The sequence below is a fragment of the Aquarana catesbeiana genome, linkage group LG08, assembly GCF_042186555.1.
Source record: "Aquarana catesbeiana isolate 2022-GZ linkage group LG08, ASM4218655v1, whole genome shotgun sequence".
NCBI classification, from domain to species: Eukaryota; Metazoa; Chordata; class Amphibia; order Anura; family Ranidae; genus Aquarana; species Aquarana catesbeiana.
Genome location: NC_133331.1, coordinates 276481210 through 276625388, shown reverse-complemented (window position 1 = coordinate 276625388; position 144179 = coordinate 276481210). Strand labels below are relative to the sequence as shown.

General features: G+C 44.5%; 4 protein-coding genes and 1 long non-coding RNA gene across 6 annotated transcripts in view; 2 read left to right on the top strand and 3 right to left on the bottom strand.

Annotated features, from left to right (window-relative positions):
* LOC141106544 (uncharacterized) overlaps window positions 1–1757 on the bottom strand; it is a 5438-nt gene extending 3681 nt beyond the window's left edge. The window contains exons 1-2 of the long non-coding RNA XR_012235732.1: window positions 1712–1757; window positions 1300–1402 (exon numbers count right to left, since the gene is read on the bottom strand). This is a non-coding gene — a long non-coding RNA (uncharacterized lncRNA). The remainder of the gene's footprint in view (window positions 1–1299; window positions 1403–1711) is intronic.
* A 3195-nt stretch (window positions 1758–4952) lies between these two features.
* On the top strand, window positions 4953–26799 carry LOC141106524 (uncharacterized). Its single transcript, XM_073597357.1, has 8 exons — window positions 4953–5159; window positions 12168–12284; window positions 14733–14830; window positions 15378–15480; window positions 15921–16025; window positions 16280–16362; window positions 17959–18070; window positions 24523–26799. Exons 2-8 carry the CDS (start codon window positions 12251–12253, stop codon window positions 25674–25676), a joined length of 1689 nt encoding a protein of 562 aa, XP_073453458.1. The 5' UTR covers window positions 4953–5159; window positions 12168–12250; the 3' UTR covers window positions 25677–26799.
* A 12187-nt stretch (window positions 26800–38986) lies between these two features.
* LOC141106519 (uncharacterized) lies at window positions 38987–51356 on the bottom strand. The gene is made up of 8 exons (XM_073597351.1): window positions 51148–51356; window positions 50546–50677; window positions 49929–50026; window positions 49746–49848; window positions 46575–46673; window positions 46244–46341; window positions 42898–43006; window positions 38987–41483 (listed from the first exon to the last, which is right to left on the bottom strand). The coding sequence occupies exons 2-8, from the start codon at window positions 50577–50579 to the stop codon at window positions 40228–40230; spliced, it is 1797 nt and encodes a 598-aa protein (XP_073453452.1). The 5' UTR covers window positions 50580–50677; window positions 51148–51356; the 3' UTR covers window positions 38987–40227.
* A 9380-nt stretch (window positions 51357–60736) lies between these two features.
* Window positions 60737–135888, top strand: LOC141106745 (uncharacterized). The gene is made up of 21 exons (XM_073597673.1): window positions 60737–60892; window positions 61296–61427; window positions 61550–61647; window positions 61727–61841; window positions 62134–62229; window positions 62588–62692; window positions 64704–64801; window positions 65637–65739; window positions 87248–87345; window positions 87425–87527; window positions 92975–93063; window positions 93182–93272; window positions 95556–97076; window positions 126985–127018; window positions 129115–129215; window positions 129340–129437; window positions 129782–129884; window positions 130178–130282; window positions 131149–131252; window positions 132878–132989; window positions 134500–135888. Exons 2-21 carry the CDS (start codon window positions 61394–61396, stop codon window positions 135594–135596), a joined length of 4305 nt encoding a protein of 1434 aa, XP_073453774.1. The 5' UTR covers window positions 60737–60892; window positions 61296–61393; the 3' UTR covers window positions 135597–135888.
* On the bottom strand, window positions 112894–126919 carry LOC141106502 (uncharacterized). 2 transcript variants are annotated; one of them, XM_073597315.1, is made up of 10 exons: window positions 126258–126913; window positions 124541–124621; window positions 123562–124423; window positions 120163–120260; window positions 119925–120027; window positions 119377–119475; window positions 118295–118405; window positions 117949–118046; window positions 116304–116403; window positions 112894–114365 (listed from the first exon to the last, which is right to left on the bottom strand). In XM_073597315.1, exons 2-10 carry the CDS (start codon window positions 124556–124558, stop codon window positions 112969–112971), a joined length of 2886 nt encoding a protein of 961 aa, XP_073453416.1. In that variant the 5' UTR covers window positions 124559–124621; window positions 126258–126913; the 3' UTR covers window positions 112894–112968. The 2 variants fall into 2 exon arrangements, with proteins under 2 accessions (XP_073453416.1, XP_073453417.1); XM_073597316.1 differs by lacking the exon at window positions 119377–119475 and having other exon boundaries at window positions 126258–126919.
* Window positions 135889–144179: the final 8291 nt, after the last annotated feature.

Genomic DNA, 144179 nt, shown 5'->3' with positions numbered 1-144179 from the left:
TGTAGGCTCCATCACACATTCTCCATCGGATTTTTCGACACACAAAGTTTGAGAGCAGACTATAAAATTTTACGACAACAAAATCCATTGTCGGAAATTCCGATCGTGTGTACACAAATCCGACGCACAAAGTGCTGCTCAGAATAACTTAAGAGACAAAAGCTATTGGCCACTGCCCCGTTTATAGTCCCGACGTACGTGTTTTACGTCACCACGTTCAGAACGATCGGATTTTCCGACAACTTTGTGTGACCGTGTGTATGCAAGACAAGTTTGAGCCAACATCCGTCGGAAAAAATCCATGGATTTTGTTGTCGGAATGTCTGATCAATGTCCGACCGTGTGTACAGGGCATTAGACTGGGATGCCATTAAAGTTCATGTGCGTGTGATAATATAGTGTACATGCTTTTCTTGACCACTCATATGCAAAGGGTCATGATATTCTGGTGAGCTTATAATAAGCTTTAGTGGGCACGGTGAAAGGTGGCAGCATTAACTTTAGAACACTTCATTTCAAGAGTGCTGGATATTATTATCACATTGGACTCTTTATTGCATTATTGGAACTGTTTATTTATTGGGTGACTTAGGAAGCAATTTTTATTGTAATATCTGTATACATCACTATTTATACTTGATATTGCAATGTGGGAATTGTTTATATATTAGATGCACTTTCTTATTGTATTATTTGTACTGTATGTATGGTTTTATTTTGTTTCACTTTGATATTGTAATTTGGGGTGTAGGGTTGCCTTTATTAGCATACTAATGCTGGAAAACCAGCATTCGATCAGCTCTTGTAGCCAGTGTATCCTGGGGTGGGGGGTCCTCCCTGTCAGAATACAATAGCACAGTGGGCGAGATCCCTGCATCAACATCGTTTGTGCCTATGTAGAGATCTGTTCATTTTTATTTGTTTAACCCGCTGGCTGAATGAAAAAAAAACTGTGTGCATACCCAGCTTAATAGAGGCTGATGTCTCCTGACTCCCCCACTGGGCACATACTGTCTCCCCATTACTGTCTACTGACAGAGGAGGGGGGGGAAGAAGAGATTGTTGTAGTGACTGAACAAGGAGAATCTGGGACTCTTCTCTGGATTGGGACTGTATTCACACCCGAGGGACGCAACGCGTTTGGCATTAAAGTAGCTTGTCTATTTTTTAGGGCACTGAGCCAAGTGCGTTTTTGCAGGTTTTTTTTGTTTGTGGTGCCATTAAAAAATAAGAGATTGTTGTAGTGACCGAACAAGGCAAATCTGGGACTCTTCTCTGGATTTAGTGTTTATTGCTCACCTGTGCTGATCTCTGGAGGACCTTCCTCCTCCTTACATGGGCAATCACCCCTCACACATGGATCTTCTTCAGCTTTAACTTTAATGATAATCAGGTCTCCTCTCTAGATAAAACACAATAAAACAATGTTAACAGTAACTCATAATCAAACAGTATACCAGTTTGAATGAAGAGCCTCAGTCCCATCTACCGGACCCTCTTTAGGGATCTCCTGATGTTCCTGTGTGGAGTCCCGGGAATACAGAGGATGGGGACATCTCTCTGGGGTATTTCTGTTACTGGATCCACCTGTAGGAAACACACACACTGACTGAATACATTGTTTCTATGTCTTTATATCAGAGGATGTGTGTATCTAGGGGGATCCTCAATACTCTTCTCTCCTTTACAAGAAATAAAAGTCTCCTCTTACCCGGTGATGTGAGGGGCGGCCGCTTCTCCATCATGGCGTCCTTCTATATACTCCCACTCCTCTGTATACCAGAGTCTGTATTTGGAACAAACTGGGCGGTGGGTTTCAATCAGCAATAAATTAATGAATCGTTTAAACAAGTTTTAGATGTAAAAATGTTTCCTTTAGCACAAGCTGGCAGCAGTGGCAGAATTACCAGGGTCGCAACAGTCGCAGTTGCGACTGGGCCCAGCATTCCGCCATTGTGGGGGGGCCCAGCGGGGTTGATCTTCACACACGCTCTGAGTGGAGATCGTGTGTCATAGATTAATAGCACAACAGAGACACCGGCGGCATTAATGTTCTATTTGTCGGTCCTCTCTGGCACAGATGAGAGAGGACACACAGCTGATCTCCCTTCTCCCCCTTCTCCCCCCTCCCCTCTCCTGTGTGCTCCACGGGAAATGTGAGTTCCTTAGCTTCACACTTGACTGCCCACGGAGCACACAGGAGACGGGAGGGGGAGAAGGGTAGATAGACGGCACTGATGAGCACTGATAGACGGCACTGATGAGCACTGATAGATGGCACTGATGAGCACTGATAGAAGGCACTGATGAGCACCAATAGCAGGCACTGATGAGCACTGATAGACGGCACTGATGAGCACTGATAGACGGCACTAATGAGCACTGATAGATGGCACTGATGAGCACTGATAGAAGGCACTGATGAGCACTAATAGAAGGCACTGATGAGCACTAATAGCAGGCACTGATAAGCACTGATAGACAGCACTGATAGAAGGCACTGATGAGCACTGATAGAAGGCACTGATAGACGGCACTGATGAGCACTGAAATAAGGCACTGATGAGCACTGATAGACGGCACTGATAGAAGGCACTGATGAGCACTGACAGAAGGCACTGATAGAAGGCACTGATGAGCACTGATAGAAGGCACTGTTGAGCACTGATAAGCACTGATAGAAGGCACTGATGAGCACTGATAGAAGGCACTGATGAGCACTGATAGGAGGCACTGATAGGCCACATTGATGAGCACTGATAGGCAGCACTGATAGGAGGCACTAATGTGCACTGATAGGTGGCATTGATGGGCACTGATAGATGGTACTGATGGGCACTGAGGAACACTGATAGGCAGAACTCAGGCAGTATTGATGGACAGAATTGAAGAGTACTGATAGGTGGCACTGATGGACGCAGTTAGGTGGCATTAATGAGCACAGATAGGTGGTGCTGATAGGCAGAATTGATGGGCACTAATAGGCGGCATTAATGAGCAATGATAGGTAACACTTGTAGGTGGAAGTGATGGGCACTGATAGGCAGCACTGATGGGCACTGATGATTGAGGCACTGATTATCAGTGTAAACAAATTACTGACATTCTTGACAGTTAACGGCAGTCCTTTCCTAACACAGACACAGCGTGTGAGGAAAGGGCTGCGGATAACCAGTCTGTTTACATGTGATCAGCTGATCACATGGTAAAGGGCCAATGTGATTGCGCTGGATGCATGTCCCAGGGGTCATGTGGGAAGCACAGTTTTGAAAGCCCGGGGCTCAGATGGAAGGGGGGCCCATCATGGTTTCTTGCACCGGGGTCCTGAAGGTTCTAGTTACGCCTCTGGCTGGCAGTAAGTGTTTGGAATCATTTCAGCTGTACCTTGCACAGGGTAGAGTGAGGTTATTAAATCAAGGGCTAGTTTACAATTAGGGCTTAGTTTAGGTTAAGGGATTGTGTTCAAAGCAGGGGTCTTCAACTTTCTAAGCAAAGGACCAGATTACTGTCCTTCAGACTTTAGGGGGGGCGGACTGTGGCCAGTGGGAAAAGAAAATGTCCCAGCATTAGGGCCCATTCACTAGGAACTGCATGTGAATTGCATAGGAACGCTGGGCGGTTCCTGTGCGAGTCATATGCAGATCTGTGCAGCGTCATTTCAGCCCTATTCATTTTGAATGGGCACTGCATTTTGAAACGCACGACAACTTCTTCGTATGTACTTTTGCACCATGCGAGCTGGAACTGGCAAATGCACTGCGTTTGCGACCTGCGTTTGGGGTGTTTCTAAAGTGTTACTAAACCCACAACAGTAAAATCAGTCTGTATAGGCAGTAAAGCATGCTTTCTATACTCACTGTGGATCCTAAGAAGGTAATCCTCTGCATTATGTAAAAAGTCTATCTTCTCTGATCCTCCCCTTCTTCCACAGTCCCCAATCCATCTACTGATAGCACAGAGCCTTGGAGGCACTCTGCACATGCTCAGTTTGGTGTTTTCTTTCCTGGGAGAGTGCATGTGATCAGCACATGCCCAATCAGCACTGTCCAAGACAGAGGGCCAGGGGTCCTGCAGCCTCATAGAACAGTCAGAGTAGAATGAAAACTCCTCCTACAAGCTTTAACCAGACACTGATAGAAGTCACAAGACTGCTATATACTGCTGAGGAGAAAAGGTATTTAGCAGTTTATATTTACTAAAATAATTGCATTTCCATCTTCTGTGTACTGTGGGAGACCAGATATAGTGAATGCAGGGTCCTGGGTTTAGTAACACTTTAACTTTTCACTGACCCCCGTAGCAGATCACAAGGGCAGTGCGATTAATATGCTGTATTCCTGTGTGGCTCCCTGCACTGAATTCTAGTGTAAATGGGCCCTTAGAGGGAGTAAACAATACATCGGACTTTGTGGTCAGTGGGAGCAAAAAAAATTACATAGCGCCTGTGGTCAGTAGGAGGAGGAACAGTGCCCGTTCATTGGTATTCCTGGGGAGAATAGTGCCCCATCATTGGTATCAGTGGGAGGAATAGTGTCCCATCATTAGTATCAGTGGGAGGAATAGTGTCCCATCACTGGTGTCAGTGGGAGGAATAGTGCCCTATTATATGTACCAGTGGGAGGAATAGTGTCCCATCATTGGTGTCATTGGGAGGATTAATGCCCCATCACCATCAACACCCTCAGAGCTCACCATCAACACCATCAGAGTTCACCATCATCACCCTCAGAGCTCACTTTCAGACTCAGTGGAGTCCCCCATCCAATATTCTATACATCAGAGGACAGCAGGAAGATGAGGATCCAGTACACCCCACCCAATTAGGAGGATTCTCACGCTGCTTCAGCTCCCTTTGTGGGCTACGACAAAATGGCCGCCAATCTCCTGGTGTAGAGACCTTCTTACTGTCACCGCTGCTTTCCCTCTAGCGTTTGCACGAAGTACGTGACCGTTAGGATCATTGGCCGAAGCTAAGGCTTACTTCACCATCAGGCGTCAGAAAGAACTTCCATTCTTAGCTATGAAAAACGTGTCCTCAGGCCTGGGGAGGTGGCGGCCATTTTGTTGTAGCTCACGGGAAGAGGAGAGCGACTCCAGCAGTATGAAAATCCTAATGGAGGGGGTGTTATCTTGTAGAGTGTGTGTCCAGTGAAGAGAAGGTAATAATGTCTTCTTATTATGAGAGAGGGGGGTCTCAGCACTGTGTGTGGGCTGGATGGGGGGATCATGTCACCTTCACACATCATCATCTTCCTGCAAGTCCTCTGATGTGTAGAACATTAGATGGTATTGGTTACCTCCTCTGTGGCTGATGGTGAGCTCCTCTGAGGCTGGTGGTGAGCTCCTCTGGGGCTGATGGTGAGCTTCTCTGAGGCTGAAGCTGAGTTCCTCTGTGGCTGATGGTGAGCTCCTCTGGGGCTGATGGTGAGCTCCTCTGGGGCTGAAGCTGAGCTCCTCTGGGGCTGAAGCTGAGCTCCTCTGGGGCTGAAGCTGAGCTCCTCTGTGGCTGATGGTGAGCTTCTCTGAGGCTGAAGCTGAGCTCCTCTGGGGCTGATGGTGAGCTTCTCTGAGGCTGAAGCTGAACTCCTCTGGGGCTGATGGTGAGCTTCTCTGGGGCTGAAGCTGAGCTCCTCTGTGGCTGATGCTGAGCTCCTTTGGTGTTGATGGTGAAATCCTCTGAGGCTGAAGCTGAGCTCCTCTGTGGCTGATGGTGAGCTCCTCTGTGGCTGATGGTGAGCTCCTCTGTGGCTGATGGTGAGCTCCTCTGTGGCTGATGGTGAGCTCCTCTGAGGCTGAAGCTGAGTTCCTCTGTGGCTGATGGTGAGCTTCTCTGAGGCTGAAGCTGAGTTCCTCTGTGGCTGATGGTGAGCTTCTCTGAGGCTGAAGGTGAGTTCCTCTGAGGCTGAAGGTGAGTTCCTCTGAGGCTGAAGGTGAGTTCCTCTGAGGCTGAAGGTGAGTTCCTCTGTGGCTGAAGGTGAGCTCCTCTGAGGCTGAAGGTGAGCTCCTCTGAGGCTGAAGGTGAGCTCCTCTGTGGCTGATGGTGAGCTCCTCTGTGGCTGATGGTGAGCTCCTCTGTGGCTGATGGTGAGCTCCTCTGTGGCTGATGGTGAGCTCCTCTGTGGCTGATGGTGAGCTCCTCTGTGGCTGATGGTGAGCTCCTCTGTGGCTGAAGCTGAGCTCCTCTGAGGTTGAAGCTGAGCTCCTCTGAGGTTGAAGCTGAGCTCCTCTGTGGCTGATGGTGAGCTCCTCTGTGGCTGATGGTGAGCTCCTCTGTGGCTGATGGTGAGCTCCTCTGTGGCTGATGGTGAGCTCCTCTGTGGCTGATGCTGAGCTCCTCTGTGGCTGATGCTGAGCTCCTTTGGTGTTGATGGTGAAATCCTCTGGGGCTGATGATGAGGTGCTCTGAGGCTGAAGCTGAGCTTCTCTGAGGCTGAAGCTGAGCTTCTCTGAGGCTGAAGCTGAGCTCCTCTGTGGCTGAAGCTGAGCTCCTCTGTGACTGAAGCTGAGCTCCTCTGTGGCTGATGGTGAGCTCCTCTGTGGCTGATGGTGAGCTCCTCTGTGGCTGATGGTGAGCTCCTCTGTGGCTGATGGTGAGCTCTTCTGTGGCTGATGGTGAGCTCCTCTGTGGCTGATGGTGAGCTCCTCTGTGGCTGATGGTGAGCTCCTCTGTGGCTGATGGTGAGCTTCTCTGAGGCTGAAGCTGAGTTCCTCTGAGGCTGATGGTGAGCTCCTCTGAGGCTGATGGTGAGCTCCTCTGGGGCTGAAGCTGAGCTCCTCTGGGGCTGAAGCTGAGCTCCTCTGGGGCTGAAGCTGAGCTCCTCTGGGGCTGAAGCTGAGCTCCTCTGGGGCTGAAGCTGAGCTCCTCTGGGGCTGAAGCTGAGCTCCTCTGGGGCTGAAGCTGAGCTCCTCTGGGGCTGATGGTGAGCTCCTCTGAGGCTGAAGCTGAGGTGCTCTGGGGTTGAAGCTGAGCTCCTCTGTGGCTGATGGTGAGCTCCTCTGTGGCTGATGGTGAGCTCCTCTGTGGCTGATGGTGAGCTCCTCTGTGGCTGATGGTGAGCTCCTCTGTGGCTGATGGTGAGCTCCTCTGTGGCTGATGCTGAGCTCCTTTGGTGTTGATGGTGAAATCCTCTGGGGCTGCTGATGAGGTGCTCTGAGGCTGAAGCTGAGCTTCTCTGAGGCTGAAGCTGAGCTCCTCTGTGGCTGAAGCTGAGCTCCTCTGTGGCTGAAGCTGAGCTCCTCTGTGGCTGAAGCTGAGCTCCTCTGGGGCTGAAGCTGAGCTCCTCTGGGGTTGAAGCTGAGCTCCTCTGTGGCTGATGGTGAGCTCCTCTGTGGCTGATGGTGAGCTCCTCTGTTGCTGATGGTGAGCTCCTCTGTGGCTGATGGTGAGCTCCTCTGTGGCTGATGGTGAGCTCCTCTGTGGCTGATGGTGAGCTCCTCTGGGGCTGAAGCTGAGCTCCTCTGGGGCTGAAGCTGAGCTCCTCTGGGGCTGAAGCTGAGCTCCTCTGGGGCTGAAGCTGAGGTGCTCTGAGGTTGAAGCTGAGCTCCTCTGAGGTTGAAGCTGAGCTCCTCTGTGGCTGATGGTGAGCTCCTCTGTGGCTGATGCTGAGCTCCTCTGTGGCTGATGCTGAGCTCCTTTGGTGTTGATGGTGAAATCCTCTGGGGCTGATGATGAGGTGCTCTGAGGCTGAAGCTGAGCTTCTCTGAGGCTGAAGCTGAGCTTCTCTGAGGCTGAAGCTGAGCTCCTCTGTGGCTGATGGTGAGCTCCTCTGTGGCTGATGGTGAGCTCCTCTGTGGCTGATGGTGAGCTCCTCTGTGGCTGATGGTGAGCTCCTCTGTGGCTGATGGTGAGCTTCTCTGAGGCTGAAGCTGAGTTCCTCTGTGGCTGATGGTGAGCTTCTCTGTGGCTGATGGTGAGTTCCTCTGTGGCTGAAGGTGAGCTACTCTGAGGCTGAAGGTGAGCTCCTCTGTGGCTGATGGTGAGCTCCTCTGTGGCTGATGGTGAGCTCCTCTGTGGCTGATGGTGAGCTCCTCTGTGGCTGATGGTGAGCGCCTCTGTGGCTGATGGTGAGCGCCTCTGTGGCTGATGGTGAGCGCCTCTGTGGCTGATGGTGAGCGCCTCTGTGGCTGATGGTGAGCGCCTCTGTGGCTGATGGTGAGCTCCTCTGGGGCTGAAGCTGAGCTCCTCTGGGGCTGAAGCTGAGCTCCTCTGGGGCTGAAGCTGAGCTCCTCTGGGGCTGAAGGTGAGCTCCTCTGTGGCTGATGGTGAGCTCCTCTGTGGCTGATGGTGAGCTCCTCTGTGGCTGATGGTGAGCTCCTCTGTGGCTGATGCTGAGCTCCTCTGTGGCTGATGCTGAGCTCCTCTGTGGCTGATGCTGAGCTCCTTTGGTGTTGATGGTGAAATCCTCTGGGGCTGATGATGAGGTGCTCTGAGGCTGAAGCTGAGCTTCTCTGAGGCTGAAGCTGAGCTTCTCTGAGGCTGAAGCTGAGCTTCTCTGAGGCTGAAGCTGAGCTTCTCTGAGGCTGAAGCTGAGCTCCTCTGTGGCTGAAGCTGAGCTCCTCTGTGGCTGAAGCTGAGCTCCTCTGTGGCTGAAGCTGAGCTCCTCTGTGGCTGAAGCTGAGCTCCTCTGTGGCTGATGGTGAGCTCCTCTGTGGCTGATGGTGAGCTCCTCTGTGGCTGATGGTGAGCTCCTCTGTGGCTGATGGTGAGCTCCTCTGTGGCTGATGGTGAGCTCCTCTGTGGCTGATGGTGAGCTCCTCTGTGGCTGATGGTGAGCTCCTCTGTGGCTGATGGTGAGCTCCTCTGTGGCTGATGGTGAGCTCCTCTGTGGCTGAAGCTGAGTTCCTCTGTGGCTGATGGTGAGCTTCTCTGAGGCTGAAGCTGAGTTCCTCTGTGGCTGATGGTGAGCTTCTCTGAGGCTGAAGGTGAGCTCCTCTGAGGCTGAAGGTGAGCTCCTCTGAGGCTGAAGGTGAGCTCCTCTGAGGCTGATGGTGAGCTCCTCTGAGGCTGATGGTGAGCTCCTCTGGGGCTGATGGTGAGCTCCTCTGGGGCTGATGGTGAGCTCCTCTGGGGCTGATGGTGAGCTCCTCTGGGGCTGATGGTGAGCTCCTCTGGGGCTGATGGTGAGCTCCTCTGGGGCTGAAGCTGAGCTCCTCTGGGGCTGATGGTGAGCTCCTCTGAGGCTGAAGCTGAGGTGCTCTGGGGTTGAAGCTGAGCTCCTCTGTGGCTGATGGTGAGCTCCTCTGTGGCTGATGGTGAGCTCCTCTGGGGCTGAAGCTGAGCTCCTCTGGGGCTGAAGCTGAGCTCCTCTGGGGCTGAAGCTGAGCTCCTCTGGGGCTGAAGCTGAGCTCCTCTGGGGCTGAAGCTGAGCTCCTCTGGGGTTGAAGCTGAGCTCCTCTGTGGCTGATGCTGAGCTCCTTTGGTGTTGATGGTGAAATCCTCTGGGGCTGATGATGAGCTCCTGTGTGGCTAAAGCTGAGCTCCTCTGTGGCTGATGGTGAGCTCCTCTGGGGCTGATGGTGAGCTCCTCTGGGGCTGAAGCTGAGCTCCTCTGGGGCTGAAGCTGAGGTGCTCTGGGGCTGAAGCTGAGGTGCTCTGGGGTTGAAGCTGAGGTGCTCTGGGGTTGAAGCTGAGGTGCTCTGGGGTTGAAGCTGAGCTCCTCTGGGGCCGATGGTGAGCTCCTCTGGGGCCGATGGTGAGCTCCTCTGGGGCCGATGGTGAGCTCCTCTGGGGCCGATGGTGAGCTCCTCTGGGGCCGATGGTGAGCTCCTCTGGGGCCGATGGTGAGCTCCTTTGGTGTCGATGGTGAAATCCTCTGGGGCTGATGATGAGCTCCTGTGTGGCTAAAGCTGAGCTCCTCTGGGGCTGATGGTGAGCTCCTCTGGGGCTGATGGTGAGCTCCTCTGGGGCTGATGGTGAGCTCCTCTGGGGCTGATGGTGAGCTCCTCTGGGGCTGAAGCTGAGCTCCTCTGTGACTGATGGTGAGCTCCTCTGGAGCTGAAGATGAGCTCCTGTGGCTGAAGCTGAGTTTCTCTGGGGCTGATGGTGAGCTCCTCTGAGGCTGAAGCTGAGGTGCTCTGGGGCTGAAGCTGAGCTCCTCTGTGGCTGAAGCTGAGCTCCTCTGTGGCTGATGGTGAGCTCCTCTGGGGCTGAAGCTGGGCTCCTCTGTGGCTGATGGTGAGCTTCTCTGGGGCTGAAGCTGAGCTCTCCTGTGGCTGATGGTGAGCTCCTCTGAGGCTGAAGCTGAGGTGCTCTGGGGTTGAAGCTGAGCTCCTCTGTGGCTGATGGTGAGCTCCTCTGTGGCTGATGGTGAGCTCCTCTGGGGCTGAAGATGAGCTTCTGTGGCTGAAGCTGAGTTTCTCTGGGGTTGAAGCTGAGCTCCTCTGAGGCTGAAGCTGAGCTCCTCTGAGGCTGAAGCTGAGCTCCTCTGAGGCTGAAGCTGAGCTCCTCTGAGGCTGAAGCTGAGCTCCTCTGAGGCTGAAGCTGAGCTCCTCTGGGGCTCAAGCTGAGCTCCTCTGTGGCTGATGGTGAGCTTCTCTGAGGCTGAAGCTGAGGTGCTCTGGGGCTGAAGCTGAGCTCCTCTGTGGCTGAAGCTGAGCTCCTCTGTGGCTGAAGCTGAGCTCCTCTGTGGCTGAAGCTGAGCTCCTCTGTGGCTGAAGCTGAGCTCCTCTGTGGCTGATGGTGAGCTCTTCTGTGGCTGATGATGAGCTCCTCTGTGGCTGATGGTGAGCTCCTTTGGTGTTGATGGTGAAATCCTCTGGGGCTGATGGTGAGCTCCTCTGATGCTGATGGTACTGGGGACCTATTCCCCAGTAAGCCACAACCGTTCTTTTGGCACTATAAGAGTACAGCTGTTGGTACCGCAAAGGATCCCAATACACACATTTCAATTTATACCAGATCATAGCATCTTTAGTAAACACATATGTATCCTTTTAATTCTGTTGGACCTGTGTGGCCCCTGAATCCACAGGAGACACACATAATATTCAGTGCTATAGAGGATTAACAAAGACTGCTGGAGATGGTCGGAGACTGGTGACATGCTGTGAGTGTAGTTGAAGGCTGGAGATAGGCCTCAGGAGACTTTTTTAAAGATTGGTAATAATTGTTTATGGCATGTTCTGACTAGGCTCCAAACCCACATGTATGAGCCCACCAGGAAGCTGTTACCTGTACGAGCCAATCATATTTGGCTGGGGCATTCCCCTCTCGCAGCCGCACTTATAAAAGGGGTGTGTATACAAGTGACTGCAGGGCGGGGAATACCCCAGCCACATATGATTGGCAGTTTTCTGGTGGGCTTGTACATGTGGGTTCGGACCCTAGCCAAAACACACAGAAGCTCATCACTGCTGAGGATATGTTACATGAGACTGCTAGAGATCTCTGCCATTACAGCTCCTTTATAAAGCAATGCTGGCTTCTGGAGTCCTTGAGCCCCTGGCTGCTCTATCAGGATCAAAGAGTTGGACACCAGGGGTCTTTGGTATAATAAATAAGGTGGGAATCTTACCGTATTCCTCACTCCCCTGACACTAGTCTCCCCCAGTATGTCTTGCTCCATCAAGATCCTTGTATGTGTTGTGATGTCGGAAAAGCTGTGATGGGTCAAGCAACAAAGAGTAGTGGCTCCATGGAATCAGCCATGCGGCGGGCAGGAGGCCTTATAATGGTAAAGCTGTCTACTTACAGGCCTGCAAAAAGAGAGCCTTTTTTAATTATTTTCTAGGACAAAGAGAAGAAATTACAACACCATAGGAACACCAGCAGCTTCTGATATGTCTCCAAAGACATGCTGGTAATTTAATTGGCTTCTGTCCAAAATTGGCCCTAGTATATGAATGTGAGTTGGGGACCTTGGATTATGGGCTCCTTGAGGGTAAGGACCGATGTGAGTGTGCGATGTATGTGTGGAGCGCTTCGTAAAATTGACGGCTCTATATGGGTACCTTAAATAAAAAATAGGGATAATTCTAGACACGCACTCACACTCACTCAGGTTGAACTGGATGGACTGGTGTCTTTATTCAACCTTACTAACTATGTAACTATGTCTGTGCAGGGTCTACGGTGAGGAAGATGAAGGTCCCCAGTTGGGCAGTAGGATGCTTAATTATTTTTTATGATAAATACTGGCATCTTTCTAATGCTGTAATGCTTGCTGTAGGCCAACCTTTACTCCATGTACAGACTCAGACATACAGAGAAGTGGGAATATATACAAGGACCTGAGGATCTGTTGAAGACAACATGATGGAGAACTGGCTGCCCCCCACATCACCAGGTAAGAGGAAACTAATTTCTTGTAAAAGGAGAAAATAGAATAGAGCATTGGTTGCAAAACTGTGGTCCAGGGGCCAGATGTGGTTGTTCACTTGCCTTTATCTGACCCTTGAGACAATATTCCTCCCACTGGCACCAATGATAGGGCACCATTCCTCCCATTGACACCAATTATAGGGCACCATTCCTCCCACTGACACCAATGATAGGGCACCATTCCTCCCATTGACACCAATTATAGGGCACCATTCCTCTCATTGACACCAATTATAGGGCACCATTCCTCCCATTGACACCACTGATGGGGCACCATTCCTCCCATTGACACCAATTATAGGGCACCATTCCTCCCATTGACACCAATGATGGGGCACCATTTCTCCCATTGACACCAATGATGGGGCACCATTCCTCCCATTGACACCAATTATAGGGCACCATTCCTCCCATTGACACCAATTATAGGGCACCATTCCTCCCATTGACACCACTGATGGGGCACCATTCCTCCCACTGACACCAATGATAGGGCACCATTCCTCCCATTGACACCAATTATAGGGCACCATTCCTCCCATTGGCACCATTCCTCCCATTGACACCACTGATGGGGCACCATTCCTCCCATTGACACCAATGATAGGGCACCATTCCTCCCATTGACACCAATGATAGGGCACCATTCCTCCCATTGACACCAATTATAGGGCACCATTCCTCCCATTGACACCAATTATAGGGCACCATTCCTCCCATTGACACCAATTATAGGGCACCATTCCTCCCATTGACACCAATTATAGGGCACCCTTCCTCCCATTGACACCACTGATGGGGCACCATTCCTCCCATTGACACCAATTATAGGGCACCATTCCTCCCATTGACACCACTGATGGGGCACCATTCCTCCCACTGACACCAATGATAGGGCACCATTCCTCCCATTGACACCAATTATAGGGCACCATTCCTCCCATTGACACCAATTATAGGGCACCATTCCTCCCACTGACACCAATGATAGGGCACCATTCCTGCCATTGACACCAATGATGGGGCACCATTCCTCCCATTGACACCAATTATAGGGCACCATTCCTCCCATTGACACCAATTATAGGGCACCATTCCTCCCACTGACACCAATGATAGGGCACCATTTCTCCCATTGACACCAATTATAGGGCACCATTCCTCCCATTGACACCAATTATAGGGCACCATTCCTCCCATTGACACCAATTATAGGGCACCCTTCCTCCCATTGACACCACTGATGGGGCACCATTCCTCCCATTGACACCAATTATAGGGCACCATTCCTCCCATTGACATCAATGATGGGGCTCCATTCCTCCCATTGACACCAATTATAGGGCACCATTCCTCCCATTGACACCAATTATAGGGCACCATTCCTCCCATTGACACCACTGATGGGGCACCATTCCTCCCATTGACACCACTGATGGGGCACCATTCCTCCCATTGACACCAATGATAGGGCACCATTCCTCCCATTGACACCAATTATAGGGCACCATTCCTCCCATTGACACCAATTATAGGGCACCATTCCTCCCACTGACACCAATGATAGGGCACCATTCCTCCCATTGACACCAATTATAGGGCACCATTCCTCCCATTGACACCACTGATGGGGCACCATTCCTCCCATTGACACCAATTATAGGGCACCATTCCTCCCACTGACACCAATTATAGGGCACCATTCCTCCCATTGACACCACTGATGGGGCACCATTCCTCCCACTGACACCAATGATAGGGCACCATTCCTCCCATTGACACCAATTATAGGGCACCCTTCCTCCCATTGACACCAATTATAGGGCACCATTCCTCCCACTGACACCAATGATAGGGCACCATTCCTCCCATTGACACCAATTATAGGGCAGCATTCCTTCCACTAAAACTATGGATGGGGTAGAACTGGGTGATTTTCTAAAAAAAAAAAAAAAAATCTGCGATTATGTTAAAAAAAAACTCGATTCACGATTCGAATCGAGTATTTTTTTTTTTCCGACACCGCGCCGGTCCTGAGGAGCTATGGGCAGGAGTTTTTAGGCGAGGCCGCGGCTTTGGCCTAGTCTGCGGCATCTGACCTCGCGGACTAGGCCACGGTGAAAAAAAAAAACTAAAAAAATCGATTTGCTTAAATTTTGAATCGATTTGACCTCTCAACTCGATTCAAGATTTTAATTGATTTTACCCCAGCCCTAGGATGGGGCATTGTTTATTCTCACTGGCCAAAGCCCCCCCCCCCCCCCCCCCCCCCAAAGCCAAATGGATATAAAGCTGGACGTTTGTTCAAAAGGTTTGGAGACCCCCCGGTATAGAGGATCCACCTAGATACACACATCCTCTGATATAAAGACATAGAAACAATGTATTCAGTCAGTGTGTGTGTTTCCTACAGATGGATCCAGTAACAGAAATCCCCCAGAGAGATGTCCCCGTCCTCTGTATTCCCGGGACTCCACACAGGAACATCAGGAGATCCCTCAGGAGGATCAGGTAGATGGGACTGAGAGTCTTAATTCAATTTAAGGCTGACATTTAGGTTTGAATTTTACAGCATAGTTAGATTGGTTCAGCTTAAATTGAATACCTGACCAATTCCCGGAGAAGCTGCAAATCACTGTAGTAGTTGCAGCTACTACACTGATAGCAGCAGCCTTCGGGGTCCAGGGCCAAGTGGCTGCCATTCTTCATAGTAATCACAGGGGCTTTATTGCTTATTAATGCTGCTATTCAGGGTACGCCTTGTATTTTACATTTTTTTTCAACAATGAATACAAGACGTTCTCTGATTGGATGAGGGGGAGAGGCGGGGCATTGGTGTCACGACCTCCTCCTGGACCCAAAAGATGGCTGCTATCACTGTAATAGTGTCGACTACTACAGAGATTTTCAGGTTCTCCAGGAATCGGTTAGATATAAAATATGCATAGTCACGAGCTGAACCAATGGAACTATGCTATAAAATCATAGCTAGAGTTTAGCTTTAATTTTTTTGTGTTTTACCTTAAATCATAAATGGGAGTTCATTCTGTATTTGCAGCTTGAAGACCTAAATATTATTAAAGTTGAACATGATGAAGAGCCGTATGGGAGAGATGATGATCCCTGTAAGGAGAATGAAGTTCCTCCAGAGATCAGCACAGGTGAGTAATAAACAGTAAATCCAGAGAAGAGCCCCAGATTCTCCTTGTTCAGTCACTACAACAATCTCTTCTTCTCCCCCTCCTCTGTCAGTAGAATGTAATGGGGAGACAGTATGTGCCCAGTGGGGGAGTCAGGAGCCATCAGCCTCTATTAAGCCAGCCATAGACGGTTCGAATCTTGGCTTGTTCAGCAGGGACTGGCCGGGATTTAATTCATCTATGGGCAGGCTGATTGTACCCTAGCCAATCCATCGATCGACTTGTTTGCAGGAAAGAAAATCGCATCATCTATGGCCTGCCTTAGACTCCGGCTCTCCTCCTCACATCATGTCATTGTGTGTTACCAACCAAGAGATGTGACCAGTCTCCCCCCACACACACTCTCTGGGGTCTCTCATACATCTCAGTACAGGGGGCTTCACTCTCTTCTTTATTCACAGACACCAGAGAAAGCAGAGACACTCCAAAAAATGTCAAAGCTCAAAAAGACGAAGAGGGACACATGGGCATTAAAGAGGAGGAAACTCTTATTGAGGTTGGCGCAGGTAAGTAACTACCATTTAAATTTGGAAAAGATTCAAGGATCGTCCTTGATTCAATGACATTGGGGGGATTTACTAAAACTGGAGCACAAAGAATCTGGGGCAGCTATGCATAGTAACCAATCAGCTTCCAGGTTTTATTGTGAAAGCTTAATTGAACAAGCTGATTGGTTACTATGCGGAGCTGCACCAGATTATTTGTGCACCAGTTTTAGTAGATCTCCCCCATTGTCTTTTGGTTTGTGTGTTTCCTACAGATGGATCCAGTAACAGAAATACTCCTAGTCCTTCTTATTCCGAGCATTCTATGGAGGAAGATGACATCTCAGAGGATAATGAGGTGAATTAATGTAATAGTCTTAAAAATATTGCAGCGTTTAGAATTTGATCAATCAGGTAGTTAGGGCTCCTTCTCACATGTGGCAGCCTTGCTGCTCCTCTAAAAAGTAATTCACAGTGGACAGGCGGTTTGGAGGTGATATGTTGCCTCCTGTCCTGTCCCGAGATCTCCCAGAGCTGAGATATTAACCACTTAGCGCAAATCGCTGTCATTGTACGTGCTAGCTAGATGCCATAACCCTGGTATTTTCAACAACGCCGAGCATCTGGCTTTCAGATAAAAGTGGTCTCTGTGGCGGATTCGCCGCAAAATCACTTTTATCGGAGGCAGGAGAGGGCCCCCCCCCTCCCACTGCGTTCCAGTCATTTCCGCCGCTTACTGGAGCCTTCGGTAGCGGCGGAGACGATCGCCCCTTCACCCTGACAGGCCTGGAGCCGAGGGAAAGATGGCCCCCGCTCAGCTCCATAACATTGAATGGTGGAAGTGACGTCAAACATCACTTCCACCCAATGGTCTTAAGGAGGAAAAAATTTTTTCTTTGCAAAAAAAAAAAATGACATTTATTTTATTTATTTTTTTTGCATTAGCTCTTAAAGGGCCATTTTTTTTTCAAATGACAACATTTTTTATTTTTTATTGCATTTTAGTGTAAATATGAGATCGGAGGTCTTTTTGACTCCAGATCTCATATTTAAGAGGTCCTGTCATGCTTTTTTTCTATTACAAGGGATGTTTACATTCTTTGTAATAAGAATAAAAGTGATCCATTTTTTTTTTTTAAAGAACAGTGTAACAATAAAAAGTAAAATAAATAAGAAAAAAAAAATTACAATGCCCCGTCCCGCCGAGCTCACGCGCAGAAGCGAACGCATACGTAAGTCGCGCCCGCATATGAAAACGGTGTTCAAACCACACGTGTGAGGTATCGCCACAATCGTTAGAGTAAGAGCAATAATTCTAGCACTAAACCTCCTCTGTAACTCAAAACATGTAACCTGTAGAAATTTTTAAACGTCGCCTATGGAGATTTTTAAGGGTAAAAGTTTGTCATGAGCAGGTGCAATTTTGAAGAGTGACATGTTGGGTATCAATTTACTCGGCGTAACATTATCTTTCACAATATAAAAAAAAAAATTGGGCTAACTTTATTGTTGTCTTATTTTATAAGTCAAAAAGTTGTATTTTTTACAAGAAAGACCGCTGTGCAAATGCGGCGTGACATAAAGTATTGCAACAACCGCCATTTTATTCTCTAGGGGGTCTACAAAAAAAATATATAATGCTTTATTTTATATATATATATATATATATATATATATATATATATATATATATATATATATATATATATATATATATATATATATATATATATATATATATATATATATATATATATATATATATAATATATATATATAACTGATTTAAACTTGTAAACCACAAGTGTCAAAAAGAGGCTCGGCCCTTAAGTGGTTAATGCCAAATTCTTTCCCTTACAGCTGGTGTATGTGTATATTTAGTCAGTATGACACAACTCTAACACATTCAGATAATATATTGTGTGTATTATTTGTATTGCTTTGTGTTTTTCAGGATGAAAACCTGATTCATTTTAAAATCAAGGTTAAAGAGATTGCAGAGGAGACATCTGTACGAGGTGATGGACCAGGTGATGACATTGGAGATCCTCCGGAGATCGGCACAGGTGAGTTATGAACATAAAATACCAACAAACTTCTCTTGTTAAGCCAGTATAGTTCCCGACCGTTACATGTCATGAAGAATTATGTGTTGCATGTCTTGTAGAGAAGCACATTGGCTCTGACAGTGTGAAGTAAAGAATCCAACTTGTTGGAAGGTGTAATCCATTAATTGGCTTTAGAGTAAGGCAGGCCACAGATGGAGTGATTTTTGTTTCCTGCAACCAACACAGTTAGTGTTGGCAGGGGAATCCCTCCCGCTGATCCATTGTATTCTCCTAGTGGGGGCGAGGGGAAACGGTCCCCGCCGGGAGAACACAGTGATTATTGCTAGCAGCTATACTAGCCGCTAGCGATAATCGTATGTAAAATCCGGCAGGCTGATTGTACCCAAGCTGCTCGATCAATCAACTTGGTACATGCAGCCTGCCTGTACATAGTTTGAATCTCAGCCAGTTCCTGCTAAACCAGCCTGAGATTCGAACCGTCTATGGCCGGTCTTAGAGTGTAAAGATGGTGGCAGTTGTTGCTGGGAAAGCAAAGCTGTAAATTGCTAAACATGAGACCAAGACTTTTTTTATTTTTTATTTTTTTAACAATTCGGCAAATTCCAAACAATATCTTGAAACACATACCATGTCATTTATCTTGTTAATTCCCGTCCTCTCCTCTAAAATAGCAGGGTGAAGGCAGGAGGGCGGGAGCAACAGAAAAAGAAACATAAAAGAAAACACAAAAGAAAAAATCCCCAAAACATAAGGGAAAAAAGGAGGAGGGGGAAGAATAGGATAGAAAAAAAATAAATAAAAAGCAAAAGGGGGAGATAAAAGGGAACCTACGATCAGGGCTTTTTTTCAGCGGGAACACGGGGGGACGCAGTTCTGGTATGTAATAGCATGGGGTGTGGGGTGTGCTGGAGGGTCTATTGATATTGGCTGCTGGGGGATCTATTGTCAATGGTGGGGACCTGATTTTGCGTGAGGGTCTATTGTTGCTGATGTTGAATCTATTGTTGCTGGGGGGGTCTTATGTTGCGGGAAGGGATCTACTGTTGAGGGAGAGGTCTATTTTTACTGGCTGCTGGAGGATCCATTGATGCTGGCAGCTGGGAGATCTTTTGTTGCTGCTGGGGGGGTCTAATGTTGCTTGGGTGGATATTTTGTTGTGGGTGCTTCACTGTTGCTGCAGGAAATCTATTGTTATTGGGGTGGAGTCTATTGTTGTGTGGGGATCTATTGCTGGGATTCTATTGTTGCTGGCTGCAGGGGATCTATTTTACTGCTTTTCTTTTTATCATTAACATGTTCCATACAAATAATTTAGCACCACAAAATGATACTTGGTTCTGTATTCTCTAAAAGAGGCAGTAGTGGTAGGTGGGTAGGGGGTGGAATCAAGGGACGGTGGTCAGAGGTGGGTAGGGGGCAAAGACAAGGGGTGACTCAGACGGGGGGAGTTCCTGCACCTATTCCCTGAAAATAAGAAAAAAAAAGAAAAAAGCCCTGCCTATGACAAATATAGAAGTAAAACTGTCAGGGGGTCCAGAAACAGTAAGATTAATTAGTATTAATTAATAAATCGTATTCTGACTCACTATTGGAGTCTGAAATTATCACATAATATAACCTATTATTCTTAAATTCAAGCCATTTTGCCCATGTCTTAAGATATTTCTTGGTCAGCCTTTTATTTCCACAAGTTATTTCTTCCATTAGACGGAGCTCGTCAACCCTTCGTAGCCACTGTGAGATAGTAGGTATTAGGCATTTTCCCCAATATAATGGGATCAGAGATTTACAGGCAGTTGACAAATATGGAGTCATAGACGTCCTATATTGGTCTGTTGTTTCGTGCAGTGAAATAAAAAAGTCAGTGGTCCAGATTTAGTTGTTTGCCCCAATATCAGAGAGATTACCCCTGCCACTTCCTCCCAAAATGGGCAGATCTTAGGGCAACATGTCACGCTTCAAAATTGCGCCCGCTCGTGGAGTGGCGACAAACTTTGGCACCTAAAAATCTCCATTGGCGACGTTTAAAAATTTCTACAGGTTACCAGTTTTGAGTAACAGAGGAGGTCTAGAATTAATGCTCTGGCTCTAACGATTGCGGCGATACATCACGTGTGGTTTGAACAACGTTTTCATATGCGGGCACGAATTACATATGCGTTCGCTTATGTGCACGAGCTTGGCGGGACAGGGCGCTTTAATTTTTTTTTTCCTTATTTATTTTGCTTTTTGTTTTTAAATTTTTACACTATCCTTTACAAAAAAAATGTTTGGGTCACTTTTATTCCTATTACAAGGAATGTAAACATCCCTTGTAATAGAAAAAAAGCATGACAGGTCCTCTTTAATGTGAGATCTGGGGCCAAAAAGACCTAAGATCTAACATTTACACTTAAACGCAATAAATAAATTTCTTTAAAAAAAAAAAAAATATCCCCTTTAAGACCATTGGCCATTTGACGTCACTTCCGTCATCCAATATTATGGAGCCGAGTAGGGGCCAACTTTCCCTCACTCAGCTCCATGATATTGAGGGGACATCATCGGATTGGAGACAACCGGAGCATGGCGGGGTGGGGGGGGGGGCGGCACTTCTCCCACCGCCGATAAAAGTGATCTCTAGGCGAAACCGCCACAGAGACCGCTTTTATCTTAACCACTTCAATACCGGGCACTTATACACCTTCCTGCCCAGACCAATTTTCAGCTTTCAGCGCTGTCGCAGTTTGAATGACAATTGCGCGGTCATACAACACTGTACCCAAACTAAATTTTTATCATTTTGTTCCCACAAATAGGGCTTTCTTTTGGGGGTATTTGATCACCTCTGCGGTTTTTATTTTTTGCTAAACAAATAAAAAAAGACCAAAAATTTTGAATAAAATAAAAATTTTGCTTTTGTTTCTGTTATAAAATTTTGTAAATAAGTAAGTTTTCTCTTTCACTGATGGGCACTGATAAGGTGGCACCAATGAGCGGGCACTGACGGGAACTGATGATGGGCACTGGTAGGAGGCACTGATATGCAGCACTGATGGGCATTGATAGGCGGCACTGATGGGCACTCATGGGTGGCACTGGTGGGCACTGATAGGCGACACTGATGGGCACTGAAAGGCTGCGAAGATGGGTTCTTATGAGTGGCACTGATAGGCGGCACTGATAGGCGGCACTGCTGGGCACTGATAGGCGGCACTGATAGGCGGCACTGCTGGGCACTGATAGGCGGCACTGATAGGCGGCACTGATGGGCACTGATAGGCGGCACTGATGGGCACTGATAAGCGGGACTGATGGGCATTGATATGTGGCACTGATGGCCACTGATGCGCGGCACTGATATGAGGCACTGATAGGCATCCCTGTTGGCACTGGCAGTGGTAGGCATTGTGAGTGGGCACTGATTCGCAGCGCCTGGGCATTGATTGGCAGCTGCCTGGGCACAAATTAGTATTTCCCTGGGGGTCTAGGGGGCATACCTGGTGGTCCAGTGTGGATGGCCATCCTGGTGGTCCTGGGCGGCTTCCCTGGTGGTCCTTGGCGACTTCCCTGGTGGTCCTGGGCAGCATGATGGTGGTCCTGGGCGTGATCTGAGGGGGGGCTGTGCTGATAAACAATCAGCACAGACCCCCCCTGTCAGGAGAGCAGCCGATCGGCTCTCCTCTACTCGCGTCTGTCAGACGCGAGTGAGGAAAAGCTGATCAGCGGCTCTTCCTATTTACATCGTGATCAGCCGTGATTGGACACAGCTTATCACGTGGTAAAGAGTCTCCGTCAGAGACTCTTTACCTAGATCGGAGTTGCAGTGTGTCAGACTGACACACCGCAACAACGATCGCCGCGATGCGCACCCCGGGGGCGCGCAGCGGCTTAATATCCTGATCACGTCACATGACATCCGGTCAGGATATTAAAACCACTTTGCCGCCGTCATTCTGCTATATGGCGGGCGGCAAGTGGTTAAAGAGGACCGCCTGCCGGTGCAAAATCATACCTGGGTTTTGGCAGCTATCTGCTGCCATAACCCCGTTATTCTACATCAAAGTACCGACGTACAGCTACGGCGGTTTGTAGTAAGTGGTTAATGATTTTATTTTTGAGTCTTTTAGTATTTGATATAATAGCGGTGTAGATGAGACCAAGAGTTGTATAAAATATTCAGTCTGATAAAAATAATGGTAAAAATATTGTTCCATAGTCTAAAAGGTAGAGGAGATCCACCTATAAGGTTAGTAGCTTTTAGGCTATAGGACAGTACTTAAACACTCCACATGCTCCATAGCCTCAGTTACTTATCTTAGAGAAGCTCAGGTGTGTGTTTGTGTGTGTATACTGTATATATCTTTAGATATAAATCCAAAACTGGTATGGAGGCACTCACGGGTCTTGAGAAAAGATGATAGATCAAAACAGCAGAGTTTTTATTATGGCTCAGTCCATCTTTCTCAAGTCTTGGATTAAGAGACATGGACTGAGCTTTATCGAAACATTGACAATAAAACTTGGTTTTGGATTTGTAAAGATTTCATTGTTGGTAAGCACCAGGGCATTTACCTCAAACATAGAGTGCCGTGACTACCCTTTGGATTAGTTCCCACTAGTCTGGGTTCACTGGGGGTTTTTTTTGTATGCTATATTTATATATGGAGAAATGATTCCCAGAGTGCTATGGTTTAGCCAAAGTGACAGTGAAACCCACAACGCAACCACCTGATAGGGAAGGACTCAATGTTACCCATTTGGCTTCAAGTGGTTGTAAAGGCACAAGGTTTTTTACCTTCATGCATTCTATGCATGAAGGTAAAAAAACCTTCTGTTTGCAGCAGCCCCCTAATACTTACCTGATCCCCCTCTCAATCCAGCAATGTCCATGAGAATCTTGTCTCTCCGGGGACTCGGACACTTCCGATTGATCCGATTGGCTTTTGGCAGCAATGGGAGCCGTTTGCTCCCACTGCAGTCAGTCACAGCTAGTAAGCCAATCAGGAGAGGGCAGGGGCCATGCTGCGGCTCCATGTGTGAATAGACACACAGAGCCGCGGCTCGGGAGCTCGCCTGCTTGGGTGCCCTTATTGCAAGCTGCTTGCTGTGGGGGCACCCGGCAGGAGGGAGGGGCCAGGAGTGCCCACGGGGGACCCGAACAGAGGAGGATCCTGGTTGTTCTGTGCAAAACCACTACACAGAGCAGGTAAGTATAACATGTTCCTTTTACAATCACTTTAAAGAGCTTTTGTTAAAAAATAAATAGACAAAAGAAAAAAAAAGGAGCCTGTTTGTTTAAAAGGACAATGCAGAATTTTAATGTGCAATATTTAATATTTAATCACACAAAAAAAAAATATATATATATATATATATATATATATATATATATATATATATATATATATATATATATATATATATTTGTGTGTGTGTGTGTATAATATATATTGCAACATGCACCTAAACTTGGGGTGCATGTTATATGGCGGCGCGTGTTATACGCCGATAAATACGGTATATATATATATATATATATATATATATATATATATATATATATATATATATATTTATATATTTTTATATATTTTTATATATATATATATATATATACCGTATTTATCGGCGTATAACACGCGCCGCCGTATAACATGCACCCCAAGTTTAGGAGAGAATTTTAAGGAAAAAAAACTTTTAGGAGGGAAGTTTAAGGAAAAAAAACTTACATTAAAATGCCCATCAATGCAGCCTTATCTGTCCATCTGCAGCCTTTTCAGTGTCAGTGCAGCCTTGTCAGTGCAGCTTTGCCCCAGTGCAGCCTTGTCAGTGCAGCTTTGCCCCAGTGCAGCCTTGTCAGTGCAGCTTTGCCCCAGTCCAGCCATGTCAGTGCAGCTTTGTGATAGATTTAAATATGGCGCCGAGACTGCAGGGATACTTCGGAGCCGAGATACACATACCCGAGTGTTCTCGGCTTTTTTCGGCGCCGAAAAAAGCCGAGAACACTCGGGTATGTGTATCTCGGCTCCGAAGTATCCCTGCAGTCTCGGCGCCATATTTAAATCTACCCACGGCTGTGTATGTCGTCGGCGACCGCGGCAATTGCCGCGATCGCTCCGATAATACACAAAATTGGCGGGGACCGGCCTATAACACGCACCCACGATTTTCCCCTGATTTTCAGGGGAAAAAAGTGTGTGTTATATGCCGATTAAATACGGTATATATGTATGTATGTGTGTGTATATGTGTATGTGTATATATATATATATATATATATATATATATATATATATATATATATATATATATATATATATATATAATTAATTTTAGTCCTCATCAATCAATAAAGAATATACAAAGACCCACAAAAATACAAAACCACTATGCAGTCTATTTAAGCTATACCCTGTGATTTTATTAGGCCTGAATTCTTATTACCATTCATACTTTATTTTCTGTAGATGGACAATACAGAAGGTTTGACATGGAGAAACCTCCATCTTTCTCTCCAGATGATGATGAAATTGAAGATGAGGACATCACCTCTGATTCTTCAGAAGAAAACACCATTACCCCAGATCTCCATCCAGCACACAATAATGCACATCTACCATCTAATCCCTCTAAACATGGAGGGCCTCTTCCTGTTCCGTCACGCCCAGTTACCCATCCTGCAGCTCGTAGAGGGGGCAGAATGTTTCTGTGTTCTGAATGTGGTGAATCTTTTTCCGAGAGGGCAGAACTTACCGCGCACAAAAAATCCCATGCGGAAACTAAGACCTATTCATGTTCAGACTGTGGCAAATCTTTTAACAAAAAAGGAAACCTCATGGCTCATCGTCGGACCCATTCAGGGGAGAAGCCTTACTCATGTTCCGAATGCAGCGAATGCTTTTCTTGGAAGATTCAGCTGATCAGGCATCAGACGACGACCCACCCAACCGAGAATCCATTTTCCTGCTCCGACTGCGGCGAATGCTTTACCGAACGGGGAACCCTCATCTCGCATCAGAAGACTCACACGATGGAGAAGCCATATTCTTGTCCTGACTGCGATAAAAGTTTTGCGTGGAAAGCCCAACTGATCAGACACCTGAGAAGTCACACGGGAGAGAAGCCACATGCATGTTCTGAATGTGGGAAGTCATTTCCCCGAATTTCAGCTCTTAACCGGCATAAAAAAGTTCACACCGGAGAGAAGCCATATCCATGCTCGAGGTGCGGGAAGTGTTTCACTGAAAGGTCATACCTTGCCATCCACGAGCGAACCCACACGTCCGAGAAGCCGTTTTCCTGTTCCGAGTGCGGCAAATGTTTTGCCCAGACTGGAAATCTTTTTGCTCACCAGAGGACTCACTTGGGGGTAAAGCCGTATTCATGCTCTGAGTGTGGAGAGAGCTTCTCCCGGAAGTCTTCCCTTATCACGCATGAGATTGTTCACACAGGCGAGAAGCCGTTTTCCTGCGAAGAGTGCGGAAAGTGTTTTACCCAACGAGGAACCCTAATATTGCATCAGAGGACTCACACTGGGGAACGACCCTATTCGTGCTCGGAGTGCGGGAAACGGTTTCCAAGGAGGGACTACCTCATCTCACACCTGATTTCCCACAGGTGACATAGGGTTCCTGCTTCAGGACGGGGCAGCCAAGTGGCTGTATGTGTGTGCTGACTATTTTGTTCCTTTACAAAATAATTATAGAATTGTATTATAAATACAAATGGGATTAAAAGCTAAAAGAAAAATCTCTACTCCTGTTCCACAACAAACAAAACATTTATTTTTCAACTTTTTCTTCCAGTAAAAATGAACCCGATGACAAACAAGCTTATACAGTGCCTTGAAAAAGTATTCATACACCAAACTGGACCTCTTATGGCTTTCTTTCAACAATGGCTTTCTTTCTTGTGTTCCTTAGCCTGTTTGTTCACCAAGGCTCTCTAACAAACCTCCGAGGGCTTCACAGAACAGCTGTATTTATACTGAGATTAAATTACACACAAGTGGACTCTATTTACTAATTAGGTGACTTCTGAAGACAATTGGTTCCACTAGATTTTAGTTAGGGGTATCAGAGTAAAGGGGGCTGAATACAAATGTACCCCACACTTTTCACATATTTATTTGTAAAAAATTTTGAAAACCATTTATCATTTTCCTTCCAGTTCCAATTATGTGTCACTTGATGTGTTGGTCTATCACATAAAATCCCAATAAAATACATTTACGTTTTTGGTTGTAAAATGTGGAAGATTTTAAGAGGTATGAATACTTTTTCAAGGCACTGTATGTCCACAGACAGCAATAAAAACCTACAGGGCAGCTAATCTTTGACCCAAATCTGGACATTTCTTTGGCTAAAGTTATACTTTCACTTTGGATAAAAGACACATGGAAAGTGCATCAGCGTCATGATATAACTTCAATAAAACGTTATTAAATGACAAAGTCTTGTACTCACAAATGAACTTGATTCTACATAGCTTGTCTCATTAAACCCATCCAGAATGAGATCTGCTCAAATGTCTATAGGCGGGAAATCTTCATTGCCAATCCTGCCTGACAACACGTGATCGGTTTCTACAGCATTGCATCCTGGCTGACGTTTTTCATGTGCAGACCCTCTTTATCAGAGCTATGGCACTTAAGCTCTGGCAATGCTAGAGTGGACAATAATAGGATTTTTGTACCCACTGTAAAATCCATTTTGGAGTTCATTAAAGGCATTGTAAACCCCCTACCCGCACCTTGTGTTTTTCACCTGCATAAGGTGTGCGTTGATCATGTAGTTTTATGGTGTCATTTGTTGCCCAGTACGCACAGACTATAGTAGAGTAAATATTCATAATCCAGTGTCAGAGGTTTCTGTTTGTGTTCAAACAGGAGGAATGCCGAATGGGACTGCACAGGTAATATCTCTGTCTGTAGTCTAAGAACTGACACTTCCTATAGATTAAACTACATATCCTACAATCCCTCGGTCTAGAGCCCTGTAGCTGAGAGTTAAACAGTAATTAGATCTGGCACAAACAGGTAGAGCAATGAGCAGAGTTTATAATGCTGGAAGAGATGTGTTTTTATCACATTAGCACTCCCACATTTGTGATGCAACACAAGAGGAATGGCAAGGCATGCACTGGAGGCTGTGTGGCCCGGGACTAGCTAGGTGCATGAATACATGAACATAAGGGAATTGATCAGTCATGACACAACAAACTGCCGCCACAACAAGTGAGCTCATCATTATAAGGTAAGGCAAACAAACAACACAGGGAATATAACTACACTAATGCCGCGTACACACGATCGGAAATGCCGCCAGCAAAACTCCGGTGAGAGCTTTTTGTCGGAAAATGTGACCGTGTGTATGCTCCATCGGTCTTTTGCTGGTGGAATTCAAGTCAGCAAAATATTTAGAGCATGTTCTCTATTTTTCGGTCAGGAAAAGCTCCTATCCGAAAGTCTGTATGCAATTCGGACGCGCAAAAAAATCACGCATGCTCGGAAACAAATTCTTGACGGTCGAAAGTTCAGAGAACTTTTGTGTGACCGTGTGTATGCAAGGCAAGATTGAGCGGAATTCCGTCGGAAAAACCATCCCAAGTTTTTTCTGACGGAAATTCCGATCGTGTGTACGCGGCATTACTTCAAGTTAAGAGAATGAAAACACTTGAAAGTGTACAATGTCTTAATTGACACAGGATTTAGGGACAGAGTTATATTGCTACTTACATGAGGATTAGGACACTGACAACAAGATAAATGGTGACCAGCATGATATAACGACATGTGCATTCGTTATCGTCCGAATGAATTTTGGTCCAAATTTCGGGGATTTCCGTGTTCGCTTTAACAAAACAATAACGAACGCTCAGAATCCAAAATCCGAAAGATCCGAAATAAAAAATGCTTTATTTTCGTATCCATTATATTTTTGTATCGTTGCGACAACAGTTGACATTCTAGAGACATGAACATTCAACGAAGCAGCTAAAAACACGATCGCCGCGAGCGGACATTTACGGTCAAATGCTTCACCCATAGGCAATAGAAGAAGTCTGATGTTGTTTGACTATTATTAATAATTATAATTATTACTAGTCAAACAACATTAGAAGTCTACTATAGCTTGTGGGCGGAACATTCGACCAGAAATGTACGATCACTGCGTCGTACAGTTTAGCTGCTTCGTTGAATCTTCTTAGAACATCCGACAGATACCAGAAGCCTTCAATTGACAGATTCGACCTCAAAGCGGAGTTCCAGTCAGAAAACAAATTTAACATTAACAAAGAACAACCTTTGGAAAAAACATTTTTTTTTTTTAACTCACCTTTTTAGGTCTGTTGCTAGGGGGTCCCTCGTAATCTGCCTCTTCCTCTCCAAGGTGCCTGACGTCATTTCCCTCGGCGCCCGCGCTCACTAGTGCTCCTAGGAGATGTCTGTCATCATTTCTCAGGAGTCACTGGGCAGCGCCGAGGTTTTGCGCGATGGCTTCATTGCCATCACAACGGGGGCGGGCACTTCCGACGACGACGCCCGTTGTGATGGCAACGTCCAAAGTGTACGGCGCTGCACCGTATGTACGGCATATGCGCGAGAACGACGGTGCATGCTGGTAATACAGCAACACCATATCCAGGAAGTGTATGCTTGTGGGCTTCACCTGCCCACACCTAAGATGGGAATGTCCAAGCACGAATGATATAAGGTAACTTCTATTATAAAATATTAATGAAAGCGGCACTATTTACGAGAATAATGATTGTTAATTTAACATTATAAGATAGAAAGAGAATGATTTAAAAAAAAAAAAAAATCATATACGTGGTTGGAACTCCGCTTTAATTAATTCAGATTTTCGAATGCATTTTTTAAAGAAACAAAATAAATCAAAACGAATTTCGGAAGTAACTAAATTTTATTTTTCGGACGAAACCGAAATTCCGAAAAGAAATATTTCAGTGTGCACATGTCTAGATATAACTACTTAGCTTGTAGAAACACAGTAATAGGAGTATGATCACGAAACACAGAGGGGCGTCCTGAACTCCCAGAAATGGCTGTTCTGGTAAGTACAAAAATTATATCTTCTCGTTCATTAACAACTTGCCGCCCGTGCTATAGCCGAAAGAGGGCTAGAGCGCAGGCTTGAATTGCTGGGAGGGCGTTCATAGACATTCTTGCGCTTCCCGTGTGCCACCTGGGGCACGCGGGCGACGCGCTCTGTGATAGCCGAGTCCGTGAGACTCGGCTGATTATAGATCGGGTAAAAGGCCAATAACAGCAGGCTCTTTACCACGTGATCAGCTGTGCCAGCCAATGACAGCTGATCACAGGAATAAACAAATGGCGGTTAACAGTGGCTGCTGTTAGAGGGACATCGGTCCCGATCGTGCTGCAAATCAGTGCCACATATCAGTGCCACCTATCTGTGCCCATTAGTGCTGCCAATCAGTGCCTCATCAGTGCCACCTATCACTGCTCATCAGTGCCACCTCTCCATGCTGCCTTATCAGTGCCACCTATCAGTGTCCATTAGTGCCACCCATCAGTGCAACCTATCAGTGCAGCCTCATCAGCGCACATCAGTGAAGGAGAAAAATGACCTGTTTGCAAAACTTTATAACAAAATATGAAAAAAGTTTTTTCAAAAATTTCGGTCTTTTTTTGTTTGTTTAGCAAAAAAAAAAAAAAAAAAACCCAGTGGTGATTAAATACGACAAAAAGAAAGTTCTATTTGTGTTAAAAAAATTATGAAAAATTAGTTTGGGTACAGTGTTGTATGACCGCGCAATTGTCATTCAAAGTGTGACAGTGCTGAAAACTGAAAATTGGCCTGGGCAGGAAGGGGGTTTAAGTGCCTAGTAAGCAAGTGGTTAAAGTGGTAGTAAACTCTTTAATCACTTGACCTCCGGAAGATTTACCCCCCTTCATGACCAGGCCATTTATTGCGATACCGCACTGCGTTACTTTAACTTACAGTTATGCAACGCTGTACATTAATGACATTTATGTCATTTGTTTTCCCACAAATAGAGCTTTCTTTTGGTGGTATTTGATCATTTTTTTTTTTTTTTTTTGCGCTATAAATAAAAAAAGAGGACACTTTTGAAAAAAAATAAAATATTTTTTTTACTTTCTGCTATAAAACATATCCAATTAAAAAAAAAGTTCTTCATAAATTTAGGCCATTAGGTATTCTGCTACATGTTTTCGGTAAAAAAAATCCCAATAACCATATATTATATGATTTGTGCAAAAAGTATAGTGTCTACAAACTATGGGACATATACTAGAATTTTTTTTTTTTTTTTTTTAATATACTAGTAGTGGCGGCAATCTGCGGCTTATATCGGGACTGTGATATTGCGCCGGACAGTCAGACACTAACTGACACTTTGCGGGAACCAGTGACACTAATGCAGTGATCAGTGCTAAAAATATGCACTGCCACTGTACTAATGACACTGGCTGGAAAGGGATTAAACATCTAGGGCGATAAATTTGTGCCTAACCAGTGTTTTTGTGTACCCTGTGTGCTGCTTTCAGTAAGGGATGTGATGGAATTTATTTTCTGCTTTACAGGGAACGAAAATCCATCACATCCCCGCTGACAGAACAGAGCTCTGCCTTGTTTACTTAGACAGAGCTCTGTTCTGTGTCTCTCCTTGCTGATCAGCAAACATGCATTAGCCGGCACCCGCTGATTGGCTTGTGCCGTGTTTAATCACAGCAGAGCCACAGCGTGCCCCGTACCCAGAAGTGCCAGATCATGTACTAGGTAGAGCCGCTCTGCCGCCTTATAACTAAGTTATGCAGTTGGCAAGCAGTTAAAATAAAAAAGATTCCTCCTGCAAAGCAATATCATAATGTGTTATGTATGCACAACATATTATCACAATATATAGAACTTCCCTTGACACGAAGCCCTCCACCGGCACACTATGACCGCTGCAGAGGCCTCCATCTTTGCCCGGTCTTCCTTTTCGTGTTCGCGGGCTTTGGCCGGTTGAATGTCTGAACCATGATGACGTCACTCCCGCATATACGCATGGGAGTCACGGCCACGGCATACCTGTGCCGTTCCTTCAGAGCCCATGCGCCGATGACGTCACCGGCTGCTCGCTAGAATATCTCCTAAACAGTACATTCTCAAAGGAGAGTAGAATGAAACAGAGTTTAGAGGTCAGTAGTAACTAACAAAGAATTAAGGCTTATTTTTTGTTTTATGGCCTACTAACTTTGTGCTAATCTTGTGTCAGAAACCATGAAATCAGACGTACAGTTAAATCACACTTGTTTAATAATAAAAGTAAATAGAACAAACATAGTCAAAACATAGCCAGAGTTCAGGAACTGGAATGGATAGTCAGACAAGCCAAACGTCAGGGAGCCAGAGATGAGCGTAGTAAAACAGCAAGCAGGATCTGGAGCCAGAAGGGGTGTCAGCCAAGAAAGTCTTTTAACAGGAATGCAGGAGAGCGTCTGTGGTGTTGACTAAGGCAAAGGCAGAGATCCTCTGGGCTGGACGGATTAAGTAGGCAGGACTGACGAGCAGGATATCATCAACAGCTGAGTAACTGTGGAGAGATAGGAGCTGGCAATTAGCCGACAGCTGAGCGGCCAGCTCAGAGAAGGAAGGGCTGAGCCCAGCCCTGAGATCTTGGTCCAACAAATACTAGCCATTTTTAGTTCGGCATAGAATAAGTAAATAAGTATCACGGGTGAGTAAATCTGCCCCAACTAAGCTCCAATGGGTGGAGCTTATTGTTGAGGATATCGGAGTGGAGGTTTGGAATTATTTTATGCATGTGAAAATCGGTGTGGATAAGCCAAGAGTGTGCTGGCACCCATAGTGGATAGGTGGTATTGTATGGGACCAAGAACAGAATATAGAGTGGGGGGTTGGCAACCCACTGATCACGATCTACCCGTCAATCGCCGTTAGGTGAGGTGACGAGTAGATCATGTCCCTTCTTGCCAACCCCCCCGGAACCTGGACAGCAGCGGCGGTGGCATTTGCTGAAACTGATCCCTATACTTTCCTCCTCCAGCCGCTGAAAGCCTGATTCTCCTCCTTTCCCTACCGCTGGCATGCGGCAGCTGCAGGAGGAAAATACAGGAGATCAGTTCCAGTGCCCTCCTGTCCAGGTTCCCCTCCTTCAGCTGTCCTGGCCCTGTGTGCATTCCCTGGTCCCCCCACAGCACCGCTGGCTTCCCCTCCACTCCTCTCCCGCTGGCTGCTGCAGGGATCCTTTCAGAATGGAGAGCAGGGGAAGGGGTCAATAAATATGTAATTGACCTGCCCCTTCCTTTTCCGAATGAACACAGTGAATGACGTTACCGATTACTCACTGTGTTCATTCATAAATGAAGCATAGTTAACAGTGTTGACTATGATTTAGTTTGTGATTGAAAAGGAAGGGCTATACAGAGCTATTCGTGTTCATTCATTCTGTGCAGCTGAGGCTGCAGAGATAGCGATTGAGGATTGTGTTCAAAGCTTTTCTCAAAAGTGAAACATTAGGGGTCTGTTTAGACCCCTGATATTTCACCAAAGCCCCCCCAATGGGGCTGCTAGAAAAATTGTTAACAATAAAAAAAAAAAAATAATAATAAAAATAAATAAATAAATAACAAAAATAAAAAAAGTTCACTGCAATACTGACTGGCACCACCCACTGCTGTACTGACTGGCACCATCCACTATTTATTGACTGACACCGTCCGCTGCTTTAATGACACCTTACACTTTTCTACTGACACGTCCACTGCTTTACTGGCACTGTTCACACACACTGTCTACTGCCCACATAAACGCTGTCCACTGGTCTGCTGACTGACCCTGTGCACGTTTTTGTTTACAAACTTTTTTTAGTAGGATTAAATTGTGGTACAATGAGAGAATTCAAGTAAAAAAGAAGAATAACATATAAAGGTAATTTAGTAGGCAAAATCCATATTTTTACAGTGACATTTGTTTTTTTATTATTTATTCCCTACTATTTAGTTAGGCCTTGCTAGTTATTTCCTTAAAAACAAAAAGGGCACCGATCCCCGGTGATCTTTGATCTCTTTCATGTTGTTCAAGTAGACTTCTACCTCTCAAAGTTTGCCTACCCCTGATGTAGACTTTTCTCCATAAGTCTTAGGCGATCGGGCAGGACCACCAGGTATGAAAACAGGTGTCTTGCAATGGACAGTCCTGGAAGCAATTAGAGCAGGAGAACTTTCTAAACAAAGGGCCAGTTTACTGTCCTTCAGATTTTAGGGGACCGGACTGTGGCCACTGGAAGTGGAAAATGCCCTGGCATCAATGGGATTAAACAATGCCCCATCTTTGGTGTCAGTGAGAGGAATTGTCCCAATCGTGTCCTTGAATAAGAAGAATCATGTCCAAATGTTGGTGTCACTAGCAGGAACTGTGCTCCATCGTTGCTGTCATTGGGAGGAACTGTGCCCCATTGTTGGTGTCATTGGGAGGAACTGTGCCCCATTGTTGGTGTCATTGGGAGGAACTATGCCCCATCTTTGGTGTCAGTGGGGAGAATTATGTCCCACTGTTGATGTCAGAGGATGAAATATTAATTTAAGGGCCAGATAAAACCAAGCAAAGGGCTGCATTTTGGAGACCACTGAATTAGAGGAACCTTCTGGTATTCTATGTGCCAACCTAGTGGGTATGTAGAATAAAGTAATACAAAGTATTTTGTTCCTCAGGCATTTGTGTTTTGGGTGCAGAATTTGGTTGTACACCATATTTGCAACCACATCTTGGAGTCTAAATCAGTGGTCTTCAAATTTTGCTTGCCTTTATCCGGCCCTTGCAGCTCCACTGATACGAGACTCTATTCTGCCAAATGACATCAACAATGGGGCACCATTTCTCCCACTGGCACCAACAATAGAGCACTATTCCTCCCAGTGATACCAACAGTGGGGCACTATTCCTCCCAATGATACCAACAATGGGACACTGTTGCTCCCAATGATACCAACGAGGGGCCACTATTCCTCCCAATGATACCAACGACGGGGCACTATTCCTCCCAATGATACCAACGAGGGGCCACTATTCCTCCCAATGATACCAACGACGGGGCACTATTCCTCCCAATGATACCAACAACGGGGCACTATTCCTCCCAACGATACCAATGACTGGGCACTATTCCTCCCAATGATACCAACGACGGGGCACTATTCCTCCCAATGATACCAACGACGGGGCACTATTCCTCCCAATGATACCAAGGACTGGGCACTATTCCTCCCAATGATACCAACGACGGGGCACTATTCCTCCCAATGATACCAACAACTGGGCACTATTCCTCCCAATGATACCAACGACGGGGCACTATTCCTCCCAATGATACCAATGACGGGGCACTATTCCTCCCAATGATACCAACGACTGGGCCCTATTCCTCACAATGATACCAACGACGGGGCACTATTCCTCCCAATGATACCAACGAGGGGGCACTATTCCTCCCAATGATACCAACGACGGGGCACTATTCCTCCCATTGATACCAATGACTGGGCACTATTCCTCCCAATCATACCAGCGACGGGGCACTATTACTCCCAATGATACCAACGACGGGGCACTATTCCTTCCAATGATACCAACGACGGGGCACTATTCCTCCCAATGATACCAATGACTGGGCACTATTCCTTCCAATGATACCAACGACGGGGCACTATTCCTCCCAATGATACCAACGACGGGGCACTATTCCTTCCAATGATACCAACGACGGGGCACTATTCCTCCCAATGATACCAATGACTGGGCACTATTCCTTCCAATGATACCAACGACGGGGCACTATTCCTCCCAATGATACCAATGACAGGGCACTATTCCTCCCAATGATACCAACGATGAGGCACTGTTCCTCCCAATGATACCAACGACCGGGCACTATTCCTCCCAATGATACCAATGACTGGGCACTATTTCTCCCAATGATACCAACGACAGGGCACTATTTCTCCAAATGATACCAACGACAGGGCACTATTTCTCCCAATGATACCAACGATGAGGCACTGTTCCTCCACCTAATAGAAAATGTGATGTTTACTCCCACTGATGCCAAGAACATTTCCACTCCCGCTGGCCACAGTCCAGCGCCCCTAAAGTCTTAAGGACAAATAACTGGCCCTTTGTTTAGAAAATTAGGAGACCCCCTGGTCTAAATTATTGTTTAGGTTGGCCACCCATTTCATCACATAGCTGTAAAAAAAATAATTATGAAGAACAAAGAGCACTGGGCCACCGGTGGTAATGGTGGTAATCTCTTATGAATAATTCAGACAATATATATCAAAAGCATTGTGTGAAAGGAGACTCAAAACACTTTTTATTTTTAATTTTTCAGTATTTTTTATAGTGTTTTTCAATGTTTAACGGCCAGTTATTCAGTATAAAATAAAGCAATGCCGACAATATGAAAAATGAAAATAAATCACACATATACAGTTTCCTTTTTTACAGAATCCTTAACCGCTATGAAGGTCCATGGCTGACCTGACAGGACTGTTTTTCTGTACAATTTAATGGTGATTTGGCAAATACAAACATTCATGACATTCCAGTTATAAAAAGAGACTGCTTAAAGCTGACCTCCAGGAAATCAGCCACTTTGAAAAATGTGCATGTTTGTAAGTGTGCATGTCACCTTATGGACCTATCTTTTCAACCACTTTCCCTCTGGAAGATTTACCCCCCCCCCCCTTTATGACCAGGCCATATTTTGCTATACGGCACTGCGTTAATTTAACTAACAATTGCGCGGTGATGTGACACTGTACCCAAATAAAATTTAAGTTTTTTTCCCCACAAATAGAGCTTTCTTTTAGTGGTATTTGATCACCACTTTGTTTTTATATTTTTTGCGCTATGAACAAAAAAAGACTGAAAATGTAGCAAAAAAATATATATTTTTTACTTTCTGCTATAAAACATATCCAAAAAAAAATCAAATTTCTTCATAAATTTAGGCCAATATGTATTCTGCTTCATATTTTTAGTTACAAAAAAAATCCCCAAAAAAATGTATATTGATTGGTTTGCGAAAAAGTTATAGCGTCTACAAACTATAGTATACAGTGGGGAAAATAATTATTTGATCCCCTGCAGATTTTGTAAGTTTGCCCACTTACAAAGAAATGAAGAGTCTATAATTTTTTTATCATAGGTGTATTTTAAATGAACCAGAAATCCAGAAAAAACACATGATACAAATGTTATAAATTGAGTTCAGTGAGTAAAATAAGTATTTGGTCCCCAAGCAAAACATGACTTAGTACTTGGTGGAGAAATCCTTGTTGGCAAGCACAGAGGTTAGACGTTTCTTGTAGTTGGTTACCAGGTTTGCACACATCTCAGGAGGGATTTTGCTCCACTCTTCTTTACAGATCTTCTCTAAATCCTTAAATGTCTTAGCTGTCGCTTGGCAACTCAAAGTTTCAGCTCCCTCCATAAATTTTCTATAGTACTAAGGCCCGGAAACTGAATAGGCCACTTCATGACCTTAATGTGCTTCTTCTTGAGCCACTCCGTTGTTGCCTTGGTGGTATGTTTTGGGTCACTGTCATGCTGAAAGACCCATCCATAACCCATCTTCAGTGTTTTGGCTGGCTGTCCACCTTCAGAAGGTCTGGCTCGCAGTCTACGCTCTAATTCATCCCAAAGGTGTTCTATTGGGTTGAGGTCAAGACTCTGTGCAGGCCAGACAAGTTCCTCCACCCAAAAACTCGCTCATCCGTGTCTTTATGGACCTTGCTTTGTGCACTTGTGCAAAGTCATGTTCGAACAGGAAGGAGCCATCCCCAAACTGTTCCCACAAAGTTGGGAGCATGTAATTGTCCAAAATGTCTTGGTATGTTGACGGCTTAAGAGTTCCCTTCACTGGAACTAAGGGACCAAGCCCAACCCCTGAAAAACAACCCCACACCATAATCCCCCCTCCACCAAATGATTTGGACCAGTGCACAAAGCAAGGTCCATAAAGACATGGATGAGCGAGTTTGGGGTGGAGGAACTTGACTAACCTGCCACAGAGTCCTGACCTCAACCTGATAGAACACCTTTGGGATGAATTAGAGCAGAGACCCTCTCGTCCAACATCAATGCCTGACCTCACAAATGCACTTCTGGACGAATGGTCAAACATTCCCATAGACACACTCCTATACCCTGTGGACAGCCTTCGCAGAAGAGTTGAAGCTGTTATAGCTGCAAAGGGTGGACCAACTCAATAGTGAATCTCACGGACTAATACTGGGATGTCATTAAAGTTCATGTGCGTATAAAGACAGGTGTCCCAATACTTTTGGTAATATAGTGTATATATCTTATTGTAGTTGTAGCTGAAATATGTCAAGAGCAGAGTAAAGCTGGCCAAACATTGGTCGAAATTTGGCCAGTTCAGCAGGGACTAGCTGAATTTTAATCCATGTATAGGCACTCTGGTTATACAGAAGTCAAACTATTGATTGACTTGTATACAACCAATCAGTGCTACCAGCTATAGCCAGCAACACTGATCATTGCGTTCTGGCAGTGGGGAAGGCTCTCCTCTGGCAGAATACAATAGCACAGCAGGAGGGATTCCCCCATCTACCTTGCATGTGTGGATAGGGGAATCAGATTTTGTATTTTTTTTCTTTCAACCCACTGGTTGAACAAAAAAAAAAATGTATGGGTTGCTTAAGATGAGATAGGAACAGCAAGTAGGAGTCTCCAATGGGGACACAGACAGCAATAAAAAAAAAGTGCTAATATGTAGAAGTCTGTTAGTCTGTATCTCTTTAGTGGAGACTCCCCTTTATTTTTTAGCTGGTCACCAGGACAGGAAATGAGAGGAAATTCTCCTATAGGGCCACATACCACAACAAAACGAAGAAAATAAAATCTTTCAGCTGGAGTTTTAGTATAATGTAAACCCGGCCAGCTAAGGGAATAATTTAAATGAATGGTAGTGTTATGGGGAAGGCACTATAATAAGCAACAGTCTTTCATTTTATGAGCTAAAGTACCCTTACAACTTTGAAGGGGTTGTAAACCTTCATGTTTTTTCACCTAATGCATCCTATACATTAAGGTGAAAAAACACTTGGCAGTCACTGGCCCCCCAGCCCCCCCGTTTTACTCACCTGAACCCCTTCATCTCCTCGGCGGGGATGCGCTGTCCCTCTCTCCACGGGGTCCCGGCTCTTGATTGGATAGATTGATAGCAGTGCAGCCATTGGCTCCCGCTGCTGTCAATCAAATCTAATGATGCGGGCGCCAGGGGGTGGGGCTGAGTTTGTGGATGCAAATGCTGGACTCAGGAGCATGCCAGCAAGGTAGCCCCCTCGGGAGAGCGCTTAGGGGGTTATCTGATGTGGGGAGGAGCTGCGAGAGCCACCGGGGAGCCCCAGAAGAGGATGTTCGGGGCCACTCTGTGCAAAACGAGCTGCACAGTGGAGGTAAGTATGATGTTTGTTATTTTTAAAAAATAAAAAATGATCCTTTACAATCACTTTAACTACTGGGTATGAAGAGATTAGGCACACCTCAAATGCAAGCTAAAATGTTCAGTGCTTGACCAACCAGGTCAGAGCATTGTAAAGGGTGCCTAGGTCTTTCAGCAAGCCACTATTGAGAGAGGAACTTCAGAAGCGCTAGCAGCAATCTGAGAGAGTCAAGCTATCATAAGAATGATAGAAACATGGTATTCAGGTAAATGATCCACAGCTCAGTATTATGCTCATAAAGTCTTTATTAATAACTCCACAGAACACAAAGCCGTAATACAGCAAGTTGACGCGTTTCAGCCTAGATGGCCTTAGTCGGTTATGACTAAGGCCATCTAGGCTGAAACACGTCAACTTGCTGTATTAAGGTTTTGTGTTCTGTGGCGTTATTAATAAAGACAAGATTTTATGAGCATAATACAGAGCTGCAGATCGTTTACTTGGATACTTTGACAGCAGTGGTGCTGTCATGGACATACTGCGCATGGCTCTGCAACTGGCTGCGGGCGCATGGGTCCATTGGGATCTGTTCCAGTCCATAGGCATTCAGCAGTGAATAGACGTGCGCCAGTGTGCATGCGCACATCGCGGACACGCGCACAGTAACACAGCTTTGGCGCCCAGTGATCCTTAAAAGGGGCCTCTTTAGAATGTATCCTTGCTGTCTGATCTGTAGAGCTCATCCTGTACCCGATCCTGAACCTGCATCTGCTCCAGTGTTACCCGGATTCTCCTGACCTCGCTGCTATCTCCAGTCCTGACCCCTTGGCTTGCCTTTGACCTGTTCTGTGTTCCTGTTTGTTTGATCTGTTGCCGATCCTGCTTGGACTTTGCCCATTCTCTGCCTGCTGCTTCTGTCTGATTGATCCGCTGCTGTGACCTGGCTTGTCTGACCCTGCTCCTGCCTGCAGCCCTGCATCTGTGTGCATCTGCCTACAAGTCCTGCATCTGTGTGCATCTGCCTACAAGTCCTGCATCTGCCTACAAGTCCTGCATCTGTGTGCATCTACCTACAAGTCCTGCATCTGTGTGCACCTGCCTGCTACTTCTCAGTGTTCCTGCATCCGCAGCAATCAAGCCTGTTCCTGTCTCCGCCAAGCGGACTCCATCTTCAGTCAAGCGGAACCTGCAGGCTCTCCTACCCCACAGTGCTCCGAGGGTCACTGTTTCCACTCCAGTAATCCCGAAACCAGAGCCGTACAAGAGGTCTCCCTCTGCACGTCAGGCTCACCTTCAAGGTACGTGACAGGTGCGACTGTGGATCATGTACTCGTCTTACTTGGAGGAATTTCCTTTGATATTTGGGTTGTAGCACCTTTGTATAATATATGGAACTATTATGGTGCCAGCTCTACAATAGCATTAAATTTTGTTTTTTGCTCCCAGTACAGAGCTGACCACAGAAATGATTGGGCAACAGTCAAGTCTATGGGTTGAAGCCACTGCCCCTGGCTGCCAGATCAAAGGTAGAGGACTGCTACTGTTTCCACTAAGATAAGTTGTCCCCAAAAGTATCTAAAAGTGGCTACCTGTTTTTTTCCACTATAACATAAACATGCACGCTTGGTTGAATTTTTCTTTGGTGTCTTTTTAACATCTGACCACCATCTTGCGTCTACAGTAAAACTTACTTGGCTTCAATCTCTTCCACCTCTTTTCTCCTGTGGGAGCTAAGATGTGAAATAAGGGAAGATTTCCTTGAGAACTTTCTCCCACATTCAGAGCAGGAAAACGGTTGAACGCCGGTGTGGACCCTCTCATGTCTAACCAGATTTGACCTTTGAGTGAATCCTCTCCCACACTCACAACAGGAGTAGATGCGATCACCAGTGTGAATTCTCTGATGGGCAGCAAGGTTTGATTTATCAGAAAAACATTTGCCGCATTCAGTGCACAAAAATGGGCGGTCGCCGGTGTGAATTCTCTGGTGTGCAACAAGATTAGGCCGTCCGCTGAAACATTTGCCACATTCAGAACATGAATAAGGCTTCTCCCCTGTGTGGGACCTCAGGTGCGAGATGAGGTGTCCTCTCCGGGAAAAACATTCCCCACATTCAGAACAGGGGAAGGGTTTTTCAGACCTGTGAGCTTTTTCGTGGTTAACCAGAAGCCACCTTTCTAAAAAACATTTGCCACAATCCCTGCAGGAAAATGGCTTTTCCCCTGTGTGGCCCCTCTGGTGTCTAATAAGCTGGTTTTTCCAAGAGTACCTTTTCCCACACTCTGAACAGGAAAAGGGTTTCTCAGTCGTGTGTGCCCTCTTGTGTTTGGCAAAATCTGACTTCTGTCTGAAACATTTCCCACATTCTAAACATGAAAAAGGTCGTTCCCCTGTGTGACGAGTCTGGTGTCTGATAAGTTGATCTTTTGAAGAAGAACATCTCCCACACTCCAGACATGAATATGGCTTCTCCCCTGTATGTGACCTCTGGTGGGAGATGAGAATCCCCTTGCGGGAAAAACACCTCCCACACTCAGAACAGGAAAAAGGTTTCTCAGCCATATGAGCTGTCTCGTGGTTAATGAGGTGCGATCTGGTAGTAAAGCATTTTCCACATTTAGAACAGGAATATGGCTTCTCCCCTGTGTGAAGTCTTTCATGTGTGATGAGTGATGACTTTCGCGTAAAACATTTTCCGCATTCAGAACATGAAAATAGCTTCTTGGCTGTGTGAATTCTCTGGTGTTCTGTAAGCTTTGTTCTCTCTAAAACATGTTCTCCAGGCTGAGAAGACAAGAGTTTATGAGTGATGTGTGCTGTTGGATGGAGATTTAGGGTAATGAGGTTTTCAGCTGAAGGATCGAATGTGGCAGCATCATCAACTTCACCATTAGGAGAAATAACAGGACGCTGCTTTGTGCCAAACCTTCTGTATTGTCCATCTGAGGGCAGAGGAAAAAATACAGGAATAAGGAACGTTCCAGGCATATAAGAGGGAGAAGTTCTGTATTACATCCTCTATAATTATAGTTTGCAACTCATACAAAGAGCTTACAAATATAATATTATAAAGCACCTGTGCTTAAAAGATAAGTTTGGTTTTTGTTTTGTTTTTCAAAACCATACTTACTGGTCTGATGCCGCATCTGTCCCCCGCCGGCTCTAAGACCAAGAAACAAGCGATCAAACACCGCTGATCGCTCGGTTCTCAGAGCTCCATGAGCAGAGGGCTGGTGGCTGTTAGTCACCAGTTCTCTACTCTCCTCCCCCCCCCCACACTCACTGGAGGGGGCGGGATCAGCTGGCTCAGGCTCTGATCGGCTCGCTGAAAGACTGAGCCAGGTGCCAGTACAGAGTTGTGGGTGGATCCCAACTTTCTTATTGTGCTCTTGCCCCAGCCTGGACTGGGTTTGTGACGTCAGCCAACAGCAGGCTTCAGCCCGCTGTTTGCTGAAAACGGGTCATAGGAGTGCAGAACAAACTGCACTCCTGTGATCCACAGAAGTACAGCCAAAGCTGTTTGGCTGTACATTGTTCTGCCAAGCAGTTACACATTAACAGGAAGCATCAATGAACTACCACAGCGCCGTTGCAGTTCATTGAGGACTACAACTGCAAAGGCTGGCGGATCTTGTAGTTTTCAATTCGGATCTTGTAGTTTTCAATTCACAGAACTCTGTGAATGAGTGACTCAGCCGGGCGGGCGGAGCAAATTCTGGCAGAGAGCAGGGGGAGAAGATCCCCCGCCGCCTGTGAGATCGGAGAGTCGCAGAGGTGCGGGGGCCGGTGGATTTGTAACATGTTGCTTTCTGAATATGGAAGTAATGTAACATGTTACAAAAGGTGAACTTACCCTTTCAAGGGACCAGGGACCACTAATAACCAGACAGGGGATATAACACATGACACACTACCTGGAAAGTGCAGTTTGACTTCTTTTATATTAAGAAGTCAACAACATCTGGTGAGTGCGGTGTATACACTAGGGACACGGAGGAGAGAGCGAGTTTCTTCTTTGAATTGATTTATGCCTGGAACACTTTATTCACATGGAAGTTATAAATCGCTTTGTACAATTAGTACTGAGGTCATTGGTGTATTTATAACTGTATATATATGGCGAATGATAGTGTTGTCTTTATCCTAATATAAGAATTTGCTTATGAAAGAGCTTACAAAGTTTTCCATGGCAACTTATAAGTTCCCCTAAGTGTTAGGCTGATGTCTCCTGACTCCCCCACTGGGCACATACTGTCCCCCCATTACTGTCTACTGACAGAGGAGGGGGGAGAAGAAGAGATTGTTGTAGTGACTGAACAAGGAGAATCTGGGGCTCTTCTCTGAGTTATTACTTACCTGTACCTATCTCCGGAGGACTTTCTTCCTCCTTCTGACATGGCTGATCACCTCTCGTATTTGGCTCTTCTGCTTTCTCTTTTACTGCCACATTAATCAACCTTTGATCCTAAATAAGGAAAAACAATTGCAATGGTAAACACTAAAAACTAAAATGGGAATACGTTGTCATCCAACTATTTAAGTTACAGTGCCTTGAAAAAGTATTCATACCCCTTGAAATTTTCCACATTTTGTCATGTTACAAACAAAAACTTAAATGTATTTTATTTGGATTTTTGTGGATAGACCAACACAAAATGGCACACAATTGTGAAGTGGAAGGAAAGTGATAATCGGTTTTCAATTTTTTTTACAAATAAATATGTGAAAAGTGTGGTGTACATTTGTATTCAGCCCCCCCGGGGTCAATACTTTGTAGATCCTCCTTTCACTGTAACTACAGCTGCAAGTCTTTTTGGGGATGTCTCTACCAGCTTTGCACATTTAGAGAGTGCAAAATAGCTCAAGCTCTGTCAGATTGGATGGAGAGCGTCTGTGAACAGCAATTTTCAAGTCTTGCCACAGATTCTCAATTGGATTTAGGTCTGGACTGTGACTGGGCCATTCCAACATATGAATATGCTTTGATCTAAACCATTCCATTGTAGCTCTGGCTGTATGTTTAGGGTCATTGGGGTTGATTTACTAAAGGCAAATCCACTTTGCACTACAAGTGCACTGCAAAAGCACTTGGAAGTGCAGTCGCTTTAGATCTGAGGGGAAGCTCTGCAGATTTTATCATCCAATTATGTACAAGCAAAAATGCTGTTTTTTTATTTTCCTTGTATGTCCCCCTCAGATCTACAGTGACTGCACTTCCAAGTTTGTAAATAAGCCCCACTGTACTGCCGAAAGGTGAACCTCCGCCCCAGTCTCAAGTCTTTTGCAGACTCTAACATGTTTTCTTCTAAGATTGCCCTGTATTTGGCTCCACCATCAACTCTGACCAGCTTCCCTGTCCCTGCTGAAGAAAGGCATCCCCACAACATGATGCTGCCACCATGTTTTATGGTGGGGATGGTGTGTTCAGGGTGATGTGCAGTGTTGGTTTTCTGTCACACATAGGGGGTTATTTACTAAAGGAAAATCCACTTTGCACTGCAAGTGCACTTGGAAGTAAAGTGGCTGTAGATCCGAGGGGGACATGCAAGGAAAATAAAAAACAGCATTTTAGCTTGCACATGATTGGAGGATAAAATCAGCAGAGCTTCCACTCATTTCAGATCTACCCCTTAGATTTAGAGCGACTGCTCTTCCAAGTGCACTTGCAGTTCAAAGTGGATTTGCCTTTCGTAAATAATCCCCATAGTGCTTTGCTTTTAGGCCAAACATTTTAATCTCATCTGACCAGAGCACCTTCTTCCACATGTTTGCTGTGTCCCCCACATGGGTTCTCGCAGACTGCAAACAGGACTTCTTATGACTTTCTTTCAACAATGGCTATCTTCTTGTCACTCTTCCATAAAGGCCAGATTTGTGGAGAGCACAACTAATAGTTGTCCTGTGGACAGATTCTCCCACCTGAGCTGTGGATCTCTGCAGCTCCTCCAGAGTTACCATGGATCTCTTGGCTGCTTCTCTGATGAATGTTCTCCTTGCCCGGCCTGTCAGTTTAGGTGGACGGCCATGTCTTGCTAGGTTTGCAGTTGTATCATACTTTTTCTATTTTCAGATGATGGATTGAGCAGTGCCTCGTGAGATGTTCAAAGTTGGCTAAATTTTTTTAGAACCTAACCCTGCTTTAAACTTCTCCACAACTTTATCCCTGACCTGTCTGGTGTGTTCCTTGGCCTTCATGATGCTGTTTGTTCACTAAGGTTCTCTAACAAACCTCTGAGCTGTATTTATACTGGGATTAAATTACACACAAGTAGACTCTATTTACTAATTAGGTGACTTGTGAAAGCAATTTGTCCCACTAGATTTTAGTTAGGGGTATCAGAGTAAAGGGAGCTGAATACAAATGCATGCCACACTTTTCACATATTTATTTGTAAAAATTTTTGCAAACCATTTAGGATTTTCCTACCACTTCACAATTATGTGCCACTTTGTGTTGGTCTATCACATAAAATCCCAATAAAATACATTAACATTTTTAGGTGTAACATAACAAAATGTGGAAAATTTCAAGGGGTATGAATACTTTTTCAAGGCACTGTATCTGATTCTGTAAGCTATCCACATATATTAAAAGACCTGGAGTATGTACACTAGTGTCTACAATCCTTGGTGATGATAGCAGGAATCATTTTGCCCCCTACTTGGATCTGCTAATTCAATGGGCTACATTTAGGCAACTTTGTCCTCTACATGCCACAAAATGTCGAATCCATTGTTGGCCCTGTTGGCACCACCCAGCTCAAAAAAAGTAGATTTTTTAATTGACTTTTCTCAAAGGAACTAGGTGGAAAGTGCCTGCTTCCAATTAAATGCAGGCATGGTTCGAGTATTCTGGTGGGTGCCGACTGTCAGCATACAATAGCTGGCATTGCAGATTTTCCAGCCACGCTGCATGGTGAACGTTTAGCATGGATGGGGAATCAAGTGATTTTTCTCTTGAGAAATCTTAGCGTGTATGGCCAACGTAAAATATTACTAAAGCTAAAACTTTTTTTTTTTAACTTTTGGATAGAGTGGAGAGGGATTAGAACACTTATCAGTTTTTATTGCTGTCTGTGCCCCCATTAAAGGTATTCACCCTCTCTATTTGTCTTGTTTACCATTATCATTGAAAGTAAAAGAAAATTCAAAATTTTGGGTTGTCCCCAGAAAAGTAATAGAGGGGAAATCTTTCAATGGGGACACTAGTTCTGGTGACCTGGGGGTCCCCAAGAAATTCTTTTAATTTCAGGGATTTCCTCTCACTTCCTGTTTGGCTATGGGATAGGAAGTGAAGGGAAATCTCCGCAATGGGACACAGATGGCAGAAACAAATCTGACAGGGGTTATAACCCTCCCTTATTCTATCCAAAATGAAAAAAAAAAAAAAGTTTTGCTTATAGTTCTACTTTAAGATCACTTGATGGATAATTGCTGGCATTGTTAAAGTATAAAGCTTACCCCCCCTAGCTAGGAGGAGCACAGATTTATTGTAGCAGCGGACCTTGTGGCCAAAAAAAAAAAGAATTCTTACTTTCAAAGTTGCCGACACGCGGGGTCTCTCTGCAGAGCCACATACTCTGGGATACCCAAGGTTTTAAAGAAATTAACAGCTGGCATCAGCACTGGATAGCAGGTTGATTCTCTCTGCTTCTGTTTCCGCAAATCCCCTCCACTGTATTATTTATTAGGTTCCCACTACCTGACAATCCTGAAGGATCTTGATATGTTCCTGTGTGGAGTCTCGGGAGTACAGAGGACGGGGACATCTTTCAGGGGTAATTCTCGTACTGGATCCATCTGTAGGAAACACAAATGTGGTCAGATTGATTGCCATGAAGGTGGTGTCCTGGCTGAGATTCGAACCAAGGATCCCAATGCTACATGCATACATGTTAACCACTAACAACTTACTACAGAATTGGCAAGGTTAATATAGTGAAACAAATGCAAAAAACAAACCCATTAATGAAAAGCATCCTCTGAGCAAGAGAATTGGTAAACACATTCTGTGTATGTTGTCCATTATTCACCTGTGCTGATATCTATAGGAATTTCCTCCTTTTTGATCCTCACATGTTTTCCTTCCTCAGCACTGATGTCTCTCCGAATGGCTCTGGTGTCTTCGGGGTCTGTGAATAAAGATGAGAGTGAAGCCCCCTGTACTGAGATGTATGAGAGACCCCAGAGAGTGTGTGTGGGGGGAGACTGGTCACGTCTCTTGGCTGGTAACACACAATGACATGATGGGAGGAGGAGAGACAGAATCCAAAATAGCAGGGGTCTTCAAACTTTTTAAATGAAGAGTCAGTTTACTGTCCTTTAGACTTTAGGGGGGAGGGCTGAACCGTGGCCAGTGGGGGTATAAAATGCCCCAACATCAGCAAGAGTAAGCAAGAGTGCCTCATCACAGGTGTCAGTGGGAGGGATAGTCCTCCATCATTGGTATCAGTGGGAGGAATACTGCCCCATTATTGGTATCAGTGGGAGGTAATGTGCCCAGTCACTGGTATCAGTGGGAGGAATAGTGCCCCATCATTGGTATCAGTTGGAGGAATAGTGCTCCATCATTGGTAATAGTGGGAGGAATAGTGCCCCATCATTGGTATCAGTGGGAGGAATCGTCCCCTATCATTGGTATCAGTTAGAGGAATAGTGCTCCATCATTGGTAATAGTGGGAGGAATAGTCCTCTATCATTGGTATCAGTGGGAGGCAGTGGCGGTGCACCCACAAGGGCGCACAGGCGCCGCCCCCTCTCTCCTGCCACCCCCTCTATCACCAATAGATAGATTCATGCATTGCATGAATCTATCTATGGCCGCCGCTGCCATCCCCTATTCGGGAGCCCAGACCCTTTTCGGGCGTCGGGCCCCTGATTTACAGCGGCGGGGTATTTTTTTGAAGCACCTGATTAGTGCCATAGGCTCTAATAGGCGTCAAAAAAGGTAAACAGCGAGCGCCATGCTTGGCGCTTGCAGTTCACTCAGCTGTGTTAAGAAAGCGAATGAATATTCGCTTTCCTAACACTGAACCGCCTCTCCGCCAATCAGGTCCTCCGGTCTGTTACCCATCACCTGATTGGCTGAAACGACAGGCGCTGCGATTGGACGCCTATCAGGCGTCCAATTGCAGCAGAGGATGGGAAGAGAGGACGGGAGAAGACATCGAGGAGCATGCCGCTGTTAACCGCTGCCCCACCAAGAGACAGGGTAATTGCCGGGCAGACGGCAGGCAGGTGGGGGGGCACACTGGCAGCATTTGATGGACACAGTGGGAGCACTTGATATAGCACAGTGGCAGCATTTGATGGGCACAGTGGAAGCATTTGATGGCACATTGGGAGCATTTGATATGGCACAGTGGCTGAGTTTGATGGGCACAGTGGCTGCGTTTGATGCCACAGTGGCGGCAATTGATGGGCACAGTGGCTGCGTTTGATGGGCACAGTGGCGGCAATTGATGGGCACAGTGGCGGCAATTGATGGGCACAGTGGCGGCAATTGATGTTTTTTTTTTTTTTCACAGTTTTTCAGTTTGTTTGCACCCCCCAAAAATTTTTGAGCACCAGCCGCCACTAGAGGGAGGAATAGTCCCCCATCATTGGTATCAGTGGGAGGAATAGTCCCCCATCATTGGTATCAGTGGGAGGAATAGTCCCCTATTATTGGTATCAGTGGGGGGAATAGTCCCCTATGATTGGTATCAGTGGGAGGAATAGTCCCCTATCATTGGTATCAGTGGGAGGAATAGTCCCCTATCATTGGTATCAGTGGGAGGAATAGTCCCCTATGATTGGTATCAGTGGGAGGAATAGTCCCCTATCATTGGTATCAGTGGGAGGAATAGTCCCCTATCATTGGTATCAGTGGGGGGAATAGTCCCCTATGATTGGTATCAGTGGGAGGAATAGTCCCCTATGATTGGTATCAGTGGGAGGAATAGTCCCCTATCATTGGTATCAGTGGGAGGAATAGTCCCCTATCATTGGTATCAGTGGGAGGAATAGTCCCCTATGATTGGTATCAGTGGGAGGAATAGTCCCCTATCATTGGTATCAGTGGGAGGAATAGTCCCCTATCATTGGTATCAGTGGGGGGAATAGTCCCCTATCATTGGTATCAGTGGGAGGAATAGTCCCCTGTCATTGGTATCAGTGGGAGGAATAGTCCCCTATGATTGGTATCAGTGGGAGGAATAGTCCTCAATCTTTGGTATGTAGTGATGGTGCAGAGCTGAACTAAATAAAGTCTGTGATAAATGAACAGTTCATAAATATTCAAAGTGGTGTTCTTATGCTAAGACATATAGGCGATAAGTAACATACAATGGTAAACTCAGCAATCCTCCACTCTAAGGATATCACCTCCTCCAGAGCAAGATTTAACTAGCCCCGATAATCAGGTAATGGATGCCAGTTCAGAGGTATATTTCACCAACAGCCCACACGAATGTCAATTAGATCTTCCACCACAACAATGACACTCTGTGTGCTGCTTTGTTTTCAATCACTGAGAGAAGGAAGGCTGTCCTGGAGAGCTGTGGATCCCTGTGGAGGGTGGCAACATCCCATAACCATCATTGGTGTCAGTGGGAGGAATAGTGCCCCATCACTGGTGTCAGTGGGAAGAATATTGCCCCATCATTGGTTTTTGGTGGGAAGAATAGTGCCCCATCATTGGTATCAGTGGAAGGAATAATGCCCCATCAATGAAGACCATGGGAAGAATAGTGCCACATCATTGGTGTCAATGGAAGGAATAATGCCCCATCATTGATGTCTGCGGGAAGAATGGTGTCACATCATTGGTGTCAGTGGGATCAATAGTGCCTCTTCACAGGTGTCAGTGGGGGGAATAGTCCTGCATTACTGGTGTCAGTGGGAGGAATAGTGCCTTTATTGGTATCAGTGGGAGGAATAACGCCCCATCATTGGTGTCAGTGGGAAGATTATTGCCTTGCATCAGTGGGGGTAATAGTTACCCAAGAGCCGGATAAAGGAAAGCAAAGGGCCACATCTGGAATATGGGCTGCAGTTTGGAGGCCACTGCAATAGAATCTGATGTCTCCTGACTCCCCCACTGGGCACATACTGTCTCCTCATTACTGTCTACTGACAGAGGAGGGGGGAGACGAAGAGATTGTTGTAGTGACTGAACAAGGAGAATCTGGGACTCTTCTCTGGATTTAGTGTTTATTACTCACCTGTGCTGATCTCTAGAGGAATTTCCTCCACTTTACATGAATCATCACCCCTCAGGTACGGCTCTTCTTCATCTTCAACTTTGATAACGACCAAACCTTCGGCCTGCAAATTTTAGTATTATTTTAACAGTTCTGACATATGATGAAAAACAAGGAAAATTTAGGAGACTAAAATGTATCTACCTGATCCCCCTGACGGATCTCCTGATGTTCCTGTGTGGAGTCCCGGGAATACAGAGGACGGGGACATCTCTCTGGGGGATTTCTGTTACTGGATCCATCTGTAGGAAACACACACACTGACTGAATACATTGTTTCTATGTCTTTATATCAGAGGATGTGTGTATCTAGGTGGATCCTCAATACTCTTCTCTCCTTTACAAGAAATGAAAGTCTCCTCTTACCCAGGCATGTAAGGTGTGGCCAGCTCTGTCATGACGTCCTTTTACAGTTCCTCATGTCCTTCTATATACTCCCTGTCCTCCATGTAGAAATAGACAGTGACATCCTGACACCTTATAACAGTGTTTCTAAACGCCAGTCCTCAAAGCGCCCCACCAGGTCATCTTTTCAGGATTTCCCTCAGATGAAACAGCTGTAATAGTTACTAAGGCAGTGAAACTGATCAAATCCCCTTTGCAAAATAATGAGAAGACTGAAAACATGACCTGTTGGGGTACCTTGAGGACTGGAGTTGAGAAACACTGCCTTATAGGAACCTGACATATTATGTCCATAAAATGGAAGATGTGTGTATCTAGGTGGATCCTCAATACAAGAAATGAAAGTCTCCTCTTACCCGGTGATGTGAAGGGCGGACGGTTCTCCATCATGACATCCTTGTACGGATCATTGGGTCCTTCAAAATATTCTGTATGTCAGTTCTTGTTCTTGCAAAGGTTATATAAAAAAACTTTTACAGCAAAAAAACCTACCAAAGAAAAAAAAAAGATAAACTTTAATAAAATGCGCAAACGTTGTCTTTTTAAATCTCATTAGTTCACTGGATACAGAGCCTCATTCTATGGAAACTTCTACATACACTTGCATTGAACCCTCGTCTTTGCCCTTCTTTATATATCGGCTGGTTGTCTAGGTAGAAGGAAGTTTAAAAAAATCTTTCTGCCTTTACACATTACAGGGGGGCTCTAGATGCTTTGTAAATGCCCTAGAAATGTTCTCAACCCGACTTTAGTTCTAGTTCCTATCCACAGAGGCCCCCAGCAATTACCTTCACCATTTATGGGTGTATTTGTACAATACATGAGTTGCAGTTTTCTGGAAAGTATGTCCCCAGCGTCATCTGCCACAACCGATTTCATCATCAGACCCAGCAGAGCTCCCCATCTAATGTTCTACACAGCCCCAGCAAAGCTCACCATCAGCACCATCAGAGCTCACCTTCAGCCTCAGAAGACCTCACCATCTAATGTTCTACACATCAGAGGACTTGTGGGAAGACAAGGATTTGTTGAGGTGACATTGCCCCCACATCCAGTCCTCACAGAGTGCTGGGACCCCCGTCTCTCATAATATGAAGATATTACCTCCTTCTCACTGGGCACAGACTCTTCACACTCACACACCCCCACTATGAGGATTAGCACACTGATAAGACCTGTCCCCTTCTTTGCACTCCAGAAAAATGGCCGCCCACCCTCCTGCTTTAAGACAACATCATTAAAACATTTGCATATTTATACATGTGCAGTCACTACATTATGTTTATTCAAAAACAACATTCTTAAGCCCCCTTTACAGGAAATACTCCATCGTGTTAGCTTTGTGAAATAACAAAGAATGAATACTTGTACTACAATAAAATGGCTGCTACTCTCCTGTGAGCAAGGACATTGTGTTGACTCATTTTTTCTCTATTGTTTGTTCTGGGTGTGTTGCAGGTAGTATTGTGGGTAGCATGTGGAGGGTTTGATGGTATTGTTAGCCTAAGGAAGATTTTAGGAAAGGTAGAAGTGACCTCAATGCAGGAGGGTTGGTGGCCATTTTTTTGTAGTCCAAATGAGGGGTTCTGCTAGTTGTGGACATAAGGGGAGATTTACTATTATTAATAGTATTATTATTATTATTATTATTATACAGGACTTATATATTGCCAACAGTTTACGCAGCGCTTTACAATTTGAGGGTAGACAGTACAAATACAATACCCTTTAATACAATAGGAATCAGGGGGTCCTGCTCCTTAAAGCTTACAATCTAAAACTGGAGCATTTAAAATCTGGTGCAGCTGTGTACGATAGCCAATCAGCTTCTAACTTCAGTTTTTTCAAGTAGGTTTTGTCAATGAAATCTGGAAGCTGATTGGTTTCTTTGCAGAGCTGCACCAGATGTTGCCCACTCTAGTTTTAGTAAATTTCCCCCCACTGTGGCCATTAGGGAGAGGGTAATATTTCATTCTGTGACAACAATTATAATATGAAGAAATGACACTTTGCTACAATGTAAAGTCATGAGTGTACAGCTTGTATAACAGTGTAAATTTGTTGTCCTTGCAAAATAACTCAACACACAGCCATTAATGTTTAAACCGCTGGCAACAAACGTGAGTACACCCCTAAGTGAAAATGTCCAAATTGGGCCCAAATTGTTTTCCAGCACTGCCTTAACCCCTTTTGGGCATGGTGTTCACTGGAGCTTCACAGGTTGCCACTGGAGTCCACTTCCACTCCTCCATGACGACATCACGGAACTAGTGGATGTTAGAGACTTTGAGCTCCTCCACCTTCCATTTGAGGATGCCTCACAGATGCTCAATAGGGTTTAGGTCTGGAGACATGCTTGGCCAGTCCATCACCTTTACCCTCAGCTTCTTTAGCAAGGCAGTGGTTGTCTTGGAGGTGTGTTTGAGGTCGTTATCATGTTGGAATACTGCCCTGCGGCCCAGTCTCTGAAGGGAGGGGATCACGCTCTGCTTCAGTATGTCACAGTACATGTTGGCATTCATGATTCTCTCAATGAACTGTAGCTCCCTAGTGCCGGCAGCACTCATGCAGCCCCAGACTATGACACTCCCACCACCATGCTTGACTGTAGGCAAGACACACTTGTCTTTGTACTTCTCCCCTGGTTGCCGCCACACACGCTTGACACCATTATGAACCAAATAAGCCTATCTTGGTCTCATCAGACGACAGGACATGGTTCCAGTAATCCATGTTCTTAGTCTGCTTGTCTTTGTTTGCAGGCTTTCTTGTGCATCATCTTTAGAAGAGGCTTCCTTCTGTGACAACAGCCATGCAGACCAATTTGATGTAGTGTGTGGTGTATGGTCTGAGCACCGACAGGCTGACCCCCCACCCCTTCAACCTCTGCAGCAATGCTGGCAGCACTCATACGTCTATTTCCGAAAGACAACCTCTGGATATGATGCTGAGCATGTGACCTCAACTTCTTTGTTCGACCATGGCGAAGCCTATTCTGAGTGGAACCTGTCCTGTTAAACCGATTTATGGTCTTGGCCACCGTGCTGCAGCTCAGTTTCAGGGTCTTGGCAATCTTCTTATAGCCTAGGCCAGCTTTATGTAGAGCAACAATTCTTTTTTTCAGATCCTCAGAGAGTTCTTTGCCATAAGGTGCCATGTTGAACTTCCAGTGACCAGTATGAAAGAGTGAGAGCGATAACACCAAATTTAACACACCTGCTCCCCATTCACACCTGAGACTTTGTAACACTAATGAGTCACATGACACCGGGGAGGGAAAATGGCTAATTGGGCCCAATTTGGACATTTTCACTTAGGGGTGTACTCACTTTTGTTGCCAGCGGTTTAGACATTAATGGCTGTGTGTTGAGTTATTTTGAGGGGACAGCAAATTGACACTGTTATACAAGCTGTACACTCACTACTTTACATTGTAGCAAAGTGTCATTTCTTCAGTGTTGTCACATGAAAAGATAGAAGAAAATATTTACAAAAATGTGAGGGGTGTACTCACTTTTGTGAGATACTGTATATATATATATATATACACACTATATTGTCAAAATTATTGGGATGCCTGCCTTTACAGGCACATGAACTTTAATGGCAACCCGATCTTAGTCCGTAGGGTTCAATATTGAGTTGGCCCACCCTTTGCAGCTATAACAGTTTCAACTCTTCTGGGAAGGCTGTCCACATTGCTTAGGAGTGTAACTATGGGATTGTTTGACCATTCTTCCAGAAGCGCATTTGTCAGGTCAGGCACTGATGTTGGATGAGAAGGACTGGCTCGCAGTCCCCGTTCTAGTTCATCTCAAAGGTGTTCTATCAGGTTGAGATCTGGACTCTGTGCAGGCCAGTCAAGTTCCTCCACCCCAAACTCGCTCATCCATGTCTTTATGGACCTTGCTTTGTGCATTGGTCCAAATCATTTGGTGGAGGAAGGGTTTATGGTGTGGGGTTGTTTTTCAGGGGTTGGGCTTGGCCCCTTAGTTCCAGTGAAGGGAACTCTTAAGGTGTCAGCATACCAGGAGATTTTGGACAATTTCATGCTCCCAACTTTGTGGGAACATGTTATCATGGAGGAGTGGAAGAGGACTCCAGTGGCAACCTGTGAAGCTCTGGTGAACGCCATGCCCAAGAGGGTTAAGGCAGTGCTGGAATACAATGGTGGCCACACAAAATATTGACACTTTGGGCCCAATTTGGACATTTTCACTTAGAGGTGTACTCACTTTTGTTGCCAGCGGTTTAGACATTAATGGCTTGAGGGGACAGCAAATTTACACTGTTATACAAGCTGTACATTCACTATTTTACATTGTAGCAAAGTGTCATTTCTTCAGTGTTGTCACATGAACAATATATACATATACATACATATATATGTATATATATATATATATATATATATATATATATATATATATATATAGTTACACCCAAGCATTTAAAACCCCCTTCAAAAAAAATTTGAGTACCCCCACATATGAATGTTAAAACACGTACTGGGGGTACCTACGAATGAAAACTTTGCTTGTAATACACATTACACATTGCCATGCATGCTGGAGTGAGAGCAATGAGTCTAAGCCCATTATTCACAGTTAAAGTGGTTGTAAACCTCAGACATGAAATATGAACAAAGCATATCCCTCTATAGTGTGTACTTGTCTCAGTCCAGAGCACTAAGTGTAATTTCTGTCTGCTGCCTCCTTCCTCTGCTATAAGCATGAATCACTTCTGACAAGTTTTCCTGACCCCGATAGAAAAGTGGTGACAGAGGAAAGACCTCCAACAAACAGGCTGGTCGTTAAGCGTGCTGGGAAATCTTTTGTTTGTTTGTGATGTGCATTGCCCTTCCATGTGTACCTTGCTGCAAAGGCCAGCTATAGATGGAATGGTTGTCACTTTTTTGTACAGCTCCAGCACATAACCTTTGATTGACAGCATCAGCTCTTTTCCTGTGTGCCGTAATACACAGGCATGTACCCCTGATGAAGCAAGCATGGTCTTGTGAAATGCGTAGGGTCACTTTTTATGCCTGTGTATATTGCTATGTACATTTATACTGCTATACGTGTAATGGTATTGTTTTTCACTGTATGTATCAGCTGACCGGCTTGGCAATGTTTTGTTGTTCATGTATGCATGACAATTTTTAATAAACTTTGATACTGTATTTACTTGTGTCATGTGACTGGCTAATCGCATTCACCTAATTTAAAGTCCCAGGGCGACTTTTTGTATTTTGTTTTATATATTGGGATGGAGGTGCTTTTCGGATGACACCAGACCATTTTTCCTTTTTCTTATTGTACCCGGGTAGAAGACACCCATTTAGCCCAACCTTGGTCTGATGCCACCACTAGCCATATCACTCACAACATCCAACAGCCCTTTCAGCTGCTCTGTTCAATACTTAGGGGCCACTTCGTTCATAGACTGACTCAGGTTTCTGGTTCTGCTCCCTGCTGGTGGCGTTGGTCATTGTCCGGCTCGGGAGCTGCGATGTGCACAAGGGAGGATTCCATACCTCCTGCTGTCCCCCCCTGCTCAATCTGGATGGGCGGGGCCAACTGCATATCTACGCCATGCAAACCACACCCACCGGGTGACATTCACGAATGCAGCATCAGCGACTAGGGGTGATCGCGCCTGCGTGCCCCCTATCTGGCGGTGAGCGTATTACATGCTTGTGTGCCGTGCCACTCATACATGACGTTGGGGGCGGAGCTTGCTGGGCCCTTCTGGGGTATAAATTGGTGGTCAGTCATGGCTGGGATTTCTCTGATACTTCCATCCCATTTCACATGTGGTAGCTTCACTATCTACAGGTGAGTTCACATTCCTTCATTGATTGATGGCAATTAGGCATTTTTCTTTCCCCACTTTTGAGCACATACTGCTAGTATGGTGCGCTATACATCCTCTCACATTTACATTTTCCCCATAGGGTCCATTCATTTAGATTGTTTTACACTTTTTTCTCTGTCCTCATTGTCCCCAAGTTTCCTAGTCCATTACAGCATTGAGCAGCATTGAGCTAGATTGGTTCATATGCATACATCCTTGTATTATATTATATACTCCATACTTACTCTGCTGTATAGCATTAATTGATATATATATATATATATACAATCTCATGTCTGCTGACCTTTACTATGGACGCTGAAATATCTTTTGTGGGTCACACACTTCAGTCATCATTCTATATATTCCCTTCACTTTTCTTTCATTGTCCCCCAGATTTCAAGTCCACACTAACAACCCCCCAGTTGCGCTCTGTTGGGTCCGGGTTTTTCTTGCCTCCTCAGCTCCCGAGCTGGACACTTATTGCTGCCGCCTCTGGGTATTCAGCATATGGTAGTCTGACCTAGCCGTTGGTAAGTATGGGGTCTTGTGCCGCAGACCCCCTTGACCATTTGTCACAATACCATCATTGTGCAGAGACCTATTTGGTTTTTCATACTTTTTTACAGATGTAATACACACGCATCTAGCCCTGATGAAGCGAGCATGGTCTTGCGAAATGCGTAGGGTCACTTTTTATGCCTGTGCATATTGCTATGTACATTTATACTGCTATAAGTGTAATGAAGTGTAATGGTCCTGTTTTACACTGAATGTATCAGCTGACCGGCTTGGTAATGCAGACATCCCAACCTGCAAAAACTAATTTCAGGAGGGTGGCGCTTCGCGCCCGCAACGCCAGCCCCCCCCCCGCAATCACTTTCTCAATATTTTTTCACAGTGCTTCTGGGGAAGTGGGTGGGGGGTGGGTGGCAGTGGATGGTGTCAGTAGTTTTTTTTACTTGTAATAATTGACTTTTTTACATTTTAATTTGTTATTATTTTATTTTTTTTCACAATGCTTTTTTAATTTTTTTTACACTTTTTCATTTTTTAAAATTTTTTTACAATATTTTATTTTTTATTTTTGGGGGGGCTTTGGTGAGATGTCAGGGGTCTAAACAGACCCCTGACATCTCCCCTTTGAGACAGACAAAGGGACTGAGGACACATTCCCCAATCCCTTTCTCAGCACTAAAGATGAATGAACAGAAGACAGAGGCTCCTGTCCATTCATAAACTGAGCAGAATAAACACAGTTTACTCTGCTCAGTAATCACAGGACACAGGAGCGATCTCGCTCACTGTGTCCTATAACTAGTTCCCACCACAGCTGGCGGGAGAGGAGAGGAGGGGAGCCGGTTGCAGGGGAAGAGGGGGGGCAGAGAAGGACACGGGGGGGGGGGGGGAGTACACAGAGAAGCTGGTGATGATCGATGCGCAGCAGGAGGGACAGCCGCCGCACCGATCATTCCTGGGAGATGGGGAGGCACTTGCGGGTGTGCGGGAACCACCGCAGAAATGTGGGAGTCTCCCGCACCTTCCGGGAGACTTGAGATGGAGTCTGGCAATGTTTTGTTGTTGAAGTATGCATGGCAATTTTTAATAAACTTTGATACTGTATTTACTTGTGTCATGTGACTGGCTAATCACATTCACCTCATTTAAAGTCCCAAGGTCACTTTTTACGTGTGAAGGCGGGGGGGGGGGTCCCTTCCCTCCAATCAGCTCTCAGAGTTCTCCTCACTGAGCTCTGCAGAGTGTAATTTTATCTCTCCGCCCCCTACTTTCTGACAGCTCAGACAAGCTTTATAAATTCTGGATTTTGAACGGATGTAGAGAAGAGAACAGTGCAGATAAACAGGTACAATTTATATAGGAGGATTTGTTTCATCTCTGTGTTTCACCTGAGGCCAGTCACTTCATTGGGTATATGAATGGGTTTACAACCACCTGTATGAGCTTTTAACATGTCTGAAAATTATAGGATACTGCAATTTGTTGCCATTTCATGGGCGCCCGTATTTTTAAGTCATGATATGTTTGGTATCTATTTACTTGGCGCAACCTTTTTTTTTAGATTTTACCAAAAAATTGGGTAACATATTGTGTTTGTGAGCCCTGAAATTAACTTAAGTATATTTTTTACTGAAGTTTTGTGTTTTATAAACTGTCGCGCTAATATCGTATGACATACATAAATTGGAACTACCACTATTTTGTTCTCTAGGGTCTCTGCTTTCAGAAAATATATCATGTTTAGGAGTTTTTGCTAATCTTCAGGAGTAAAATGAGAAGTTTTAACATGCAAAGACAGCTCTACCAGCAAAAGGGTTAAACTCAAACTTTCTACTACCTCTTAACCACTTGCCGACCGCCTAACAGTAAATGTGCGTCATTATTTTACAGTTAAATACCAGGGTTATGGCTGCAGCTAGATGCCATGACCCCCCAGTATCTTTTTTTTTCCTCAGGCAGTCAGCTTTTTGATAAAAGTGATCCCAGTGGCGGAATCACCACCGGATCACATTTATAGACGGCAGGAGAGGTGAGCTCACACGCAGAAGAAAACATTACGTAAGTGGCACCCGCATATATAGACAATGTTCAAACCACACATGTGAGGTATTGCCGCAATCGTTTGAGAGAGAGCAATAATTCTAGCACTAGACCTCCTCTGTAATTCTAAACTGGTAACCTGTAAAAAATTGTAAAGCGTCGCCGCTGGAGATTTTTAAGTACCGTAAGTTGTCGCCAGTCGCCAGTAGACGCAATTTTAACCATTTCCGGACCGCCGCACGCCGATATACGTCCTAACATTGAAGAGGAATATCGTTGTTATGGCAGCAGCTAGCTGCCATAACCCCAGTATCCTCTTCTTCGGCCGGCGGTCCGGTTTCTGATAATAGTGGTCTCTGTGGCGGATTTGCCGCGAGATCACTTTTATCGGCGGCAAGAGAGGGGTCCCCCCTCCCGCCGCGCTCCGGTGCCCTCTGCCGCTTACCGGAGCCGTTGGCAGCGGCGGAGGCGATCGGATCCTCTCACATCAGTGGCATGGAGACGAGTGAGGGGAAGATGGCCCCCACCTGTCTCCATACCATTGCTGGGCGGAAGCGACGTCAAAACCTCACTTCCGCCCATAGCTCTTAAAGGGCCATATTTTTTTTTTTTCAAATGACAAATTTTTTTATTTTTTATTGCATTTTAGTGTAAGTATGAGATCTGAAGTCTTTTTGACCCCCAGATCTCATATTTAAGAGGACCTGTCCATGTTTTTTTTCTATTACAAGGGATGTTTACATTCCTTGTAATAGAAATAAAAGTAACACCATTTAAAAAAAAAAAAACAGTGTAAAAATAAAAAAATAAAAGGTAAAATAAATAAGAAAAAAAAAAAATGTAAATGTGCCCCGTCCCGCGGAGCTCACGTGCAGAACGCATACATGAGTAGCGCCCGCATATGAAAACGGTGTTCAAACCACACATGTGAGGTATTGCCCTAGACCTCCTCTATAACTCAAAACATGCAACCTGTAGAATTTTTTAAACATCGCCTATGGAGATTTTTAAGGGTAAAAGTTTGTCGCCATTCCACGAGCGGGCGCAATTTTTGAAGTGTGACATGTTGGGTATCAATTTACTCGGCGTAACATTATCTTTCACAATATCAAAAAAATTGGGCTAACTTTACTGTTGTCTTATTTTTTAATTCAAAAAAGTGCATTTTTGCCCAAAAAAAGTGGGTTTGTAAGACTGCTGCGCAAACACGGTGTGACAGAAAGTATTGCAACAACCGCCATTTTATTCTCTAGGGTGTTAGAAAAAAAATGTATAATGTTTAGGGGTTTTAAGTAATTTTCTAGCATAAAAAAAATGTTTTTAACTTGTAAACAACAAATCTCAAAAAGAGGCTTGGTCCTTAAGTAGTTAAAGTGTGACACGTTAGGTATCTATTTGGTCAGCGTAACATAATCTTTCACATTATAGAAATAAATTGGGCTAACTTTACGATTTTGCTTTTTTTTTTTTTTTTTTTTATTTATTGATTAAAGTGTATTTTTTTCCCAAAAAAATTGCTTTTGAAAGACAGCAGCGCAAATACAGTGTGACTTACAATATTGCAGCAACCACCATCTTATTCTCTAGGATCTCTGCTAAAAATATATATATTTAATGTTTGGGGGTTCTAAGTAATTTTCGAGCAATATGAATAGGGATTTTTCCTTGTAAACAGCAAATGCCAGAAAAAGGGCCTGGTCTTCAAGTGGCTAGGGTCTCTGCTTTCAGAAAAGATAACATGTTTAGAGGTTTTAGATAATCTTCAGGGGTAAAATGAGTTTTCTTTATATGCAAAAACAGTTCTACCAGGGAAAAGGTTATACTCAAACTTTTTACAACTTCTTAATACGAAATAAGCATGGATAATGTGCTACTCCTCATTTCTTCCATAGATAAATGGCTTGTATGGATATTCTAGCTCGGGCTGGGTACATATACACCCCTCACCAACTCAGCAGCTGCCTGTATCCTCCCTTCTTATCTCATCTCCAATCACTTCCGCTCTGTGGCTCTATCACTTCCGCTATTTGCGTTCCACGGCTGCCTAGCTGGTTGCCACAGTGACGTCTAATGGTGCGATTGGACAATCATTCAGAGTCTAGGCAGCGACAGAAGTCAGGGTCACCACTAGAGGGCTGTCGTCCGTGTGAGACTAGGAAGTGTCCTCAGAGTGGGAGGGGTGCAGCCATTTTGTTGTAGCCCTGAAAGGGAGTACTGAGTACTTATTATGATTCAAAGAATCCTTCTGCAGGGGATGTGTGGAAGAATGTGTGTCCAGTGAGGAGGAGGTAATAATGTCTTCATATTATGAGAGAAGGGGGTCCCAGCACTGTGTGTGGACTGGATGAGGGGGATCATGTCACCTCCACACATCATCATCTTCCTGCAAGTCCTCTGATGTGTAGAACATTAGATGAGGGCTCTGCTGTGACCAGGACTGATGGTGGTAGGGAGGTATTTGCTGAAAAGATGTTACTTACACCAATCAGCCATGACTTTATGACCACCCAACTGAGTAGGTCCCTCTTTTGCCACCAAAACAACCCTGACCGGTCGAGGCATGGATTCCACTAGAGTATGCTGTGGTATCTGGCACTGAGCTACATAAATCAGGAAATAAATAAACCATCTCCCTAAAGACCAAAGTCTACGCAGAACTGCATCATTTTAAATATTATTTTCATATTATAGATTTATTGCTGTGTCGACCTTACAAAGCAGCATTTTTCCAAGTACTTACAGAGGAGAAGGAGTATATAGAAGGACACAAGGATCTGTAGAAGGACGTCATGATGGAGAACCGGCCGCCCCTCACATCACCGGGTAAGAGGAGACTTTCATTTCTTGGAGAGAAGACGAGTATTGAGGATCCCCCTAGATACACACATCCTCTGATATAAAGACATAGAAACAATGTATTCAGTCAGTGTGTGTGTTTCCTACAGATGGATCCAGTAACAGAAATCCCCCAGAGAGATGTCCCCGTCCTCTGTATTCCCGGGACTCCACACAGGAACATCAGGAGATCCCTCAGGAGGATCAGGTAGATGGAACTTAAAGTCTTAACAATGCTATGTATTGTTTATACATTTTATTTTGCAGATTTTACATACTAAGTGTAGTGCCTATTTTGTATTTGTAAGAATGAAGATCTCGTTAAAGAGGAAGCTGAGGAGCAGTATGTGATGGGTGATGATCCATGTAAAGAGGAGGAAGATCCTCCAGAGATCAGCACAGGTGAGTAATAAACACTAAATCCAGAGAAGAGTCCCAGATTCTCCTTGTTCAGTCACTACAACAATCTCTTCTTCTCCCCCCTCCTCTGTCAGTAGACAGTAATGGGGAGACAGTATGTGCCCAGTGGGGGAGTCAGGAGACATCAGCCTCTATTAGACTCCGGCTCTCCTCCTCACATCATGTCATTGTGTGTTACCAGCCAAGAGATGTGACCAGTCTCCCCCCACACACACTCTCTGGGGTCTCTCATACATCTCAGTACAGGGGGCTTCACTCTCATCTTTATTTACAGGCACCAGAGCCACTCAGACAGAGGTCAAAAGTAAACAGGCAGAACTACAAGTAATTAAAAAGGAAGAAGAGGAAATTTCTCCATATATCACCATTGGTAAGTAATAAACACTAAACTCAGAAAAGCTACTTTGACGCCAAACGTGTTGCGTCCCTCAGGTGTGAATACAGTCTCAATCCAGAAAAGATTCCCAGATTCTCCTTGTTCAGTCACTACAACAATCTCTTCTCCACCCCCCCCCCCTCCTCTGTCAGTAGACAGTAATGAGGAGACAGTATGTGCCCAGTGGGGGAGTCAGGAGACATCAGCCTCTATTAGACTTCGGCTCTCCTCCTCACATCATGTCATTGTGTGTTACCAGCCAAGAGACGTGACCAGTCTCCCCCCACACACACTCTCTGGGGTCTCTCATACATCTCAGTACAGGGGGCTTCACTCTCATCTTTATTCACAGACCCCGGGGACATCAGAGAGACTCAGAGAGACGTCAAAGCTGAGGAGGAGGAAGAAGAACATATGAGGATTAAAGAGGAAGAAATTCCTATGGAGATCAGCACAGGTGAGTAATAAACACTAAAACCAGAACAGATTTTTTTATTTTCCAGAGGCTTTGTTCATTGAATGTTTTATTCATTATTTGTGTCTACTCGTGGTTGTATATTTCAGGTTGATAAACACACCCTGTTAGTGGAAATGGTTATTCTGCCCTTCAGGGTGCCATAGACCTTAGCCTGTCTTGGGATGGCTGATCTCTCTCACCTAATAACCACTAAGGATAGCTAACTTAGGAAATGAAATATCGGCACAAGGGACATAACTCGCAGTCAGTAGGATGAGTCTCTTGTGCTGATTCTGCTTCATAATCTTCCAGTGTTGCAGAGGTTAATACAACTAAGGGGCTGTCATGGGCATCAAGAGAGCCTGACTATGTCTGCCCTTTTTGTTCATCTCCACCTTTTATAGAAGTTACCCTCCATTTAGACATCCTGTTTGATTCATAGAAGCTGTAGGCTTCTATGAAAGGGCAGGCAGAGATGGGCTCTCCTGACGAGAGCCCCTTAGTTCTATTACCCTGTTTTCAAATTTAGCTACACTTATGCTGCGTACACACAAGCGGAATGTCCGACAGAAAAAGTCAGACGGAAGCTTTTCATCGTCTATTCCAATCATGTGTATGCCTCATCGGACTTTTTTTTTCGAAAATTCTGACGGACCTAGAAGTGGAACATGTTCTAAATATTTCCAACGGAACCAATTCCTATCGGGAATCGGGAATTCCCGCTCGTCTGTATGCTCTTCCGACGGATCAAAAACGACACATGCTCTGAAGCAAGTACAAGATGGATGCTATTGGCTACTGGCTATTTCTCTTCCCTTTCCCAGTCCCGTCGTACGTGTTGTACGTCACTGCGTTCTGGACGGTCGGACTTTGGTGTTACCGTGTGTAGGCAAGGCCGCTTGAGCGGAATTCCGTTGGAGTTCCGTCAGGGAAACCTTTGGAGTTTATTCCAATGGCAAAACTGCTCGCGTGTACAAGGCATTAGGCTTTAACCCTTATCAGTTTGTATTCTTGTTTTACAAAGAGTTTTATTGGTTTTTCACAGTTGTATACATCAATGAAGACCGAAATTACTACCAAACAATGTACATGAACATAAGAGCCAGAGAGAGAACAATGTAGTGCAACGGTCAATGAAGGATACTCTTTGCCATTGATAGCCAGCACCTTAATATGTGGTGTAAAAAAAAAAAAAAAATGGGGGGGTAAAAATCTGCCATTATTCACGAAAGCATCAAAATGGGGAGGGAAGAGAGAAGAGGATGAGTGGGGAAGAGTAGATGGAGGAGACAAAGTGTGGAAAGAGCAGCAGAAAATACTTGCCTGGGGATAAGAGAGAAGGGGGAGAAAGAAAAGGGGGGGGGTAGAGATGGGGGCTTTCCCGCAAGGTCCAGCCAGGCCACAACACCATGTATTCTTAAAGAGGAACTTCACCCCCAACCTCTGTTGTTTGCTTTTCCCCATTCTTAGCAGATATGCAGAGTTGTCCTTAATTCCCATACCCACCTGCCCTTCAAATCCAGGGTTACCCTACTACAGTCAGCTGCTCTGCTGCTGCGAAAGCCTAGGTCCTGCATCACCATCTCTTCTCTGAAGTCACCAGGAGCTGGCTGTCTCTTCCATGTTATTGCATATGGCCTCTGATGATGCACAACCTTGTCTACCCATTGTGAACTTGATTTACTAAAACTGGAGAGTGCAAACCTTGGTGCAGCTGTGCATGGCAGTCAATCAGCTTCTAACTTCAGATTGTTCAACCAGATTTTGCACAATCCAGTTTTAGTAATTCAACCCTTATGCGGCTCTGCTCCTGCAGCCTCCTGGGATTTGTGATGGGGATATGTCAGGAGGCTGGGCAGAAGTAGAAAAATTGTAAAAAAAAAAAAAAATGGGGATTTAGAGCAGGAAGGAAAAGTCATTTTTGGGAGGGAAGGTCCACTTTAAGGTTCAAATACGTATTATAGAACTTTTTAGCTGTTGTTTTATGTGACTAAATGTATATTTTCTGCAGATGGATCTTGTAACAGAAATACACCAGAGAGATGTCCCCGTCCCCTTTATTCTCAGGATTCCACACGGGAACATCAGGAGATCCCACAGGATGATCAGGTAGTTGGAACTAAAGGTCCTTTATGAATGTACAGTGGGGGAAATTTGCAGAGAGCATTGCAGAATTAAGCCAATTTCCAATGTAAATCTCATTAGTGCTTTCTGGCTCATTCAGATGGGCGCTGAGACCCAACCTCCATGCTGAGCCACTTTCTGCAGTGTGTGCATTCACCACGGAACTGTGTGCAGCCCCTTAGATGTGGCTCAAAATCTGACTGCAGGCAGACACTGTGCGTTTGGATCTGTGCATCCGTTCCCACCTGCATGTCAAATTTTGACATGCGATTGTGTCCATGCAGCCGCTGCTACTGCATCCACTACTATGGGCAGCCTGCACGCAGCTCTGAGGTGGATGTACATGCAGCAAAATATATCTATGTCCAAATTAGTACTTCAACTAACTTCTAGGTCAACTTTTCCCAACCTTTGCAACACAGAGAGGAACCCTTGAAATAGCTTTCCAATAATGACTGTATCTACAACCCATGATACATTAGTGTGATGGTCAGTGGGAAGAATGTCCATTACTCTTGTGGTCATTGGGATGAATTCCCCCCTTACAGATACCCTGTTTCCCCGAAAATAAGACCTAGCGTGATTGTCGGTGATGGCTGCAATATAAGCCCTACCCCCCAAATAAGCCCTAGTTAAAGTCCTTGTAGGTCTTATTTGTAGGGTAGGGCTTATTTTCGGGGAAACCCTGATTGAAAAATCCTGTTTTAGGTGGTAGACCTGTCCTTAGAGTCTTCTGATGTATGAACAGATTTAGTTGGCCTAACCCAACGGTGATGTTCTGTTTCATCATAGCTGATTTGGCTTGTTATGTGTTACACAGGATGAAAATGTAATTATCGATGAAATGAAAGAGGAAACGGCTGAAATGTATGTGAGGAAAGATGAACCGTGTAAGGAGGAAATCTCTCCAGAGATCAGCAGAGGTGAGCAATGAATATGAAATATGGGAATGATTCTCAGATTCTTTTTGTTCTATCTCCAGTATGGCCATAGATGTAAAATGGCCGATGCTGTTAATGACTGGATTGGCCAATTAACTCATATATGTTAACTGCTCTCAAGGGAAAAAAAAAAAAACTGTCCAATCATGGTTCCCTTCCAAACTAAGTGATGTCAGGAGGGTTCAGCTCCTGGCCCCTCTCTGTTCTGCACATGAACATTCGACTGCCGCAATTCATGTTGCTGGAGAAGTCTAAAAGTAAACTTGCTTGAGAACAGCTAGATCTTAATCACTTGCCGACCGGCCAACAGTAATTTTACTGCAGGCCAGCGGCTTGAACAGGCACAGCAACATACCCGTACATCGCCTCGCTCACGAGCACTGGAGTGCCCCCTGGAGTGCACAGCAGCGCTATCTGTGAAGGCTGTGTCCACCAGGTGCTTGGTATCGGGCTGCTGTGAGCGGCCCAGATACCACGTGATCGCTAGGCCGATCACATGTCACATAGTAAACAACAGTCATGAAAGGAATCCATTCCTGATATCATGGTTTACTACTGTGTGGGATCTGTGATTTGTCACCAGTGATCACATGGTACCCGGGCCAATCACAACACCTTGTACCATGTGATAGCTGTGGCCACTCACAGCATCCCAATAGTAAACAATGAGTCATGAATGAAAGCCGTTCATGACAGTTCTAATTATTGCTGTTACAGTGATCATCACTCTAACAAGCACTCACATGTACAAAAATCCAGCAGGCTGGCTGTACCCAAGTTGATTGATGGATCGACTTAGGTACAATCAGCCTGCCCATACATGGATCGAAATTCGTCCGGTCCCTGCTGAACCAGCTAAATTTTGATCCATGTATGGCCGATTCTAGTCTTACCTTTATGGAGTTTACCTCTAGCTATCTATCTGTCCACATTCCCCATTGTGGCCCCCAACTGGTAGTATTTTTTTTGTTTGTTTTTTTTTTTTCTTGTTTGTTGTTTTTAATACTCACCTTCTCTGAGGTCTCTGCAGCCCTTACGGCCCTTTCACACTGGGGCGGGGCGGCATCGGCGGTAAAGCGCCGCTATTGTAAGCGGCGCTTTACCGTCGGTATTCGCTCGCTAGCGAGGGGGTGGTTTTACCCCCCCGCTAGCGGCCGAGAAAGGGTTAAAAACCACCGCAAAGCGCCTCTGCAGAGGCGCTTTGCCGGCGGTATAGCCGCGCTGTCCCATTGATTTCAATGGGCAGGAGCGATGAAGGAGCGGTATACACTCCGCTCCTTCAACGCTCCGAAGATGCTGCTAGCAGGACTTTTTTTACCGTCCTGCTAGCGCACCGCTCCAGTGTGAAAGCCCTCGGGGCTTTCACACTGGAGACAAAGCAGCGGCACTTTCGGGTCAGTTTGCAGGCGCTATTATTAGCGCAATAGCGCCTGCAAACCGCCCCAGTGTGAAAGGCGCCTTACTAATGGAGAGAGCTGTAATGACTTTGTGATGCTAGGGTCGTTCTCTGCACAGTTCACTGTGAATGAAGGGCTCTGTGATGACTGCCCCTCAGATGCCCTGCACTCACAGTATGCGCTCAATCTATTAGCATCATTCAACCCACAAGAGCATATCTTGGGATAGGAAGTGGTAATGTTGGGGACAGCTTAGGACTGAAGGAAAGTTTTGTAGCTTGAGCTGTTTTTTTTAACACCAGAGGCTCCTATTTAAAATATATACATTTAGCCTGGAGGTGGGCTTTCATTTTTGTTTCTTGTAGCTTGGATAGTCGTACTGTCTTAGAACTGTATAAGTCAAACCAGTTTTTGTGAGATCCAAAATCCTCAGAATGGCTTTTTTAAACTTTTTTCTAATACGACATGTAAACTATTAGAGCTACTGCAGAAGATGTAATGATTAAGCCGAGAAACACATAATTTTTATCTGTATTAATGAAGAGCTTAAGCGCCACTCCAAACAGAGGCTGTAATATTTTCCTACCCGTATCCAGGATATGGGACCGAACCTGGTGCTCATAAAATATGTTAGATTTTGTGGCCTCAGCCAGTGCTGCTCCGGCCACGCCTACTGATGCGTTTCGCCCCGACCATAGGGGCTTGGTCACAGAGCACCAGGTTCGGTCTTGAACAGCGTCTTACACCTTACATAATTTTTTCTTGTTCTATCTTTTTATCAGAAACAGGCATAGTACAGACATAGATAAGTATGTTACATTTACAGATTGAAATGGGCTTCGCACCCATGTACAGTACTACACAAATCTCGAGTGAACAATTCACTAACGTACATAATTTCTACAGCACCTACATCGGTTGTTGATCCAATTTGCACATTTAACATCGTTAACATACGCTGCTAAGCTTGTTCCCTTTCTTTTAAGCCAACAACTCTTCGATTTCAAAATCTTGTCCTTTCTTTCAACTGTAGTCTTTTATTAAAAGCAATTCTATTCTGTACCTTTCCTCCAGATGGGCGATACATTAGGACTAACTTGCGGAAATGTCCTGTTGTCACTCCAAATAGTGAGACAAATAACAATGACACCACACCCAATTCTTCAGGAGAAAACCCTGTTTCTCAAAAGCTTCATCCAGAAGTTCACCCTGGAGATCTCTCTTTTGATTCATCTACTTACAGGGAGAGTCTTCCTGGAGGTGGATTATTTCTGTGCTCTGACTGTAACAAATGTTTTACTGTGAGAACCAAACTTATTGAACATCAAAGGACTCACACACGGGAGAAGCCATTTTCCTGTTCTGAATGTGGGAAATGTTTCTCTTGGAAGTCCTCTCTGATTACACACGCGAGAGTTCACACTGGGGAGAAGCCGTATTCATGTTCTCATTGTGGCAAGTGTTTTACGGACAGGTCCAACCTCTCTACACATGAAAAAACGCACACAATCGAGAAGCCGTTTTCCTGTTCTGACTGTGGGGAAAGTTTTTCCCAGAAGGGTTACCTTCTTTCGCATCAGAGGACTCACAAGGAGGAGAAGCCTTACTCATGTTCTGAATGCGGGAAGTGTTTTTCATGGAGGAGACTTCTGGTGAGACACCAGAGAATTCACTCGGGGGAGAAGCCGTATTTGTGTTCCGAATGTGGGAAATGTTTCACAGATGGTCCAGATCTTGCTAGACACAAGAGAATCCACACGAGTGACAGACCATATTCGTGCTCTGAATGCGGGAGAGGTTTTACCAATAGATCGAATCTGGTCCAGCACCAGAGAGTCCACACCGGTGACCACCCGTATTCATGTCCTGAATGTGGGAGAGGCTTCTCTTGTAGGTCGCATCTAATTGGACACCAGAGAACTCACATGGGAGAGAAGCCATATTCTTGTTTAGAGTGTGGGAAATGTTTTACCCATAAGTCAGCTCTGGTCAGACATGAGAGAATTCACACGGGCGATCGTCCGTTTTCATGTTCTGAATGTGGGAAACGGTTTTCAAGGAAGTCCTACCTTAACTCCCACCTAAATTCGCACAAGGGAGAAGAGGTTCCTGTATAAGCGTGTCAGAGTTTAATCCATATATATATATAGGAAGGAATCTAATATGTCTTTTTTTTCATATGAATGTGTGTCTTCTTTGCCCTTTTTCTGCCGATATCTCTCTCTCACCTTATCTCCATCCCTCCCACTCTCTCTTTCTGTTTTTACTTTGTGAAATACAGTATTTGTCTCAGGCTGTACAGCAATCTTCAAGAAAGCATAGGCATTTACACATGAAAAGAAGTATCTTTATCTAATAAAGAATTATAAACCTCTACAAAGGGTTGAATAGGGTAATGTTTATAAACGATATAGCAAATCTAGCCACACCTGCATATGCAGTCAACAAAAACGATCAAGCCCTTCTAACAAAAATGTGTACATGTATTTCAATAAGTAGAATGCTCAAAAGGTTGATCCATGCTTCTCTTATTGGCCAAAATGAAGTTGCTTGGTCAGCTCATTTGGTAAGGACAGCTTGTCTTTTCATCTCCTGGTCAGCTCTATGTCCACTCCAAAAGCCAAATGGTCAAGCGTATTCCCTCCTACCCAAAATGCCACTTCCTGTTAGATCTACTTCCTGTTTAGCCAGCCCTTTCAGACCGCCTTGGCAACTTCGTTAGCACATTTGTCAGTTTGGAGGAGGGGCTTTCCTAGGCAGGATGCACTTGCATGTAGCGATACCCTTTTTTCAGCCAGTACAAGTACCGATACTTTTGATCAAGTACTGATACCATGTACCGATACTTTGCGGTGTGATTTGCATCTGTACAAAATGAATAGGCGCAAATCGCACTGCAAATAACCGCATGCCATTTCAACAAGAACGCCGTGCGATTCCTGTCTGAATTGCATGCGGTTTGCCGCACCGGACCTGTGTGAACCCAGGCTTGTCATGGTGATTTTGAGCCCGAGTTCACACAGGAGCGGGGAAATCTCCCTGCATGACGGATTCCACCAGCTCCTGATCTGACTGTGGACATCTGTAGCTGCGGCTTGGGCTTCTCTTGCCTCTTCCATGGCTTTGTTCCCCGCATTTCCAGTGGCTTTCTCCCCCCAGCCTCCAGTGGTTCGAGCCATCCACTGGACCCCAGTCCCGCTGTACCAGATTGCTGCGATTCCCCACTGTCAGGCACCAAAAAGCCGTTTCACTGGTCTGGGGTCCCCGGGGCTTTCTCTCCTATCCTGTCTCCCTGACAGTATGAGCTAAACGGCTTCTGATAAGTCAGTGCCATCCATGTGATGGTGCTGACCAATTAGAATCCCTGTTGTCTGTACTGTCAGCACTGCAAAGAGATGGCTCAAACTGCTGGAGGCTGAGGGAGAAAGCCGCTGGAGATGTGAGGAACAAAGACATGGGAGGAGCTGTAGATGTTCATAGCCGGATGGGAGCCGAAACTGGTGGGAGGGAGGTTTCCTGCACCGCTTCTGTGTGAACTTCACTATGACAAGCCTGAATTCACAGAGGAGCGGTGCAGGAAACTTTTGGACAGTAATCGCACTGCATTCCTGTTCAAATCACATGCAATTTTTTGCAGTGTGATTTGCACCCATTTATTTTGTATGAATGCAAATCGCACCTCAAAGTATCGCTTGCAAAAGAAAACATTTCATATATATCTGTGTTGCAAAACTGGAGTCGTTGCTTGGTTGGAGCATTTGATAAGAACTGCATAACAATAAGACCCCTATCACACTGGGGCCATGTTAGTGCAAAAGCGGCGCTCGTTTTAGCGACGCGTTACTACTGTTTAAGCTGCGCTTTTCGGCCGCTAGCGGGGAGCTTTTAACCCCAAAGAAGGGGTTAAAAGCGCCTGTGTTGCGGCGCTTCGGAATCGCTGTCCATTCATTTCTAAATACAGCGCTCCCAAACCGCCTCAAAGATGATGCTTGCAGGACTTTTCCTAACGTCCCGCAAGCGCACTGCCCCATTGTGAAAAGTCACACTGAAATGAATAGGAGGAGCTTTACATTATTTCTAGCTCTAAAACACCTGAAAACCGCCTCAGTGTGAAGTGCTCTATGTCCGCTCCAAAAGCCAAATGGTCAAATGTATTCCATCCTACCCATGATGCCACTTCCGGTTTAACCTGCCTTTTCAGACCACTTTTTTCCACATTTTGCCATGTTCCAACCAAAAACATAAATGTATTTTATTGGATTTTTATGTGATAGACCAACGCAAAGTGGCACATAATTGTGAAGTGGTAGGGAAATGATAAATGGTTTTCAAAATTTTTTTACAAATAAATATCTGAAAAGTATGGCGTGCATTTGTATTCAGCCCCCTTTACTCTGATACCCCTAAAATCTAGAGGAACCAATTGCCTCCAGAAGTCACCTAATTAATAAATAGAGTCCACCTGTGTGTAATTTAATCTCAGTATAAACACAGCTGTTCTGTGAAGTCCTCAGAGGTTTGTTAAAGAACCTTAGTGAACAAACAGCATTATGAAGGCCAAGGAACACACCAGACAGGTCAGAGATAAAGTTGCATAGAAGTTTAAAGCAGGGTTAGGTTATAAAAAAAATATCCCAAGCTTTGAACATCTCACGGAGCTCTGTTCAATCCATCATCCAAAAATAGAGAGTATGGCACAACTGCAAACCTACCAAGACATGGCCGTCCACCTAAACTGACAGGCCGGGCAAGGAGAGCATTAATCAGAGAAGCAGCCAAGAGACCCATGGTAACTCTGGAGGAGCTGCAGAGATCCACAACTCAGGTGGGAGAATCTGTCCACAGGACAACTATTAGTCCTGTTCTCCACAAATCTGGCCTTTATGGAAGAGTGGAAAGAAGAAAACCATTGTTGAAAGAAAGCCATAAGAAGTCCCGTTTGCAGTTTGCGAGAAGCCATGTGGGGACACAGCAAACATGTGGAAGAAGGTGCTCTGGTCAGATGAGACCAAAATGGAACTTTTTGGCCTAAAAGAAAAACGCTATGTGTGGCGGAAAACTAACACTACACATCATCTTGAACACACCATCCCCACCGTGAAACATGGTGGTGGCAGCATTAGGTTGTGGGGGTAAAAACTAGAAATACTTCTGCGCTACTATATGTGTATAAACCTTGTGAATGGTTGCTACTTAACACACAATGTGTTCCCACAAAAATGTATAACAAAAGATAAAGATAGTGAAACGCAACCACACCCAGCTGCTAAACAGGGTGTATAAATAAGGTAATTAATAAAAAGTTGTGAAGACAATCCATAAACACTTAGCAGTAAACGAAATGCGCTTCTGGAAGAATGGTCAAACATTCCCATAGACACACTGCTAAACCTTGTGGACAGCCTTCCCAGAATAGCTGAAGCTGTTATAGCTGCAAAGGTTGGGCCAACTCAATATTGAACCCAACAGACTAATGCCCCGTACACACGGTCGGACATTGGTCGGACATTCCGAAAACAAAATCCTAGGATTTTTTCCGACGGATGTTGGCTCAAACTTGTCTTGCATACACACGATTACACAAAGTTGTCGGAAAATCCGATCATTCTGAACGCGGTGACGTAAAACACGTATGTCGGGACTATAAACGGGGCAGTAGCCAATAGCTTTCATCTCTTTATTTATTCTGAGCATGCGTGGCACTTTGTCGGTCGGATTTGTGTACACACGATCGGAAATTCCGACAATGGATTTTGTTGTCGGAAAATTTTATAGCCTGCTCTCAAACTTTGTGTGTCGGAAAATCCGATGGAAAATGTGTGATGGAGCCCACACACGGTCGGAATTTCCGACAACAAGGTCCTATCACACATTTTCCGTCGGAAAATCCGACCGTGTGTACAGGGCATAAGACTGGGATGCAATTAAAGTTCGTGTGTGTAAAGGCAGGCGTTCCAATACTTTTCACAATATATTGTAAAAATTATGGATAGATTGTTGTTGAAATTAATGCTTTGGTGACAGGGTCTCTTTAAATCTTTTGCCTGAAGGCCACTAGGGCGGAGCAGGTGTGCCACATATGGTCCAAAAAAAAACAACTGGTTAACAAGTTGGATATGTATGTGATTTTGTAAAATCGATGACTAAAGACTACCTGCTCACACAATACTGCTGGTCAACCAACAGTTTGAGAATGAATGGCTTATGGCCTTCGCATGGCAGCAGGCATGTGCAGTCTGGTGTGTGCAAGTGGAGCCGGTACCCAAAGAAAGCAGCCTAATTCCTTGATTCATCGCCAAAAGGTAAACCTTGATTGGTTGCTACAGGCAACATAGTTATTTTAGTTGTAATGCCTCAACCCCAACCCTCAATGATTATCTTCTGGTGCTGCGGGGGATAATGCAAGCTACTGAACCTGTCACAGCACTTGCTTGCTGTAGCAATGGAAGGTGTAGGAGAAGGGATTTTTTTTCAGCCGAAGGTGGCAGAACAGATTTCTGGCACCTCCAGCACTGGCCCAATACGTGCCGCTCACTACTGTCACTACTGTCAGCCCAGCTTCTGCGTCTACAAATGATGGCGCTCCTCTCTTGGTGGCTGCACTGAACGCTCTCTTCCCTCTGCATTCCTATAAGAGCAAAGGAGGGGTAGGGGATGTATAAAGCTGTGCTGATCTGGAGCAGCTACTGAAGCCTGTGCCAGCCCTGCAGCCTACATTCTCCTCTCTCTACTGAGGAACGCTGTAGCTGTTCTTCTGCAGCGTTGTTCTATATCAAGTGCTGTAAAGGAGAGGGATTTAGGCGTGGGAAAAAAGCGGTGTACTGTGGGAGGTGGGCAATTTGTGGGGAAAGAGGAAAACATTTTTGGTTGTAAAGTGGCTAGTGAGATATCCATTCCTGAGCTCTGCAACCCTGAACTGCAGCTCATTCCTGAACCATGCACTCTGTATGCAGCTCACTCCTGAACCCTGCACTCTGTACGCAGCTCACTCCTGAACCCTGCACTCTGTACGCAGCTCACTCCTGAACCCTGCACTCTGTACGCAGCTCACTCCTGAACCCTGCACTCTGTTTGTAATGCATTCCTGAACCCTGCACTCTGTACGCAGCTCACTCCTAAACCCTGCACTCTGTACGCAGCTCACTCCTGAACTCTGCACTCTGTTTGTAATGCATTCCTGAACCCTGCACTCTATAAGTAGCGCCCACCTGAACTCAGAAATCCTGAACTCTGTACATAGCATACTCCTGGGCCCTGCACTCTGTGTGTAGCGCACTCCTGAACACTAAAATCCTGAACTCTGTACAAAGTGCACTCCTAAACCCTGCAGTCGTAGTTCACTACTGAAGGTCACTACTGAACCAGGCACTCTTTGTGTAGTGGAAGTATAAAGTGTGGCGCTAGAAAGTTATAAAATATGGGACTATCAAAAAGAGGTATCACTCATCAAGAATGATATATGTAAAGACAAAGTGTGTTTCCAAGAATGCCTATATAAAGAAAATAAATATAATAAAATAATATTGGAAAGTGCCCAACATCAGTGTCATATGATGTGAGTGCACACACTAAAAGACTCTAAAGTGTCCCAGTGCTAAGGTGTGAATGTGTAATGTGATGTGAGTATACACACTATGAGGTGTCACAAATGGTAATAAAATGTGGCAAAAAACATTGTAAATTCAATAGTTTGAACAATTGAACAATATAGCATGTAAAGAGATCCAAAGGGGGATCTTATGAGGTATATGAATCCAAGAAATTGCAGATAATTTCAGCAAATATTAAACAGTCTCTAGGGAAGATATGTTCGGTGGTAAAGGTGCATCCAAGAGTGCCGTCACCATCGAAGGGGCACAGAGAGACAGGAGATGTCCTTACCGGAAACGGTGAACCCAACTCACCGTACGGTGGCGGATCAGTCAGGCATATTCAGAACATCCAAAACCGAATTCTCAAAGAAGCTGCACGGTTTTGGATAAGATCCCCCTTTGGACCTCTTTACATGCTATATTGTTCAATTGTTCAAACTATTGAATTTACAATGTTTTTTGACACATTTTATTACCATTTGTGACACCTCATAGTGTGTATACTCACATCACATTACACATTCACACCTTAGCACTGGGACACTTTATAGTCTTTTAGTGTGTGCACTCACAGCATATGACACTGATGTTGGGCACTTTCCAATATTATTTTATTATATTTATTTTCTTTATATAGGCATTCTTGGAAACACACTTTGTCTTTACATATATCATTCTTGATGAGTGATACCTCTTTTTGATAGTCCCATATTTTATAACTTTCTAGCGCCACACTTTATACTTCCACTCTAACCACAATCAGTCATATTGTTGTATTGGCCGCTCACCCCTTAAGGTTGGCGCAGTATTTCACTTACTTACACTCTTTGTGTAGTGCACTAATGATCTCTGTTTTTTTTTTTTGTACGTAGCACACTCCTGAACCCTAATGCTCTGTACGTAGCACACTCCTGAACTCTGTATGTGGTACACTCCTGAACTCTGTATGTGGTACACTCCTGAACTCTGTACGTAGTACACTTCTGAACTCTGAACTCTGTACGTAGTACACTCCTGAACTCTGAACTCTGTACGTAGCACACTTCTGTACTCTGACTCTGTTCGTAGAGAACTCCTAAACTCTGAACTCTATACATAGCACACTCCTGAACTCTGAAATCCTGAACTTTGTACCTAGCATACTCCTGAACCCTGCATTCTGTACGTAGTGCACTACTGAACCCTGCATTCTGTTTGTAGTGCACTCCTGGACCCTGCTCTGTAAGTAGGGAACCCCGGAAACCCTGATGCTCTGTACTTAGCACACTTTTGAATCCTGCACTCTGTATGTAGCTCACTCCTGAACGCTGCACTCTTTGCACAGTTTACTTCCTGAACGCTGCACTCTTTGCACAGTGCAGTCCTGAACCCTGTTCTTTGTATGTAGCACACTCATGAACTCTGCCCTCCTGAACCCTGCACTCTGTACATGGTGCACTCCTGAACCCTGCACTCTGTATGTAGCTCACTCCTGAAGCCTTCACTCTATACACAGAGCACTCCTGAACCTTGCACTATGTATGTAGCACACTCCTGAAACCTGCACTGTATATGTAGCACACTCCTGAAACCTGCTATCATGTACCCGGTAGCAAAGCCTGATATGATGAAGAAGGCCTCTCTTACACCTCTGACTCGGGCCCCTGATAGTGTAGACAGGAGGCGCAGGAGTGCAGAGTGAAAACAGTGCCTGTAAGTCTTGCTAGCAGCAGGGCAGGAGAAGTCATCAGATGGCTCCAACAAGCTGGTGGGTAGCTGGAGAATGGCAGACTGAAGCAGGCTGGTACTGGCGACAGCGGGCAGGTGAGGCATGCACTTGTAGCAGTCTAGCAGACTGAAGAACAGCAGGCACAGCAGGATGTGTCAGGAAGCAGAGTCAGGTAAGCTGGGTCATACACTGGCAGGACAGATCAGGTACAGGGAAGCAATAGCGTGGTTTGGGTACAAGCCGGGTCAGGAGCCAATCGGTGCAATAGAAGCCAATGGAGCAGACAGAAACGGAGGTCAAGCACAAGCCACGGTTGGTGCAGATGGAGTTCAGAGAGTAGTCAGACAAGCTGGGTCAGTAACTGGAATCAGGACACAGGATAACAGGAACGCAGGATACACAGGAGGCTGAAAGACAAAGCAGCACTGAACCAGAGCACTGGCTAATTTAAAAACCACTTCCGGACCGTCCACCGTGGACATACGTCGCTATTTTGATGTTATATATCGTTGTTATGGCAGCAGATAGCTGCCATAACCCCAGTATATTTATTCATGGCGAACGATCCTCTTTCACAGAAAAGTGGTCCCAGCAGTGGATTCAACCATGGGATCACTTTTATGGGTGGCGGGAGAGGTGCCCCCCCTCCCGCCGCTTGCCGGTCATTTCCGCCGCTTACCGGAGAGATCAGCAGTGGCAGAAACAATCGGTCCGGTGGCCTGATGGGCAGGAAGTCGAGTGAGGGCAAGATGGCCCACACTCGACTCTATGCCCTTGGAGGGTCAGAGCAACATCAAACGTCACTTCCCCCCTCAGGCCTTAATTGACAAATAAAAATTATATTTAAAAAAAAAAAATATACTGCTTTTAAGTGTAAATGTGAGAGCTGAGGTCTTTTTGACCACAGATCTCACATTAAAGAGGCCCTGTTCTGCTTATTTTTATTACAAGGAATGTTTACATTCCTTATAATAGGAATACAAGTGATCAACATTTTTTTTTAAAAGGACAGTGTAAAAATAAAAAATAAAAAGTAAAGTAAATAAGGAAAAAAAAAAATTAAAGCACCTGTCCCTCCGAGCTCACACGCAGAAGCGAACACACCCACATATGTAAACGGTGTTTAAACCACATATGGAGGTATCGCCGCGATCGTTAGAGAGAGCAGCAATTCTAGCACAAGACCTCCTCTGTAACTCTAAACTGGTAACCTGTAGAAATTTTTTAAGCGTCGCCTATGGAGATTTTTAAGCACCAAATTTTTCCACCATTCCACAAGCGTGCGCAATCTTAAAGCATGACATGTTAGGTATCAATTTACTTGGCGTAATATTATATTTGACACTATAGAAACAACCTGGGCTAACTTTACTGTTTTCTTATTTTTTTATTAAAAAAATGTATTTTTTCCCAAAAAATTGCATTTGTAAGACCGCTGCGCAAATACGGTGTGACATAAAGTTTTGCAACAATCTCCATTTTATTCTCTAGGGTCTCTGCTAAAAAAAATATATAACGTTTGGGGGTTCTAAGTAATTTTCTAGCAAAAAATAATGATTTTTAACTTGTAAACAACAAGTGTCAGAAATAGGCTTGGTCCTTAAAGAGGAGTTCCGCCCAGGGGGTCCATTAAAAAAAAAAAAAATTTAAAAGTCAGCAGCTACAAATACTGCAGCTGCTGACTTTTAATTGGACACTTACCTGTCCCTGGATAGAAGCCCTGCTCGTCCCCCTCCCCTCCGCTCGTCGGTGCCGGCATTTCAACTGTGGGCGCCGGGCTGTGGCTTCACAGCCTGGCACCCACTGCGCATGCGCGAGCGGCGCCGCGCGCCGTGATTGGCCGCTCAATCACCTGGGACCTGTAATGGGTCCCAGATGATTGACAGGAGGGAGGGAGCAGAGCCGAGCCCTTCCTGTGCCGAGGGGGAAGTGATGTCACCAGCCCAGGCACTGGAAGAGGCAGACTACGAGGGACCACCTAGCAACAGGCATTTAGAGGTAAGTAAAAAAAAAATATATATCCAAATTTTTTTTGTTTTTTTTTTTTTAGAATTCTTCAGGTATTTTTGTTTTTTGGGGTGGAACCCCACTTTAACCGCTTCAGCCCCGGAAGATTTTACCCCCTTCCTGATCAGAGCACTTTTTGCGATTCGGCACTGCGTCGCTTTAACTGAGAATTGCGCAGTCGTGCAACGTTGTACCCAAACAAAATTGACGCCCTTTCTTTCCCACAAATAGAGCTTCCTTTTAGTGGTATTTGATCACCTCTGCGGTTTTTATTTTTTGCACTATAAACAAAAAAAGAGCGACAATTTTGAAAAAAACGCAATTTTTTTTTTATGCTATAATAAATATCCCCCAAAAAAATATAAAAAAACAATTTTTTTCCTCCGTTTCGGCCGATATGTATTCTTCTACATATTTTTGCTAAATAAAATAGCGATAAGCGTATATTGATTGGTTTGCGCAAAAGTTATAGCGTCTACAAAATAGGGGATAGTTTTATGGCATTTTTATTATTATTTTTTCTTCTTACTAGTAATCGCGGCGATCTGCAATTTTTATCGGGACTGGGACATTATGGCGGACACATCGGACACTTTTTACACATTTTTGGGACCATTGGCATTTATACAGCGATCGGTGCTATAAAAATGCACTGATTACTGTAAAAATGTCACTGGCAGTGAAGGGGTTAACTAGGGGGGGGGGCGATCAAGGGGTTAATTGTGTTCCCTAGTGTGTGTTCTAACTGAAGGGAGGAGGGGACTGTGTAGAGGGGTTGACTGATCGCTGTTCATACTCTGTATTAACAGACGATGTGTCTCTTCTCCCCTCAGAGAACCGCAAACTATGTGTTTACACACACAGATCCCGGTTCTCGTTGTGTCAGCAGTGATCGCGGGATCCCAGCGGTGATCGTGACCGCTGGGCACTCGCATTGGCTCCGGGGGAGAGCAGCGGGCACGCGCCTCCGGCGGCACGTGGACCCTAGTGGCCATAGGGCGAAGCGACGTAACATAACTTCGTTTCGCCCAGCCGTGCCATTCTGCCGCAGTAAAACTGCGGCGGCTGGTCGGCAAGTGGTTAAATAGCCCAACATCTGTCACAGGTGCACGTGGGCACCGTCGCGCACGAGAATGCGTGACAACTCGCGTGTGTGCAAGCAAATTTGCATATGCATTAGCCAATACCCAATGCGAGCACGAAAAGGAACCTGTTTTAGCCTGTGCACATTAGGCCTTTCCTTACACCTGCACTATGTATGCAGCGCACTCCTGAACCCTGCACTCTGTACGTAGTACACCCCAGAACTCAGCACCCTGTACATAATACAGGTTTGGTATTTAATGCCCATTTAAAACACTCCCACTGCAATTTGGCAACACCCACCAATTGATGCGCCATGCTCTCTCCTGGTGTTTGGCGAGTGATGGCATGGCTGAGTTCCTGCACCTACAGTATTCTCTGAAAAAAAAAAGCTACGGGTAGGTGGGTTTATAATTTACACTGAGGTCCTGAGATGCTGAAAGAGACATGTGAGCTTCTGAGGAGGACATGGTAATTAACTGAACAATAAAGAGTCAAAGGTAAGTCCCTGCACAGATGCCCACCTAACCTGAGAGTGTACAGCCACAGCTCTTGTCCCTAGTAATGTACTGGCTATGCTGATAGCTCTCCTGCTACCTATTACTGATATAGACATGCCTTATGTTAAAGTGAATGTAAACCCTCACATGTTCCCAGTGAAGTGAACAGCCTCAAATGATACTCAGAAATCGAACAAATCTCCCTACATGTACAGTATATCTGTTGTCTTCATCTTTCCACACTCTTTAAAAAGTATACATGGTGTTAGAAAAATTCCTTCCCCTTCCAGCAGTGGGAGGGGAGTCTGGGCATACAATGTGTGAGAGCTGATTGGAGGAAAGGCACACCCCCCCCCCCCCCTTCCATGAAGAAACTTGCAGAGCTGTTCTGTGAATAGACAAGCTCTCTGCTAATCTATCTCTAAGTTCCCTCCTTGACACAAATTTCCAGCTGCTTTTATCTCCTGTGTCGGAGAACTTGTCAGAAGTTATGATAACAGAAGAATGGAGCAGCAGAAAGACACGACACTTAGGGCTTTGGAGAGAGATAAGTAAACACTGCAGATATATGTGCCCAGGTCAGATTTCATGAATCAGGTTTACATCCACTTTAAAGCGGAACTTCAGTCATGTTTTCATCCTTCCATCTATTAAATCTTTTAACTTTGGATAGTAAAATATTTTTTTCTGCCAGTAAATACCTTATACAGACAACTTCCTGTTTCTTGTCTGGTAAAAAGCTTAGGGTTATGACATCATGCACAACTCTCTCTCACTCTCGTGAGAGTTTGTCAGGAAGGGAGGTGAGTCATAAGAGAGCCAATTAGAGCTGGAGGTGTGCTTCTGTGTGTCTGTTTAAATCCAGGAAGTGAACAGGCAGCAGCTTCAGCTGCCCACAGTTAAAATGGCTGCAGCCAGACTCAGTGGAATGAGATTTCTGCAGCATATTTGGCAAGTACAGAATCACAGTATATATAAAATAATATGCAAAGTGGTTGGATGGAAGCTTCAGAATGGCAAAGATGTTTTTATTACAAATTATGTGAGCAGGCTCCAAGGGCCTCATCAAAATTTTGCCATAGTATGCCATGATCTGTAGTTACACTCCTGCTTATGCGGCATTCTTGTGCTATTGGATAGACAGTAAATGGGAATTATGATTTGTAAATCGCATGTGCACACCTTTCAGACTCCTATTTTTGATTCTGACAATTTCGGAAACACAGTGGGGTTGATTTACTAAAACGAGGGAGTGCAAAATCTGGTGCAGCTCTGCATGGCAGCCAATCAGCCTTTGACTTCAGCTTGTTCAATTAAGCTTTGACAATAAAACCTGGAAGCGGATTGGTTTCTGTGCAGAGCTGCACCAGATTTTGCACGCTTTTAGTAAATCAACCTCACTACTACCAAATTCCCTGACTTGTATCTCTGAGGTCATGATGTGGTATTTGCCATCTATCCCAGGGGTGTCAAACTCAACTTTATCCTGGGCCTCATCAGCACCATGATTGTTCTCAAAAGGGCCAGTTGTATCTGTAAGATTAGATGTCCAGGTCATCCCCTCCTCTTACATTAGATGTCAAGAGCCCCCCCACTATCAGAAGTTGAGTCCCCCACTCTCCCTAACATCACAGTGTGCACCCCCTTTTCTTATGCTGCTGCTGGGAAGAAGCTAGATGCATTGCTTGAAAGCAGAAAGTAGGGGTCTGGAGGAGGACCAGAGGAGGGGTGGAGCTCTCCTGCAGCTGCAGGAGAGGTGGGAGGGCCACATGAAATGGCCTGGAGGGCCGGATTCGGCCCGCGGGCCTAGTTTTTGACACCTGAGATCTATCCGATACCAAATGAATGCAGAGACGTTTATTCCAGAGTCACCAGCAGAGGGCAGCAGTCTGCCATATGAGAGAAGGAAGTGTTCTTAGTGCCATTTTGTTGTAGACCAGAAGTGTAAAAAAGAATGTCTTTTTATAGTGAGAGGAAGAAGAGAGAAAGGGGTATCAGCACTGTGTGTGGACTGGATGGGGGGGGATTATTTCAAATCAACAAATACTCATCTTCCTGCAAGTCCTCGGATGTGTAGAACATTAGATGGTCAGCTCTGATGGTGCTAGAGCCGTATTCTCTGAATAAGTGCGTCTTTTTTCTTGAAGCCATATACATACGACTATCTGAGAGGAATGGAATCGTTTGTTGCACCTGCAGAAAGGAACTAGAATGGGAGTCAGGAAGGAGAAAACTTCTGGGACATTTACAAAGCACCTGTCCTGCTTAATAGGTCTAAGGATGGAGGTCTTTAAGGTCCCCTCTGCCTAGGCATTTGGTCACATGACATCTGAAAAAGGTGTTATTTTTTAGTGTTTATTTTATAGTTTTATTACTGCATAAGCTTTGCTGGGCAGTCTTTCTTGCGAGAGCAGACATTCAGATACATGGGAGAAGGACCCAAGGATCTGTAGAAGGACATCATGATGGAGAACCAGCTGTCCCTCACATCACCGGGTAAGAGGAGACTTTCATTTCTTGTATTGAGGATCCTCGTAGATACACACATCCTCCAATTATATGGAGATAGTATGTCAGGTTCCTATAAGGTGTCAGGATGACACTATTTCTCTATGGAGGAGTGGGTGTATAAAGAAGGACACAAGGATCTCTACAGGACGTCCCTCACATCACCGGGTAAGAGGAGACTTTAATTTCTTATATTGAGGATCCTCCTAGATACACACATCCTCCAATTATATGGCGATAGTATGTCAGGTTCCTATAAGGTGTCAGGATGACACTATTTTTCCATGGAGGAGTGGGAGTGTATAAAAGGACACAAGGATCTCTACAAGGATGGGAGTGTATAGAAGGACACAAGGATCTCTACAAGGACGTCCCTCACATCACCGGGTAAGAGGAGACTTCATTTATTGTATTGAGGATCCTCCTAGATACACACATCCTCCAATATATGGAGATAGTATGTCAGGTTCCTATAAGGTGTCAGGATGACACTATTTCTCCATGGAGGAGTGGGAGTATAAAGAAGGACACAAGGATCTCTACAAGGATGTCCCTCACATCACCGGGTAAGAGGAGACTTTCATTTCTTGTATAGAGGATCCACCTAGATACACACATCCTCCGATATTTGGAGACAGTATGTCAGGTTCCTCTAAGGCACAGGTGTCAAACACAAGGCCCGCGGGCTGAATCCGGCCCTCCAGGTCATTTTATGTGGCCCTCGCACCTCTCGTGCAGCTGCAGGAGAGCTCTAGTCCTCCTCCAGACCCTTACTTTCTGCTTTCAAGCAATGCATCCAGCTTCTTCCCAGCAGCAGCATAAGGAAAGGGGGTGCACTGTGATGTAAGGGAGAGTGGGGGAATCAACTTCTGATGGTGGGGTGGCTCTTGACATCTAATGTAAGGGGAGGGGATGCACTGGACATCTAAGATACAACCAGCCCTTTTGAGGGCAATCATAATGCTGATGCGGCCCATGATGAAATTGAGTTTGCCACCCTTGCTCTAAGGTGTCAGGATGACACTATTTTTCCATGGAGGAGTGGGAGTGTATAGAAGGACACAAGGATCTCTACAAGGACGTCCCTCACATCACCGGGTAAGAGGAGACTTTCATTTCTTGTAAAGGAGAGAAGTATTGAGGATCCACCTAGATACACACATCCATAGCTCCCAACTGTCCCTGATTTCGAGGGACTGTCCCTGATTTGGAGCAATGTCCCTTTGTCCCTCATTCCACCTCATTTGTCCCTCATTTTGGTCTGATCTATAGAGTTGTATATAAAATGCACTTTTTGTCTATCAAAAAGTGTTTTCCAGCGCTAAACCTTTCATCTGATTTCTAAATTTCTGCATTTGTAAATTCCAGCAGCCAATATAAAGGAATAGTAGTGGTAAAATAAAGCACTTGTGGTTTTTAACCAATCTTGTTTTTTTGTACAATTCTCCTTTAAGGGGGTGTGGCCAGGGGTGTGTCCTATGCCTGCATACTTTTGCTGATAGGTGTCCCTCATTCCCATCTCAAAAAGTTGGGAGGTATGCCCACATCCTCTGATATAAAGACATAGAAATAATTGAATTTACTAAGATTGTAGCCGACAGAATCTGTAGCAGCTGTGCATGGCAACCAGTCGGCTTCTAGCTTTCATTTTTAAATCTTAAAGTGATTGTAAAGCTTTGATTATTAAAAAAAAATAACAAACATATCATACTTACCTCCACTGCAGCTTGTTTTGCACAGAGTGGCCCCCGATCCTCCTCTTCTGGGGTCCCTCGGTGGCTCTCGCGGCTCCTCCCCGCATTAGATAACCCCCTGGGAGAAGTGCTCTCCCGACGGGGTTACCTTGCAGGCGTGCTCCCCCCGAATGTATGACTCTGCCCCGCCCCCCACGTCATTGGATTCGATTGACAGCAGGGGGAGCCAATGGCTGCGCTGCTATCAATCTATCCAATCAAGAGCCGAGAACCCTGGGCAGAGAGACAGCCCATCCCCACCGGGTCAAACTCCAGGGCTCAGGTAAGTAAAATGGGGGGGGGGGGGGGGGGTCACTGCCAGGTGTTAATGCATAAAATGCATTAAGATGAAAAAACACAAAGGATTTACAACCCCTTTAACTAAACAAGGTGAAGCTAGAAGATTATTGGTTACTATGTGTTGCTGCTTCAGATTCTGTCTGCTCCAGTTTTAGTTAAAGAGGAACTGCAGCCTGCTCACATAATTTGTAAAAAAAAACATCTTTGCCATTCTGAAGCTTCCCTCCAACCACTTTGCATATTATTTTATATATTATTTTATATATACTGTGATTCTGTACTTGCCAAATATGCTGCAGAAATCTCCCTCCACTGAATCTGGCTGCAATCATTTTAACTGTGGGCAGCTGAAGCTGCTGCCTGTTCACTTCCTGGATTTGCACAGACACACACCTCCAGCTCTGCAGCTCTCATTGGCCCTCCTATAACTCACCACCCCCCGCTCCTCCCTTCCTGGCAAAATATCTGTGCATGATGTCATAAGACTAGGCTTTTTACCAGACAAGAAATAGGAAGTGGGCTGTATAAGGTATTTACTGGCAGAAAAAAATGTTTCCAAAGTTAAAACAAGGGCAGAAGATTTAATTGGTGAAAAAATGACTGAAGGTCCGCTTTACCCCTTTAAAGAGTAAAAAAAAAGCTGGCCTTTTTTTTTTCTGACCTGCAAAGTAAAGGCATAATGTGCTAGTATGCATCGCATACTAGCATATTATGTGAAACTTACCTGCAAACAAAACCCTCCACCAATGCACTGTCACCTCTGGAGGCTGCATCCATCTTCACCCATCTTCCTTCTGGATCCACAGACTCCGGCTGTGGGATTGGCCAGAGCTGCGTCAAGTTACTCCTGCGCATGCGCGCAGGAGCTGCCGGTCACGGCACAGGGCTCTGAAGAAACGGCACGGGTGGCTGTTCCTTTAGAGCGCATGATGTCATCGCTGCATGTAAACTAAATATCTCCTAAACGGTGCTCGTTTAGGAGATATTTACAGTACCCATAGGCAGTGGCGTCGCTAGGGGGTGGCTTTTGGGGCTATAGCCCTGAATCTGGGGCACATAGCCCCGAGTCTCTGCAGGGGTCCCCAAGAGGAGGGGAGGCTCTCTGGGGACCCTGATGTAAGTTGGGGGCTCTCTGAGGACCCTGATGTAAGTTGGGGGCTCTCTGGGGACAGTGATGTAAGTTGGGGGCTCTCTGGGGACCCTGATTTAAGGGGAGGCTCTCTGGGGACCCTGATTTAAGGGGGAGGCTCTCTGGGGACCCTAATGTAAGGGGGGCTCTCTGGGGACCCTGATTTAAGGGGGAGGCTCTCTGGGGACCCTGATGTAAGTTGGGGGCTCTCTGGGGACCCTGATGTAAGTTGGGGGCTCTCTGGGGACCCTGATTTAAGGGGAGGCTCTCTGGGGACCCTGATTTAAGGGGGAGGCTCTCTGGGGACCCTAATGTAAGGGGGGCTCTCTGGGGACCCTGATGTAAGGGGGGCTCTCTGGGGACCCTGATGCAAGGGGGAGGCTCTCTGGGGACCCTGATGTAAGGGGGGCTCTACATACATGTGTATGCCCGCCCATGACTTTCTTTACTACGCTGCTATGGGCTCTAGCCCCAGATCTTTTGTAGAACTAGCAATGCCCCTGCCCATAGGTAAGCCTTATTAAAGGCTATCCTTTAGGTACAAATAATCGATGGAAGTTTACAACCACTTTAAGTCCGCAATATAGCAGTTTTAGCGCAACAAAGCAGCACCTGTGTGCCGAATCACGTATATATATATATACATGATCCGACACTTCCAGATAAGGGGCGCGCATCGCCAGCAACTTGCTTCAGTTGTAATTTTATACAGGGGAAGTAGATCGGCAGGTGCAGGGTACTCGATGTCCTCCAGCACCCATCGATCGTCAGCAGAGACACAAAACTGCGGTCTGCCTGTGTATACAAGGAGATCGCCGTTCTGACAGGAGGGAAGGGATGGAGTTTGTGTTCCTGCAAAGCAATGAATAAATCCCATCTCTTCCCCTAGTAAAAGCAACTCACACAGTACACTGGCTAGGCACACAGTTAACCCTTTGATCGCCGCTGATGTTAACCCCTTCCCTGCCAGTGTCATTAGTACAATGGCAGTGCATATTTTTAGCACTGATCACTGTATTGGTGAATATTGCAGTCCCGCTGTAAGTGGCTGATCGCTGCCATTACTAGTAAAAAAAAAATTAAAAAAATTAATAAAAATATTCCCTATTTTATAGACGCTATACCTTTTGCACAAATCAATGAATATACGCTTATTGGGTTTTTTCTTTACCAAAAATATGTCACAGAATACATATTGGCTTAGATTGATGAAGAATTTAACTTTTTACTTTTTTTTTTTTGGATATGCTTTATAACAGAAAGTAAGAAATATTTTTTTTTTTTTTTTATTTTTTTATTAAAAATTGTCGCTCTTTTTTTGTTTATAGTTAAAAAAATAAAACCGCAGAGGTGATCAAATACCACCAAAAGAAAGCTCTATTTGTGGGGGGGGGGGGAATGACATACATTTTATTTGGGTACAGCGTAGCATGTTAAAGTAACGCATTGCCGTATTGCAAAAAAAGGCCTGGTCATGAAGGTCAAGTGGTTAAATCCCCTAATGTATTAAGTCAATGCTTCTGTTTCCTACAGATGGATCCAGTAACAGAAATCCCCCAGAGAGATGTCCCCGTCCTCTTTATTCCCGGGACTCCACACAGGAACATCAGGAGATCCCTAAAGAGGATCAGGTACCAGAAGTTAAGATTTGTAATTAAAACTGATATTATTCCATTGCAGCATAAATATAAGGAACTGTGTCTTATCCAGGGTGAAGGTCTGAATTCTAATAAAGTGGATGATGAAGAAGAGCCGTATGTTTGGGGTGATGATCCATGTAAGGAGGAGGAAATCCCTCCAGAGATCAGCACAGGTGAGTAATAAACACTTTGCTCCATGGGCACACAAGTCTGATCTATACCACCAGATCTATACCACCAGATCTATACCACCAGATCTATACCACCAGGAAGCTATCAAATCATATGCCGCGTACACACAATCTGATTTTCCAACAGGAAATGTTGGATGTGAGCTTGTTGGTGGTAAGTCCGACCATGTGTACGCTCCATCGGACATTTGTTGTCGGACTTACCGCCAACAAATGTTGGCTAGCATGCTCTCAAATTTTCAGCCAACCAATGTCTGTTGTCGGATTTTCCGATTGTGTGTACACAAGTCCAAAGTACAAACACGCATGCTCTGAAGCAAGGACGAGCTAGAAGCGGTCTGTCTTGTAAATTAGCGTTCGTAATGGAGAATTGACATTCGTGACGCGGCAAATTAAGAAATCTCCAAATGCAGCCCACAATTCTCTTCTTCTTTAATGGGATAATAATGAAGCTGCTTTGCTGGTGATACTGATGGAGTTATTGCAAACGAATTTTCAAAGGCTTTTTTTTTCTAGTGATCTCAAGATTATTATTATTATGTTTTTTTGTTTTTTTATTTGTGCAAGTTAGCACAACACCATTATCCCCTAGTTTTTAAGATCAAAGATACAACTATGTTGGTGTCCCTTGTCAATTTTACATTGTATTTTTTAAAATGTAACTTCCTGCTCCCAAGCTGTCATTTGAAGTAAAACACAGAGCCAAGTATTATTATCCACTATTTTTTTATTGTGCATTAAAAAAAGAAAACAAATAAAATTAGACATGCTATCTGCCAATAGAACTTAACCAAAAAGTGCATTCTATGCATCCAAAAATATAGAAAATATACCAAATCAAATCATTATTATTCAACCAAAAAAAATAATGTTAAAGTAAAAAAAATACAATAATAAATAACACATTATCTCCTCCGATTCTGCAACTTCTCTGGTTGACGAATGGCCGTTCAGAAACGAACTGAAAAGCGCGAATCAACACTCACCAAACTTCTACTGACACAAACTTAGCAGAAGGAGCCCAAAGAGTGGCGCTAAAGAGCTGAAAAACCACGTAGTATGTCTTGTACGTCACTACGTTCGTAATTGTTGGCCAACATTTGTGTGACCGTGTGTATGCAAGACAAGTTGGAGCCAACACCCTTCGAACAAAATTCCACGGTTTTGTTGTCGGAAAGTCCGATCGTGTGTACGAGGCATTACAGTCAATCATAAGCAGCAGAGGCATTGCCCACCCTGCAGCCACACATACAGTATACACGCCTCTTTTATATGTGTAACTGCAGGGCTAGGAGTGCGTTGATTGGCTGTTGACTTTGACCACTTCCTGGCAAGATAGCTCATACCTAGTAACAAACGTATACATTAGGTATGAATGGGCCCAAATAGTTTCCCATTAACCACTTGCCTACAGGGTACTATCACCCCCTTCCAGCCCTGGCAAATTTTCAGCTTTCAGCGCTGTTGCACTTTGAATGACAATTCCGCGGTCATGCAACTCTGTACACAAACATTTTTTTTAGACAGATAGAGCTATCCTTTAGCTTATCACTGTGCCTTATGTTATTTGCTAAATCAAAAATTTTGAGTAAGAAAAAAAAACATTTCTGTTATAAAATTTTGTAAACAAGCATTTTTTCTCCACTGATGTGTGCTGATGAGGTGGCATTGATGGGCACTGATGAGGAGGCACTGATGAGGCTGCACTGATGGGCACTGGTGACGCTGCCCTGATTATCAATGTAAATGTCTCCTGTATGAATTGCCGATTACCAGCTATCCTTTCCACATGCTGTGAATCAGGAAAGGAATTCCAATAACGGACAAGTCTGCTTACATTGTGATTGGACACAGCTGATCACATGGTAAAGGGCCACTGTAATTGGCCCTTTACTGCGATTTGTGATCAGCTGTTTCTGAAGAACCGAAGCGCGCCCCAGGGGAATTAGCTGTTGGCGCTGTAGTCGTCTTTTGGCTATAGCACATTTAGCAATTGGTTAAATTGCAACACATACAGTACTCTGCAAAAGTATTGTAGAATGACTTTCGGGCAGGACCGCTTTTGTTCTGGGAGGACGTCTTATGACGTCCTACCATTCTGGGCGTGCAATGCAGCGATTGGTGGTGTGCTGTGTGCCTTGGAAACAGCACATCAACGATCGCAGTAAATAGCCAATGACGTAGGCTCTTTACCATGTGATCAGCCATGTGTCCAATCACAGCAGATCACATGTAAACAAATGCCGGTTTTCTGCATTTCCTTTCCTCAACGCTGTCAGTGTCTGAGGAAAGGAAAGCCAATAACCGGCTTTCCTGTGGTAACAGACAGGGCCATTTTAAGGTAGGGCAAAAGAGGCAGCTGCCCTGGGCCCCATCATTGTTGTGGGGCCCAAAGCAGCTGCCTCATGCTTGCCAACTATCCCAGTTTAATTTCCCTTATTCCTTGAAGTTTTAGGCCCGTGCTGTGTCCTGATATCTCAGTGTAAAGTTCTGTTGCTGCTGTCCAGCTCTGCCTATTACCATGTACAGATGACTCACCTGCATTGATATGTAAATAGTCGTGGACCGTGGCATTGATATGTAACTAGAGGAGGTATTCCTATGTATATCATGTCCCCCTGAGGTCATATCTACCATCACTTCTGCTGAATGCTGCCCACTGGGGAGGTAAAGGAGCATGCTTGAAAGTCCTGCCTACAACTATAGTCATTAAGTCTAATATCAGCCTGTTCTGCAAACGTAAACACATTGGAGGTGGAACCCTTCTTCAAAATAACATGGGGCCAGAGCACCCTGAATTTTGGTGCCGATGCATGAGGGTGTCAATTAATGGCACTGCTGTGTATCTTCCAAAGGACAGCATGTTTTTGTGGTGTCAGGAAAGCGATTTTGCATGTATTCCCGACACACACAAATGTGAAATCAGGCTAAATGTCTCTATTACATTGGTGGTCAGTGTAAATCTTCTCATTACATTAGGGCTTGGTGTACAATCCTTTCATTCACACTAGTGGCCACTGTGAAGGTCCCCCTTACTCTGGTGGTCAGTGTAAATCCCTCTTTACATTCGTAGTTACTGTGAATGCTCCTATTTCATTAGTGGTCAGTGTAAATCCCCATTGCACTGGTGGCCAGTGTAGAAACGCCTCTTTATATTGGTAATGTTTAAAAAATCCAAACTTGGATTTGTGGTCAGTTTTAAGTCCTCCCTTATATTGGTGGTGAGTGTAAATCCCCCTTACATTGATGGCCAGTGTATAAATCCCCCTTTATTGGCTGTTGATGTAAAATCCTCCATTACATTAGTTGTCAGTGTAAATTCTTCATAACATTGGTGATCAGTGTACATATCCCTTTACATTGGTGGTAAGTGGAGAATAGCCCTTACACTGGTGTTCAGTGTAAATCCCCTTTTACATTGGTGGTCAGTGTAAATCTCCCCTAACATTGGTGGTCATGTAGAAGTGTCACCTTACATTGGTGGTCAGTACAAATCTCCTTGACAATGGTTGTCAGTGTAAATTCCCCCTTATGCCGCGTACAGACGGTCGGAATTTCGGACCGCAAAAGACCGATGAGAGTTTTTCATCGGAAAATGCGACCATGTGTATGCTCCATCTGTCTTTTGCTGGTGGAATTCCAGCCAGCAAAAGATTGAGAGCATGCTCTCCATTTTTTTTTGGTTGGGAAAAGTTCCTATCCGAAAATGCGATCGTCTGTGGCAATTCCAACACACAAAATCCCTACGCATGCTCGGAAACAATTTGACGCATGCTCGGAAGCATTGAACTTCATTTTCTAGGCTTGTCGTAGTGTTGTACGTCACCGTGTTCTTGACGGTCGTAATTTCAGCGAACTTTTGCATGACCGTGTGTATGCAAGGCAAACTTGAGCGGAATCCCGTCGGAAAAGCCGGCATATCTTTTTCCGACGAGAAAAACGATTGTGTGTACGCAGCATAGCATGGAGGTCATTGTATATTCCCCCTTACACTGGTGGTTGGTGTGAATGCTCTTATTACATTGGTGTCAGTGTAGAAAAATCCCTGTTACATGGTGGTCAGTACAAATTCCCCCTCACATTGATAGTCAGTGTAAATCCCCCCTCACATTGGGGGGGGTCATTGTAAATTCCCCATTACAGTGGTAGAATCCCCCACTATATACTTGCCAAAGATTTCCAGCTTTGCTCTACATGATTCAGAATTTGCCACAGTGTACTGCCTTCTAACTAATCCCATCCCCCCCACCTCCTCTGATCCCATCAAACCCCCAGAATTGCCACTGATCACACCCTCTCTCCCTCAGCATTGCCACTGATCCTGGGAGTCCTAAGAATCCTAGGAGTTTCCTGTCTATTGATGGGTCCCCTCACCTCCGCAGTCCATGGTGTGCAGGCAGTGTGCAGGCAGTGAGGAGATCATGTGCTGTAACCTTTAGCAACCAATCAGTGAGCAGTAATGCTGTTCACTAACCTCTTGCAACTAATCATTGAGTGGTAAGGATATGCAGTAACCTCTAGGAAACTATCAGTGAGCAGTAATAATGTGCAGTAACCTCTAACAACAAATTAGTGAGTGGTATAGATGTCCAGTAACCTCTAGCAATCAATCAGTGAGCGGTATTGATGTACAGTAATCTCTAGCAACCAATCAACAAGCAGAAGTCATGTGCTGTAACCTCTAGAAAATAAACAGTGAGCCACAATGTGTACTGTAACCTCTAACAGCCAGTCAGTGAGAGGTATTGATACACTGTAACCTCTGGAAACCAATCGCAATTGCTGCCTGATCTGATTCAGTAAATTGATTTTGAGTTTAGCTCCTATTTATTGTATGTCTCAAAGCATGTGGAGAGTGAAATTGCATGGAAGAGGGGGCCCAAGAAAATGTTTGCCCAGGGTCCAGTCAATATTAAAGACGGCCCTGGTAACAGGGGAATTTACACTGATAATCAGAGCACTGATCATCAGTGCCAATCAGTGTAGAATATCAGTGCTAAATATCAGTGCCCATCAGTGCTGCATATCAGTGTCACCTACCAGTGCCCATCAATGCTGCCTCGTCAGTGCAGCCTATCAGTGCCCATCAATGCCGCCTATCAGTGCAGCCTATCACTGCCCATCAGTGCCACCTATCAGTGCCTTTTCCAAAGTTTTTGGTCTTTTATCATTTAACAAAAGATAAAAACCCAGTGGTTAATAAATACCACCAAAAGAAAGCTCTATCTGTCTCAAAAAAATGATAAAAATTTTGCTTGGGTACAGTGTTGCATGAACGCGCAATTGTCATTTAAAGAGCAACAGAAAGCTGAAAATTGGCATGGGCAGGAAGGGGGTGAAAGTGCCTGGTATTGAAGTGGTTAAAAACGAAATGTTAATCAGTTATGGTTTACATGTACTTTAACTTTGCCAGTGTGTGCTTCTCACAGATGGATTCAGGAACAGAAATACCCCGGATAGATGTCTCCATCCTCTGTATTCTGCACAGGAACATCATAAGATCCCTCGGGATTATCAGGTAACATCTTGGATCTTCTTGACTGTATATTATATGCTGATTTATGTTAAGTTTAACACAGTGCTAACATTCAGTTTAGTCTTAATGTAATTTTTTGTATTTTTTTTGTGTCATTCAGGATGAAAACATGATTAAAGATGAAGAAGAGTCGTGTGTAAAGGGTGATGATCCATGTAAAGAGGAGGAGATCCCTCCAGAGATCAGCACAGGTGAGTAATAAACACTAAATCCAGAGAAGAGTCCCAGATTCTCCTTGTTCAGTCACTACAGCAATCTCTTCTTCTCCCCCCTCCTCTGTCAGTGAGATGGGCTTGGGCGTGTTTGGGACCCCACCTGGCCAATCCCACCAGGAAGCCGACACTGCACACCGCTAATTAAAGGCAGTGAGACATCTCCCGGTCTGTGCAGCTGCGAACTGGGAAGTGTCTCAATGCTTGTGATTAGCGGTGTGCAGTGTCGGCTTCCTGGCGGGATCGGACACGTGGGATCCCCAACACGCCCGATCCTTTCACTAGTGGACAGTAATGAGGAGACAATATGTGCCCAGTGGGGGAGTCATCAGTCTTTATTAGACTCTGGCGGTTTATGTAGATACAGGCTCATTACCATCCTTGCTATGTGGAAAGTTTGTTACTTAAAGTGAGCAAATTACAAATTCGCTTTAAATACTTAAATGCACATTCATAGACTGGAAGATTTTAGTTTTCAGGCCGGTATAAAGTTCTGTTAAAACGTGTTAGTGTTTGAGTTACAAGGAGGATTAGTGTGAGGACCACAAAAAGGGTTAGTCTTAGGCCCCTTTCACACTGGGGCGGTGGGGGCGTCGGCGGTACAACAGCGCTATTTTTAACGTTGCTGTACCGTCGTTCTTGCAGCGGTATTCGGTTCGGTTTTAACCCCCGCTGGCGGCCGAAAAAGGGTTAAATCCGCTCGTACAGCGCGGCTATAGCCGCGGTATTACCGCGGTATAGCCGCGCTGTCCCATTGATTTCAATGGGCAGGAGCGGTGAAGGAGCGGTGAATACACCGCTCCAAAAAAGCGGTTTGCAGGACTTTTTTCACCGCCCTGCCTGCGCACCGCTTCAGTGTGAAAGCCCTCGGGCTTTCACACTGAACAAACAGCGGAGACTGTTTAGGGGCGGTTTTCAGGCGGTATTTTTAGCGCAATACCGCCTGAAAACCGCTCCAGTGTGAAAGGGGCCTTAGGATTACAGGGAGGTTTGTCATAAGGTTACAGGAATGGTTAGTGTAATGCCCCGTACACACGAGCGGATATTCCGTCGGAAAAAACATCCAAGATTTTTCAGACGGAAAATCCGCTCAAGCTTGGCTTGCATACACACGATCACACAAAAGTTCTCTGAACTTTCGAACATCAAGAACGCGATGACGTACAACAACAAGCCAAGAGAATGAAGTTCAATGCTTCCGAGCATGCGTCAAATTGTTTCCGAGCATGCGTAGGAATTTTGTACAGACAATTTCCGATCGGAACTTTTTCCAACCGAAAAATTGAGAACATCCTCTCAATCTTTTGCACGGTCGAAATTTCCAATTAAAAGCTCACATCGGACTTTTGCTAGGGGAATTTCCGATCGTGTGTACGGGGCATTAGAGTTACATGGAAGGTTGGTGTTAGAGTTATGCCCCGTACACACGGTCGGACATTGATCGGACATTCCGACAACAAAATCCATATATTTTTTCTGACGGATGTTGGCTCAAACTTGTCTTGCATACACACGATCAAACAAAGTTGTCGGAAAATCCGATCATTCTGAACGCGGTGACGTAAAACACATACGTCGGGACTATAAACGGGGCAGTGGCCAATAGCTTTCATCTCTTTATTTATTCTGAGCATGCGTGGCACTTTGTGCGTCGGATTTGTGTACACACGATCGGAATTTCCGACAACGGATTTTGTTGTCGGAAAATTTTATAGCCTGCTCTCAAACTTTGTATATCAGAAAATCCGATGGAAAATGTGTGATGGAGCCTACACACGGTCGGAATATCCGACAACAAGGTCCTATCACACATTTTCCATCGGAAAATCCGACCGTGTGTACGGGGCATTAGAGTTATAGGGATGATTGGTGTTGTGGTTACAGGGAGAGATAGTGTTAGGGTTACAAGGAAGATTCATTTTGGGGTTAAAGGGAGGGTTGGTGTTGGAGTTATAGGGTTGATTTGTGTTAGGGTTACGTGTTTTGTGTTACATGGTTACGTGTTACAGGGCCCCGCCCCTTTGTTTTGTCATAATGAGTGGACTGCTTGTATGATTGGGGCAGTGGACGTAAGTCTGGAACAATATTACTTTAGGCATCCCATGGATTGCTGTGCACTCTTGTAGTTGCAAAGTGAAATGATTAAATAAAAAACGTACTTCCATTTGCTTTCTTTTATCTTTCTGATTTTTAGTTTCACAGAGCCTTATTAAAAATGAATTTGGCCATTTCTAAGTATGTCTAGTCTCTTTATCTTACTAGGTGGTGAAATAGAAGATGATGACGTCACATCCAATCCTTTGGGAGAAAACGCCTATACCACAATTCTTCACAATGCAGATCTCTCGTATGACCCGACTCATTGCTCATCTGATGTCCCTGATCATACAGCTCGTATTGGAAGTAAAACATCCTTGTGTTCCAGTTGGAGTGAACTTTTTTTGCAGAGAGAGAACCTCCCTCTCCCTTTACACCAGGGAAGTCATGCTACAGGAAAGACATATTCCTGTTCTGAATGCGGGAAATCTTTTACTAAAAACTCCCATCTCCTGAGACACAAAATGAAGCACACCAACGAGAAACCATTTTCGTGCCCCGAATGCGGGAAAGGTTTTATACAGAGGTCTGATGTCATTCAGCATCAGAGAATTCACTCAGGGGAGAAGCCGTTTTCATGTTCTGAATGTGGGAAATGTTTTAGCCGAAAATCGTCTCTTTCCATCCATACGAAAGTTCACACAGGAGAGAAGCCATACTCATGTTCAGAATGTGGAAAGTGCTTCAGCGAAAAGTCACTCCTACTTATCCATGCAAGGACCCACCTGCCTACAAAGCCATTTTCCTGCTCTGAGTGTGGCAAATGTTTTACACAGAGAGCCTATCTTACCTTGCATGAAATGAATCACACGGGGGTGAAGCCATATTCATGTCCCGAATGTGGAAAACATTTTAAGGAAAGATCAGTCCTGGTTATCCATTTGCGCTCTCACACATGCGAGAAGCCCTTCTCCTGTTCTGAGTGCGGGAAATGTTTTGCACAAAAAGCCTACCTTAATTTACATCAGATGACTCACACTGGCGATAAACCGTTTACCTGCTCTGAATGTGGGAAATGTTTTTTACAGAAATCTGACCTCATGAGGCATCAAAGGACTCACACTGGGGAGAAACCGTATCCTTGTTCCGAGTGCGAGAAATGTTTTTCCTCGAGGTCAAGCCTTAGTACTCACTTGAAAGTCCACACAGGGGAGAAGCCGTATTCATGTCCAGAATGCGGAAAGTGCTTTAGTGAAAGATCAAGCCTCACCATGCATGGTAGAACACACTCAAAGGAGAAGCCCTTTTCCTGCTTGGATTGTGGCAAACGTTTCACCCAGAGAGTCCATATGATTTACCATCAGGCCACCCACTCTGGTCATAAGCCGTTTTCCTGCTTGGAGTGTGGGAAGTGTTTTTCATGGGAAAAAGAACTTACTGCACACCACAGGACACACACAGGGGAGAAACCGTATTCTTGCTCCGAGTGCGGGAAATGTTTTGCCAATAGATCAAACCTTGCCATTCACAGGAAAATACACGCGGCTGTGACACCATTTTCCTGCTCCGAGTGTGGCAAACGATTTAACAAGAAAGTAGGTCTTGTGTCGCATCAGAGGACTCACACAGGAGAAAGGCCATTTTCATGTTCTGACTGTGGGAAACAATATATACATAAGTCCTCCCTTGCATCACATCTCAAAACCCATAGGAAACAGGAGGCTCCTGGCCCTGGGTGTGACTACTAAGGCCTGATTCACATCTATGCAGTTTGAATATTCCAGGTGCATTTTGCATTTTTTTTGTTCCATTGAAGTCTATGGAACCAAAAACCAGTAAAAAATCCCTGGCCCTTTTCATAAAATGCACAGATGTGAACGTGACCCATAGGAAACCATGTTAAATGGACTGTAGTGTGTTTCTGCAAAACTAAAAATGCACTAAAAAATGCATAGGTGTGAGCCAGGCCTTAGTGAAGAGTTGGTGCTTTTAGTTTATATAATCAAAGGGGTGAACAGTGCTGATCAGCAGACATAAATAGGACCCTCAGAGGCAAAGTAAAAACTTTTTATTATTGTTAAAAAAATAATAACATTTTCACCAAGGCATACAGCAGTCAATTGATGGTCATGCAGAGACTCGGATTAAAAAACTGACAGTACCTGGAGGCTTGAGCCGCATGGATGACACAGGGGCTTAGGGAAACCCAGCACAAAGCCGTTGGACAAAGAACACAGGAGCACCGCTGGTGGGGGGCCCGTCCAGGACCGTAAGGCCAGGGGTCCGATGAAGGGGGAACCAAACTGCAAGCACAGGAACTGTTGGGGCCAGTATACAGCGGCCCCTCACACTGTGTACGAAGCCCGGAAGTGATGTCACAGCCTGGTGGAAGTCAGCCAAAGGAATCCGAAGAGTATGGGCAAACCCTGCTGCTGGAGCCAATTGGGAACTGCCGATGCCAAGGGAGCAAAGAGAGTGACACATTGCCGACTGGAGACACTACACGTTTTGGGGACACGCCCCTTGCAGTTTGGTTCCCCCTTCATCGGACCCCTGGCCTTACGGTCCTGGACAAGCGACCCAACAGTGGTGCTCCTGTGTACTTTGTCCAACAGCTTTGTGCTGGGTTTCCCTAAGCCCCTGTGTCATCCATGGGGCTCGAGCCTCCAGATACTGTCAGTTTTTTAACCACTTGCTTACTGGGCACTTAAACCCCCCTCCTATCCAGACCAATTTTCAGCTTTCAGCGCTGACGCACTTTGAATGACAATTGCGCAGTCATACAACACTGTACCCAAATGAAATTTTTATCATTTTTTCACCACAAATAGAGCTTTCTTTTGGTGGTATTTGATCACCTCTGTGGTTTTTACTTTTTGTTAAAAAAATTTAAAAAACGGAATTTAAAAAAAAAAAAAAAAATTTATTTTTTTATATTTTGTTATAAAAAATTTAAAACGGGTAATTTTTCTCCTTTATTGATGTACGCTGATGAGGCGACAGTGATGGGCACTGATAGGCGGCAGTGATGGGCACTGATGGGTGGCAGTGATGGGCAGCACTGGCAGGTGGCACTGATTGGCACTACAGGTGGGCATTGATAGGTGGTACTTGTGGGCATTGATAGGTGGCACTTGTGGGCACTGTTAGGTGGCACTGTGGGCACTGTTAGGTGGCACTTTTAGTGGGCACTGATGAGGCAGATGTGCCTCTTCCACTTCGGGACCGATGTCCCTGACATGTGAGCCAGTGATCGGCTTTTTTTTCTACTCGCGCTGTCAGCGTGAGTAAAAAAAAAAAACGATTACCGATGTTTTGTTTACATCATGTGATCAGCTGTCATTGGCTGACAGCTGATCACATGGTAAGGGGCCGAGACCGGCCCCTTACACGGATCAGTGATCAGCCGAGTCTCATAGACTCGGTGATCACAGGGCGCGCACAGGGAGCGTGCACAGGGGAGGTCGTCATATGACGGCCTCCCGGGAATGCAGGTCCGCGCTGTGGCCGTCATTCGGCCATAGCGCGGATGTCTAGTGGTTAATCCAAGTCTCTGCATGACCATCAATTGACTGCTGTATGCCTTGGTGAACATTTTATTATTTTTTTAACAATAATAAAAAGTTTTTACTTTGCCTCTGAGGGTCCTATTTATGTCTGCTGATCAGCGCTGTTCACCCCTTTGATTATATCTTCTGTCCTCATTTGTCTATGAGTTTTGGACAGCAGCAGCCACAGCTACATTTAATTTTTCTTTTTGACTTTTCACTTGGCCTCTGGTCTGTGTGCCTAGATTTTTGTTTTTAGTATTTTTTGGTGCTTTTAGTTTAAAGCCAGAGATGTTCCTGTTTTTGTGGTATCGGGCCACTCTATCCCTGATTGAACAAAAGCAATGTATGGCTCAGAACAGTGGAACCTTGATGTGTAGCTGGAAGTTGTAATCAGGGTGTCCAAAATGAGGTGTCCTCCCATCCACCAAAAGACAATGTAGACATCAGAAAAGATAGCTGGCAACTCCATAAACCTCAAACCATATTTTATTGTAAAGCCATCCCAGTGAGTATACAGACAGTAGCAGACGTGTTTCAGCAATAAGTCTTGTTCACAGCACACCAATACAATAAAATATGGTTTGAGGTTTATGGAATTGCCAGCTATCTTTTCTGATGACTACACTCTATCCCTGATATTTTAGTTTTTATCAGAGCCTAATGGGCTGTCATTTCCTATTTTATAAATTTTAGATACTACACAGTGAGATCTATTGCCAAAATAACTCTGATCTTGTCCACCTAGCATTTTTATGTGTAAGTGTACCTGCTCAGCTTTGTGTGTTCCAGCTTATCCTCTAACATTCTCTGTATAATATAAGAGCAGGCTCCTAACTGTGGCTTCCGGGCCAAATGTGTCACTTTACTAGCTTCTATCCAGCTCTTGGGGCGCTTTCCTCCCACTGGCACCATTCTTTCCACCAACACCAACAATGGGGCACTATTCTTCCCAGTGACACCAACGATGGGGCATTAATTCCTTCTATTGACACCAATAATATTCCTCTCACTGATATAAATGATTGGGAATTATTCCTCCTACTAATACTAATAGATGAGGCACTATTCCTTCCACTGATACCAACGACAGGTATTCCTCCCACTAATAAAATGATGGAACACTATTCCTCCTACTGGCTAGGGGTGCTATGTAATTTCTTTACTCTCACTGACTGCCAAGCTTGAAACATTGTCTACTCCCACTGGCCACAGTCCAGCCCCCTTAAACTATGAAGGACAGTAAACTAGCCCTTTGTTTAGAAATTTTTGAGACCCCTGTAATATAATATAAAGATCCAGCAGGGGAAGACCCTCGAAATGGACACTGAAGGTCTGCAGGCTTGGGAACTCATCTCAGAAATTTCACCAATAGAGTCCAGAGGAGACAGAAGAAACTGAAGAGATGGTTTAACTCACCTGCATCCAAAAAACAGAGAAATATCCGTTTTGGGTGGGATGGCCATTTACCATTGTCATGGGTGATAACCCAAAGCTTCCTTCATACAATTGTATCCAACAAACAACTATGGCATGATGAATTCTTATTTGTGAATTAAATAAAATGCACTGAAAATATTATTGTTTTATTAGTATGATTTGTTATTGCGTATAGCTAGTCACTGACCTCTGTTCCCTTAAGCCCCGGTTCACACAGGGGCGGCACGACTTGCAGGTCGCCTCACCGAGGCGACCTGCACACGACTTCCACGGTGACTTGCAAAACGACTTCTGTATAGAAGTCTATGCAAGTCGCCTCAAGTCGCCCCCAAAGTAGTACAGGAACCTTTTTCTAAGTCGGAGCGACTTGCGTCGCTCCTATTAGAACGGTTCCATTGTACAGAACGGGAGGCGACTTGCCAGGCGGCTAGGTCGCCTGACAAGTCGCCCCTGTGTGAACCAGCACTTAGAGGTAAGAATGCAAGAATAATAGGTCATCATACAACAAAATCAGTCTACATGCTTACCTCAGTAAACATTTTTAACTTGAACGAAGGTCAATGAAAACAGTAGTTTACCTTGCACCTCTCCTGTACTCCCCTCCTGTACTGAAATGGATTACTTTGATTTCATTGCACACTGTGACCTTCTAATAGTATGCATTAAAAGCTACCCGCTTTGCTATACTTAAGTAGGAGCTGCAGGAATACTGTCCAGGTCTTCCCAGCAGCCAGGCACACAACAGGCTCATTTGCTCTTTCTCCAAAGACCAGTCTAAGAGATGTTGTTTTTATTTTTTGAAGAACTTGGATAGGTATGAGGGAAGTGGTGGGATACTCCAAGAATTAGAACTATGTACAACTGAGGACTTGGTTTTCCTTTAGGACAAGCTATGATTAAGTCCGGGCTTGTAACAAACAGTAGACTTCCGCTTAAGTAGTAGTAGAGGCATTACAGCAAAGTCCCTTTAAGTAAGAAAGTACCTGAACAGAGCTCTTCAGGACACCAGCCAGTGTCCCCTATAATAGACCCACAGCTGACTATAATAAGGCACCAGAGGGGTAGGTAAAGCACAAGGTCCCCACGATCTTTCAATGTCAGTACTCACAAGGCCCAGGGACAGATGGAGCCCCTTTCAAGTGATGCCCTCCAGTGATACCAAACCGATCTATGACAGACAGCTCTTCTCAGTCAGCTTCTTCTAGGAACCTGGGTTTTAGCACTCCTCCCTCAAATTGAACCACCTGAGGCCTTCTCATGGCAGCTTGTGCCTGTGAGGGCAGGGTGCCCCCCCTGAGGCTGGACTCCTCCACTCTGGGATAAGACCCAGAGCTCTGTGTGCTCCCAGAATAAATACAGTCTCCCAGCATGCCTTCAGAGCCTGCCTCTCTGGGCTGGGGCTGTATCAATATTCATGCTGCCATCTGCAATTACCATTTACATATACGTGTGGGACCTATGAGTGCATTTTTGTGTGTGAGCATGGGGTGCTTTAATTTTATTTAATTGCATTATTTATTTAATTTAAATATAATTTTTTTTTTAACACTGTACCTTTAATTTTTTTTGATTAACGTTATTGCTATCACAAGGGATAAACAACATCCCTTGTGATAACATGGGCTGTGAAAGGTCCTATTTATGTAGAGATCTGGGGTCCATTAGACCCCAGATCTCTCCTCTGGCCTCCAAAACATCTGATCAAACCGAGATCAGTTTTATCAGATGCTGTACAAGCCAGTAAGGGCTTGTCAACAAAACAAAAAAACACAAGTGACAAAATCCTCGTCGCTTCCAGTTCCTGATGTCACAGAAGAGGGACGGGAACTTCAGTTCCTTCCACTTTTCCTTAGGAATGCGACCAAAGCATTCACATCATTACCGGGCTCCCTGCTCTAACCACTTCAACTCAAGGATGTCATATGATGTCCTACTCGCAGCAAGTGGTTGATGAGGGTGTCCAGGGCAGCTCTCAAGAGACGTTGTCCCAGGAAGGGCATATGAAGCAGACACTCTTACATACTGGTTCCACAACACTTCAACCAAGTTTTTCTCACGGTCACAAAGACACAGATTCAGACTCATATGGGAAATTAGATGGGTAATATCAATCAGCCTGTCTACACAAAAATTAATTGTTACAGGCACAAGATCCAGACACTCCAGGCGAATGCATAGTGTCATGGCCTGACCCTTTGTGGGGGAGTCACCTAGGTACCCTTTATACATACTTTACCGATGCAGAGCACAATGCCCATGTGAACTTCAGTGCTGCTTTCTAAATCGTTACAGTACAGACTACATCAGCCCAGTCCTGTAGAAGACACTACGGCAGCAGATGATCAGGTAAGTATTAAAGTGTATGTAAACCCTAACAATTAACTTCTTTATTTGCTTCTTTTTAATCTGCTAAATATAAAACTTAAATTGTTTTGTTATCCTGCCAAAAAATTCAGAGCTGTCCTGTGCATACATCCCACGTTATCTGAAAGGAATCTAGTTAGTATGATGTGTCGCTTAAAGCCTCCTGTATGCCTTCCCACCCGCTTTTGTTCTGCTTCAGGTGCAGGTCCCTCAAAGGGCACATCCTGCGCCATTCATCCACAGCAATACAAAACCCTGGGCTGCACTCTGAATATATCAACCAAGTCTCAAAGTGAAAGTAAAAGCTTCAGCTGCAGCCCTCACGTCAGAGGGGCCAACGGGCAGGGCCTGAGGCTTGTACTTTCACTTTGAGACTTGGTTGATACACTCAGGGTGTGGCCCAAGGTTTTGTATAGCTTTCCTAGTTGTTATCTTGAATGATTAGTCTTAGCCCTGGTTCACACTACTACGATTTCTCATGCTACTTGCTGCAACACAGAAAGTTGCATGACAGGTCAAAACACATTAATTTCAACGGATGGCATTCTAATTGCTGCGACTTATAATGATACTAAAGTCTCAGGTTTTTTTTTTGTTAAAAATAATAATGCTATACTTACCTGCTCTGTGTAGTGGTTTTGCGCAGAGCAGCCCAGATCCTCCTCTTCTCGGGTCCCACTTCTCTGCTCTGCCCCCCCCCCCCCCGTTGGGTGCCCCCACAGCAAGCAGCTTGCTATGGGGGCACCCGAGCCGCACTTCTCTGTGTCCATTCAGACACAGAGCCTTGGCCTGGCCCCGTCCCCTTTCTCTCATCATTGCCTCACTGACTCTGATTGACAGCAGCGGGAGCCAATGGCGCTGCACTGCTTTGCCAGCCAATGAGCAGGGAGAGTCCTGGACAGCCAAGTCTCTTGTGCAACATTGCTGGCTCTAGATGGGCTAAGGTAAGTATTAAGGGGCTGCTACACGCAGAACACTTTTTATCTTAATGCATAGAATGCTTTAAGATAAAAAACAATCAGACTTTACAACCACTTATGCCGCGTACACACGAGCGGACTTTTCGACCGGACTGGTCCGACGGTCTATCCGACGGACTTTCGGTGGACTTCCGACGGACTTTCCAAACGGACTTGTCTACACATCACACCAAAGTCCGACGGATTCATACGTGAAATAAGGAAGTTCATACCGTACACGGCATTAAGGACCAGGCCTGTTTCAGACATTTGTTGTTTACAAGTTCAAATCTGTATTTTTTTGCTAGAGAATTACTTGGAACCCCCAAACATTATATATTTTTTTAGCAGAGACCCTAGAGAATAAAATGGAGATTGTTGCAATACTTTGTCACATTGAGTTTGTGCGGCGGTCTAACAAACGCAATTTTTTGGGAAAAAAATACTTTTTTAAATTAAAAAAACAGTAACGTTAGCACCAATTTTTTTGAATAATGTGAAAGATGATGTTACACTGAGTAAATTGATACCTAACATGTCACGCTTTAAAATTCCACACGCTTGTGGAATGGTGACAAACTACGGTACTTAAAAATCTCCATAGGCGACGCGTTCAAATTTTTTTACAGGTTACCTGTTAAGAGTTACAGAGGAGATCCAGTGCTAGAATTGTTACTCTCACTCTAACGATCACGGTGATACCTCACATGTGTTGTTTGAACACTGTTTACGTATGTGGGTGCGTCTTGTGTATGCATTCGCTTCTGGGACGGGGCACTTAAAATTTTTTTTTTCCTTTTTATTTTACTTTTTATTTTTACACTGGCCCTTTAACCACATGCCGACCGGCTCACGCCAATATACGCCGGCAAAGTGGCACAGGTGCACAAAACAAACTACCCGTACGTCGCTGCATCATCCACGGCTAGCGGAAGCGTGCCCGCGGACTCGATGTCCACCGGTGGCCCACTATCGGGGCACGGAGAGGCAGAACGGGGAGATGTCTATGTAAACAAGGCGTTTCCCTGTTCTGCCTAGCAACATGACAGAGATCTACTGCTCCCTGTAATCTCTGTCATGTTCTAGTGAGCCCATCCCCCCTACAGTTAGAACATGCGGAGGGAACACAGTTAACCCCTTGATCGCCCCTATTTTTTAACCCCTTCCCTGCCAGTGACATTTACACAGTAATCAGTACATTTTTATAGAACTGATCGCTATATAAATGCCAATGGTCCCAAAATAGTGTCTGATCTGTCCGCCACAATGTCACAGTCACGATAAAAATCAGATTACCGCTATTACTAATAAAAAAAAAAAAATATTAATAAAAATGCCATAAATCTATCCCCTATTTTGAAGACGTGATAACCTTTGCGCAAACCAATCAATATATGCTTATTACGATTTTTTATACCAAAAATATGTAGAAGAATACATATTGGCCTAAACTGTGGAAGAAATTAGTTTTTTCTATATATATTTTTTGGGGATATTAATTATAGCAATAAGTAAAAAATATTGCCTTTTTTTCAAAATTGTCGCTCTTTTTTTCTTTCTAGCGCAAAAAATAAAAACCGCAGAGGTGATCAAACACCACCAAAAGAAAGCTCTATTTGTGGGAAAAAAAGGACGTCAATTTTGTTTGGGTACAATGTCGCATGATCGCGCAATTGTCAGTTAAAGCGACGCAGTGCCGTATCGCAAAAAAGGGCTTGGTCAGGAAGGGGGAAAATCCTTCCGGGGCTGAAGTGGTTAAAAACATTTTTTTTTTATCATTTTTATTCCTATTACACAGAATGTAAACATCCCTTATAATAGAAATAAGCAGGGCAGGGCCTCTTTAATGTGAGATCTGGGGTCAAAAAGTCCTCAGATCTCACATTTAGACTTAAAAGCAATAAAAGAAAAAAAAATGTATTTTCCTTTATAAAAAATGTAAAAAAAAAATGGACCCTTTAAAGCCAGAGGGCGGAAGTAACGTTTGACGGCGCTCCGGTCCTCCAAGGTCATAGAGTCAAGTAGGGGCCAATTTCCTGCCCATCAGTACATCCAATCGGATAGTTTCAGCAGCTGGCAATCTATCTAGTAAGCGGTGGAAACTACTGGGATCCAGCGGGGGGGGGCACCTCTCCCGCTGCCCATAAAAGTGATCCCGTGGCGAATCCGCTGCTGGGACCACTTTTGTGTTAAAGACTGCCATAACCACAGTATATAATGCCAAAGTAGTGACGTATATCCACAGTGGGCGGTCCGTAAGTGGTTACGTCACAGGGACAAAAAACAGTTCCTGCACTACCTTTCTGCGTCTTACTTGCCACATGAGTGCCATAGACTGCAATGCTAAAATCACAAAAGTCGCAAGGAAGTCATTTCTTTGTCTTACCTTTGTGTGACTTTGACTGAGTTCAGAAGGTTTTGTAAGTTCAATGATTGATATGTGTTACACTCTGTATTGTTATGATTGGCCAAAAGTAACAAAACATGAGTCGCATTGACGTCGGATCAAGTAGTGATGCAAAGTCGCACAACTTTGTTGTTGCAGCAGTGTAAATGGAGCCTAAGGCCCCTTTCATACAGGTGAATCGATTGGGTCCACCTGTAAGTTTTTTAGGTGGACCCGATCGGACCATATATTGCCCTCTATGGAGCTGCGGATGTAAACGCACAACGATCCGTTTACACCCGCCGACATCCAATAAAAACATACCTGTGTGTGTGTTTAACTATAGCTCATTATAGCTATTATCTACCTCTAAGGCTGCAACTGGTTTACTACCCTGGGAGCTTTCGTTTTTTGTCCGTTGCCATGGATACGTCCTTAACTACTTACGCTCGGTTTGCAGTCATTGGATTGCCTGCTTTATTACCAGTATCACTTTAACTACTACACAGCATTAATCACAGATGGTAAGCTAATACCTATTGATACATTTTCTCCTTTGCATTTATATGTATACTTCAATACTCCTGGGCTGCTGCTCAGGATATTTACATGTCTGACTTGAATTCCGTCCCCTTGCCCCCTCCCTCCTCTCCCTTTGCTTTTTCCTTTTTTTTTTTACCTATTCCACCCCTTCCCCCCCCCCTTTTTTTCTTCCCCCCTCCCTCTCCCTTGCCCCCCCCCCTTCCCCCCATACTATGTTTATTCACAATATTCGCCCCTATACCCATTTTTGTATCCTTATGTACCAGTCTAACATACACTTTAATGGGGGTGACTTGGTTCGCACAATATACTCTGTGCCAATTATATCATTTTTGCGCTTCTTGCATATCCCTGATTTGTCTTAAATATCTGACGGTTAAAGGAGATCGTTCATTTTAGATTTACATTCCCTAGGTACATTTTATGTGTTATCTACCACTCTGCAATTTACAGTATGGTAAATTTTCTTTTTATATACTTCCAGCACTGCCATTGTCACTTTAATTGGCTTCCCCAAACCACCGGGTTGTACCACTTATCTCGGGGAGACCACTATCTTTCATAGGGCTTGTATCATGGACCACCATGGAGGGGGGGAAATTTTATAAAAATTGTTGTCTATTTTTTGTATGCTCACATTTTGATATATCTTATATATGTTTGTATTGTGATATTCCTTTTTCATGCATATTTAACAGAACCTCTAGCTCCTGAAGAAGCGTTCCACAACGTGAAACATGTTGAGCATATAGAGAGCATCCCAAGTGGACTACCAGTACCTGCAACTCTACTTCATTCCAGCTCTACATTCATAACCACTATTTTCTGGGGAAGTTTTTCTTTTTCGTATAATTTTGAATGCTGGAGTTTACATACCATAGGCAAGAGCTACAAATGTTTAATGCAGGATAGTATCCACTTGGCATAAGTAACAAGATTCTACATTTGGCTTGTATTTGTTTTTAAATCTTTATGTCTTTTTCTGTACTATTTTATAAAATTTTAAAAAACTATCCTTACGTTTTTATAGTTTAAATACCCGTGTGCCTCTAAAGTCCCATCTCTTTAGTGTTTATATTGCCATATCCAAGTACTTTTGGGGACGTTGGCACATTCTTTCCAGGTACCTACATTGTCACCCTGTTTTTAGGTACCTAGGACCTTTCCTTTGATATCCAATAAAAACAGACGGATGGGGGATCTGTTCCCCATCCATCTGGCGGATCGGATGACAGTCAGGTGTAAACGGACAGGTGATCCATTTACATCCGACCGCTCTTGATAAAGCAGGCTCTGCATGGACATGTCATGTATCAGTGGAGAGATCCCCCACTGCGCAGGCGAATGTGCTAGCAAAGTCCGCCCATGTGAAAGAGCCCTAAGACTTGTGGAGAATTGAAGAGGGGTAAATATGAGTAGTGTAATAAAAGAAAACCAGGCAGGGCTGACACCACTTAGTCCACAAAAATGCTGTGTGTTGTCAGACAACAACAGCCAATTAGGAGTGAATTTGTTTTCTGTAAATCAACAGGTATTTTACTGTACTTGGGTCTTTAACGTGATAAAACATGGGGAATTGTAGCATGAACTGCATATGTGGTTTTCTTGTTTTTCCCTGACATACACTTTAAAACAAAAGCAAAAAATGCTGTTGCTTGGGGCTACAAAAAGGAGTCGCATAGCCTGCAGTTGGGTTTTAATGTGAAAAGCCAAGTAAAGCGCTGTATACCCCTCCCTCCATACCATAGTTTTATTACTTGTTGGTCCTGCCAGTAAATCTGTTATTTTTCAATTTTCTTCAAGAGACCAAACTGTCCAGCAAAAGTAATACTGTAGTTAGAAGGGTTCAGACAAACCATTTAGCACTGATATGGGTGCTTACATTGATCAGCTTTTATTTTTGTAAAACCTTTATCCCAAAAGGAGAAAAATACTGTTGCTGGTAGAGTTTAGTCACTTATGTAAAGTCCATATAAAGCATGCGTCAGCAAACTTTTTCCACTTAAGGGACAGATTCAATGTATGTGAATGCATGGAGGGTCGCATTCACCTGCTAATATATGAAGATAACATTACACAGCACCCGCACCTCTGGCCCCCTTAACATTACACAGCCCCTGCACCTCTGGACAATTTTACATTACACAGCCCCTGCACTTCTGGACCCCTTTACATTACACTGCGCCTGTACCTCTGGACCCTTTACATTACACTGTCCCCGTACCTCTGGACCCCTTTAGATTACACTGTCCCCGTACCTCTGGACCCCTTTACATTACACCATCCCCGTACCTCTGGACCCCTTTACATTACACCATCCCCGTACCTCTGGACCCCTTTACATTACACTTCCCCTGTACCACTGGACCCATTTACATTACACCGCCCTGCACCTCTGGACCCCTTTACATTACACCACCCCTGTACCTCTGGACCCCTTTACATTACACAGCCCCCGTACCACTGGACCCCTTTACATTACACAGCCCCGTACCACTGGACCCCTTTACATTACACAGCCCCGCACCTTTGGACCCCTTTACATTACACAGCCCCGCACCTCTGGACCCCTTTCCATTACACCGCCCCGCACCTCTGGATCCCTTTACATTACACTGTGCCTGTACCTCTGGACCCCTTTACTTTACACAGCCCCCCTGCATATTACACAACCCCCCCAGCTGTGAAAGCACAGAGGGATGAGGCGCTTTAAGTGTAAACATCCTTTGTGACAAATCCCTCCTTTGCACATAAAAGCATTCAACGGCAAGTTTGGCTGTTTTGAATACTGACATTTTTTTTTTAATTTGGCGCCTTTAAGTCTTCTGTAAACAGGAAGTGATGTCATGACATCACTTCCGGGTTACTAGATCTGAGACTACATGCCCCTGCTCGCTCAGGCCTCTTGGTGGGATGGGAGAGCCCAGGTGAGCCACGGAAGACAGCGGGGGGGGGACGACTTGGGATAACAGCCGAGCGCCTTCTTAGCCGCATCTGTTGTTATCCCAAGAAAGCCGACCGACGGCTCTAAAAAATGGTACAGGGGTGATGCTTGCAGCTGCAGGCATCACCCTGGTACAGCCCCTTCAAGCCGAGATCGCATATTTGCGTACGGTCGGTGTGAAATGAAATGTCCGCGGGGCTGGGTGCACTGACGGGCCAGACATTTAGTGGCGGCGGGCCGGGTGCAGCCCGTGGGTTGCTGACCCCTGATCTAAACCACAGGTTGAAAATGCTGCTGTGCAAGGGTGGCTATGCTGCTCCTCCATAGATACAGTGAAGGAGGGAGTGTAGCTATCCTAAGACCTGGTTCACACATATGCGTTTTTTTTAGTGCATTTTTCAGAAACACACTACAGTCCATTTAACATGGTTTCCTATGGGACATGTTCACATCTATAAGTTTTTCAGCTGCAGCGTTTTTGGAAGGGGTCAGGGACTTTTTTAACCCCTTGACGCTCCCCTCACACAAATATGCTGCCCCACTAGACTGGGCTTTTTCACAAGGGGTCGCATCTCCCCTTGTGCTGGGAGTGCGCCGCATGGCGCACTCCCAGCACAGAGACTGGGCTCTCACAGAGAGCTCTGCGCTTTGTACTAACGATCGGGACCCGGCGCTCCCAATTCAAGGGTCACCTGATTGCTGTGATAGCCTTTGATTGGCTACCAGTGATCAGTCACTGTGAAGCCCATCCCCATGTTTTCTCTCTCTATGAATGGAGGAGAAAGATACATTGTATCTCTCTCTTTTCTTGCAGAGAGAAAAAAAAAGTACAGTGCCTTGCAAAAGTATTTACCCCCCTTGACTTTTTACCTATTTTGTGACAATACAGCCTTTAGTTCAATGTTTTTTAATCTGAATTATATGTGATAGATCAGAACACAATAGTCTAAGTTGGTGAAGTAAAATTAGAAAAATTATATACATAAAACTATTTTTCAGAAATAAAAAACTGATAATTGGCATGTGCGTATGTATTCACCCCCTTTGTTATGAAGCCCATAAAAAGCTCTGGTGCAACCAATTACCTTCAGAGGTCACATTATTAGTGAAATGATGTCCACCTGTGTACAATCTAAGTGTCACATGATCTGTCATTACATATACACACCTTTCTGAAAGGCCCCAGAGGCTGCAACACCTAAGCAAGAGGCACCACTAACCAAACACTGCCATGAAGACCAAGGAACTCTCCAAACAAGTAAGGGACAATGTTGTTGAGAAGTACAAGTCAGGGTTAGGTTATAAAAAAATATCCAAATCTTTGATGATCCCTAGGAGGACCATCAAATCTATCATAACCAAATGGAAAGAACATGGTACAACAGCAAACCTGCCAAGAGACGGCCGCACACCAAAACTCACAGATTGGGGAAGGAGGGCATTAATCAGAGAGGCAGCACAGAGACCTAAGGTAACCCTGGAGGAGCTGCAGAGTTCCACAGCAGAGACTGGAGTATCTGTAAATAGGACGACAATAAGCCGTACGCTCCATAGAGTTGGGCTTTATGGCAGAGTGGCCAGAAGAAATTCATTACTTTCAGCAAAAAACAAAATGGCACATTTTGAGTTTGCGAAAAGTCATGTGGGAGACTCCCAAAATGTATGGAGGAAGGTGCTCTGGTCTAATGAGACTAAAATTGAACTTTTTGGCCATCAAAGAAAACGCTATGTCTGGCGCAAACCTCACATCACCCATAGAACACCATCCCCACATGGTGGAGGCAGCATCATGCTGTGCGGTTCCTGTGCGATTCACATGCAGTTCTGTGCAGTCCAATTTCAGCCCCATTTATTTTCAATGGGCTGAAATCGCACTGCACCAAAAGAAGTGCATGCACTACTTTTGGAAACGCACTGCAACCGGATCGCATGGTACAAAAGTGCGGGCAAATGCACCAAATTTACAACCTGCGTTTAGGGTGTCGTTAACTGTGCACTGACACCCCCTGCAGATTGCAAGGGCAGTGCGATTGGAATGTGGTGCCGGAAATCATCAGGGAACGCGCGTTTTCTGCATTGCATTCTAGTGTGAACGGGCCCTTACAGTTCTTGCCTACTGGATCTTCTCACTTCTCAATGGACAGAAGTTGATGATGTTGATTCAATGTCCAATCATAAAGTAGCCATTGCAAACATAGGAAGCTACAAATCTGAACAAGGAAATAAGCTAAGCCTTCGCCTGGCTGGGCATTGTTCAACAGGTGTGTAAATCACGAGACTGTCTGACCAGAATTATAAATCTTTTGACAGGTAAAACAGTACACATCTATTAAAACAATGTATTTGGTTGTTTGCTTTTACTTTTTTTAGGATTGGATATATCAAACTATTGCTGTTATGCTCACCCAGTAGAGCTAACAAAACAAAAATGGCTGGAATGGGCCCAACTCTTGTGCAGGAGAAAGCCTATTTTTCATGAGCCGTATAAAAGAAAAAAAAGGGAAATTGGCGAGAATGAAAAGCAGTTGCAGGATTTAAAGTGGCTGTAAACCCTTGCATGTACCCAGTGAAGTAACTGGCCTCAGGTGGTACACAGAGATGAAACAATTCCTCCAACATAAGTTGTACCTGTTTATCTGCATTCTTCTCTTCTCCACATTCGTTCAAAGTCCAGAATTTATACAGCTTGTCTGGGCTGTCAGGAAACAGGGGGTGGAAATCTGAAATTGCACACTGCAGAGCTTAGTGAGGAGAGCTCTGAGAGCTGATTGGAGGGAAGGGACACACCCTCTTACAAACAGAAACAGGGCCAAGGCTGTGTGCTGGAGATACTTCCCATGTCCCCTTTTTACTGCTTGGTGTCAGAAACACTTGTCAGAAGTGACTCATGCTGATAGCAGAAGAATGAAGCAGCAGACAAAAATGACACTTAGTGCTCTAGACTGAGACATGACACACTATAGAAGGATATGCTTTGTTCATATTCATGTCTGAGGGTTACAACCACTTTAAGAACAACTTAAATAAATTACAATCATTTTGACATTATAGAAAAAGAGCGGCCTGGACTAGTCCTTTATAATTTACATCGTTGACACATGAGTCATATATTTAAAAATGTGTGTTTTAAAAGAGGCAAATAAGTTTGTAATGGTCACAGTAGTATTAACACAATTTTGAACATAACATACAGAAGGAGATTTCCATGACTTGGTAATCATTTGCTTGGTTGCATAAAGGGCTAACACTGGAGCATCTGAGGCTACAAAAGTCACTCTTGGATGGTTCTCTGATAGCATGCAAGTTCACATCGAAGCCTCAATCCACATTATGTTCCTGCTTAAAAGAAGTCCGTAACTGGGGACGAGTCTTGCTACGCCTACTTCACCCAATGGAAAATGGGGAAAACACACAGGAAGAATGACAACATCTGACGTCGCACTAATTGGCACCTTTATAAAAGATGGCTGTGTGCACATGCTTCCTCAGCTGCTACCTCCGACATGGGAACCTCTTGTATCCTGTGGGAACCAAGATGTGACATAAGCGAAGTTTTCCTTGTAAACATTTTCCCACATTCCAGACAGGAGAATGGCTTCTCCCCAGTGTGTGATCTCTGGTGTTGGATGAGACTACCCCTGCGGGTGAAACATTTCCCACACTGAGGACAGGAATATGGGTTATCAGTCATGTGAACAATCTGATGGGTGGCCAGGTGCGATCTGTTAGTATAGCTCTTCCCGCATTCGGAACATGAGAACGGCCTCTCTCCCGTGTGAAGTCTTTGGTGCGAGATGAGATTTACCCTTTGGGTAAAACACTTTCCACATTCGGAGCACGAAAATGGCTTCTCAGCCGTGTGTGTTCTTTGATGAGCAATGAGGTTTTGCTTCTGGGTAAAGCTCTTCCCGCACTCAGAGCAGGAGAACGGTTTTTCTGGTGCGTGAATTCGCTCATGAGAAATGAGGCTTCCTCTCTGGGAGAAGCACTTCCCACACTCAGAACAAGAGAATGGCTTCTCCCCGGTGTGAACGCGTTCATGTATAACTAGAAGTGATTTTTCAGGAAAGCTTTTTTCGCACGTGGGACAGGAGTATTGTTTCTCAGCTGTGTGGTTTCTACAATGTCTGGTGAGGTCAGACTTCTGCCTAAAGCCCTTGCCGCATTCTGGACAGGAGAATGGCTTCTCTCCTCTGTGAATTCTTTGGTGTGTGATAAGTATATCTTTCCCAGTGAAACACTTCCCGCACTCTGAACAGGAATATGGCTTCTCTCCCGTGTGAACTCTCTCGTGTTTGATAAGAGTTGCTTTCTGGGAAAAACACTTCCCACACTCTGGGCATGAAAACGGTTTCTCCCCTGTGTGGGATCTCTGGTGTACAATAAGCTTTCCTTTCCTGGTAAAACATTTGCCGCACTCTGAACAGGAAAATAGATTTTCTCCTGTGTGGATGTTCTGATGTTCAATTAAGTAGCGCTTCTTTGTAAAACATTTTCCGCACTCGGAACATGAAAAGGATTTCACCACCCCATGAATTCTCTGGTGCTCAATAAGATCTGCCCTGTGGGTGAAACATTTGCCACACTTAGAACACGAGACCGTTTCACCATCGACACCACATGCCCGATTGGTGGCGGAAGGGGGGTGATCGGGTAAACACCCTCCATCGCAGGAAAGATTAGTACGAGGAAAGGCTGTACTGAGATTTTGGGAGGTGGAGTCTTCTTCTGAAGAATCAGACGTGATGTCACCATCCTCTGAGGACCTGGATGCAATGTCATCATCTTCAGTTTCACAATCGGGAGATATTATGGTACATTGCTCTCTGTGATAACTTCTGTATTTTCCATCTGGAGAAAACAAAATAAAAAAATTAAGCTTTTGTTATACCAGTGGACATCATGGAATGTGCAAAAATGGGGCTTTTTACAGGTCAATTTCTAGGGCACAAGAGGTGCAGGCTGAAATTCTGTTTACTCATGGTGTCAGGACCTGGATCAACTGCTGGTGGTACTGTGGTTCACTGGGCAGAGGGTTGTAGTTCCAGTGTCCACCAATGGGTGCTTGATGCGAGAGGCACTAGTAGAGGAAGAATTAAATACCCTCCCAGCAGCCAACACCAGGTGGAGACTGATTACTGGGATCTGCTGTCTGCTGGGAGGGTATTTAGTCCTTCCTCTACTAGTGCCTCTCGCCTCAGTGTTTTGCCTGCCAGCCTGATCCTGCCTTGCACCTTTATCTTGCTGCCTTGTGCCTGCTCCCAATCATGATTTCTCTCTTCCTTGTATCTCTGGTATTCCCTGTAATCTGTGTTCCTCATTTTGTATATATTGTATTAGTTAGGTTGCTAGGTATCTTGTCATTCGGATTATTGTTAACTTGTATCTTCATGTTGGCTGCGTTTGGATGTCTTTTGTTTTGCTTTTATTACATTTACTTTTCAATATATAGTCTGGTCTCAGTTCCCTAGTGTAGCTACGCAGATTTGACCATCCCTGACACATGGCTGGCACACTGAAGTGAGTGTTTTTCCAAACTTGTCAACTTTTATGAAAAAAAAATATTTTAGTCATGGGGGCTCCCTATCTATAATAAAGTGATACTAAACCTACACTACTGTTTAATTTACATTGTCCCTTCTATTTCTGTATGTGGATATAATTATTTTAATAAAAAAAAAAAAAAAAAACATCCAAGTACCTTTTTCTTAATCAATGTACAGCTGTCACATGACCCAGATCTCTCCCAGCCTGTCTGCAGGGAAACATAAGCAGGGGGAGCATCTAGTCCTCTGCTGCTGGTCACATGTTCATAATAAAAATTAAAAAAAAAAACAGCCTTTGATACAGAGTAAAAATAAATAGTTTATATCAATAAACCGTTTTTAAATGGTCATACAAATATATATTTGGAATCAAATCGTTATTATTTTTTGCCAATAACATGGTGTGGGCGGATTTCTCCCAGTCATGGGCTGTGCCACACCTCTCCAGCCTGTTTCTTAAAATAACAGGGAGGTGAAGCCTCCATTAATCTACATGTAATATCCTGTCCCCATTGTGTTTAGCTGGTTAGTGAGCATGGAGGAGGAGGGAGGGGGTGGGCTGTCATTTAGCACTGTGTATATGCCCACATGTGACTCTATAGTCACATGGGCTGCTAAGATGTGAGAGGGAGAAAATGCTCAGCATAGAAACTCACTGAAAACTGAGCATTTGCAGAGCTGCTAACACTGCTCTGCCAAATCTCAAGCTGCATTGGGAACATGGACAGAAGGGGGAGATAAAGAATAGCAGGATCAACCAGTTTTTTTGCAGAATACAGGAAACGGATCTCATAGTGACTGAGTGAGTGTGAACAGCATGTGATACACCATTTATTGTTAGTTTTTTATGCTATGGGTTTAGTGACACTTTATTTTCCCAATACATGGGTTCAATTTACTTTACATGTTAGTATATCAGGCCCTTAGCCTAGGTTCACAATGTAGCAATGCGGGAACCAGCGCGATTCCAGTGCCGGTTCCCGCATCACATCTGTGGATTCGGACAGGAATCGGATCGCATGGGTGAGAACACCCATGCGATCCGATTCCATTACGGGAAAAAAAAATAAAGTCCCTGCACCTTTTCTCTGTGAATCTATTGCGAGTTCAGCCATACAAACTGTATGGCTGAACTCACATTGCACAGACATCGCATACGATCGGCCCCACAGTGCGGGTGCGATTCACATGCGTTGTCTGTGTTCACATATGCGTGAACCCGGGCTTAGTGTTTATTACTCACCTGTGCCAATCTCTGGAGGAATTTTCTCCTTTTTACACGGCTCTTCACCCCTCAGGTACATATCTTCCTCCTTCACTTCAACTTTAATAGGACTTTCATCCTAAATAACACAAAAGAAAAGGTAAATGAATGTTCTCTCTATAAAAACCACCAATCACACATCTACACTAAAAGATTAATCACTTCAATCCACCGCAACCTGATCTCAGAAAAATAAAGGCTTGTACCATTACCAATCTTAAAAAAGAACATATTCATTTGAAAATAGCTGGAATGTTAATGGGACAAATGAGAAAAAAAAACCCAGTGTTGATTTATTACCACGAAAAGAAAGCTCTATATGTCTCAAAAAAAAAAAAATGTAAAAAATTTCATATGTGTACAGTATTGCAAAGTGCGACAATGAAAGCTGAAAATTGGCCTGGGCAGGAAGGGGGTGGAAGTGTCCGGTATTGAAGGGGTTAAAAGATTCTAATGAAGGATGTGCAAAAAAAAAAAAATTAAAATGCTAAAATCATAACTTAAAGCGGAGTTCCAGCGAAACATTTTTTTTTTTTACATTTTTTTTGCATCCTAGCATTATTGCAATTAAATTTCAAAAAGACAATACAATGATCAAGATCGCTTTTTAAATAATATAATTATCTTACTTGTATCTTTTATGCCCCCATTTGTGGCTGTTTTCATCCTTAATGTGGGCATGTGAAGCGCAATCTAGATCGCTTTCTGGAATACCTTGGGAGAGGTGCATGCTGGGTAACCAGTATGCACCTCTCGATCTGGCGCATGCGCGATTCAACAGGGGCCGTAGCGGCGAGCACAGTACTGCCCACAGACTCCTGGGAAATGATGTGTCATCATTTCTCAGGAGCACAGGCGAGGGAGGAAGTCTCGAGGAGCTCCGCAGACCAGGAAGTGGCAGATTACCGGGACTTCATAGCAACAGGCCCATTCTGATAAGTATAAAAAAAAAATAAAAAAATTCCTCCAAATCATTATTTCTAGGTTAAAACGAGTCTTTTAATGTAAAAAAATATTTAGAGTGGAACTCCGCTTCAAAAAGGAAGTAAACTCTGATGGGTTTTACTTCCTCTTTGTTTCCCTGCAAAGGTAAAGCATAATGGGCTACTATGCATCGCATAGTAGCCCATTATGTGACGCTTACCCGCAGGAGAAGCCCGCCTTCCTCGTGAGCATCCATTCTTCACCCCTCTTCCTTCCGGGGCAGCGAACTCCGGCTCTGTGACTGGCTGGAGTCGCGTGACGTCACTCCTGCGGATGCAGGAGTTGCCAGTCACGGCATAACCCGAGCTAGAAACGGCACAGCGTGCCCTTTCTAACTCCGGCGCATGCGCAGAAGAAATCGCCGTACGGCGATTTGCAAATATCTCCTGGACCATGTAGGTCTAGGAGATATTTCAAGCACCTACAGGTAAGCCTTAATCTAGGCTTACCTGTAGGTTAAAGTGGTCTGTAAAGGTTTACAACCACTTTAAGCTGCAATACATGGATCAAAATTCAGCCAATTCAGCAAATATCGTTCCATGTATGGGCAGGCTTGATTTGATTAAGTTGATTAAATTATGCACCGTCTTTATAAGTATAAGTTCCCCCCTCCCCAACATAAGGTCCTAGCCTCATCTACCTGCTGATGATGGTGTGGAATCTTGTGATGTTCCTCTGTGGAATTTGGAGAATTCGGAGGACTGCGACTCTCGGATGTATTTCTGTTACTCAGTGCACCTGTAAGATATACATATATGCATATAATCATGTAAGTGATGTCGGGTTTCACAAAACTGAGGCAGCAGAGGGAGCCATTGGCGGAACGGGCCACACTGTGTGTGTCTATAGATGCGCACAGCCCGGCTTGGGAGCGAGCCCGCTGGTGTGCCACCATAAGAAGGACCCCAGAAGTGGAGGTTTGGGGTCTCTCTGTGCAATACCAAAGAGAACAAATTGCTGGTGGAATTTACATGTTTATTTCTCACCTGTGCTGATTTCTATAGGAATTTCCTCCACTTTAATCCTCACACATTCGTCCTCCTCCTCCTCCTCCTCAGATTTGACCTCTGTCTGAGTCCCTCGGGTATTTCCGGGGTCTGGGAATATAAATGAAAGCCCCCTGTACTGAGATGTATGAGATAGTTGGTTAATATTTTAGGTATTAGTGGAGTTATATACCCGGCGTCACTTGTTTGTAATGATGAGCTCACGTGTAGTGGCTGCAGATTGTAGTGTCATGGCTGATCAATTCTCCTGTGTCTATATATTCATTCACCTAGCTGGTCCCTATTCACTAAAGGGAAAGGCAGCTTCTTGCTCCAGGTTCACAATCCATGCCTCATTCTGTCCTCTGTGTTGCATCACAAAAGTTGGAGTGTTTAATGTGTTAAAAGACTGTATGATGAGCTTTCTGTTAATATATCTGCCTGCTTTGTCTGTGTCAGATCTAATTACTGTTTAGCACTCATCTGAAGCGCACTTGACTCCAAGACACAGGGATTGTGGGATATGTAGTTTCTTCTCAGGAAGTGTCAGTTCTTAGACTACAGACAGAGGTCATGGATTAACCTGTGCGTTGTCATGACTCATCTTTGACACAAACAGAAACAGGAATGTGAAGACACAGGAATGTGAAGATTTACTCTACTATAGGCTGTGCGTACTGGACATCAAATGACACCATGAAACTACACGATCAATGCATATCCTATACAGGTGAAAAACACAAGGTGCAGGTAGGAAGGTTTATAATGCCTATAACCTGTTCCTGCCGATGTAGTGCATATATGGGGCCTCTCAGCGGGTGGGCTTGAACACCGAAAGAGCACATATATGCGTCCCTATGTAAACACTTTTCTGGGCTGAGAGTGCGCACCCTGTGTACTCGCAGCACAGACACTGGCGGGGACCGTAAAGCTCCCGATGCATAGCTTTTTGATCATGTGACCGCCAATTCTGAATGACCCGATTGCCCTTCTCCTGACATTTAGAAGCTCTTAAAGGGCCGGGAGGCGGTGGCAGGAAGGGGTTAAGAATAATTTATTACTATTTTGGTGTAATTCCTCACCTGTGGTGATCTCTGGAGGTACTTCTTCCTCTTTAATCCTCTCGTGTCCTTCTTCCTCCTCCTCCTCCTCACTGACCTTTCTATGATTGGCTCTGGTGTCTGTGAATAAAGATGAGAGTGAAGCCCCCTGTACTGAGATGTATGAGAGACCCCCGGAGAGTGTGTGTGGGGGGAGACTGGACACGTCTCTTGGCTGGTAACACACAATGACATGATGTGAGGAGGAGAGCCGGAGTCTAATAGAGGCTGATGGCTCAACAAGGAGAATCTGGGGCTCTTTTCTGAATTTAGCCCTGCTTCACACCAGTGTGGCTTTGAAATCGTGCGACCTCCAATTTCATTGTGGCTTGCAACTTCATGTAGAAGTCAATGCAAGTCGCAATGAGATCTCCAAAAAAGAAGTAGTGCAGGGACTTCTTGCAAAGTCGCTGCGAGTTGATCGCAATGATTTGAACTGTTCTATTGCCGGCAATGGGGTGCAACTTGTCATGCGATCTGACGGTTCAAACCGCACTGGTGAGATCCAGGGCTTAGTGCTTATTACTCACCTGTGCTGATCTCTGGGGGGATTTCCTCTTCCTCACATGGATCATCACCGCTCTCATTCAGCTCTTCCTCATTTTCAACTTTAATAACATTCAGGCCTTCGCTCTAGATAAGACAGAGATTACTTTCAATCTCTCCATAAAGAGAGTCTGATTATACTGTACAAACTTAACAAACAATGGTTAAATTATTACAGTAAATGTATTATTATCTAAATGATGATATTGGGTTTTTTCTCACTTGATGATTCTCTGTTAAGATTTGATGTTTCTGCGTGAAATCCTGGGAACAAAGTGGACTGGGATATCTCTCTGGTGTATTTTTCTTATTGGATCCATCTGTAGAAAACACATATACAATGTTTATATCATTTGTATGTCATCCTGGAACTATAGATATAGAGCAGTGGTCTCCAAACTGCGGCCCAATGCGGCCCTTTTTTGCCTTTACCCAGCCCTTGGGGTACTTTTCCACCCACTGATACAAGACACAATTCCTCCCATTGACACCAGTGATGGGGCACTATTAATCCCACTGACGCCAACGATGGGGCACAATTTCTCACACTGACACCAACACTGGGGCACTATTCTTCCAAATGACACCAATGATGGGGCACTATTTCTCCTACTGACACCAGCGATAGGGCACTATTCCTCTACCTAATATCAAAGATGCATTGTTTACTCTCACTGATGCCAGGACAATTTCAACTCCCAATGGCCACCTAAAGTTTGGAGGACAGTAAACTCCAAACAGACAGTAAAGCCCTTTGTTTAGAAAGTTTGGAGACCCTTGATATGCCCTCATGATCTGACTGACCCAACATTCAGATGGCTTCTTAAAACGTACATTCTCAGGTTGCCTTATCTATGCTGGAAGGTGAAACTTCTGCCAGACTCCACCAAATTAGCCTTATCTTGATGGAATCAACCATGATCTTTCTGTACAAATTATTGCAATTTTCTTCCAAAAATTGTTGGAGAGGAATATCTGGCACTGTCCATACTGTCCATGAGGCATAAGACTTCAAGTCATTTAGACTTGGGGGGGGGGGGGGGGGGAATCATTTCAAGTCTAATGGTAGCTTTGAGCCAGTATACACAATCAGACGAAAAAGACAGCTTTTGAAGCGATCGTACGAAAATCTGATCGTTAGTACACAGTTTTCAAGATCGTTCACGACAGTTCATTCAAAATTATCAGAACACACAAACATTTTTCTCGTACGATCCAGTAAATCTACCACCACCTTTCCTTTTGGCAAGTAAAAGATCCAGCACCTCATATCTACCTTTTCTTGGACAGAGGAGCAGAGGTTAGAGATGTTAGAGTAGAGAATTTTACTCATCTTCAAATTTATCACCTCTGGTTGAGGCATAGAGACCACTGTACATTTCAGCTGTGATGTACCTGACCCCCCCAAAAAATTACAACTTTTCTCAACCATAAAGGTTTTTATAGATGTGGAAAATGCAAACCATGCAGGCTTACAAATAAGGTAAATAGGAAAATGACGGAATTTCAATTCTACGCAACAAAACAGGAATTTAAAATTGATAAGCTCATAACATGTGGTAGTACACATGTCACCTACATACTGGAGTGTAGTTGTGGGCTCCAGTATGTAGGTAGAACAACAAGAGCCATGTCTGTTCGAATAGGAGAACATGTGAGAAACATCAAAAAGGAATACAAACATCACAGTGTCTCCAAGCACTTTAGGGATGTCCATAAAAGAGACCCACGACACCTCAAATTTTATGCTATTGACAAAATAGAACAGGACTGGAGAAACCTGAATTTACGTAGAGAGGTATCACTGAATGAAACCTATTGGATATTTAGATTAAATATGAAGAGACCTCAAGGGATGAACGTGGAATTAGATGTGAACTGCTTCATAGAAGATTATTGATTATCTTTTTATTTTTTTCTATTTTATTTCATTTCTTTATTTTAATTTTTATTTTCATTATTTTAATTTTTTAAATGTTTATTTTTATATTTATTTTTCTTATTATTATTTATAATTTTTATTTTTGTTTTATTTCAATATTATAGTTTTTTTGGTGCATGGGTCTGTGATCTTCAGAAGCAGTTTGAGTTTGAGTAAGTCAATCTGGCTTTTTATTATACTTTTTTATTTTGTTTTTATAAAATGTTTATTTAAAGATGGTATATGTTTTTAAAACAGGATATTGTAGGTTTTAAATAGACAGGGAACTGTAAAATTGTAAAAGTGATTCAGCTGTGTGCATGGGGGAACCCGGTATATAGCTAGGAGGTGCCCATGTAATATATAAAATGCGGGACACAGAGCAGGAAAGCAATGATTTTGGCCAGCGGGGACGTAAACAGCAATTAACATCAATAGATATACATAGGGAAAGCGGGCATAGAATTCAGTAGTCAAAATGGCGGATTAAGTACTTCCTGCATCGCGGCACAGCCATTTCCAGCTGTTTGGTATGCAGATCGGATATTATACGATTAGAGGTGGTATAAAGGGGAGGACGGGCATAGATACAGCAGCTTCCTGATGACGCAAACTGTATTGCGAAACGCGTAGAGGCTGCTGGGAAATCTTCTCGTCACTTCCGGACTAACGAAAGTGAGGCTTGGAACGCACGCCGCTGTGAGGAGACACAGGGATGGAGTGGGAGATAGAATGAGACTCCCCTCCCCATATACAGGGCTGGATCAGCTTGGTGCCAGCTTAGAGGCACTATAACATGTGAGTTTAACTGTGTGTGTTTTTTTACTTTTATAATAAAATAATAGTTATATACAACACTATTAAGGCTATCCATATGTCTTTATGAGAACTAATAGAGCAAGAGGTATTAGTATACTGCTTGGGAAGGCGGCTGCTGGATCCATCGAAAACGGAGTGGTTATCCTAAACAAATGAACCAAAGGCGCATATATTGATATAACTGGTGAGTGGCCATTTTTTTTTTTTTTTTGATTGAAAATGTATACTTTATTTTGCAAGAAAATATACAAAAAACAAATACTTAAACAGGGTACATTCCAATCTGTACTGCGACGCAGCGCATAAATACACTACATAACAATACATTGCCAAGCATAGGGTGGCATGTATTTATGATTGCAGCAAACTAAGTTGGTAATTTCACATTTTTAGTTTTTTTTTTTGCGCCGGTAGCATACCCTTTTAGCACCTCACATCTACCTTTTCTTGGACAGAGAAGCAGAGGTTAGAGATGTTAGGGTAGAGAATTTTACTCATCTTCAAATGTATCACCTCTGGTTGAGGCATAGAGACCACTGTACATTTCAGCTGTGATGCTTTCAAAGACAGTCAGATGTCTCAACACTGTACATTCTGAAGAAGCAGCCAATGCTGTTTGTAGAAGACCTCCATGAGGACCTTTCTTAAAGCCCAACTCTCGACAAAAAAAAAAAAAGTATGCCAATGCTTTGGGGCTGTACCAGCATTGCACAGGTCACCTGCTCATTTTCTCTAGGGGGGAACTTATACTCACCCGATCCTTCGTTCCACCAGAAAACAGCGCTCCCCCACAGTTCAGCAGTGGACTGTCCCTGGTCTATGGAGCCTACCATCTTTCGGCTATAGCGCGGTTCTAAAGTAGTTAATGTTGTTGTATTTACCTCTATTACACAACAAGGCCCCTGCAGATGGCACATTTCCAACATGTTTTTTCCAAGCCCTCATGGGTTCGTTCTCCCATGTAAGACTTTTATGGCCGCATGGGCACATCCCAGCGACACGTAGATACGTCCCTTGTACTACTTTGTGAAGAGCACATATCTTCTCTCCACAAGAACAGGACACTTGCTTGAGAATTTTATCCAGGCAAGACTCAAACACAATAAATCTTCGTTCTGGAACCAGTTCATTGGATCTCCAGTTTTCCTCTGCTGTAAGAGTGTCATTGAGACTTGAGGCTCCTTCAGGGATATAATTAGGTTCTTCTGAGTCAGGAGAATTCAGGTTGGAGGTACTCATAACCTCAATGAAGCTCTCTTGGGTGTTCGATGGCTGTGAGGTGAAATATCCAAGACCCCGAGCCAAATTTCCAGTGCCAAATTTCCCATTCTCCATGGAAGTAGAAGCTATAAGATTGCTACCCAACATTGTGTTCAGATAATTGGTGTTATTAACTGCAAATTCCATCCTTGCTCTTTTGGTACGTCCAGTTAAGATGACCCCTTTGTTTGGAAATATGGTGGGCAAAGCATCATCTCTCAAGATTTTTTTGGAAATGTTGGTGACGTAGCAGTCAGGTGTAAAATGCTCAGAGCATAACCTGAAAATATCAGTTTTCTTGCCGTCCAGCACTCTCTTTGCAAATTTGTTGAGATTTCCAAAGTCCTGTCCCGTTTGGCGCAGCCAACATTTAATCCTGTCAATGCTGCGAGGGAAGACGTGCAAAATAATCCCCCTACAGGATGTGGTTTTATTGGACTTGCTGGAGCAGCCAGAGACAATGCAAAATGGCATGGCTGGCACCTACAAATAGAAATGGAATACATTTAATGTCCAGATTTAACTTTTACCTCCCCAACCAACAGGCTTTTTTTTTCCTGCAGGGTCCCCCCCAAAATGTTTATTATTTCTTATACCTACCTTTTTTACTGGGGTCATCAGTCTGGTCACATTACATCAGAGGTCTACTTCCTGCTCTTCAGGTGGCGGGAGTCCTGAATTCTGCAGAGAATAGACAGAGACAGGAGAAGGAGAAGCTTGTCAGTCTGCTGCTGCTCCTTTCACTGCCCAATCACAAGCCAAGGAGGCGACCAAGCGCTATTCTTTACTGCAGTTAAGGTGCAGAGATCACCAACCTGGCTGCGCTGCCTAAAGAGGAAATCCACTGTATTCCTAACTAAGTTTAACCACTTAAAGACCCCCTAATGTACATTTATGTTATGGGTTTAAAGCGGTTTACCGGGGTTATGGCTGCAGCTGTCAGCCATAACCCCGGTATTGCACAGCCAGCGATTCTCTTTCCGATAAAAGTGATCCGAGTGGCAGATTAGCCGCTGGATTGCTTTTAGAAGCAGTGGGAGGGGTTGTCCCCTCCCCTCCGCCATTCACTGGTGTTTCACATCCCCCAAAAGTGAAGAACTAAAAGTCCCAGCATGAAGCCCTGATGTCTAAGGATGTGACTCCCCCCCACCAAAATTGAAGGACTACAAGTGTGTGGCCCCATAGATTATACGAGTTCATGCTGGAACCTGTAGTTCTTCACTAGTTGGGGGGGGGTGTCAAGTCACAGCATGAATCCCTGATATCTAAGTATGTGAATACCCCCAAAATTGAAGGACTACAAGTCCCAGAACAAACCCCTGATATCTAAGGATGTGACTCCCCCCCCCCCAAAAGTGATGGACTAAAAGTCCCATCATGAACCCCTGATATCTAAGGATGCGACTCCCTTCCAAAATTGAAGGACTACAAGTGTGTGACCCCATAGATTTTACGGATTCATGCTGGGACCTGTAGTTCTTCAATAGTTGGCAGGGCGTTGCATCTTCAGCTCTGAGGGGTTCATGCTGGGACCTGTAGTCCTTCAATTTTTTTTTTGGGGGGGTCACATCATCCTCCCATCCCTCTGAAGGTGTCATCTGTCCTCTGCTGCCTTCCTCTCTGCAGTCAGTGCCTCATGAGATACATGGTGTTCCCCTTCCCTGGCACCCGGCCTCACCTCGGAGTACTAAGAGTTCTTCTCAAATCCTGCCAGTTCTCTTCATTCTGAGCATGCCACTGGAGAGGAGGAGGTGGGTGAAGCTAAAGCACTAGGCGTGGAGGAGGACGAAAGTAAATCCTCCTCCGCTCTGAATGCTGGGACCTCGGCCTCACTGTGTGCTGACGTGAGGTCACTGGTTGCTAGGTGGCAGGCAGCCGAAGCAACCAATTTTGGTCTCAGCCAGCCAGGACAAGTACTGCCAGTAAGTAAAGCAGTGATGCGGCGGCCTGCCCCCCGGGCCCAGTCTGCCCCCCCATGGCTGTGTCAGTTTCATTCCAGGACACTGTATTGTTCTGGAATGAGGGTGCCCGGGACAGACCTGCAAAATGTGGGACTGTCCTGGGTAACCCGGGACACACGGTCGCCCTAGTCTGAACCCGCCCTACTGCCTAGCAGAGCTGTGTAAATCTCAGAACTGGCTTAACGAATTTGCAAACCCTTTGGCAGGTAATACAGCCCCTATAGCCTTAAAGGCGTATTCTTGGGGTTCTGCTTTAATAGTAGACTCCCTGGGGTATAGCCAATGACATATTTTGAGCTTTTTGTCCTGAAGGTGTGAAAGAAGTGAAAATATCAAATGATACCTCCTTGACTTACCTTATTTCTAAGATGGCAAAATGTAGACATTATTACCTCTTCCTCACTGGGCACACACTCTCCAGTCACATATCAACGGAGAACAGAAGAAAAACCTCGTTTGTTTTTTTTTTGTTTGTTTTTTGTTTTTCTAGGTGTCTCCCACTTGAGCTGCAACAAAATGGCCGCCGACCTCTCTGACGTTTTCTTCCCTCTGCGCGTGCGTGTTTACATAGCAACCTGGCACAGCTGGGCAGCGCAGAGCTGAAGCAGCTGTTGAGTCTCTCGCTGTTCCCACAGACTCTGTACAGTCAGAGCGAACGCTAGAGGTCGACGTTAAAGTAAATGGTATCAGCAAAGAAGCGACGGCCAATTCTTTGTAGAGTATGTTTAAGCTTTTCTTGATAACTATTAAAAGAAAAGTAACATTATCAATATTACAGTGCTCAAAATAGCCCGTTAGCATTCATACTGAGATTTGTTTTATATAATGTTTACTGAACTAAAGGGTTGTCTTTCAAGCACAAGGGTCGGCGGCCATTTTTTTGTAGACCACATTACTATATAACTATTAAGAGAAGTAATATTATCAATCTCATAGTGCTCAAACTAGACCACTTTCATTCATTTTAGGATATTCTCTATATCATTTTTGGTAAACTGTTAAGCTGTCTTCAACGCAGCTGGATCGGCGGCCATCTTTGTGTAGCCCACAAAGGTAGGTGAGACATTCTTCCCGGTGACGGAGTGAGAGTGAAAAGTGTGTGTCCAGTAAGGAGGAGGTAATAATGTCTTCTTATTATGAGAGAAGGGGGTCCCAGCACTCTGTGGACTGGATGGGGGGATCATGTCACCTCCACACATCATCATCTTCCTGCAAGTCCTCTGATATGGAGAACATTGGATGGGGGGCTCTGCTGGGGATGATAGGGATGTGTTCTTTACCCCAGCTGTTGTGAAATGCACCTTGTAGTTTTTGCGGTTAGGAAGTGTAACAAATGTAAAACCGAAAAGAACCATATTGGTTAGGGGGTTGGGTTTAGGAGGTTAGGTGGAGGCAGGGCTGCTGCAACGATTTTTGACACCCTCCTAGGTGAAACCTCATTTTGCCGCCCCCATTGGCTCCAGCCCTGACTCCACCCCCTTTGCCCTGCCAATGTGACAGGAGGTGGCGCTATACAGGAAGCATCGGCTTTGCTTCTTCTAGCGCTGGCTTGAGTGCTGTGCCTCTAGTTACACTACTGGTCGGACGGAGCAGCTGCCTGAGACTGAGTTGGTTACATGCTGCAGACGCAGAGGGAAACCAGCGGCTGGGCGCCCCTAGGCAGCAGTGCGCCCTAGGCGGCTGCCTAGTTTGCCTAGTGGTAGCACCGGCCCTAGGTGGAGGGGTTAATTGGTTATGATTAGAGATTAGCTAAACCCTTCCCTATGTGAACTTAAAAGTCTTGTAGGGTGTCTTCAGTCCCTGACCATCTCTTGTAAGTTGTCTGCAGTCCCTGACCATCTCTGGCAGGATGTCTACAGTCCCTGACCATCTCTGGTAGGGTGTCTACAGTCCCTGACCATCTCCGGTAGGGCGTCTGCAGTTCCTGACCATCTCTGGTAGGGCGTCTGCAGTCCCTGACCATCTCTGGTAGGGCGTCTGCAGTCCCTGACCATCTCTGGTAGGGCATCTGCAGTCCCTGACCATCTCTTGTAGGGCGTCTGCAGTCCCTGACCATCTCTTGTAGGATGTCTGCAGTCCCTGACCATCTCTTGTAGGATGTCTGCAGTCCCTGACCATCTTTTGTAGGGCGTCTGCAGTCCCTGACCATCTCTTGTAGGGCGTCTGCAGTCCCTGACCATCTCTTGTAGGGCGTCTGCAGTCCCTGACCATCTCTTGTAGGATGTCTGCAGTCCCTGACCATCTCTTGTAGGGCGTCTGCAGTCCCTGACCATCTCTTGTAGGATGTCTGCAGTCCCTGACCATCTCTTGTAGGGCGTCTGCAGTCTCTGACCATCTCTTGCAGGGCGTCTGCAGTCCCTGACCATCTCTTCTAGGACGTCTGCAGTCTCTGACCATCTCTTGTAGGGCGTCTGCAGTCCCTGACCATCTCTTGTAGGATGTCTGCAGTCCCTGACCATCTCTTGTAGGGCGTCTGCAGTCCCTGACCATCTCTGGTACGGCGTCTGCAGTCCCTGACCATCTCTGGTAGGGCGTCTGCAGTCCCTGACCATCTCTGGTAGGGCGTCTGCAGTCCCTGACCATCTCTTGTAGGGCGTCTGCAGTCCCTGACCATCTCTTGTAGGGCGTCTGCAGTCCCTGACCATCTCTTGTAGGATGTCTGCAGTCCCTGACCATCTCTTGTAGGACGTCTGCAATCTCTGACCATCTCTTGTAGGATGTTTTCAGTCCCTGACCATATCTTGTAGGATGTCTGCAGTCCCTGGCCATCTCTTGTAGGATGTCTGCAGTCTCTGACCATCTCTTGTAGGGCGTCTGCAGTCCCTGACCATCTCTTGTAGGACGTCTGCAATCTCTGACCATCTCTTGTAGGATGTTTTCAGTCCCTGACCATATCTTGTAGGATGTCTGCAGTCCCTGGCCATCTCTTGTAGGATGTCTGCAGTCTCTGACCATCTCTTGTAGGGCGTCTGCAGTCCCTGACCATCTCTTGTAGGGCGTCTGCAGTCCCTGACCATCTCTTGTAGGACGTCTGCAATCTCTGACCATCTCTTGTAGGATGTTTTCAGTCCCTGACCATCTCTTGTAGGGCGTCTGCAGTCCCTGACCATCTCTTGTAGGATGTTTTCAGTCCCTGACCATTTCTTGTAGTGTCTGCAGCCTCAGACTGAAGCTTTAATTCTGTTTCATTATGTGCAGCTTTTTGTATTGCAGTATTGACTTGTGGAGAAGAATTCAGGTGTGGGATTATTTAAGACACAAGGACCTCTACAAGGACATTATGATGAAGAACCGGCCGCCCCTCACATCACCGGGTAAGAGAAGACTTTCATTTCTTGTAAAGGAGAGAAGAGTATTGAGGATCCCCCTAGATACACACATCCTCTGATATAAAGACATAGAAACAATGTATTCAGTCAGTGTGTGTGTTTCCTACAGATGGATCCAGTAACAGAAATCCCCCAGAGAGATGTCCCCGTCCTCTGTATTCCCGGGACTCCACACAGGAACATCAGGAGATCCCTCAGGAGGATCAGGTAGGTAGGACTTGTAGAACTATAGGCAAACCTTTTCCCCTTCTTTTTTTTTTTTTTTGGTAGTGTAAGGGAGGATTTTGTCTTTTTAACCATCTATGTGCCATTAGGGAGACTTCTGTTCACTTCCTGTCCTGTAAGCCAAAACAGGAAGTGAGGGGAAATCCTGTCAAAGTAGGAAATTCCTTGGTGGTCACCAGAACTATCTACTTTCACTTTCGATGATAACTGTAAACTTAGCAAATAGAGAGGGCGAATGTCCGTAATCGGGGTACACACTGCAGAAACACTGACAGGGGTTCTAATCCCTCTCCACGCTTTAACTGTTATTCTTCTTCATCATTCAGGGTGAAGGTCTGATTGTTGTTAAGGTTGAAGGTGAAGAGGAGCCGCATGTAATAGGTGATGGTCCATGTAAAAAGGAGGAGATACCTCCAAAGAACAGCACAGGTAAGTAATAAACACTAAATCCAGAGAAGAGTTCCAGATTCTCCTTGTTCAGTCACTACAACAATCTCTTCTTCTCCCCCCTCCTCTGTCAGTAGACAGTAATGAGGAGACAGTATGTGCCCAGTGGGGGAGTCAGGAGACATCAGCCTCTATTAGACTCCGGCTCTCCTCCTCACATCATGTCATTGTGTGTTACCAGCCAAGAGACATAACCAGTCTCCCCCCCACACACACTCTCTGGGGTCTCTCATACATCTCAGTACAGGGGGCTTCACTCTCATCTTTATTCACAGACCCCGGAGACACCAGAAAGACTCAGAGAGACCTCAGAGTTGAGGAGAAGGCAGGAGGACTTGTGAGGATTAAAGAGGAGGAAGTTCCTATAGAGATCAGCACAGGTGAGGAATAAACACAAAATTCAGAAAAGAAGGACAGGTTCTCCTTGATTGAGTATTATTGGTTGTGTTGCTTTGTACTGCTGTGATTGGGTTGTATTGCCCTTTGGCTGTCAGCCTTCTGCTGTTTTATTTTCAAGTGAATTGAGGAAAGTGGAAGGATAGTGCTGGACCCACAGGGTTATATGGTGCTGGTGTTGTTATCCCAAGTGGTTGTGAACCTCAGATATGAAATCTGAACAAAGCATATCCCTCTATAGTGTGTACTTGTCTCAATCCAGAGCTTTCCAAGTCATAGAAGTCTGTGTGTTACGAAGTTAAAAATAGTATGGGTAAAACCCATGGGTTAATGATGTAAACCATAATGGCCCCTTGTTTCCTAAAATGCATAAATTATTGTAATTTATTTAGGTTGTTCTTAAAATGGTTGTAAACCTCAGACACGAAATATGAACAAAGCATATCCTTCTATAGTGTGTACTTGTCTCAGTCCAGAGCACTAAGTGTAATTTCTGTCTGCTGCTTCCTTCCTCTGCTATCAGCATGAGTCACTGCTGACGAGTTTTCCTGACACCAAGAGAAAAGTGGTGACAAGGGAGGGACCTCCAGCTGATTGACAGCCTCAGCTTTGTTCCTGTGTGTTGTGTGAAGTGGGTATGTCCCTTCCCTCCAATCGGGAGGATGTCCAGGATAATAGGAGATAATTCACATTTTAATTTGTCCTACAAAGTTGAACTTACCCTTAAAGCCAGTGAGATTAGGAAACGATAGCCACATGACTGACAACAAAGATCCTTCTCTTTGTGATGAATTGAGCCTATAATATCTTGAGGACATTACACATGCCTCTATCTGTGTGCTTCCTGCAGATGGACAGAATAACAGAAACCCCAGTACAGCAACCAGAGGTACCAGTCCTTTGTATTCCCAGGCATTCTCAAAGAAAGATCATGAGATGTTACGGGACTATCAGGTAGGTGGCATGGAAGTTCTTAAAGCACTTTCACCCCCTTCCTGCCAAGGCCAGTTTTCAGCTTTCGGCGCTGTCGCACTTTGAATGACAATTACTCAGTCATGCAACACTGCAGAGCAGGGGTCTCAAACTGGCAGCCCTCCAGCTGTTGTGAAGCTACAAAGTCCCATGAGGCATTGCAAGGCTGACCGTTACAAGCATGGCTTCCACAGGCAGGGGCATAATGGGACTTGTTTCACAACAGCTGGAGGGCTGCCAGTTTGAGACCCTTGATATAGAGCAGGGATATGCAATTGGCCTCCAGCTGTTGCAAAACTACAAGTCCCATCATGCCTAGTTCTACAACAGCTGGAGGTCCGCTAATTGCATATCCCTGATATAGAGCTTTCTTCATGTGGTCTTTAATCACCACTGAGTTTAAAAAAAAATTTAAACAAAAAAAAGACGAAAATTTTGAAAATAAGCGCGTTTTTCTTCATTTCTGTTGCATATAAATAATCTTTCTTCATTTAGGTCAAAATTTATTCTGCTACATTTCTTTGGTGAAAATAACCAAAATCAGTGTATATTATTTAGTCTGTAGAAAAGTTATGGAGTCCACAAACTATGGAATATGAAAACTGATCAATCCTGATGTACTGACGGTCTATCTAATTTCTTGAGGCCCGAAAATGGCAGGAAAGTACAAATATCCCCCATGTGACTCCTTTTTGAAAAGTAGACAGTCCAAGGTATTGAGAGGCATGGCGAGTTTTTTGAAGTGGCCACTTTGTCAATTTTTGGGAAAATATAGAAATAAATTTTTTTTTTTTTTTTTTTTTTTTTACATGCAGTACAACGTTATCATATAACTGGTGTGGTGGTGATCAAGGACCGTATTTAAAAAAAACAAAACTGTAATAATGCTTTTTTATTCATTATTTTTTTTTTTTTTTTAATTACAATTTAATTTTTACATATAGTGAAGAGAGCAATAGAGTGTTACCATAGTAACTCTGTATAACTTTGGGGAGGTGATCGGGATTTTTGTTTGTTTGTTTTTTTTTACACACTATGATTGCTTATAAATGCAAATTTTACAGTTATAAGCAATCATTTTTTTTCTGAATGAAACTATTCATTCAGTGTTTACTATTGTGATCAGCTGTTCACATAGTACATATGGGCTGTGATTGGCCCTGTCTGTAACGTGTGACCAATCACAGAGCTCATCACAATAGTACACAATGAAAGGCATGAATCAAAGCCTTTCATTGTGTACAATTCTAATGTGATCTGCTGTGATTGACCACAACGATCGCATGGTACAGTGATCTGTCATCGGCTGTGTCGGGTGGATCCAGCATGGAGCGCAGCCTGATTCTGGAATGATGTCATAGGACATCCTCCCAGGATAATAGGGCTCTAGCCCGGCTGTCCTATTACAGGCCGGGGAGGGAAGAGTGTTGAAGTTGAATAAAAAAAAAATCAATGATGGAAATGAAAAAACGTTGCATTCAAAGCATCAAACACTTGAGCTCCTGTGCTTTTAGCTGCAATTTTTCATTTATTTTTTTTTTTGGTGACCAAATCACACTGTTAAGTCTTAGGAAAATCTACTGTTTGGATTGTTTTGTGTCACTCAGGAGGAAAATCTTATTAAAGTTGAAGTTAAAGAGGAAGCAGAAGAAATAGAGGAGACCTACGTGACCGGGGATGAGCCATGTATGGAGGAAGTTCCTTCGGAAATTGGCACAGGTGACTATGGAGGGAGAATGGGGCCAACATACTTAAGCCGGCCATACATGGATCAAAATGTAGCTAGTTGAGCAGGGACTGGCTGAATTTCAATCCATGTATGGGCAGGCTGGTTGCACAGAAGTCAATCAACCGATCAACTTCTGTACAACCAGCCCGTCTGTATACTTTAGCTCAATCAGCGCTGCAAGCTATAGCTAGTGGTACTGATCAGTGTATTCTGTTGGCTGGGAAGTCTCTCCGCTATCAGAATATAATGCCTCAGTGGGGAGGATTCCCCCATCCACATTAAATGTGTGGAAGAGGAAATCTAGTCATTTTTTTTTTTCTTTTTTGTTCAACCTGCTGGTTGAATCAAAAAAAAAAAGACTAATCTATGGGCTGCTTTACTCTCTTCATACCACAATGCTCTGGGTAATTTTAGGGGACTGACAGATACACTTTAACCACTTGACCTCCGGAAGGTTTTACCTCCTTCGTGACCAGACCATTTTTTGCTGTTCAGCACTGCATTGCTTTAACTGGTAATTGCGCGGTCATGCAACGCTGTACCCAAATTAAATTTATATAATTTTTTTAACACAAATAGAGCTTTCTTTTGGTGGTATTTGATCACCACTGGGTTTTTTTTTTACTTTTTTATTATATAAACGAAAAAAAGACAAAAAATTTTGAAAAAATAAATAAATATTTTTCTGCTGTCTGTTATAAAACATATTCAATAAAATCAAATTTCTTCATAAATTTAGGCCAAAATGTATCCCGCTAGTGCTGGTAGTGATCAGGGCAGATCCTGCTAAGACTAGGTTATTTGGGACACTAGTATAGTTCTGACCGTGACCAGGATACGGACCAGGACAGACACTATACTAGTGATGGTGGTGATCAGCGACTTTTAGTGTGACTCTGATAGTGTAGCGGGCAATCAGGGACCGGCACTAACTGACACTGACTGGGAGGGACTCTTAACTGATATGATATGACGTCTCTAGTGACACTAATACACTGATCAGTGATAATATTGTACTCAGTCACTGTGCTAATGGAACTGGTTGGGTGACAGGGGTGATCAGGAAGGCAATTAAAGGGTCAACTGTGTGCCTAACAAGTGTATGTGTGCTAATATTATTCACTTACAAACTTGCTGGCTTTTCTGCCTGATTGCCACACTGAACGGTAAGTAAAAGCAGGGAGAACACATCCTTACCTGCGTTGTGTTTAATAAATTGTAAGTCTACTAAACGCACTCATATCTCTGCTGTGATTGGCCACAGCAATCAGCAGGTTCACAGCCAAAATCATTTGCTGTGAGCCTGCTGAGAAAAACTCATGCTGTGTCCAACCTCAACACAAGAGGCAGGGGGCGCACGCCTGTGAACCAGGAAGTTTGGCGTGATGTACTGGTACATCGTGGTGCCCGGGGAAGCCACCGGCCGGCACCAAAATTACCACTGGGCGGTCAGCAAGTGGTTAAACATTCATAATATTACCTTTCACATTTTTCCTCTAGATGGACGATACAGAAGGTACAAAATGGGAAAAGAACCCGTCACTTCTGCAGCCCGTGAAATAGAAGAGGATGACATCACTTCTGATTCTTCAGCAGAAAACCCAATTAAAGTAAAGGTCCATCCAGTACCTAGACATGCAGATCCATCATCCAATCCTTCTATACAAGGAGGGAGTTTTCATGACCCCTCATCTGTGGTTAACCACTACACCACATGTGGAGGGGGAGAAACGTTCCCGTGTTCGGAATGTGGCAAATGTTTCACCCGGAGAGGAACTCTCACCGCACATCAGAGGTCTCACACGGGGGAGAGGCCTTTTTCCTGTCCTGAGTGCGGAAAATGCTTTTCCTGCAAGAAAATTCTCATCCGACACCAAAGAATCCACACAGGGGAGAAGCCGTATTCGTGTCCTCAATGCGGGAAATGTTTTACTCAGAAATCCGGTCTCATCAGACACGAGAGCGTTCACACGGGAGCAAAACCGTTTTCGTGTTCAGTGTGCGGGAAGTGTTTCTCCATGAAGGTGACTCTTACCAAACATGAAAAGATTCACACGGGGGAGAAACCATATTCCTGTTCAGAATGCGGCAAGTGTTTCTCCTCTGGGACAAATCTCGTTAGACACCAGAGATCCCACACAGGTGACCGTCCATATCCGTGTTCCGAATGTGGCAAAAGCTTTGCGCAAAAGTCATATCTGGTGGAGCACCAGAGACTTCACACAGGCGATCACCCCTTTTCCTGCTCTGAGTGCGGAAAGTGTTTTACTCAAAAGTCTCACCTCGTGAAACACAAAACCAGTCACACTGGGGAAAAACCATTTGCATGTTCTGTGTGCGGGAAATGCTTTACTCAGAAATCGGTTTTGGTTACGCACAAAAGGATTCACACGGGGGAGAAGCCGTATTCGTGTTCTGAGTGTGGGAGGTGTTTTACTGATAGGGCCACCCTGGTGAGACACGAGAGAGTCCACACAGGGGAGAAGCCATATTCGTGCTCTGAATGTGGGAAACAGTTTTCCAAGAAATACTCGCTCATTTGCCATCTCGGCTCGCACAATGGAACAGAAGCTCCCCTCTCAGGGTGTGGCAATTGAGTCAGGGTGACCCTGGACAGCCTGATTATTGAAAACCATCTGGGCAAGCATCAGGCTCTGAGGACGTTGCTGTTGGCACACTAGTACTTTAAAATTCAGGCAGAGATTTTCCAGCTTGTCCGAAAAAATATCAAGGCAGTCGCTAATTGCTCTACCCAGCCATCTTGTCATTTGAGTTGGGAAGCATATCACTTAACTTAACAATGTTCTTCTGCTGCTGTTTGATTATTATGGACATATATAAAGGAATCAGCAGAAGGCGCCAACTAAGTACAGTATTTAGGAAAATACTTTATTAAAAATAACAAATGGCAACTCACAAGGTGCATAAGGATAAGAGCATGTCATTTACCCCGTGCGGTTTGCTGGTAAACCTCAGTGTCTCTTCAGAAACCAGGAAGTAAATGCCGCTGTCAGAGCTGTGTAGGAGCTCCCCCACGTCGCGGCCCACTCAGGTGTGACAACACTTCCAGTCTTGTGCAGTTCATGTGCTCCAGGATTTCCGGTTTTGTTTCTGGTGTCCTATACAGCTCTGACAAGCGGCATCTGTGTCCTGGCTTCTGAAGACACACTAATGCTCAACAGCTAACCACACTGGGTGGATGACATGCTGTTATCCTTATGCACCTTGTAAGTTGCCATTTGTTTTTTTTCATAAAATCTTTTCTTATATACTGCACTTAGTTGCTGTCCGCTGCTGTTTCCTTTTATACAGTTGCAATAAAATGTATGTGAACCCTTTTGAAATGATATGGATTTATGCACAAATTGGTCATAAAATGTGATCTGATCTTCATCTAAGTCACAACAACAGCCAATCACAGTCTGCTTAACCACTAAGCCACCGTCATATGACGGCGGGACGAGGCTTCTGTTGTTCTGGGAGGACGTCATATGACGTCCTCGCCCTCCCGAGCCACGAGGTCGCTCGGGACCTCGTGCGCGTGCCCGGCGGCCGCGATGTCCGCCGGGCACCCGCAATTGCCGGGTAACCGAGCAGGAGCGTGGATCTGTGCATGTAAACACAGATCCACGTCTTGTCAGAGAGGAGAGGAGACCGATGGCGTGTCCCTTGTACATAGGGACACCGATCGGTCACCTCCCCCAGTCAGTCCCCTCTCCCCACAGTAAGAATCACCTCCTTAGGTCATACATTAACCCCTCGAGCGCCCCCTAGTGTTAACCCCTTCCCTGCCAGTCACATTTACACAGAAATCAATGCAATTTTATAGCATTGATCGCTGTATAAATGTGAATGGTCCCAAAAATGTGTCAAAAGTGTCCGATGTGTTTGCCGCAATATTGCAGTCACAATAAAAATCGCAGATCGCCGCCATTACTAGTAAAAAATAAATAAATAATAAAAATGCTATAAATCTATCCCCTATTTTGTAGACGCTATAACTTTTGCGCAAACCAATCAATATACGCTTATCGCAATTTTTTTTTACCAAAAATATGTAGAAGAATACATATCGGCCTAAACTGAGGAAAAAATTTGTTAAAAAAAAAAATTGGATATTTATTATAGCAAAAAGTAAAAAATATTGTGTATTTTTCAAAATTGTCCCTTTTCTTTTGTTTATAGAGCAAAAAGTAAAAACCGCAGAGGTGATCAAACACCACCAAAAGAAAGCTCTATTTGTGGGGAAAAAAATGATAAAAATTTCATTAGGGTGCAGTGTAACATGACCGCGCAATTGTCATTCAAAGTGCGACAGCGCTGAAAACTGAAAAATGGCTTGGGCAGGAAGGGGGTGAAAGTGCCCTGTATTGAGGTGGTTAAACTAATAACACACAAAGAATTAAAAGTTACCATGTTTTTATTGAACACACCATGTAAACATTCACAGTGCAGGTGGAAAAAGTATGTGAACCCCTAGACTAATGAGATCTCCAAGAGCTAATTAGAGTGAGGTGTCAGCCAACTGGAGTCCAATCAATGAGATGAGATTGGAGATGTTGGTTGCAGCTGCCCTGCCCTATAAAAAACACACACCAGTTCTGGGTTTGCTTTTCACAAGAAGCATTGCCTGATGTGAATGATGCCTCGCACAAAAGAGCTCTCAGAAGACCTATGATTAGGAATTGTTGACTTGCATAAAGCTGGAAAGGGTTATAAAAGTATCTCCAAAAGCCTTGCTGTTCATCAGTCCACAGTAAGACAAATTGTCTATAAATGGAGAAAGTTCAGCACTGCTACTACTCTCCCTAGGAGTGGGCGTCCTGTAAAGATGACTGCAAGAGCACAGCGCAGACTGCTCATTGAGGTGAAAAAGAATCCTAGAGTGTCAGCTAAAGACTTACAAAAGTCTCTGGCATATGCTAACATCCCTGTTAGCGAATCTACGATATGTAAAACACTAAACAAGAATGAATTTCATGGGAGGATATCACAGAGGAAGCCACTGCTGTCCAAAAAAAAACATTGCTGCACGTTTACAGTTTGCACAAGAGCACCTGGATGTTCCAAAGCAGTACTGGCAAAATATTCTGTGGACAGATGAAACCAAAGTTGAGTTGTTTGGAAGAAACACACAATACTATGTGTGAAGAAAAAGAGGCACAGCACACCAGCATTAAAACCTCATCACAACTGTGAAGTATGGTGGTGGGGGCATCATGATTTGGGGCTGCTTTGCTGCGTCAGGGCCTGGACTGATTGCTTTCATCGAAGAAAAAATGAATTCACAAGTTTATCAAGACATTTTGCAGGAGTACTTAAGGCCATCTGTCCACCATCTAAAGCTCAACAGAAGATGGGTGTTGCAACAGGACAATGACCCAAAGCATAGAAGTAAATCAACAACAGAATGGCTTAAACAGAAGAAAATACGCCTTCTGGAGTGGCCCAGTCAGAGTCCTGACCTCAACCCGATTGAGATGCTGTGGCATGACCTCAAGAAAGCGATTCACACCAGACATCCCAAGAATATTGCTGAAATAAAACAGTTCTGTAAAGAGGAATGGTCAAAAATTACTCCTGAACGTTGTGCACGTCTGATCTGCTACTACAGGAAACGTTTGGTTGAAGTTATTGCTGCCAAAGGAGGTTCAACCAGTTATTAAATCCAAAGGTTCACATACTTTTTCCACCTGCACTTTGAATGTTTATATGGTGTGTTCAATAAAAACATGGTAACATTTAATTCTTTCTGTGTCATTAGTTTAAGCAGACTGTGATTGTCTATTGTTGTGACTTAGATGAAGATCAGATCACATTTTATGACAAATTTGTGCAGAAATCCATATAATTCCAAAAGGGTTCACATACTTTTTATTGCAACTGTACACTGCAGAGATCACTTCAGTCACATTGAGGAGCTACCATGGATATTTTTGGACCTATGGACTTTTTTGTATAATCCTACACCCCCCCCCCCCTAAACATTTACGTGTATGATTATGTTGTAGCTCAGCTGTTTCTTTATCTGTGCCATTCCCGATAATTCCTTACATTCTTGATTATTACTCCACTGGTGATCAGGTCACCAGTTATAAAGGGGGTAGCTCTGACATGAGGAAGCAAAGCCCTGCTTCTCCACCAAGATGACCACCTCCACACAGAGACACAGTACAGAACAAGGAATAGTAAGTCAGTATTGGGGAAAGGTTCAGCTGCAGGTAGACCACAGTCCATACTAGTAACTAGTTCTTTGCCTGTCTTTTGGATTCAAAGGTTCATAAAATGCAGACACAAGCCCTTAAGATACCCATTGTTATCAGATGACTATCAAACTGAAAATACAGTTGGCAATCTGGTAGATAAATAGCATAGGAATGCTTTATGAAATTATCCGTGGATAAAAGTTCCAAGTACAAAGAAAGACTGACGCGTTTCACCACAAGGGAGCCTTAATCCTGAGTTATGATCAAGGCCCCCTCGGGCTGAAACCTGTCAGTATTTCTTTGAATCTTGGATCTTTTAACCCTGGATAATTTAACCACTTAACCTTCTGAAGGTTTTACCGCCTTCATGACAAGGGCATTTTTTGCTATTCAGCACTGCACTACTTTTACTGGTAATTGTGCGGTCATGCAACACTGTACCAAATTACATTTATATAGTTTTTTTTCCACAAACACGGCTTTCTTTTGGTGGTAATTGATCACCTCTGTTTTTTTTTTTTTAATTATCATATAACTGAAAAAAGACAAATATTTTGTTTTTAAAAAATGATATTTTCTACTTTCTGTTATAAAACATCCAATTAAAAAAAAAAAAAATTTCTTCCTGAATTTAGACCAAAATGTATTCTGCCACATGGCTTTGGTGAAAAAAAAAAATCCAGTAAGTGTATATTAGTTGGTTTGTGTGAAAGTTATAGTATCTGCAAACGATTGTGTGTGTGTGTATATATATATATATATATATATATATATATATATATATATATATATATATACATACACTAGAATTTATGCAGCTGCGACGCTATACTGGTACTGGTGGTGATCAGCGAATTATAGTATGACTGTGATAGTGTAGCGGGCAATCTGGCACTAATAGACTCTCGCTGGGAGATTCACTAACTGACTGACATCAACAGTGACACTAATACAGTGATCAGTGTTGATTCTACACACCAGAGGTCTCCAGACTTTTTAAACAAAGGGCCGGTTTATTCTCCTTCAGACTTTGGGGGGGCCGAACTGTGGCCAGTGGGACCGGAAATTTTCCTGGCATCAGTGGGAGTATACATTGCCACATTTGGTATTCGGGGTGGAGTAGTGCCCCATTTTTGGTAACATAGGGAGGAATGGTGCCCCAAGGGCCAGATAAAGGTAAGCAAAGGGCCACATCTGGCCCCCGGGCCGCAGTTTGGAGACCACTGCTGTACACTGTTACTGTACTAATGACACTGGCTGGGAAGGAGTTAACATCTAGTGGCAATCAAGAGGTTAACTGTGTGCCTAACACCTGTAATGTGTGTAATATGTGCTGCTTTTACTAAAAGATCTGGCTGTTTTTTCTCCCTGCTATGAAGGGAGAAGAAGCAGCTAGATCGCAGATCTGTGTAGAGTCCTGTCTGTACACGCAGGACTCTGTGATGTGATTGGACACAGCTGATCAAGTCTCAGCTATTCATAAAAGATTCCTATGCTGTTTATCTACTGGGTTGCCAACTGTATTTTCGGTGTCTGTAAGCAGCTTGTGGAGGCTGAAGTTGGGCAGCGATTATGTTTTGCCTCTTCGTCTCTGGATTGGAGGATAGTAGCGCCTTTTATATATTCTTTTTTATATTTTTCAACCTGTTATCAGATTACAGTCTAGCACTACTAGCTGATTATAGCTGGACTGGGCATGGACAAGGAAAACATTGTATAGGGTCAGTCTGTGACCTTTGCAGACACTTTCCAAACTCAGGGAGAATCAACTGTTATCTAATTGTCCGCCGACATATTACCACTACTAGCATGCGTCCTTCTTCCATAATCATGAATGCTCAGCCAATACGATCAACTGCCACCACTCTGCCAGTTATATCCCTTGTAAAAAAAAAGGACCCGCAGCACATAGCTGGACCCTCCTTCTCTCTTCATCGGTTTGTCCACAAAGAGGTGTCATGATTTTTCCTGGCCAATCAGACTGCTTGTTCAAACGATTAAAGCTCCAGGAAAATTTTCCATTTTTCTTTGTGCCTGATTTTGTAAATAAGACTCTGTTTTTTGACTATCGCAGTCTGATGTGTTCTATAGACATAAATCCAAATTGCGTAAGAGTTCGATTTTTCTACCATGTTAGAATTAATCGATCAATGTACTCTTTTACTTAAATATAATAATGCAAATTGATTCTTTAGAATGGATAGATTAATAAGGTCACTGTATTCTTTTAATGCCACAGATAAGAAGCTTTGTGTCATTTTAAAATAAATTATAAAGGCATTTATTGAAAATGATTTCTCGATGAGTGTTACATTTTTGAAGGGTAACTTCACTTATGTGGGGAAAAAAATATCCAAAAAAAAATATATATATATCATACTATAGCATGTACTTGGGTGTCAATTTCATTGTGAGCCGCATCAGCTGTATGGGCCAGTTGTATCTGAATGATCATATCAGTTTATTCAGGCCTTTATTTTTTTTCTCAGAGAATAGGTGCAGGAACTCAACCACAACACCCCCCCGCCAAACTGCATTGAGCAGTGGGTGTAGCTAAATTGCACTAGGAGTGCACTAGATGTGCGGAGCCCAGGGATGCACTACATACCAAGTGCAGGGTTCAGGGATACACTATGTGCAGAGTTTAGGATTTAGGGGTGAGCTATATACAGAGTTCAGGGGTGCGCTTTGTAGAGTGCAGCGTTCAGGGGTGTGCTGTGTACCAAGTGCAAAGTTCAGGGGTGCACTGTATACAGAATGCAGAGTTCAGAGGTACGCTACATACAGAATGCAAAGTTCAGGGGTGCACCATGTGCAGAGTTCAGGGGTGCTCTATTTACAGAATGCAGAGTTCAGGGGTGCTCTATATACAGAATGCAAAGTTCAGGGGTGCTCTATGTACATAGTGTAGAGTTCAGGGGTGCACTGTATACAGAATGCAGAGTTCAGGGGTGCACTATATAGAAAATGCAGAGTTCAGGGGTACACTATATACAGAATGCAGTGTTCAGGGGTGCGCTGTATACAAAATGCAAAGTTCAGGGGTGCTCTATGCGCAGAGTTCAGGGGTGCACTATATACAGAATGCAGAGTTCAGAGGTGTGCTATATATAGAATGCAGAGTTCAGAGGTGTGCTATATATAGAATGCAGAGTTCAGAGGTGCACTACATACAGAATGCAAAGTTCAGGGGTGCACCATGTGCAGAGTTCAGTGGTGCTCTATGTACAGAATGCAGAGTTCAGGGGTGAAAAAATATATATAATGTAGCGCTAAATGTCTAAGTCAAAAATATTTTAACAATGACAACCAGACTGCATAAATGAATAATGGGATGTAGATCCCTAATTAATGATGTCCAATATGAATGTGAAAACATTATCATGTGTAGGTACAAAACAGGACCTGTGAATATGTTACAAAAAGTTCATACAAGAAACAATAAAGTCCACTGTGTGTCAACACAAAAAAAGGGGTTGTGAAAAAACATTGAAGATCTTCAAAACATTATGCTGATATCCAAATAGTGAACATAAACTGATATTAATGGTGCAGCAAACCACCACCAATGAAAATGAAGGCTTACCGGATGGTTTGAACTCAGGGGAACATACGTTCCGTGAGTCAAACAAGCTTGTGTTGTCAAACGACAAACGGGGTGAAGACTTGGGGATCCTTTGTAACTAGATCATATACCGTCCAGATATTCCTATAATCTCAATTTCCATAAGAAGGTAATTCCATGCAAGACTGTGTCAGATTCTCACCAATATGGTGTAGATGTTTTGTGACAGGAAGAATAAAAGAAGGCCACATAGCGTGATTCCGTAAGAGCAAACAAAATTTAATGAAGGTATAACACTTACATTTAAAAGGTAGTTTAACCACCTAAGGACTAGCCTCGTTTTTGATTTTAGGTGTTTACATGTTTAAAACAGTTTTTTTTTGCTAGAAAATAACTTAGAACCCCCAAACATTATATATTGTTTTTTTCTAACACCCTAGAGCAGTGATGGCGAACCTTGGCACCCCAGATGTTTTGGAACTACATTTCCCATGATGCCCAACTACACTGCAGAGTGCATGAGAATCATGGGAAATGTAGTTCCAAAACATCTGGGGTGCCAAGGTTCGCCATCACTGCCCTAGAGATGGCGAATGGCGGTCATTGCAATACTTTTTTTCGCATCGTAATTGCGCAGCGGTCTTTGAATAAAAAAAAAAAGGCAACAGTAAAGTTAGCCCAATTTTTTTTTTATATTGTGAAAAATAATGTTACGCCAAGTAAATTGATACCCAACATGTCACGCTTCAAAATTGCGCCCGCTCGTGGAATGGCGTCAAACTTTTACCCGTAAAAATCTCCATAGGCGACGTTTAAAAAATTCTACAGGTTGCATGTTTTGCGTTACAGAGGAGGTCTAGGACTAGAATTATTACTCTCGCTCTACCGGTCGCGGTGATACCTCATATGTGTGGTTTGACCACCGTTTTCATATGCGGGCGCTACTCACATGCGTTCACTTCTGCGCGCAAGCTCGTCGGCACAGGGCGCTTTAAAAAATTTTTTTTCTTATTTATTTTATTTTATTTTAATTATTTTTTCACTGTTTTAAAAAAAAAAAAAATTGGATCACTTTTATTCCTATTACAAGGAATGTAAACATCCCTTGTAATAGAAAAAAGTATGACAGGTCCTCTTAAATATGAGATCTGGGGTCAAAAGGTCCTCAGATAAAAAAAGTTGTTTAAAAAAATGACAAAAAAAATGCCTTTAAGACATATGGGCGGAGCTGACGTAATGACGTCGCTTCCGCCTTCCTATGGTATGGAGACGGGTGGGCACCATCTTAGCCTCACTCGTCTCCATACCGAAGAACTGACAGGTCCCAATCGCCTCCGCCGGCAACCGACGGCTCCGGTAAGCGGCGGAGGGTGCGGGAGAGTGGCGGGAGGGGGGTGTCACCTCTCCCG

Coding starts and splice junctions, on each gene's coding strand:
- LOC141106524 (XM_073597357.1), top strand. CDS start 12,251: ATGATGGAGAACTGGCTGCCCCCCACATCACCAG. Junction 16,026..16,279: donor TCTTATTGAGGTTGGCGCAG/GTAAGTAACTAC, acceptor TGTTTCCTACAG/ATGGATCCAGTAACAGAAAT. Junction 18,071..24,522: donor TCCTCCGGAGATCGGCACAG/GTGAGTTATGAA, acceptor TATTTTCTGTAG/ATGGACAATACAGAAGGTTT.
- LOC141106519 (XM_073597351.1), bottom strand. CDS start 50,579: ATGATGGAGAACCGTCCGCCCTTCACATCACCGG. Junction 46,342..46,574: donor TCCTATAGATATCAGCACAG/GTGAATAATGGA, acceptor TGTTTCCTACAG/ATGGATCCAGTACGAGAATT. Junction 41,484..42,897: donor TCCTCCGGAGATAGGTACAG/GTAAGTAATAAC, acceptor CTCTGCCCTCAG/ATGGACAATACAGAAGGTTT.
- LOC141106745 (XM_073597673.1), top strand. CDS start 61,394: ATGATGGAGAACCGGCCGCCCCTCACATCACCGG. Junction 61,648..61,726: donor AGATCCCTCAGGAGGATCAG/GTAGATGGAACT, acceptor TACTAAGTGTAG/TGCCTATTTTGTATTTGTAA. Junction 97,077..126,984: donor TGGCCCTGGGTGTGACTACT/AAGGCCTGATTC, acceptor CCGGTGACGGAG/TGAGAGTGAAAAGTGTGTGT.
- LOC141106502 (XM_073597315.1), bottom strand. Junction 120,028..120,162: donor TCTTAACAGAGAATCATCAA/GTGAGAAAAAAC, acceptor TGTCTTATCTAG/AGCGAAGGCCTGAATGTTAT. Junction 114,366..116,303: donor TCCTCCAGAGATTGGCACAG/GTGAGTAATAAA, acceptor TGTTTTCTCCAG/ATGGAAAATACAGAAGTTAT.